At 42.7% G+C, this 144,179-nt stretch overlaps 1 protein-coding gene, 1 non-coding gene and 2 pseudogenes across 2 annotated transcripts; 1 reads left to right on the top strand and 3 right to left on the bottom strand.

The window, feature by feature from the left end:
- Nucleotides 1-9,296: 9,296 nt before the first annotated feature.
- LOC104656652 lies at nt 9,297-18,471 on the bottom strand (annotated as a pseudogene).
- Nucleotides 18,472-38,364: 19,893 nt separating this feature from the next.
- On the bottom strand, nt 38,365-99,091 carry BASP1 (brain abundant membrane attached signal protein 1). The gene is made up of 2 exons (XM_010356337.2): nt 98,847-99,091; nt 38,365-39,981 (listed from the first exon to the last, which is right to left on the bottom strand). The coding sequence occupies exon 2, from the start codon at nt 39,970-39,972 to the stop codon at nt 39,289-39,291; it is 684 nt and encodes a 227-aa protein (XP_010354639.2). The 5' UTR covers nt 39,973-39,981; nt 98,847-99,091; the 3' UTR covers nt 38,365-39,288.
- LOC115896646 lies at nt 75,403-75,507 on the bottom strand. The gene has a single exon (XR_004056558.1). It is a non-coding gene; the product is annotated as a U6 spliceosomal RNA (small nuclear RNA).
- A 554-nt stretch (nt 99,092-99,645) lies between the features above and the next one.
- Nucleotides 99,646-107,086, top strand: LOC104656650 (annotated as a pseudogene).
- Nucleotides 107,087-144,179: the final 37,093 nt, after the last annotated feature.

Raw genomic sequence — 144,179 nt, forward strand, 5'->3', positions numbered from 1 at the left:
AATTGTGTCATTCTCAGACACTCACATAATTAAATTAATGTGAAATTAAAATCAAAATGAAATATTCCTCTTCATGTTAAAAGTAGTTCACTTAAGTAGTCCATGTACAATTGGCTGCTCCTGCAGCCCATTATTAAGTGATTTAAAAGATTAATTTTAACACAGATCACAGTTTCCGTGGTTATTATGCTAGCATTAAGCAAATAAGCATACTGTCCCAGAAAGAAGCTGATGGTTGCAGGGCAGAAGCATCTTGTCTTGCCACAGGCAGTACAATTGCGTTCATACTTCTTGCTTCAGTTTGCAGTGTGCCTATGAGCCTTTAATTCAGGAAACATTAGGAGAGGATCTTTTTCAGGAAGTGAGAACCCAAAGTTGACAGACACATAACCTCATCTAGAATGACAACTAACGAGTTCCTAAACCACAAATATTCATTTCAACAATTTGCAACAATCTACCATGTGCATGCCAAAGCATTCTAGACAGAACAAACAGTGGCAGGCCGATCTTTGCCCCACAGCACGTTCCTCTAAAAACAGATCCATAATCAAATGCTAATAAAATATATGTCCTAAACCCTGAAACAAAAAAATGTGAATGCAAACTACACAGGGTAATGTTCCCTCTGGACAGACACCAGTAAATCCAGTTTGCATATGAAAATCAAGGCTGCTTTGCTTCCCTGCACATGATGCTAAAGTGAAGGTCAGCAATCTCTTTGACCCTGAGTTCCAAGAAGATAGGAGACTATCAGTGACAATGAATGACACAGACTGAGTCCTGGCCTCAGATGGGAATGGGTGTGGGGAGTGGTGGGCGTGGAGATAGAGGAGGAGGACGAAGGAACAAAGGATTTTGAGCTGGGTCAGCAAACTCTTTCTGTAAAGGGGCAGATAATAAGCACTTTAGGCCTTTGGGCCATATGGTATCTGTTGCAACAACCCCATTTTGCTGTTGTAGTGCAAAGCTATAAAAGAATGGGTGTAATCATGTTCCAATGAAACGGTATTGATGGACAAACACTAAAACATAAATTTTATATAATTTTCATATGTCATGAAATACTAGTCCCCTTTTTCTAACGTTTAAAAATATAAAAATAATTTCTTGCTCACCAACTGTACCGTATCAGTCAAGAAGCTGATTTGGCCCATAGCCATAGTTTGCAGACCCCTGATTTAGAGCATCAATTCTCAGACTTGAGCATGCATCAGTCATGGACAGGATGAGAGCAAACACAAATCCTTGGACCCCACCCCAGAGTTCCTGATCCCACAGGTCTGGGATGAGCCTATCCATATGTATTTCTTACAAGTTCCCAGGTGATACTCATGCTACGAAGAACACAAATGGAGAACTATGGTTTAGAGACAAAGCAACAAGATGGAGAAGGGAGGAAAGAAGTGCCCACGGCTGGGTGTGGTGACTCACGCCTGGAATTTCAGCACTTTGGGAGGCCGAGGTGGGCGGATCGCTTGAGGCCAGGAGTTTGAGACAAGCCTGGCCAACATGGTGAAATGCCGGCTCTACTGAAAATACAAAAATTAGTCGGGTATGGTGGTGCATGCCTGTAGTCCAGCTACTCAGGAGGCTGAGGCAGCAGAATCACTTAAACTCAGGAGGTGGAGGTTGCAGGGAGCCAAGATTGTGCCATTGCACTGCAACCCAGACCACAGAGGAAAAAAAAAAAAAAAAGAAGGGCCCACACTGGCCAGGACAAGTCAGCAATAATCACGTGTTTGGGCCACGTACAGCTGTTTCATGATCCCCAAGAGAGATTTCATTAAAAACAGCTTGCCTTGTATAAACATAAATAAATAGCTCTTCCTTCATAGTTGATTCTCTTTGGCACAGAAACATGAAAAACCCTATTTATAGTGCCTTTTGCACAGACACACATGAGCATTTAGCCAACTGCATCTTCAGATGGGGCACCCATCATCAATGGCAGAGTAGTAAAATTCTAGGTGAAGTAAATTAATTTTTCCTCCATCTGGGTAAGACTTCTTTAGGTAAATAATGAGTAAAATTCTTTAGTCGAAGACACTTCATCTACTAGAAGAGCTGGCGCTGGTAGGTATAGACTACTTAAGTCACCAGGTTTTCCACATAAACAGATTTAAAGTTCTCCTGGGAATTGGTGTTACTCAGCGGTAATCTGACACCCTTCCTAAGGAAACACCCTAATTCTGGCTGTTTTACCCCTATCTGTGTATTGCTCTCACATGGCAATTGAGTGTTGCTTGTCACCACTTAGCTCCTCAATTCAACCACAACAGCTGTTTAGTAGGAAGTCTCCTGTCTTTTCATTTACAAGCTTCTCAAGTGAGCATGATGAGAACAAACATGACCTCAGTTAAGGATGTCATGTGTGGGAGTTTTTGTTTCGGGTTTTTTTTTTCTTCCAGTTTCTTATATTCTAAGTGGTCTTGATTTGTGTTTGGTGTCATCCAGGTGACACTCTCTACTATTCTAGGATCTTTCAATGTGTTTGCGACAGTTCCATTTCAGAAGTCACATCGATGATAAAATACAGAATACTAATCCTGTCCTTACAAGTGTAATTGATCTCCAGTTCAATCACTAGTAGCAGGCATCCTCTCTGACAATCTCCCAATAGATGTGCCAGAGTCTTCTGGATTCATCCAATTCATCAGTTGATTTGTAGGGAATGTTCAGCCTGGCAGGCAGGCATCCTTAATGCCTTATTACTTGATAAGATATAAAAATACTTCCCAGTTAAATATTTTATCTTACGCTATCTCAGACTTATTATTAATTCAAGATCCCTTTTACAATTTAGCAGTTATATATATATATATATTTTTTTTTTTGAGGCAGGATATCTGTATTAGTCCCTTTTCACACTGCTGATAAAGACATACCTGAGAGTCAGGCGTGGTGGTGGCTCATGCCTGTAATCCCAACACTTTGGGAGGCCAAGGCAGGCAGATCACAAGGTCAAGAGATCGAGACCATCCTGGCCAACGTGATGAAACCCCCTTTCTACTAAAAATACAAAAAATTAGCTGGGTGTGGTGGGCACCTGTAGTCTCAGCTACTTGGGAGGCTGAGGCAGGAGAATCACTTGAACCTGGGAGGTGGAAGTTGCAGTGAGCCAAGATCGCACCACTGCACTCCAGCCTGGTGACAGAGTCAGACTCTGTCTCAAAAAAAAAAAAAAAAAAAAAAAGATATAATCAAGACTGGGCAATTTACAAAAGAAGGAGGTCTGTTGTTTTGTTTTCTGTTTTTGAGACGAAGTTTTGCTCTTTTTGCCCAAGTTGGAGTGCAATAGCGTGATCTCGGCTCACTGCAACCACCTCCCAGGTTCAAGCAATTCTCCTGTCTCAGCCTCCCAAGTAACTGGGATTACAGGTGTGTGCCACCACGCCCGGCTACTTTTTTGTATTTTTAGTAGAAACAGGGTTTCACCATGTTAGAGGCTGGTCTCAAACTCCTGACCTCAGGTAATCCACCTGCCTCGGCCTCCCAAAGTGCTGGGATTACAGGCATGAGCCACTGCGACTGGCTGAAACTCTGATTTTTAAAACCATCAGATCTCATGAGACCCATTGACTATCACAAGAACAGCATGGGAAAGACTGGCCCCCATGATTCAATCGTCTCCCACTGGGTCCCTCCCACAACATAGGGGAGCTACAAGATGAGATTTGGGTGGGGACACAGAGCCAAACCCTATCAGTCTCTGTTGCTCTGTTGCCCAGGCGATCTCAGCTCACTGCAACCTCCTCCTCCTGGGTTCAAGTGATTCTTGCGCCTCAGCCTCCCAAGTAGCGGGAATATAGGCACATGCCACCACTCCCAGCTAATTTTGGTATTTTTAGTAGAGACCAGGTTTTGTCATGTTGACCAGGCTTGTCAAATTCCTGACCTCAGGTGATCTGCCCACCTCGGCCTTCCAGAGTGCTGGGATTACAGGCGCAAACCCAGCCTCAGCAGCTATATCTTGCATGTCCACCCAGCAACTGAATAAACATTCCATATATGCTAATATAGGGCCCGCTTAATAGACTGCCACCACTCAGCCATCTGTGTCATATGCCATCATTCTTCCTGACATCTGAATTACAAACTCAACCAAGGATTCCAGTAATGAATCTAGAAGGTTACCTTTTCACATTTTACGCCCTGTATATTCTACAGAAAAAAAAAATGAGGCCTAGAGAATTTAATTTGCACAACAGAACAACAGTTGCAAAGATTATAACACAGTTCTCACTCTCATTCTGCTTATTTGATCCAAGTGAAGAACACTATCCAATATTCACCCACAGTTCCTCTAGGTTGGGGTGGGAGGAAGTAGGAAGTAAATATTAGTACCAAGGAGAGAGGAAAAGAATAATACAGAGATATATATAATTGTAAATCGTATTTTTATATATAAAGAATATACATAATTTTTAATATTATTAAACAACACAAGAAAAAGTAAGTATGGAGAAAAATAATCGTGTGCATTTCAAAAGAATACAGGAAGTGGAGGGAAAATTACATTCTCTATGAGAATAAGGCAGAAATATTCCCCAAAAGGAGAAAAAACTAAGAGGGAGAAATTACTCATATATTGGTCACATTTATACAGTAACTTTTACACTTTTTTAAAAAGCCAACCCCATTTTTGTTTTCACTGAAAAATAGTATGTGTCCTGCAGTATACACTCAATAAATGTTTGTTGAATTGAATTTAAATTATTTTACTCTGGCAAGATTATTTCTTTTTCATAGCGCTCAGAGGGAAAATCATTAAATAGATTTTTATTCTGCCTTTCATAAGTTCTTCACAGTGCTGCCCCAGTTGATTTTTCTCTTTGCAAGATTATTATGTTTTGCTTTTCTCTATTATAGCTCCCTTTTCAGCTCCTACACTAACACTGCAAACAAACAGACCTGCTAAATCCTACCATCACATTCCAAAGACTTCAGCAAACATGTCAAGTGTCTTGAATTCCACTAGCTTCTCTAAGAAGCCAGCTGAACCTTGATCTTTGTTAGTATGATGTTGCTGTTGTTTCATTTCAAATACCCCAGGCAAAGAGGAGCGGAGTTCTTGCTTAGACTTCAATTCTGTGTTTGTGTTTATGTGGAGTTTGCAAATGCCTTACTCACCTTTAGAAGCAAATCATTCTTTAGAACTCCAATTGGAGAAATCATTGCAATTAGACCTTTCATTGATGTGTAGGCTTAACAATGCACTTACGATCCTATTCGCCTTTAGAATTTTTTTAAAATACAGTATTAAGTTTCTTCAAAAGTTTACATCAGCCTGGGCGCAGTGGCTCATGCCTATAATCCCAGAACTATGGAAGGCCGAGATGTGCGGATAATTTGAGGTCAGGAGTTCGAGACCAGCCTGGCCAACATGGTGAAATCTTGTCTATACTAAAAATACAAAACTTAGCTGGGTGCGGTAGCATATGCCTATAATCCCAGCTATTTGGGAGGCTAAGGCAGGAGAGCCACTTGAACCCAGGAGACGGAGGTTGCAGTGAGCCAAGATCATGCCACTGCACTCCAACCTGGGTGACAGAGTGAGACTCTGTCTCAAAAAAAAAAAAAAGTTTACAACAATAAGTCAAATTTCACGTACTCACCACTTTCCTAAATAAGAATTGTTTTCTCAAAAACCTTGGGATATATCTTAGGATTCACTCTCGTCCACATTTCACAAAATTATACTAAGCAACAGAATTTCACGCTTAGAAGAGATTTTCTCAGCTTTCTTCTTCTTTTGACCTGTCACATGATCAGGGTGGAGGAAGAGTTAACTAACGCGACCTAGGAGGATTTTCTATTTATTTAAATGCATAGAGTTCTTGCCCTTTGCCAAACAAATGTGCATAATAAGTAAAGTTTAGAATGGGTCAGAGAAACCATCTGGTCTCACCTTCTAAATTTACCAATGAGAAAATTGAGGCCCACAGAGATGGAAATCCTCTCCTGAGTAAAACAGGATCAGAAAGGAAATCTAATGATTCCCAGATGGTTTTTTTCTTGCACTATAACATTATATTATTCTCCTGCACTCTCATCTTTTTGTTTACCTGTCTCATCTCGCCAACCAGATTGTCTTTAGTTTCCTTCCAAAACTATCTAAACGGCATCATCCATTTCCAGTTGGCAGTAAAAGATTAAAAAGTACCTCCTGGCTGGGCACAGTGGCTCACACCTGTAATCCCAACACTTTGGGAGGCTGAGGTGGGTGGATCACCTGAGGTCAGGAATTCGAGACCAGGCTGGCCAACCTGGTGAAACCCCGTCTCTACTAAAAATACAAAAATTAGCTGGGTGTGGTGGCGGGTGCCTGTAATCCCAGCTACTCGGGAAGCTTAGGCTTGAACCCAGGAGGTGGAGGGGTGCAGTGAGCCGAGATCATGCCATTGCACTCCAGCTTGGGCAACAAAGCGAGACTCCATTGGAAAAAAAAAAAAAAAAAAAAAAAACTCCTTTTCTTTAGAAAATTCTATGCCTTTATGGTATCTGTGATGGTTAATTTTATGAGTCAATTTGATTTGGCCATGGGATGCCCAGATAGCTGACTGAATATTATTTCTGGCGCATCTGTGAGGATGTTTCCTGAAGAGATTACCATTTAAATTGGTCGGCTGAGTAAAGCAGATAATCCTCCCCAATGTGGTGGGCCTCATCCAGTCCACTAATGACCTGAACAGAATCAAAGGGTAGAGGAAGATTGGACTCCCTCTCTTCCTTCCTGATTGAGCTGGGACACTGATCTGCTTGCAGTGCTTCTGGTCCTCAGGCCTTTGAACTGCACCTCTGGCTTTCCTGGGCCTCCAGCTTGCAGACAGCAGACCTTAGGTCTTCTCAGCCCCCATAGTCACATGAGCCTTATAACAAATCTCTTTATATTTATATGTTCTGTTTCCCTGGAGAACCCTGGCTAATACAGTACCCATGATGCCTGATGTTGAAAAAAAACTAAGACTCAGTACTGATGTTCATCCATACATTGATTCACCAAATATGCACTACACCCTTGCCCTGTGTAGGGCATTGTTTGAGGCACAGCAGTTAATAAAAATAATAAAATTTCTGGGTTAGATGCAGTGGCTCATGTCTGTAATCCCAGCAGTTTTGGAAGCCAAAGTGGGAGCTTCACTTGAGCCCAGGAGTTTCAGACCAGCCTAGGCAACATGGCAAAACCCTGTCTCTACAAAACAAATAACCAAAAATTAGCCTGTAGTAGCCAGCTACTAGAGAGGCTGTCGTGGGAGGATCACTTGCGCCCAGAAGGCTGAGGCTACAGTGAGCCCAGATTGCACCACTACACTCTAGCCTGGAGGACAGAGTGAGACCCTGTCAAGAAAAGAAAGAAAGAGAGAAAGAGAGACAGAGAGAGAAAGAGAGAGAGACTTTTATTCTAGGTTTATTCTTTCTTTTTGTTTTGTTTTTTGTTTGTTTGTTTGTTTGTTTCAGATGGAGTCTCACTCTGTCATCCGGGCTGGAGTGCAGTGGCACCATCTCGGCTCACTGCAACCTCCGCCTCCTGGATTCAAGCGATTCTCCTGCCTCAGCCTTTCAAGTAGCTGGGATTACAGGTGCCGACCACTATGCCCAGCTAATTTTTTGTGTTTTTAGGAGACTAAAAGTTTCACCATGTTGGCCAGGCTGGTCTCTAACTCCTGACCTCATGACTCACCCGCCTTGGCCTCCTAAAGTGCTGGGATTACAGGCATAAGCCACCACGCCCGGCCTGTTACTATTATTTAGGTAAAATTCATATAACATACAATTAGTTTTAAAGTGTGCAATTCAGTGGCATTTGGTAAATTCACAATGTCGTTCAACTACCCCCCCCCCCAGTTCTAAAATATTTTCACTGCCCCAAAAGAAAACCAAGTACCCACTGGCAATAAAGAAAAGCATGCAATATGAGACCTTTTGTGTTGCATTTTTTTCACTCACAATGATGTTTTCCAAGTTCACCCATGTTGTAGCATGTATCAGTACTTCTTTTATTTACTACTAAATAATATTCAGTTGCACAGATATACCAAAGTTTGCTTATCAGTTCATCCACTGATGAACATTAGACTGTTTTCACGTTTTGGCTATTGTGAATAATGCTCCTGTGAAAAGTCATGTACAGGTATTTATCTGAGTACCTGTTTTCAATGCTCCTATGAAAAGTCATGTACAGCTATTTATCTGAGTACTGTTTTCAAGTTTATTCTTTTTGCTCCCCCTCCTTAATCCATTTCTGGATCTCTTTATAAGTCATATTTGAAATTTTAAAAGATGTTTTAGAAGACCCCACAGTGGTGAAGAATCAAATATATTTAAGCCCCTAAATGAGTGCCTGGTACATAAGCAGTATGGCGATTCCTCAAAGAGTCAAAAGCAGAACTGTCATTCGACCCAGGAATCCCATTACTGGGTACATATCCAGAGGAATATAAATCACTCTACTATAAAGACACATGCATGCGAATGTTCATTGCAGGACTATTCACAATAGCAAAGACATGGAATCAACCTAAATGTCCATCAATGATAGACTGGATAAAGAAAATGTGGTACATATACACCATGGAATACTATGCAGCCATTAAAAAAAATGAGATCATGTCTTTTGTGGAAACATGGATGGAGCTGGAGGCCATTATCCTTAGCAAACTAATGCAGCAACAGAAAACCAAATACCGCATGTTCTCACTTATAAGTGGGAGCTAAATGATAAGAGCTTATGAACACAAAGAAGGAAACGACAGACACTGGGGTCTGCTTGAGTGTGAAGGGTGGGAGGAGCAAGAGCAGCAGAAAAGATAACTACTGGGTACTGGGCTTAATACCTGGGTGATGAAATAATCTGTACAACAAACCCTGTGACACCTGTTTACCTATGGAATGTCACTTGTACCCCCAAACCTAAAATAAAAGTTAAAAAAAAAAGAGCTCCTCAATAGACGATAGTTGTTATTACCAACAATAACAGTTAACACAGCGCTAAATAGCATACATGTGAATGCACACTTCATAGAGAATTGTTGCAATCTGGAGGCAGGTGTCAGTGGGGACTGGTCCCTTGAATGAAGATTCGCCCTACAACCAACTGTAGCCTTCGCCCTACAACCAACTGTTCACCTCACACACTTCCTGGTGGTTGACGAAATAGGCTGGAAGTTTTTCTCAGCGTTTGTCTCTCTCTCTCTTTTTTTTTTTTTTTTTTTTTTTAACAGCTGAGTCCTCTGACCACTTTTTACCATGGATCACCTGCCAGCAGCAATGGGGCAGGAAGGGAGGCACCAGACTCACCTGCCCCTCAGGTAGATCTTGGGGGTCTGCCAGCCTCCAGGGGTTTCCTTCAGCCCTGCCTTCTCGCAGATGCGCCTCGCGTCTCTCTTGAGCTTGATCGGCTTCCGTTTCAGGGGTCCTTCCCGGACCTTCCGCCGCAGGAACAGGGGCCTCCCCGCTTCCGGTGCTTGTGGTGGTTCATCTTCCGCTGGCGGGTTTTCAACACGTTTTTGTGCTGCATCTGAGGTGTGTCCCAGGCCTTCTCATCCGCCTGCTTGGCCCCTTCCCCCATCTGGCTAGGGAGACACTCATAGAATTGGGCTGGAGCCGCAGTCCCTGGGGTCCGGGCATCCAGTCTGGGCAGGAGGCAGCGGGCTGTAAGCCAGCTCTCCCGGAGACTGATGGACATCTTCCTGGGGACCAGCATCTCCTCGAGCTCCAGCTGGGTTCCCTTGCCAGGGAGTGAGGCAGCCCTACTTGGGCCAGTTGGCTGTGTGCTTTCATGGGGCCTGCAGGCGAGACTGCCCGGCACTCCAGAGACAGGCCAGGGCCGACTGCAGCCTGCCCAGGAAACAGCCCTGAACAGCTGAGAAGTCAGGCGCACTAGGAGTGTGGTCTGTGGGTGGCGGCCCTGGTCTCAGGGTAGCATTCCACTGCCAGGCTCAGGGACTTACGGTAGATGGTAGGTCGGAGCATTTGTCTCATTTATCTGCCATGTTAGAAAATAATCACTAGTCCCCGCTCCCCAGGTTTGCCAGTGGACTTGCTCTGGGTTTTGCCCTGAAGTTACACAAACGTTGTAAAAAGCAAATGGAAGGAGATTGTTGTCTTTCTGATTGCATAACTTGGCATTAAAGGAATCTCTAATTTATTTGTTTAACATGCAACTGCTGACATCATTGCCTGAAGCACTATCAAGCTGGTCTGATCCCAGCTTGTTCGCCACCCAAAGTCAACACCGTTTAAATGAATTGTGACAATAAAAATTCCATTTCTATCTAGAGCCAAATAGCTGCTCAAATCATACGAAGTATGTGGATGTGGGGGATGCACTGAGCTGGAGTTTAGGAGATCTTGAGATATTCCTAATCTTGCTGTGACTTCTTTTGTGACTTCCAAGAGCACAAACCCCAGGCTTCATTCTACTTCCTCATTACATGAGGTTATTTTTTCTGATACTATGTACCTCAACAAAGGTTGCAAAATGTAGCCTGTATTTATTTATGTTATTATTGTCAATTGAGTCAAAATGGTTATGAGTTGTATAAGTCACTATTTAGTCACAACTAAGGTTGATGTTGATGTTAGGTTTCTAACGTTAACCATACCTTTTTAAAAAATTCTACGAAGGGGTCTTTCATTTATTACAATATTAATTATATTGGTGAGAGAGAATTGTGACAAATGAATTAACTCTGCTACTTCTTGTTCCTACCAAATGCCAATCTAATACTCTCGCTGAAGTGGCAGTTTTAAGAAAGACATGTTGTCTTCCTTAAACAAACAAAACATTCCTCTTTATAATAAACAAGATCCTTATTCATGTATGTATAATTAGGGCTCCTCCACTTGTCAAAAACTAATTCAAGCTCTGTTTTTACTCACTGTATAGCTCTACCTTCTCAATGTATCATTTTCCAGACAGATGAAACCTTTTAGAAAATTTTCCTGAATGGTAAAAGATAAACACAGCAACAAGAGATCTTTGTTATCTCAAAGCTGAGTGACCCAACTGAGTTATCGTCACAGCTTAGGTCAAACTTTAAACAAAACAAATACCATTATAAGCAACATTTCTTTACAAGAAAATATTTCCTAACCTTGCAGCCTTGTTGAACTTGACACAGGACACTGTATCATACAGACAAGCATGCAGTCTTTCACACGAGTCTGTGATGCTACAATTTCCACCTTGCCATTAGAAGGTGTTTAAGGGCAAGGATTTGTATCTCTGGTGCCTAGTAATTCATAGTCTGATGCTGAATGAATATGGAAATGATTAGTTGCATGATTCATGTTAGCTGCTAAGTAACGAGGTTTGATATATTCCCCTTTCTGGAACTTGAAAACTCTAGGAACAAGTAGTTACCAGTATTGCCCAGACGACCAGAAGTATTTTAATGCTTTATTGTGAGTATTGAGTGGATTTGTTCTGGGAAAAAAACAACAAATTGTCTGTCTGTCTGTCTTCTCCACTGAACAACAAGTTGTTTCCAGGAAGAAACTACGGTAGTAACCCCTTATCCATATTTTTACTTTCTGCTACTTGTTACTCACAGTCAACAACAATCCAAAAATATTACGTGGAAAATTCCAGACATAAATAATAATTCCACTGAGAATGTTGTGTGTGAAACAAACTTCCACGCAGTGGAACAAAATTACACTCAGAATGATATGCGTGAAAATTCCAGTTATGTTTCTATCTTTATGCTGGAATTTTCACACACACCGTTCTGAGTAATGTAAAATCTCACGCCATTCCACTCTGTCCCAACAGGGACATGACTCATCCCTTTGTCCTATGTTTTCAAGCTGTCTCTGCTACCCACTGGTTCCTCACTTAGCCAGCTCAGTTATCAGATTGAAGAAACATAGTATACATAGGGTTTGGTACTATCCGTGGTTTCAGGCACCCACTGGGGTCTTGGAATATATCCCCTGTTAAGGGGAACTACTGGCCGGGCGCGGTGGCTCAAGCCTGTAATTCCAGCACTTTGGGAGGCCGAGACGGGCGGATCACGAGGTCAGGAGATCGAGACCATCCTGGCTAATATGGTGAAACCCCGTCTCTACTAAAAAATACAAAAAGCTAGCCGGGCGAGGTGGCTGGCGCCTGTAGTCCCAGCTGCTTGGGAGGCTGAGGCAGGAGAATGGCGTAAACTCGGGAGGCGGAGCTTGCAGTGAGCTGAGATCCGGCCACTGCACTCCAGCCTGGGCGACAGAGCGAGACTCCGTCTCAAAAAATAAAAAAAGGGAGGGGGGGAACTACTGTACATCTTATCCATTTATATAACTGTACTGGCTAGTAAAGTACCTAGTTCCATAATAATTTATAAAACTGTTCTGTCATTGTTAAGTCAAATCTTTAAGGAGTTAATCATGAAATAAATAAAGTGGGATGAGGGCTCTACTATGAAAGGTAATTACCAGGCCGGGTGTCGTGGCTCATGCCTGTAATCCCAGCACTTTGGGAGGCCAACGGAGGCAGATCACTTGAGGTCAGGAGTTTGAAACCAGCCTGGCCAACATGGTAAAACCCCGTCTCTACTAAAAATATAAAAATTAGCCAGGTGTGGTAGTGCACACATGTAGTCCCAGCTACTCTGGTGGCTTAGGCAGGAGAATTGCTTGAACCTGGGAGGCGAAGGTTGCAGTGAGCCAAGATTGCACCACCACTCCAGCCTGGGTGACTGAGCAAGATTCCATCTCAAAAAAGGAAAAAAGACACGTAATGACCTCCCGACTGACAGTTTTGCACAAAGGAGGCTTCATTCCTTTCGAATCCTTAGTTGAAGTCACTCTTTCCCACCCAGTGTAAGGGAAATGGAGAGGACCAGGGAGATTTGGGCCACCCCAATTTAGAAATAGTGAAAGTCTTTCCCGAGTCCTGTCCCCATGACATGCAAACTCAGAGTCATTATGTCCTATATTAGTTTTTCAATGGTATGAAAGTTCCTCATTGGAATTCCAACAATTGCCTTTGAAATAATCACATTTCTTTCAAGTGCGAGAGGAGCTGCTAGAATTTCTGGAGCAAAGAATGCTGCCTGCTGGAATGTTTTCAGACACCAACTCACCCCTTCAGCCATTCTCAGGTGAGCATATTAGACCCGTCTCAAGGCAGTCTAGTCCCTCTGGGCCTACTGAAAATGGATAAGAGCTACAGAGACAGCACATGGGCCCATCCCGCACCAGAGACCCCAGAAAGGGAGCAGAGCTCCTTTGGGGTATGCTACTGAGTAGTTTCTGGGAGATAAAAAATTAAATTTTCCTAAAGTTGTGGAATAGTAGAAAGAACACTGGGTGAGAAAGAAAGGAGGGAGGAAGGAAGCGAAAGAGGAGAGGAGGGAGCAAGGGAGGGGTATTTGGAGATCTCATGGTGATAAAACCCTCGTAAGTAAAGCAAAGCAAGAGATTTGATTTCCATTTTACTTATGAGGAAATTGAGCTTCAGACAAGTTGTTTTGTCCAAATCTCACCAATCAGTAGAGCTGAGACTTGAACCCAGGTCTTCTGATTCCTGGTCCCATGGCCTTTCTGCTACGAATACTACAGCATCTTTCTTTCTTCATTTTACTTAATTGTGTCAATTGAAAGTTTCTGAGAAAGATTTATTGGCACACGGGTGAAATAGCCTGTGTGCAGGGACATTTGATGTAGCAGTGTCTGTGATCAAAAGTTTGAACATTTCTCAATAAGGAAATGGCTAAATAAATTATAATACGTAGTCTCTAAAAATATGAGACAGTTTGACATGCCCTCATATGGCACGATCTCCAAGATACACTGTTAAGTGTAAAATAAGCATGATGCGTAACAGCCTGCACAGTAGTCACCCAAAGTTCCCAGGGGAGAACAGGAGGATTGCCTCCCGTAAGCTGAACTAGAATCGGCAGCAGCTCCTCTGCTCCACCCTCCCACCCAGCCAAGCTACAAGGCTGTGAAAGTCACTCAGTATTGCTTTTGGAGCAGCTCTCTGCAAGTCTGGACTCTGTCTCCCGAATGAGAGGCCTTCCACATAGAACTTCTACATGGAGTAATTTACTCCAGGTAGGTGCCATAGGATAATGATAAGAAAAGAGGACTTCTCAGCCCCACTACAGACAAACAATTCAGGATTTTGAGATGCAGCAGAGAAGAGCAAGTGCACACAAGTCTACACAGAAACCGTGGGGCCAGAGCAGAAGTGTGGATCTCCGTTTTTAAGTGGCAGCACCAATGGTGCCCTCAAGCTTGTGGCTCAAGCTGACAACTGGCTGCTCCACTAAGAGCATGGCAAATTTGCCTCAGGCCTGTGGTGAATCATTTGGAATACCCAGAGTTGCAAGGCTGGTGAAGAAGTGATGACCCAAAGCTGAGAGGGATCCAAGGACAAGTCAAGAGAGTGTGACAGCAGTGAGCAAGGGCCTCCTGGGAGGGCACACCCAGATGCCACGCAGTGACTCAAGGTGGGGACAGTCATCAGGGTAGCCTGGGGTTGACATCTAGGAATAAGGTATTTTGAGTTACTCCACCCTCCTCCAGTCTGTACGGTTAGACTAGATGGGCACAAAGCTCATGCCGCAATGCCCACTCAAAGCTATTAAAGGATCCCAAAACAATCTCAACCTGAGAATTTGAGGCTACCCAAGGGTAAATTTGGTATACATCAAAGGGAACAAAAGGAAGTTATTAGTAGCCAGGATGACTGTGGGACTCTTCCAGGGTTTTTTGGAGCCAGGAACTTCACAAAGGACTTCCTGTGAGACTCATACATTCATTTCTACCAATAGAAACTGTTGACATATTAAATCATGTTGTACATCATAAACAATTTTTAAAAATAAATAAATAACTCTTTGAAAAAAATTTGATAGACCAAACAAAATTGCCTATAAAATATTTCTCATGATTAATACAATCCTTACAATTAATAGAATCCGTTCTGACTTTCCTATTTCCATGGTTTGATTAAAATGCACGTTTGTTGTGCACATGATAGTAGTTATATTTTACTTGATCAGAATTCTCTTTCTTCCATCCTAAATGTGCTCCCAGCTACATCTGAACAGTTTAAAGAGATTTCCAACCCCTGAAGAATACTAACTAGAGCTTTATTTTGTTCATTATGAATTCAACTTTTTAAAAATAAATTATGTATAAACTTTCTTTCCCCTAGTATGTCATTTATAACTAAAGACTATATAATCCTTTTGAGAAATACATTGCTAGCCGGGCACGGTGGCTCACGCCTGTAATCCCAGCACTTTGGGAGGCCGAGACGGGCGGATCACGAGGTCAGGAGATCGAGACCATCCTGGCTAACCCGGTGAAACCCCGTCTCTACTAAAAAATACAAAAAACTAGCCGGGCAAGGTGGCGGGCACCTGTAGTCCCAGCTACTCGGGAGGCTGAGGCAGGAGAATGGTGTGAACCCGAGAGACCGAGGTTGCAGTGAGCCGAGATTGTGCCACTGCACTCCAGCCTGGGCGACAGAGCGAGACTCCGTCTCAAAAAAAAAAAAAAAAAAAAAAAAAAAGAGAAATACATTGCTGTCCAGGGTTCTATTATTATGGTATATTATCACATAGATTATATTACTATTCTATTATATATGATATGTGATTATATAATATTATTGTAATTGAGCTTGAAGTTATGTCTTAATACACGTCTTTGTCCTTAATACATACTTGATTGGACACAGTTCAGGGATGGGAGAGACTCAGAGATGGGATGAATTTTAAAGATAGATAAGGCTGATATGGCAGACTCAAACCTATGGGCTACATTGGTCCTACAGAGTGTCACATTTGACCCACATATTTTTAAGTATTACATTAACATACATATAAAAATTTATAAGTTTCAGGCCTGGGGCGGTGGCTCATGCCTGTAATCCCACCACTTTGGAAGGTAGAGCCAGGTAGATCCCTTGAGGTCAGGAGTTTGAGACCATCCTGGCCAAGATGGTGAAACTCCCTCTCTACTAAAAATCCAAAAACTCAGCCAGGCATGGTGGCGGGTGCCTGTTATTCCAGCTACTCAGGAGCCTGAGACAGGAGAATTGCTTGAACCGGGGAGGCGGAGGTTGCAGTGAACCGAGATCGTATCATCGCACTCTAGCCTGGGCAATGTCTCAAAATAAAAAAAAAATTAGAAATTTCACATAAAAATTCAAATTGGGGACTTCTTTTAGGTAAAAGGTCTGGAGACTACAGTCCTGCATTCACTTACAACAGGCAGAATGGGAAGTGAGCCGCAGCTGGCCCAAACCCACTTTGCCCCAGTCCCCACACAGCCCTACCTGGCTCCGGCAGGCACCTGAAATCTCCACACCCCACCCCTAGTCAGGGAGTGTGAGGGCGAATCAGAGCTAGCTAGCGATGGAGGCGATCTGGGGATGAAGGCAGAGTCACGGCTGAGAGTTCTGTGCATGTATACACTGTGCATAGCACCGTGATGTTACCATTTGATGCAGCACCAGAAGGTTCTGCTTAATGTCAAAGACTGCTCGGGGCTTTGCCCTGGTATCTGGGAACTCAAGGATGATCAAAGGAAGAGGAAGAAGGCACTCATAGCAGCATGACCAGGGAGAACAATGAGTGTCTGGTGGGTGCAATGAAAAGACATTGACCTGTGAATGACCTTGAGCATAATTTAAGCTTCTCTTTGTGATTTGGTCATTTTTATGCATGTCAGATATTTTACTGTGCACCTCCGTGCAAGGATGTTTTCAAGAGTTCCTGAGACCTGTGGCACCTCTCGCCTGTGCTTGATGGACTCAGACTCCGTCCGGTCTCCTCTCTCCATGACAACCTACCGTGCGATAAGCTTGCTGTCTTTCTCAACCACTCCCTTACTTACAGGCATTTGTCTAAGGAGGGTCTGGGAACTCCTGGAGAGCAGCACCTAGGCTCCGTGGCAGGGATTTTCTTTGCTTGTTGCATCTTGTTTTCTTTGACTTGTTCCTGGATTCACATCTCATGAGTTTCCATCAACCTAGTCTCCATGCCCAACCTCCATTGCCAGATAAGAAGGAAACTACGTGGTACCCAGTGTATCCATGAAGGGTGCTCTTTGGTCTTCAAAAACCATACTTACCCTATAGCACTGGTCATAAAAAAATATTTTTTTTTTGTATTTTTGAAAACAAAAAGCAATTTTTTTTTTGTTTGTTTTGTTTTGTTTTGTTTGAGACGGAGTTTCGCTCTTGTCACCCAGGCTATGATCTCAGCTCACTGCAGCCTCCACCTCCCAGGCTCTAGCAATTCTCCTGCCTCAGCCTCCCAAGTAGCTGGGACTACTGCCATGTGCCACCACGCCCAGCTAATTTTCGTATTTTTGGTAAAGATTGGGTTTCACCATGTTGGCCAGGCTAGTCTCAAACTCCTGATCTCAAGTGATTGACCAGCCTTGGCCTCCCAGAGTGCTAGGATTACAGGCATGAGCTACCACGCCCGGCCTAAAAAGCAAATTTTTACTGTTGGAAACGTGCATGGCTATGGTTACCAAAATGCTCCAGTTCATAAGTGTTTACAATTTGAACTCCAAATATCTACTTATGAAAGATGCTTCCCCAATTTATGAATAATTCAAGATAACAAATACATTTTATTTGAGGGCTAGGCGAATTTGTAATAAAAACAACTTGGAAGATTCAATCCTATTTCCATTCTTTCTTCTACTCTTTTTTTTATGAAAAAAAATTTAAACTGGTTCTTGTCCAAACTCCCCTTAGCATGGCAATACTTCTTAGACCGCCAGCTCAGAAAGGGAGGGAAGAGAGTGACAGCAGCTGCGAATGTCTTCCTGCCCTGCGCTATCAGTTCTTTGATAGGATTGCTGCCGTCTCGTGTTGATTGTCTACATCTCCAGTATGTTCATTTGCTTTCTACCTATTAATACTTACATGCACATCCATGCACATGCAAATGTACATATGCTTTCCACTCATTGTCATTTGTTTGTCCTCATATAAACTTAATCTAAAGTGTGTGTGTCTGAATCAGCAATGTCTCCAACCAATTTCTCTTTCCACTTTCTATCTCTCATAAATGTGGATGTATCAGCCATGCCCTTATCTGAACCCGTTATCTACCAATAATAGCCCCTCCCAAACCATATTAGTGCTTCCCTAGGAATGTTACGCTCTCAGAGGTCTGATTAACTAGACAAACAAGGCATGGAACTCCAGCCCATATTTCCAACACAAACAGTAGCCGTTTTTTCTGAATTATGACTTTTGCCTTTGAGAATAGCGAATGTAATGTATGAAGACCAAAAGCATTCCTCAAGACAGTGATTTGGTAGCATCTTTTTCTGGAAGCATAAGCCATCTTGAACACAGATATGAATGCAGAAGTGAGTTAGGCATTAGTATGGAAACATCCAAAGGATTATTAAGTCAGAAGGCATACCTGCCATCACACTCACTGTTCTCAGCTGCTTGCTGAGTGCATACTGGGCACATTTATGCCCAGAACTCATGGCTTTCCCCCCTTGAAGTAAATCAGGGAAGAGAAAAATTACTTTTCAATAAAATGGCTACCCAGTCAAGAACAAGAAAGGGTTTTTTTTTCTTTTATTTTTGGTGTTTTGTTTGTTTTGTTTGTTTATTTTTTGAGACGGAGTTTTCTCTTGTCGCCCACACTGGCATGCAATGGCGCAATCTCAGCTCACTGCAACCTCCACCTCCCAGTTCAAGCAATTCCCCTGCCGCAGCCTCCTGCATAGCTGGGATTACAGGCACCTGCCACTATGCCCAGCTAATTTTTGTATTTTTAGTAGAGACGGGGTTTCGCCATGTTGGCCAGGCTAGCCTCGAACTCCTGACCTCAGGTGATCCACTGGCCTCGGCCTCCCTAAGTGCTGGAATTACAGGCATGAGCCACCACGCCCAGCCTAAGAAATGTTTTAAGTCAGATTTAAACTGAGACATGTTTATGTACAGCCATAAATCCATAGAAAGGACATTAGAAAACAGCAGCATAGGCCAGGCGCAGTGGCTCATGCCTGCAATCACAGCACTTTGGGAGGCCGAGGCGGAGGATAACTTCAGGTCAGGAGTTCAAGACCAGCCTGACCAACATGGCAAAACCCCATCTCTACTAAAACTACAAAAATTACCTGAGTGTGGTGGCCTCCAAGGTTCAAGAGATTATCCTGCCTCAGCCCCCTGAGTAACTGGTACTACAGGCATACACAACCATGCCCAGTGTATTTTTTAGTAGAGATGGGGTTTTGCCATGTTGGCCAGGCCGGTCTCAAACTTTGAGCTCAAGCAAACTGCCCACCTCGATCTCCCAAAGTGCTGGGATTACAGGCGTGAGCCACCGTACCCAGCCCACTATGCCATTATTAACTTCAATGTTGAGCTAGGGCTTCCTAGGTCCTCAAACTCTCTGAGATCAAGAATGGTCCTCTATCCTGGGGGCAAAGATGAATCTTTATGTGAGAACAAAGTGTTCCCAGAGGCAGATAGAGCAGGATTCACAGGATGAGAACTGGGCAGGGGCTGTCTATGCAATGGACAGTGACAGTGCCATCTTCCCATTCTGACATGGAGCCATATCCTTGTAAGGTCCAGTGATCCAACGTTCTATACGTAAATCAGTGGGTTCTGCTCTGAATCTGTGTTATTCTTCAAGGGCAGGGATTACATTAGAATTTCTTCTCTTTGAAAAGATAACTCTTTTCAAAGTGATGAAGATTCGCACATACCCCAGCATTCTGTAAGTTCTTCTTTATGAGCAAATCAAAGTTGTGCAGCCTTAATTTAAGCCTATTTCTATTTCAGTCCTATGTGAATAGAGGGAGACAGAGGGAATTATCAACAATTCTTTGGGAAAAAGGAAACAACTCTAAAAGCACCTAAAGATACAAAAGCTGTCATTTAGCTTTATTTTTGGAGGCCAAGTAATAGCCATTCAACATTTCACCACTTAAGCCTAGCATTATTCAAATATACACAGCAAAGTATAAAGGCTAGAAATATATGTGTGTGTGTGTATATATATGTATATATATATATATATATATTTTTTTTTTTTTTTTTTTTGAGACAGGATCTCACTCTGTCGCCCAGGCTGGAGTGCAGTGGCATGATCTTGGCTCACTGCAACCTCCAGCTCCCAGGTTCAAGCGATTCTCCTGCCTCAGCCTCCTGACTAGCTGGAGCTACAGGCGTGCATCACCACGCCCAGCTTACTTTTGTATTTTTTGGTAGAAACTATGTTTCACTGTGTTGGCCAGGCTGGTCTTGAACTCCTGGCTCTAGTGATCCACCTGCCTTGGCCTCTCAAAGTGCTGGGATTACAAGCGTGAGCCACCACCCCCAGCCCTAGAAATAATTTTTAATTACCAGGCTGGAAGAAATTAGATACATATCTATGACATATATTTTAAGAAGCAAATAACTTCCTATTACATAGAATAATAATAATAATTTGAAGTCCCCTAAAACCTTGCTACTCAATGTGTGGATTAAGGACCAGCAGCATGAATGTCCCTTGGGAGCTTTTTTAGAAGCAAAGCTTAATCCAAACCTACAAAAGCTGCAAGCTCAGAAAGGGAGGGAAGAGAGTGATAGCAGCTGCGAATGTCTTCCTGTCCTGCGCTATCAGTTCTTTGATAGGATTGCTGCCGTCTCATGTTAATTGTCTACATCTCCAGTATGTTCATTTGCTTTCTACCTATTAATACTTATATGCACATCCATGCACATGCAAACGTACATATGCATATGCTCTTTAACAAGAGCTGCAGGTGATTTGTATACATATTAAGTAAATACTCTAAGCTATACACTAGTCCATTTGCCTCTTCAGTGTAGTCAGTAATGATGAAGAACTTTTGAAAATTACATTTATTTCTATTGCAGAAAACTCTCCATCATAGTTCTCATTAGTTCCCTTTAAATATAGTTATTAAATGAAGGTAAGTATACTAAGCCACTAATCCCTATCTCTACCCTCCAGCAGCCCTCTCATCTCAAAAAGATGAAAAAAAAAATTTTTTTTTTTTTTGAAACAGAGTCTCTTGCCCTGTTGCCCAGGCTGGAGTGCAGTGGTGCAATCTCGCCTCACTACAACCTCCGCCTCCTGGGTTCAAGCAATTCTCCTGCCTCAGCCTCCTGAGTAGCTGGGATTACAGGTGCGTGCCACCACAAACAGCTAATTTTGTATTTTTAATAGAGACAGGATTTCGCCTTGTTGACCAGGCTGGTCTCGAACTCCTGATGTCAGGTGATCCGTCCATCTCAGCCTCCCAAAGAACTGGGATTACAGGCGTGAGCCACGTGCCCAGCCAAAAATTATTTTATTTTATTTTATTTTTATTTATTTATTTTTTTTGAGACGGAGTCTCGATCTGTCGCCCAGGCTGGAGTGCAGTGGCCGAATCTTGGCTCACTGCAAGCTCCGTCTCCCGGGTTAACGCCATTCTCCTGCCTCAGCCTCCCCAGTAGCTGGGACTACAGGCGCCCGCCACCTCGCCCGGCTAGTTTTTTTGTATTTTTTAGTAGAGACGGGGTTTCACCGGGTTAGCCAGGATGGTCTCGATCTCCTGACCTCGTGATCCGCCCGTCTCGGCCTCCCAAAGTGCTGGGATTACAGGCTTGAGCCACCGCGCCCGGCCCAAAAATTATTTTATACTTGGCAAACCTATTATGACAAACACAGCTGGAATGAGGAATGGTGCAGGCAGCAATGGGCAGCCCACATGTTCAAGAGAAGCCCTGGAGGACTGGAGAGAAGCCTGAAGGCAGCGCTACACTGGGAAAAAGTTGAATGTACTGAGTATTGACATCACATGCACATGTAGTTGGCTGTTCTGCCTCACAAATCATAAAGATCTCTGATTTCTGACCTTGCCTGTTGACGGGGTGCTCACATGGGTTACCAGTTTCTGCGTTTGAGTTGCTGGTTCCCTGGGGGTATGCTCCTTTCTGGGCCCTGCTGGTTTTCAGGCATGTATCCTGTCAAGAAACTATTGCCCCAGGACCCTGATCTTCCTGAGTCCTCAAAGACCACACAAGACTCTCTTTTAACTCTTCCCATAAACCCAAAACCATCTCAAGGAACAACATGGAGTCATTATCTAAGACAAAAAAGGAGGTCAGGTGCGGTGGCTCACACCTGTAATCCCAGCACTTTGGGAGGCCGGTGCAAGTGGATCACCTGAGGTCAGGAGTTCGAGACCAGCCTGACCAACTGGTAAAATCCTGTCTCCACTAAAATACAAAAATTAGCCAGGCGTGGTGCCACGTGCCTGTAGTCCCAGCTACTCAGGAAGCCGAGACAGGAGAATCGCTTAAACCCGGCAAGTGGAGGCTGCAGTGAGCCGAGATTGCACTACTGCCTTCCAGCCTGGGCAACAGAAGGAAGTTCTGTCTCAAAAAAAAAAAAAAAAAAAAAAAAAAAGCAAAATTCAAGTTAAAAGTGTCTTTAGGCTCAACACAACAAAGCTGTGTCTGATTCAACAGCAATACTTTGTGGCCTCCTCTTGCATTTGAGAGAGGCTTATAGGTGGTGTGAAATCTCTCCTGGTCGGGCGCGGTGGCTCAAGCCTGTAATCCCAGCACTGTGGGAGGCCGAGACGGGCGGATCACGAGGTCAGGAGATCGAGACCATCCTGGCTAACACAGTGAAACCCCGTCTCTACTAAAAAAATACAAAAAACTAGCTGGCGTAGTGGCGGGCGCCTGTAGTCCCAGCTACTCGGGAGGCTGAGGCAGGAGAATGGCGTAAACCCGGGAGGCGGAGCTTGCAGTGAGCTGAGATCTGGCCACTGCACTCCAGCCTGGGCGACAGATCGAGACTCCGTCTCAAAAAAAAAAAAAAAAAAAAAAAAAAAAGAAATCTCTCCTAAGTATGAATTTGTGCCTGCTTTAGAGAATCAGATGATGGGGAAAATCTACAGAAAGAATTGTGGTTCTAATGTCAGAAGGACTTTGAGTGAGTGAACCTGAACTCGCTGGTTGGGCAGTGAGATGGCTGGGCAGGTATAAATAACCAACCAACAAAATGGTGGCCTCAAAAAAATCAACCAAGACCAAATCTAGCCCACTGAGAATTACAGACCCCTGCCAGATGCAAATGTTTCCTGGAAGACCAAGTTTATAAGAAAGTACAAATCAAGCTAGGTAGATAGCACAACTGCCCAGAATGTCTCCCTAAAATCAAACTCCCAGTTTAAATGAAGCCACTTCCAATGGAAATGTCTTTTAAAAAGTACAACGTTCTTGTAGCATCTTTTTGTATGTGTTGTGTAAATGAAGAGTAACAATTTTTAATTACTAAAAAGAAAGAATCCCATTATTTTACATAAGCATGCTCAATAGTACAATTTATAATACAAAGAAAATAATCTGCATAAGTTTATAAAATATAAAATTGTTTTATTTTTAAAACATATTCACACAAAATAACAAATTGTGTTGCTACCAAATACAGAATTGGCCTTATTAAGAGAGGGAGTCAGAGTGTTCATAAGTAATAATGCGATTACAGTGATTCTAGGGTGACCCCACCAATATAACTCTCCCTTCTCAGCAAATCACCCTATTCTTCCCCAGATAAATACTTTCTCCTCTGCCCAACTGTTGCCTGAAATTGGACAATTGAGTGTCTTTTCTTTTTCCGAGACAAGGTCTTACACTGTCGCCAAGGCTGAAGTACAATGGCACGATCACGACTCACTGCAGCCTTGACCTCCTAAGCTCAATTGATTCTCCTGCCTCAGCCTCCTGAGGAGCTGGGACTACAGGTATGTGACACTAAGCCTAGCTAATTTTTTAAGTTTTTGAGGAGATGGGGATCTCACCCAGGCTGATCTCAAATTTCCTGAACTCAAGCAATCCTCCTGCCTCAGTCTCCCAAAGTGCTGGGATTACAAGCATGAGCCACCTAGCCTGGCCAAAAGTCATTTTTACTTAAAAGTTTTTGTCTCCTTGTAAAAGACAAATAGATCTGAAGAGAAAAGACAGTCCTGTTACTTAAGTATTTACATCTCAACAGATATTTTGAAACTCTGAGCATGAGGCAATGTTCAAGGTACTGGAGATAAGAGAATGAGGAGGGTCCCTGCCCACAGATCAGGCACAGCCTAGTGAGGAGACCCTGGTACTCATGAGTCGATGTTGGTAAGTTGATGGTTGCTAGGAAGGAACTGGAGTGAGCGACAGAGGAGCACCGGAGTAGTTACGTGTCAGCACTCCCGAGTCAGGAATGGGTAGAGTGAGTAGAAACTTACAGACACACAGTGAGCTGTAGTGAAGTAGAGAAGGCAGAGGAGACTCATGGAGGAAAGGAATTCCAGGCATGTTCAAAAGCATAGCAGGGAGAATTGGACGATGGGCTGGAAAGTGCCTGGTACGGTTGGAGTCAAGGGAACAAACCAGGAAGTGAGAAGAGATGGGGCCGCACTTTTTCTTTGATCTCTTACTAGGTTTTAGATACTGTGCTTTAGACCAATGATGTCATTTGATCCTGGTGACAATGCTGTGAGTCGAGCCAGATTATTACTCCCAGTTTACAGATAAGGAAGATAAAGCACAAAGAGATTATGTAACTTGCCCCAGAGTCTCAGGGCCAGGCTTCAAGCCAGGGGTCTGCTAGCATCTTCTAGTCATGAGAGAGGGAGGGTCAAGAAGCATAAAGCCACGGAAGTCTTCAAAGAGATTTGAGGTGACAAAACAGTGCGTGCCAACCCGAGTGTAAAGTACACCTGCCCACTCGTGCTTGGTTTGAGGGCAGCCTACTAGGTGGATTGACACAAAGCAGAGGACAACTTAGAGAAAATTTAGGGCTTCCTCCTTTGCACTCATGAAGATAGCATCAACCTCCGAGAAGTTATGACCCAGAGCTATGCAGGGGATCATACCCAGAAGCTTAGAAGGACCTCTCCCCAGGTCTTGTGATTCGAAACCTTTAGCCATTAGGCCAAGGGCTCACCATCCCCCAAGGGACTGCAGAAATCGAATCTCTGTGTCCCTTATCTCCCATCACCAAACATCCGGAGTAAACTGCCATGAACAAATATTTCATGCTGCAATACCAGCAAATCCATAAGGTATCATATGGTTCCTTGCGCCAGATTCAGCCGAGTTCTCTGCTTACCTCCTGAGTGCTGCCACGTTGCCCTCTAAAACCACTGCCTCATCACGTACAAACTCCTTTTTACCTTCAACCTTGTTTTTGGAGGATCCTTCCCACCTCCTTGCCTTAACTGAAGCCCCTGAGGACATCACTTTGCAACAGGCTTTTCTCTCTCTCTCTTTTTTTTTTTTTTTTTGAGACGGAGTCTTGCTCTGTCACCCAGGCTGGAGTGCAATGGCACATTCTCGGCTCACTGCAACCTCCACCTCCCAGGTTCAAGCAATTCTGCTGCCTCAGCCCCCCAGATAGCTGGGATTACAGGCATGCGTCACCATGCCCAGCTAATTTTTGTATTTTTAGTAGAGTCGGGGTTTTGCCATGTTGGCCAGACTGGTCTCAAACTTCTGACCTCAGGTGATCCACCCGCCTCAGCCTCCCAAAGTGCTGGGATTACAGGAATGAGCCAATTCTGTGTTTTTTGCCACCTAAATAAAAGCTTCAACAGCCTGGTTTTCTCTATCTTTTCTGCCCCCTCTGCCATCCAAGCAACTGTCACCCAGCAGTCTGCAAATAACTTTCTCTCCAGTCTCCCTGAGGCCACCCCCATCTGTTCTCTACACTGAACCTAGAATTTTCTTTTCTCTTATATGCCCTTTCTGTCTGCAGCCCTCCTGTCACTTCTAATCATCCCAAGGATGAAGGGCGGCGTCCTCAGCATGGCTTGCAAGGGTCTGCTGGCTCAAACCTCAGCCAGGTGCCCACACTCATCTTTTCCAACTTTGCTTTTTCTCTGTGCATTCCTGCTACTGTGGCCTGTCTCAGTTCATCAAGTGTTCCTTGTTTCCTCAGCACACAGGCCCTTTGTCCAGCTGTTGCCTCTGCCTGGACACCTTTCCCCCTCCCCAGGTGGCTCCTGGTTGGGGTTGTGTCTTTTGTGGAACTAGGTTACTGATATGGTTTGGCTGTGTTCCCACCCAAATCTCATCTTGAATTGTAACACCCACAATTCCCATATGTCATGGGAGGAACCTGGTGGGAGGTAATTGAATCATGAGGGCAGGTCTTTCCCATGATTTGGTTCTCGTGATAGTGAATACGTTTCATGAGATCTGATGGTTTTAAAAACAGCAGTTTCCCACACGAGCTCTCTTTTTACTTGCTGCCATCCATGTAAGATGTGACTTGCTCCTTGCCTTCTGCCATGATTGTGAGACCTCCCCAGGCATGTGGAACCGTAAGTCCATTAGACCATTTTCCTGTTTAAATTACCCAGACTTGGGTATATCTTTATTAGCAGCATGGAAACAGACTAATACAGTTACCTTCCTTCTAAGTACATAATTCTGGTTTAATTGTGTATTGTTGGATGATTGTCTAATTGTTACATCCTCTGCTACTGACCTACTCATCTCTTCAAATAAGATGTATTGACAATCTACTCCATCCTAGGCGCTGGAAGTAACATTGAATGAAAAAGACAAAAATCACTGTCCTCTGGAGTTTATCGTCTATGGAAGGAGACAGAATAACTAATTATTTAAGAAAAAGGTCTCATATCTCGATGACTAGCACTATAAAGGAAATAATTAGGGAATGGGGAGGAGAGCAAGCTGTGTATGTGAGAAGGGGTGTGCAGTGGGTTGCAATTTAAAATAGGATGATTGGATGGCCTTGTGAGAATGTGACATTGGAATAAAGTCATGAGAGGAGGGAGGGAATTTGGAAAAGCTCCAGGCAGAGGGACTAGCAAGCACAAAGGCCTGAAGGTGGCAAGGTGCCTGATTTCCTCTTGGAGGACCAGTCTGCTGGCCGGCCTGGTTAAGCAGAAAGAAAGGAAGAAGATGGAGTCAGAGACAGCAGAGGGAGGTATGGGAAGGAGACCCCCTGGAGATCTTGCAGGGAGGACCAGCTTCATGGGCGTGTCACCTGGACAGTCACAATGGACCCCACACTCAGAGTCCTGTGTTGGATCTAATGCTCTGCTCTCTTGAAATTCTTTTTTTTTTTTTTTTTTTTTTGAGACGGAATCTGGCTCTGTCTCCCAGGCTGGAGTGCAGTGGCCGGATCTCACGGATCTCAGCTCACCGCCTCCCGGGTTTAGGCCATTCTCCTGCCTCAGCCTCCGGAGTATCTGGGACTACAGGCACCCGCCACCTTGCCCGGCTAGTTTTTTGTATTTTTAGTAGAGATGGGGTTTCACCGGGTTAGCCAGGATGGTCTCAATCTCCTGACCTCGTGATCCGCCCGTCTCGGCCTCCCAAAGTGCTGGGATTACAGGCTTGAGCCACCAGCGCCCGGTGAAATTCTTAAGAGTTTAAGCAAGGCCCAGCACATTTTGCAGTCAGTCCTGCCTGTAGGAGCTAGTGAGTCACTGTTCCTTCTGCCAGGTCTAATCTAGTGGAGACCTTGGCTCTCCCTCTAAGCAAGACAGAGAGCCCATTTAAGGTTTTGAGCTGAGGAGTGGCATGATCCCACTTACACCTTAGCAAAGTCCTTCTGGCTGTTCTAATGAGAAGAGTTGAGTTTTAGTAGCAACGGTAGAAGCAGAGAAGTTGGTGAGAAAACTCTTGCAAATAATCGGAATAAGAGATTCCAGTGGCTCACATCTCTAATCCCAGCAATTTAGGAGGCCGAGGAGAGTGGATCACCTGAGGTCAGGAGTTCAAGACCAGCCTGGCCAACATGGTGAAACCCTATCTCTATTAAAAATAAAACAAGACCTGGCGCGGTGGCTCATGCCTATAATCCTAGCACTTTGGGAGGCCGAGGTGGGCAGAACACAAGATCAGGAGTTAGAGACCAGCCTGGCCAATAGGGTGAAACCTCGTCTCTACTAAAAAGACAAAAATTAGCCGGGCATGGTGACGCTCTTGTAATCTCAGCTACTCGGGAGGCTGAGACAGGAGAATCGCTTGAACCTGGGAGGTGGAGGTTGCAGTGATCCAAGATTGCACCACTGCACTCCAGCCCAGGCAACAGAGCGAGATTCCATCTTAAAAAAAAAAAAAGTTAGCTGGGCGTGGTGGCACACACCTGTAATTCCAACTACTCAAGAGGCTGAGGCAGGAGAATTGCTTGAACCTAGGAGACAGAGGTTGCAGTTAGCCAAGATGGCGCCACTGCACTGCAGCCTGGGCGACAGAGTGAGATTCTTCCTCAGAAAAATAAAGAATAAGAGGTTCGTTTGGCCTGGGCCAGGGTGGCAAGACTGCTTGTATCCTGGTTATTGGGGACATGTAGGGTGAACAATATTTCCTGACATGTGGACTATCAAGTATAAGAAAAGATGAGTCGAGGGTGGAGTTGATGACTTGGGGTGAGTATCTGGAGGATGAATTTACCCTCAGATGAACCCTGAAAGGGTGAAGGAGCAAGGTCTGGGGAAAATCAGAAGTTCATGTCAGGATATATTACCTCTGAGATGCCTGTGGGTCATCCAAGGGCATCGGCCAAGAGGCAAGTAATGTTTTGGAGTCCAGAGTTGAAGTGAGAGCTGTGGGCTCTGGGGTCTTTTAACAGACGAATTATAGTTGTACATATTTACTGAGTATAAAACAATGTTATGATTTTTGAATATAATATGAAATTATTAATGAGTGACTTAACTTATCCATCACTTTCAGTATTTGACTTTTTTTCTGTGATGAGAGCATTTGAGATTTACTGTTTTAACGGATGGAAATGTGCAGTACTCGGTTATTAGGGATAGTCACCACACTATGCAATAGATCTAAAAAAAAAATCAAACTTATTCCTTCTGCCTAAGTGACGCTTTGTATCCATTGATTATCATCTCCCTGTTCCCCCAACCTGCTAGTCTCGGATCACCATTGTTCTGCTCTCTGCTTCTGAGAACAGTTGTTTTAGTTTTCACATATAAGTGAGAGCACGTGGTGTTTGTCTTTCTGTGTTTTGCTTATTCCACTTAGCATAATGTTCTCCAGTTCCATCCATATCATCACAAATGACAGAACTTCTTCCTTTTATAAGGCTGACTAGAGTTCCATCATATATATGCCATATTTTCTTTTTCTTTCCTTTTTTTTTGAGATAGGGTCTCACTTTTTTTTTTCCACTGCAATGGCACCATCTCAATTCACTGCAACCTCCACCTCCTGGGCTCAAGTCATCCTCCCACCTCAGCTCCCCAAGTAGCTAGGACCACAGGCATGCACCACCACATGGAGCTAAGTTTTTTGCATTTTTTGTAGAGACGGGGTTTTGCCATGTTGCCCAGGCTGGTCTCAAACTCCTGAGCTCAAGCGATCCGCCCACCTTGGCCGCCAAAAGTGCTAGGATTATAGGCTTGAGCCACCACACCTGGCCTGCCACATTTTCTTTATCCATTCGTTTATCCACTGATGGACCCTTAGGCTAATTCCATATCTTGGCTATTGTGACTAGTGGTGCAATGAACATGGGCACACAGACTTCTCTTCAACATGCTGATTTCAAATTTTGTGGGTAACCCAGAAGTGGGATTGCTGGATTATATGATAATTTTATTTTTAGTTTTTTGAGAAACCTCCATGCAATTTTCCATAATGGCTGTATTAATTTACACTCACACAAGCAGTGTACAAGGGTTCCCTTCCTCCACATTCTCACTAATACTTGTTATCTTTTGTCTCTCTACTAATAGCCGTGCTGACAGGTGTGAGGTGATAGCTCATTGTGGTTTTAATTTGCATCTCCCTCATGAGCTCTGTTTCTGCTTTTTGTTTTTTAAATAGAGATGGGGTCTCACTGTGTTGCCTCACCTAGTCTTGAACTTCTGGATTTAAGGGCTCTTCCTACTTTAGCCTCCCAAAATGCTGGGATTACAGGCATGAGCCCCTGAGCCCGGCCGGCTCTGTTTTTATGCTCAACATATTCCTACCTTTTGTGGGAATATAGTGCCTGGAAGATAGCAGATGCTTAATAAATATTTGGTAAATGAATGAATGAAGCAATGTAGAACACACTAGGAGAGTTGACATATGGGAAAGTGTTATATAGTACAGAATGAATAAAAACCAAACCACAGTTAATCCGTAACATCAGAATTTTCCTTTAAGAGAAATTGCTCATAAGAATTGGTGAGGGAAAAGATGAGATTGCCTCACTCGTGACTACTCTCTTGTTTCAGAAGGAAATGAACATCTCGGTCTTGCATCCATTTAATGAGTGCTTGTGTACTAGGCTGTGTGCTAAACACAGCCTTCTGTCCTCTCCACAGCCCCTGAGGCATATATATTCTCCAGTTTTTTTGTTTGCTTGTTTGTTTGTTTTTTGATACGAAATTTCGCTCTTGTCACCCAGGCTGGAGTGCAATGGCATGATCTCGGCTCACTACAACCTCCGCCTCCCGGGTTCAAGCGATTCTCCTGCCTCAGCCTCCCGAATAGCTGGGATTACAGGCGCATGCCACTGGGTCCGGCTAATTTTTGTATTTTTAGTAGAGTCAGGCTTCCACCATGTTGGCCAGGCTGGTCTCAAACTCCTGACCTCAAGTGATCCGCCCGCCTCAGCCACTCAAAGTGCTGGGATTACAGGCATGAGCCACTGAGCCTGGGCTCTCCAGTTCTTGAGTAAACACACCAAGGCTCTGAGAAGAAATCTGTCCCCAGGTTATAGAGGTAACTAAGATATGAAGGTGGGGTTCCAACTACTTCACCTCCCATACATAAAGGCAATTTGTTCTTTTTCTTTGGTTCACATCTTGTTATCTCCATAATCTAATCTGAATATTCTCAGGAAAACCATCTTGGATTTTGACTCCCCTCTCCCCCTAAAAAGATTGCCATACATTTGTGTTTTCTTTTTCTCCTACAAAGAGGGGTTGTTCTCTGTAGGAAAATTTGGATCTCAATTCTGTGGTCCTTGTGACTCTATTTCCAAGGAAACGTTAAGAAATTCCTTCGCAATTGAAGTAGACAGACAGGCCAGAGCTTATGACCCCAGCTTTTTTTTTTGTTTGTTTAGAACTGAAACCTCCATAGGAATAGCTGCAGTTCACGGAGTGTGTATCACAAGCAATTACTTCCAGGTCTTATTGAAAATCCTCACAGCAACTCTGTTGTTATTATTACCTTTTTTTTTTTTTTTTTTCTAATGAGGTAAACTTAAAATCAAAGTATGATCCACCAAACCCTGATTCTAGTCCAAGCTTTTTTGTTCAGATCTTGTGAGTCACACTATCCCAGTAGATTCTCAAAGAGGAGCTTCATGAAACTCTTGCCCTGTCCCTCTACCTTCCTTAAGAACTACTGAATCAGGCCAGATGCAGTGACTCATGCCTCTGACAGCACTTTGAGAGGACGAGGCAGGTGGATCACTTGAGGCCAGGAGTTCGAGACCAGCCTGGCCAACATGGTGAAACCTTGTCTCCACTAAAAAATACAAAAATTAGCCAGGTGTGGTGGCGCATGCCTGTAGTCCCAGCTACTTGGGAGGCTGAGCAGAGAATTGCTTGAACCCAGGAGGCGGAGGTTGTAGTGAGCCAAGATTGTACCACTGCACTCCAGCCTGGGCAACAAAGCAAGACTCCCCGTCTCAAAAAACAACAACAACAAAAAAAAAAAACTACTGAATCAGGATCACAGCTTAGGGGCTGGGATCTCTTTGTTTAGACATCCAAGAAAATTCTTATGTAGTCAATTTGTATGACATTTAGGAGCTGATGCCTTGTTTTGTCAGAGTTTCTACTGGTAGAATCTTCAAGATTCTTTTTTAATAAGCACTGTACATCAAGGACTATTTCAAATTACCTTGGATCCTGAATATGGTCTCTCTTAATCTTTATTATTCTTATAGATAAATGAGGGGCGGGGGGAAGTGGAGGAGGAAGATTAGTAAAGTTCCAAGTAAATTATATTTGTTCTTCCCAAACAAACGAAGAATGAGGGTTATGCAGTCAGAAAAACCAGCAGGCTTAAAAATGTAAGAACTATACATTTAATGTGTATAGTTCTGGCCCAATTTAAGTATTTGCCTCAGTGTGCCGTCAGTGGAAGGAAGGAAGGAAAGAAGGAAGGAAGGAAAGAAGGAAGGGAGGAAGGGAGGAAGGAAGGAAGGAAGGTAGGAAGGGAGGGAGGGAGGGAGGGAGGGAAAGAGTGACACTATCACAATAGAAATTATGTACTTGAACAACAACAAAAAAAGAGGAAGTAAGGAACTTGATGGGAAAGACAAAATGTAGAGGAAAGAGAATAAGGAAGGGAGGCAATAAACAAAAGACGATAAAGTTATTAGGAAGTTCCAATTAGCATCCCAAATGTAAGCAACTCTTTCTCATTCACTCTGATTAGGATTGTCTTCTATTTAATTGATTTTGATTTTGTCATTTCTATATATACTATAGCGTGTGTGTGTGTGTGTGTGTGTGTGTGTTTTATTTTGTAAAGGTAGATTTTGCTCTGAATGTCAAGGCAATTTCAGCTCCTGAAAGAAAAGGTAACTGAATAGATAGCAAGGAAAATACAGTTTCTATTATTCTCAGCTCTTAAAATTGAAGAAAAAAAAAAAAGAAACAGAAAGAAAAGAAAAACTCCACCCTCTGGGGAATTTGCATACTAGGCAGACTTGGGTGCACAGCAGTGGGTGGTTCCGGCTGAGAGCTTGTCTATTCTTAGACGTCTGTGCTGAGGCAGAGTGGGATGGAGATTGTTCACTGCTGCTGTAGGACCTTAGAGTCATTTTTTTTAATGGGGTTCAACTGTCAAATCAAATCTCCCAATCTGTGTAAAAGGCTCTTGTAATTACACGTGTCATCTCTTTTCACGACAAAACTCAAAACTGGTTTGTTTCTGAGGTACTGAAATGCAATCTTCTGCATTAAGAGGATTACTTTCTTTTTAGAGGGAGAGCTGGGGGAATTTTTTTCCCCCACTTTTTTTGTTAACAAAAGCATGTGACAAGTCAACCGATCTTCCTCAAGGTAAAACAGGGGCCTGTTTTTCTTTGAGTAATTATATGATGTGCCTGACTTTCAGGTGTGTGACTTTTAAATACAACAAATCAACATTAAAGATTAATTCACTGTGTTACAAGGCAAGAATATTTGTTGCCTATTCAAACGTATTTTCTACTTGAGTAAATTCATAGCGTAAAAAGCCAAAAGATAGTGAGATCACCAATAATGAGCCTCTAGTGTTTGGAACTCAGTCTGTAAGATCATTTTTTAAAAATTTATCAAAATATATATGTAAGTTTTACAAGCCACACACACATATATATATAAAGTGCTCTCTAAAAGATTCATATATGTGTGTGTGTGTTTGTATGCATGTGTGTGTATATTTTTTTTTATTTTTTATTTTTCATTTTTAGACCGTCTCATCCTGTTGCCCAGGATGGAGTGCAGTGGCACGATCTCAGCTCACTGCAGCCTCCTCCCCAAGAACCTCAAGCGATTCTCCTGCCTCAGCCTCCACAGTAGCTGGAATCACATGTGTGCATCACCATGGCCAGCTAATTTTTGTATTTTTAGTAGAGACAGGGTTTCACCATATTCGCCAGGCTGGTCTCGAACTCATGGCCTCAAGTGATCCGCCCACCTCGGCCTCCCAAAATCCTGGGATTACAGTCATGAGCCACCACGCCTGGGCCAAAATATATTTGTTTTTAAGCTTTGGTATAAGTTTCTATACCCAGATACTCGGGGAAGCCTGTAGACTACCAATGTTTTGTTTTTATTATCTGAAAGTCTGATTCGGAATTCATGAAATATATGTAAAAATTATATTTAAGATAAGAATTCCTAAGACAACATTTTTATTGAGACCGTTTTAGTCTCTTAAATCCTGGACTATATAAGCAATAAAAACAAAAACAAAACAAAACAAAGCAAGTACATGTATTCTATAAATGATTCTAAATAAGTGCTTGTTAACCCATCATTTTTTCATTTAACATTTTAACACATTGACCTCAAGGAGTTGCAATAAAAGGAATGGGTACATTATACAAAGCCATTAAATTATAAATGAATGATATTAATGACAAATTTTTCTGGACCTAGAGGGAAACTCAGGGAAAATATAAAATTACCTTCAAAGACAACAAAATGAAAAATAAATGTGACATATGGACCTTAAGAAAAAATGAAAACCAAGTTCACATGAGATAAAGAGATAGGGCCGGGTGTGGTGACTCATCCCTGTAATCCCAACACTTTGGGAGGCCAAGGTGGACAGAGCACCTGAGCTTAGAAGTTTGAGATCAGCCTGAGCAACACGGCAAAAACCTGTCTCTACCAAAAATATTATACACAAAATTAGACAGGAGTCTTGGCGTGCACCTGTAGTCCCAGTTACTCTGGAGGCTGAGTAACTGGAGGATCACTAGAGCCTGGGAGGAGGTTGCAATGTGCCAAGATTTTGCCACTGCTCTCCAACCTCGGTGAAAGAGTGAGACTCCATCTTAAATACATAAATAAAAATTTAAAAAATAATAAAAAGAGATAAGGAGATAGACTTGAGATTTTTGCTTGGTTTATTTATTTCAGTGTGTACAGTTGCACTGAGTATTTTTTTTTTTTAATGATCGTAGTTCTTTTTCAAAGTTATTTCCCTCAGGAATTTCCTTAAATAGGTATGTGAATGGAAGCATACAGCTTCAAAATGAATAATGCTTTTAATAAAATGAAGACTGAGCAAAACTTGGAGAAATGTACCAAATCAGTGATTCCCTGGACTTTGAGATTTTATACACTACTACTAAATTTTGTCCTTAAAAAGGTTGAGGCTGGGCATAGTGGCTCAGGCCTGTAATTACAACACTTTGGGAAGGATCACTTGAGCCCAGGAGTTGGAGACCAGCCTGGACAACATAGCAAGACCCCAGTTTCTTAAAAAAAAAAAAAATTAGCTGGGCCTGTTGGTACTTGCTTGCAATCCTAGCTACTCAGAAGGCTAAGGCAAGAGGATCGCTTGAGTCCAGGAGTTTGAGGCTGCAGTGAACTACGACTGCACCACTTCACTCTAGCCTGAGTGACAGAGTGAGACTCTCAAAAAAATTTAAAAAACAAACAAACAAAAAACAGTAGAAAGCATATAGGATCATGGTAAGAGATAGCATTTATAAAAAAATCAAAGAAATAAAACTTCATGAAAAACTCCCTACCTTGCCCTTTTAATTTTTCTGTGAGGAGATAGCATTGAGAAAATACATGACACTCTGGCCAAATAGCACTCTCTGAGCTAAATATTTAAAATATTAACTACTTAGTAAACCAAATCAGTGTCAGTTACAAATCAAGCAAATTGTGCCTCTTTTTATGAGGATAAATGTAAACGCTCACCTGATTAGTCTCACAACTACTAGCGGTACTGCTATTTGGTACATTTTTAAGATTACCTCCTGAGCATCCAGTTTTCATTACTATGCAAATTAGCTAAGACAAAGCTCAAAATAACTCCAGTTACTTTCCCAAATAGCAGAATAGAAATCAAAAGGATGGAGATTAATCCCATCAATCTTGAGACAAGAAACTGGAAAACACCAAAATAGGAAATTTCATAAATAAGTTTTTTTCATAGATGAAACCTGACTAAAATTTGTTGGATGTGTATATGCCTTCTATCTATGAAAGAATCACTTAAGATCGGTGTCCTACAGTTAGCTCTGATCATGGACACTAACTGGTATGTGTGTGTTTCAATGAAGATACTGTGTTTCATCATACCATGATGGTATACCATTCATTCAAGGAAAATTAAAGTCCCAGGATGCTTTATGAAAACAAACTTCCTGTTAGCAATTCAGTAAGTACCCTTAGCTATGCTGGTACCTAATAATTTACCCAACTTAGGTAAAGAAGTTACCCAGCTAAAGTATGTCTAGGTCTTGTCAGCACAAGTAGTTGACAACCAAGTCCTTACTGTCCACTAGACCTACATCTTGATTCCAGAAGGGAGATTCTCCAAGAATGGGGAATGACGCTCCTGGAGTGCCGGTGTCGCCTCTGCCTCCATATGGCCAGGAACAGGCTGAAGACGGCCTTCTCTCAGGGTTGAGGCCAGGAAGAGCCACCCTGGGATGCATGGCACATGCCAGCTCTTGGGGACCAGAGTCCATTCCCATCATGCAGAGGCCGCATCAGCTACCGAAAAGGATCTTCAAAGTGGGGGGACAAACCAGGCATCCCTGTACAAGTTCCTGTGGATTCCTCATAGTTTCCTCCTTGCAGTGTGCACAAAGGCACCCATAAATGAACGTTAGACTCTGGAACCCTTCATTCTTCATAGAGGAGAGGGACATCCCTGAGTTAGTGAAGCAAATATGTGGTAATTTCCCCGATGGTTCTGACTTGCCTGTTCAGCACAGCCTGTGCGGTCCCTTCTCTTAAATCATTCATGAGGCGAGAACAATCTAGGTTAATCCAAATTCACATGGTGCCCGACATTGTTCCCTTCCTGGCTGAGCCAATTACTCCCACACGTACTACATTTTCTGCTGCATATATAACTTCAAACTACAGCTCAAGTTTTTTTCTTCAGTATGGTAAAATTCAGTGTCATGAACCATGGCCGGGTTAAAATTCTGATTTAAACATTTTGGTGATTACATTTCTGACACTTTTTAATTGCTTCAACACCTAATAGAGTTAGAAAAAAGAAAAATAAATATATAGAGCTCAGACTTTAATTCTCCTACTCTGCAACTCCAAACAAATTCAGAAAAAATGTCTGTTTCATTTATTCAAAAAATAGCAATTTATAGTAATAAATGCTAAACTGGGAGGCTGATTTGATTGTTCTAATCACCAAAAAGCTTAGCTTTTTTTTTTTTTTTAGAAGGGGAAGTGGGAAAGACAGTGAATATATAAAATATTACTTCCACTGAGCACATCTTTCTGCAACAAATGCATGGCATTTAATCAGTAACTATATAAATGTCCCCCATGGTTCACTGAATCTTTTACCACTCCATCACCATCATCCGGCCCCCCAAGCTATTTTGTATATGCAAGGACACACGGGTAATACCCTGGACATTCACCTTCTTTTTTCTTATGTAAAACAGTTGCCTGGTGGTTACTGTTCTTACAGATTTCTTGTATGCTGTGCTTTCAAGCATTAAGAATTCAAATTTGTCTCACTACAGAAACAAGAACCCAAAGTGCCAAAAAGTGATCATAAATACCAATTGAACCCAACGGGTATAATATTTACATAATACTCACTTTCGCCACTTTTTCTTTCCCAGTGAGGTAAGAGCCAGACTATAGGTTACTCCCAAAATACTCAAAGATTTTTTTTTCCTTTTTTATTTAACCATGTGTAATGTAACCCGTAAGAAGAGAACCAGGTTTGTCTGAATCCATTGTGCCATTAATGTCCCTTTGAGAATCAATTCCATTGCACTGGCCTTCACACATTCCACAGGACATTTCCTATATCGAGGCTTTCTAAACTATGAAATTGTTATTCATTACTCTGTGAGCTTTGGAGAATCAAGACATGGAAGAGACATCCTATGATGCATCATGGCATCATGACATTAAATTGTCACCGGGTGTGTACCCAAACCATTAAATGGGACCATGAGATCATAAAAGCCACACTCTTTTGTAGGTAACACAAGGAGGGTCTGGGAAGGTTGGAAGTGACTTAAAAGCCAAACAAGTCACCAGTGGCAAAATCAGGACCGAAATTCGGTCACCATAAAGGCCAGTTCCATGCTTGCTTCCACATTACTGCTATCTCATGGCACAATCCTCAGGTCGCCTTTCCTGGGTCTACCATGAATATAAAAATAAAAGTAGGAGATGGGATAGAACAGAATAACCATTAGTGGTGCCACAATTTACAAACAGGTTTCTATAAGAACCTGTCATTCATTTTTTCCTAGCCTTCAAGATCAAATCTATTGTCTTTTAATGTATGTTATTCAAAATCTTTCTTCTTCTTAAGTAGAATAATTAGTCACATTTTTAGAGGGTGCATATGCAGACACAGTAAGTTTTCAGTTTAACTTCTTCTGAGATAGTTTAGTGACATTGCCCTAGCTACTTTTTTCAACAAATAATGTTCACTTTTTTTTTTTTTTTTAATAGAGGTGGGGTCTCACTATCGTACTCAGGCTGGTCCTCAACTCTTGGGCTCAAGCCATCCACCCGCCTCAGCCTCCCAAAAGTGCTGGGATTACAGGTGTGATCCACCGTGACTGGTCTGTTTTTTACTTCTATCCAAATATATTCAGAAAAATGGCCAATACAGTGCTCTGTTCTCTGATAAAGCAGGTATTGAGAGGGACTAGAGAAGTAAAACAAACAAACAAAACACCCAATAGTCTTTATTACTTCTTTTTAATTGTTTAACTTTATTACTGTTGCACCATTTATACAATTACATATAATTTCAATGCATCCATTGTACATTTTTTTGTTTTTTTATTTGTTTTTTTTTTTTTTCCATTTTCCAATGAGTGGTGTGTTGGTGTCTGTGACACAGAATGGAAGAGAAACTGGAACTGCAATGAACGCAGACTTTTTTTTTTTTTTTTTCATTTCCACTGACCAATAAACAGAACTACAGGTGCACCCAACCACGGACATGCATTAACTCGTCATGAGAAATCTAGGTAGGCTAAGTAGGATGAGAGAATGTTTGTCACTCCCAAAAATATCTGGAGAGGAAGAATGGAGGATTGGCATTGAGATCCATGTGGACAAGCTAAGTGGGCTCTGTCTGAAAGCTGGCATTCATCCACAACATTAAAAAAATATCAAAATAAGAAAGGCTGTAAATTAAAAAGAAAACACAGAAAATACTGCTCTCATAAAGATCTGATTGCCTTGGCACAGGCCCAGTGGGCAGAATCAAACGCATCACTCCCAACTCCCATTGCAGAAGAAAAGCTATTCAACTCTCAGCGGTGGAGGAGTGCATGTGGCGGCAGTTTCAGGTACAAATGATGTACTGCACTTTCAGACGCGATCTTGGAAATCCAGGACTTCTTGGTAAAGTTGACTGAAGGTATATTAGATATTTCCCCACAAAAATACTATTTGGATTCTCCCACCCCCTCCCTCCCTTGATGGGACAACATCCTTTTTTTCCTTGGGCAATACATATCATTACTTCCCATTTGAAACAAGTTAGTATAGGAGAGAGAGAGAGAGGAGAGAGAGGAGAGGAGAGAGAGAGAGGAGATAGAGAGAGATAGTGAGAGAGAGAGAGGAGATTGTTTTAAGTGGTATTATTTTTCCTATAGGCTGTCCTTGTCACTCTTTCACGGCTACGGTTTGATCGGAATTAGCTGCCGGGGCCTCCACCGGCTTGGGCTCTTCTGCGGAGGCTGCGGGGGCCTGGGCCTTGGGTGTGGAACTAGGCGCTTCCGTGGCTGCGGGGGTCTCCTTGGAAGAGGGGGCAGCCTCCGAGCTGCCGGGTTTTGAGTCTGAAGCGGGGGCCCCGTCACTTTTGGTCTCCTGGGCGGCAGGAGCTGCGGGCGCCTCAGTCTTTTTGGGTTCCCCTTCCTCCTTGCTGGGCTCCTCCCCGGCAGCAGGGGCCGCGCTCTCGGCCGGGGCCGCGGCGGCCTCGGCAGCTTTGGGGGCCTCGCCGCCCGCAGCGGGGCCGGGGGCCGCCTGCTCCTGCTCGGGCGCCTTCGGGGGCTCAGCCTTGGCCTCCGCCGCGCCCTCCGTCTTCTCGGGCTCCGCCTTCGGGGCCTCCTCCTTGGCGGCCGCCACGTCCTTCTCGCCCTCCTTCTCCTCGGCCTTGCCCTCGGCGTCCTGGTCGGGCTTCTCCTTGCCCTCCTTGGCCTCGGCGGGCTCCGCGGCCGCTTGGGGCTCGCTCTCCTTCAGGGTCCCCTCCTCTTCCGTCGCCGCGCCCTCAGCCTTCTTGTCTTTGTCCTTGGCTTTCTCGTCGTTCACATTGTAGCCCTTCTTCTTCTTGCTGAGCTTGCCTCCCATCTTGGAGTTCTGGAAGCAAACACAAAAGAAAACAAAATGGGGGTTACGACACAAGTGTGGGGACCACAAAAAGCTGCATTTTGCAAAGCAAGGGGTTCTGGGCCCAAAGGGATGGCATGGTAAACTGTAGTTACGCACAGTTAAGTTCAATTTATTCATGTATTTACTTTTGAGACAGGGTCTCGCTGTGTTACCCAGGCTGGAGTGCCATGGTGAGATCTCGTCTCACTGCAGCCTCCACCTCCTGGGCTCAGGGGATCCTCCCGCCTCAGCCTCCCGCACAGCTGGGCCCACAGGTACACCCACCATGCCCGGGTAATCAGTTAAATTATTATATTACACTGTTATTACACAATTGAAAGTAAAAAAAATTAAAAATCCAAAACATTAAGGAGCTCAGTTAAGTGGGTTCTGCCATAATTTTAAATGAGTTTTTAAAACAACGAGTCAAGAATATTAAGGAGCTCAGTTGTGGAGCTTCTAATCATAGTCAGTTGAGGGAATAAGCTGAGATCAAAGAATCCGTGATTAGAGGCAAAGCTTGTCAACCCTTGAGAGGAGGAGCACTATCTGTTTCTCATCTGCCATCCCATGTCTGATGCAAACACCAAGCGTGGAACAGGCGTGTGCAGCATGGCAGGGGCAGCCATCTTAGACCCAGGCTAGAGCTACAGAAAGGCGACGCAATTTTAAAATGCTTGCTGGAGAAACTGCATAGCTGTAATAAAGCACAAATCACAGATTTCTAGAAAATAATCTCAAACTGCAAACTCTCTCTGCTACATATGTGTGTGTTTTGTATCAGCAAACACATCTTCAAACCGTAAGGTAGACAGGATTCAGTCTTATCTTCTTACCAAGCAGGGGCAGTTATGAAAACGCCAGTGTCTCCTGCTGGCTGTGTCTGACATAAATTCATTTCAAGGTATTTTCAGCTTAAAAAAAAAATAGTTCCGTAGGAACATAAAATTGTTCTTCATTATCAATTTCCTGGTTACAATTCAAACTATAAATGCGCGTTCAATGGTCATTAACAACCGTCTTGGGGCTGCTGCTTTCATTCTGGCACAAGAAACCCTATTTGTATTTGAATCTTGAATTTCTCTCCACTGAAAACCAAGCATTAAACCAGATAAATAATAAATTATAAATTTATAAATAATAAATTTCTTCCAGAACCATGGCCATAGCTAAACAGGCTCTTGGTGTCTTTTTTTTTTTTCCTTCAAGTCCATTTTTCTGTCACCACACATCAGTGAAAACCCGCTGAAATGTTGCTTTTGCAAAGAAAATTGGTTGCTTTTCCTGGATGAAGCATGGCAGAAATCACATTATACTATCCTCCTTAGTCCCACAAATGAGAAAAGCCCAGGAGAAGGCGTCAGCCTCGCACTAGACCCCAAGGGAGGTTAGAAAGAGCAGGGGGGACCACCTGGTTTTGCCCAGGTCAGGTCCACTGGCAGAACTGTACACACTCCTTTGCCAGCTTTGCAAATATACACATCCCTCATTTAGAAGAGAAAGATTTGCTGTTTATTTATGACCTCCTTGGAATCAAGATTCGTGACAGTAAAAAGTCGAGTTTCGGCTGGAAGAAAATGATTCTTCAGTCAAAATTTTTCTCACCGCTCTATATGCTAATTTATCTGGAATGACTTCAGTAGATGGGGAAAGAGAAAAGCAATAAACTGAAATTTGACTAAAATACTATTTATATTCTCAAGAAAGGTCTTTATGATGTTACCTAAGATTCTTACATGTCCTTCTTTTTAGAAAAGGGAGGGGCAATGAGTCATAACCTGCTTCAGACAGGCTCTACTGGATTTAACTTTTGATTATTTCTCCCTCAAAAGGAGAAACACACATATGTGGCGAAAAATACAATTAAATATACTTTCATCCTATAAGCAATCACACAGCAGTACATGAAAATATAAAGAAATAAACTGGATCATATTTTAAATTGTAGTTTATAACTCTTCCATAGAATTCTTGTCAGTATGCACAAATGGCCTATACCAAATATAATTTCAGCTCCAATATTTCAAGATACATTTGGGTCCCTTAGGTTGAGCTAAATAAGAAACAGGAAACCTAACAGGTCTGCCTTTAGGATCTTCTCTCAATCCAGTAATAGAAACCCATACACCAACTTAGAAATTACAGACGCTAAGATAAAGTGCAAACATAGGGGGTACTGTCAGCATAACATGGGTGCTGCTTTCCGACACCAACAGCATGAAATTCTATACAGCAATCCCCAGAGGTTTACAGTCATGTTGGGTTACAAACCTAAAATCTGAGTTACTAAAATTGGCTTCTCTGACACACAGTTAAGGCCACATTCGAGTCTTTGTTTTATGCCCAGCTGCGATTTGTTTCTGGGTCAAAAATGAACACACATAATCAAGTTATAAGTAAGAAAGTATGTCTCAATCCAGTTTGTTTTTCAAATAAAGGTAACAAACGCCCCTGGCGTTTTGCTAATTTACCTCTACTGGTTATATTGAGGTATCAGAGGGAGGCTCATAGGACCCACCTGAACTCTGAAAAGGCAGGATTGTCTCATTATTTCCCAAGACCATATGGGTGAAGACCTTGCTTACAACATCTATTAACTGTTTCCTAGGTATCAAGCACAATCCTACTCACAAATATATTACATACAATATGTAATCTCAACAGCACCATGGGGTAGTATGCTATTCATTCACCTTCTTCTTTTACCCATAAGGAAATCCTACTAGCTGAGTTCGTGGAGCTGTACTGCAAGCGAAGGCCAAGTCCAACAAAATTCTGTAAGGCAGGAAGGCACCAGAGAGGGGGTAGAAGGAACTCCGCTGAGAAGCCGGCAACGGGGCAAAGCTATCAGCCCAGTAATGTTACACACCTGGGTTACAAGGATGGTGCCACCTGGGGTAGCTCAGAAGTTGAGGGAATAAGGAAGAAATTCAGTATTTCGAGTATCCTCTGCCTCTCAACATTTCATCTTCCTATTTGCCAGAGGAGCTTTTTACCAAGAGAAAGCAATGAGCACACAGTTTAATGATTTCATTCCTTTCTTTCTTTTCTCTTTTTTTTCTTTTAGACAGAGTCTCAGTCTGTCACCTAGGCCGGAGTGCAGCAGCAGCACGATCTGGGCTCACTGCCACCTCCGCCTCCCAGGGTCAAGCAATTCTCCTGCCTCAGCTTCCCAAGTAGCTGAGATTACAGGAGTCTGCCACCACGCCCAGCTAATTTTTGTATCTTTAGCATAGATGAGGTTTCACCATGTTGGCCAGGCTGGTCTTGAACTCCTGACCTCAGATGATCCGCCTACCTCGCCCTCCCGAAGTGCTGGGATTACAGGTGTGAGCCACCATGCCCAGGCGATTTCACTCATTTCTGTTACTTCTAATTTTGAAAGAAATCATTTGGTACAGAAAGTTAGATATTGGAACTTCTAAGATTAAAATAAAGCAGTTAAAAAAAAATACAGCAACAGGTAATCCATGCTGAAAGTCACTAAACCAAAGCTCTACTGAAAGGGCCGAGACTGACTTTGCATTTCTCCACAATTAGGAAATTCACTAGAAACTGAGCAGCACAGCAACAAAATTCAGACCAATGCTGAATGCACTGACCTCAGCTCTATGTGTTTATGTATTAACCAAACACTAAAACTGACCTCTGTTATGACATCTCAGAAAAAAGCAAATTCTGAAGCTGTCCTTTAAAGACTGGGTGTGGTGGCTCACACCTGTAATCCCAGCACTTTAGGAGGCCGAGGTGGGTGGACCACTTGAGGTCAGGAGTTCAAGACCAACCTGGCCAACATGGCAAAACCCAGTCTCTACAAAAATTACAAACATTAGCCAGGCGTGGTGGTGCGCACCTATCATCCCAGCTACTCAGGAGGCTTGAACCCGGGAGGCGGAGGTTGCAGTGAGCCGAGATCAGCCACTGCACTCTGGCCTGAGCAGCAGAGCAAGACTCTGTCTCAAAAAAAAAGCAAACAAAAAAGCTGTCCTTTAAAGAAAACTCGATGCCACAAGGGCCAAAATGACAGGCTTACCGATTAATATTGGCATAGAAAATAACCATAAACAGTAGGAGAGAGAGGAATTTCACTGAGTTTAATCTGGTAAATATTGGACAAGAACTGAATTTCAAGGAGACTTTGGACATTGGGTCATGGCAGGGTATAAAAATCCCACCTCCACAGCACATCCACCCAGAATCCTTGGGCAAGTTATTTAATCTCACTGTTCTTTCGTTTCCTTTAAAATAATTTTTTTTATGTCAATTTCATGGGAATTTAATGTGAGGCCATGTGAGTACAACATTTTACATTTCCAGGGCCTGCAAAAATGTTAGTTCCTTGCCCCATCATTTAATTTGAAAATTCTTAGATAATTCTTTGCTTGTAAACTCCAACAGAATAGTTAGAACACAGGTTCCACACACCAAGTTCTAGAATCAGGAATCTGAAGCACCACAATGAAAAGAACATTTAACATCTTTTTAAAATGTTTAATGTTATCAGAAAGATGTTTGGTATATGTGTTCCATGCATGCCCCTGCTGGTTCTAGTTGCAAAAGAAGTTTTTACAGTTATCTGTTGTCACCATACTGTAAAAGTAAAATCTCTACTTCTTAGATCTGAATATTCTACCTACTTAAGATTAATATTTTACCTGTTAAATATGTTAACAGTCCATTCTACCAAGAAATCAGTTTCTACACAGAGATTAAAAACCAGATTCGTTATTTCCACTCCTCCCAGTTAGAACGAGTATTGGAGTGATCAGAGAAACAGAAGAGGGGGCTGTTGCGGTTGCTCATGCCTGTAATTCCAGCTCTTTGGGAGGCCGAGGTGGGCGGATCACCTAAGGTCGGGAGTTCTAGACCAGCCTGACCAACATGGAGAAACCCCGTCTCTACTAAAAATACAAAATTACCCAGGTGTGGTGGTGGTGCATGCCTATAACCCCAGCTACTTGGGAGGCTGAGGCAGGAGAATCGCTTGAACCTGGGAAGTGGAGGTGGCGGTGACCCCAGATTGCCCCATTGCACTCCAGCCTGGGCAACAAGAGCAAAACTCTTGTCTCAAAAAACAAAAATAAAGAAACAGAAGAAATGTAATTCCATTTTTTGCTGTCCCCTCACCACCTCTTCATCACTTGGTCCAAGGAAACAAGAGAAAAGTGTTTTGATCACCAAGATGGAAAAGGAATCCCAATTCTTTTACTCATTTAATGCCTCAAATTTCATATGTAAAGGGCAAAAACCTGGTCTGCACCTTATCTTGGCTAATAAGCTAAACACACTATGTTTATGAGAGAAGCTAACACTGTCAAATATCATTTTGTTTTGCCACTTCCAACAGAAGAATATTGTTCTTTTATCATATGTCAAATAGCTTAATAAAGATACTAACTTACATCTTTAAAATCCCCCACAACTATCTTGTGACTAGTTTTATTCCCTTCCACCTTATAAAACCAAGCCTCCATGTAATTAATCTCATCTGGCTAGAAACAGATATTCTGGAAGAAATGTGCTAAAGTTCTGCTTTTTGGTGAAGACAGAAGAGAATGTGCTATTTGAGTACCATGAGTTGATCAGAGCAACCTGGGCTGGAAAGCAGGAAAATCAGAGGGAGGCCTGGAAAGGTCAGAGGGAGGGTTGGAGGTGATTAGTCATCACATCAGCCTGGTCCTTTTTTGCCTTCACCTGCCAGGAAACTCAAAAAGCATTTGCATCTGTGGAATACATACCTATCACCTTCTGAGTCTCACTTCCTATAACTGATGTTAGCTTAGACTACACACTCAGTCCTGACACAAATCTTTCTTTTCTTATTGGCAGCAAATCCTGTTCCCTAATAAATGAAAGCATACATTTAAGAACGTTCGTGAAACTTCTAAAGACGAGTTTCTCTAACTTCTTTATGCCTAGGAAGGCACATAAAAGAGCAACTTCATCGCTAGGTGGTCAAGGTAAGGCGAAGCTTTTTTGTTTGCTTTTGTCCTCAGAGACAACTACACTTTAGTTTCTTCAGAGGACCTGGTTAAAAAATAAATAAAGAAAAATAAAGAACGAACATATGGCCTAAAAAATAGGTTTTAATTCTTCCTCCAAAGCAAATTAAAACAAGTCTATTGAGTCTTAGAGCTAACAAGTATTTCTTATTTTACAGAAGAAAATCCTATTTATAAGATTAACATTCAACTTTATAGAAGGAAAAAAATGTGGTCCTATGCATTGCTATAATAGGAAACCAAAAAAACAAAAACAAACAAAAAAACCCAGTAAATTGGTTCTTACTATTGAAAGCTTAAATTTAATATGAAAATTTCTTTGGGAGAGTAAAGGTAAGAAATAATTTGAAATCTGATGTTATAATGAAGACACTCTGTAATAAAGACAATCTCCTCTAGCAAGTTTTCCAATTGCTTGTTCCTTTTTCTCCAGGAAGCCTGTCAGGGAACACAGAAGATACTCCTTATCCATTCAAATCTTCTGCTGTGTTTATTTTGTACACAGAATTCACAGGATGCACTGGGTCCAAATCCCTTCTGTACACGCTTCATAGCTAAGAATTTCACTAAACCACCACAGTTCTTACAAACTGTAATAGGATCCCCTCTGTACACACTTAATAGTAAATAATTTCACTAAACAACCATGATTTGGCTGCTGACATGACCAGCTCATCCAGAACTTTCCTAATACATACTTACATTTTTTCTTACCTTAAACCATTCCAATAGCACAGCCTACTGTATTAAAATTCAGTCTTTCAGTTTGAGAAAATAAAGGTGGAAGAGTAGATAGCAAAATGCCATATAAGAAAAAAATAAATTATGAAATATTTTATTTGTTTGACTTGTGTCAAAAACAAGCCACCTAGCACTCAGTATGAAGTGTGCTAAAAATGGTAGGTGTGCTGGGGGTTGGTCTCCACTGTCAACAAACTGCTATGAGACTCAGTGATTACCCTCTGGATCTCAAATTTCCTAATCAGTAAAACAAAGATACTTAAAGAGCATTCTCTTTCTAGGGGGGAAAATAATTTTATGAATGCTTCTGGCCCTAAATAAAATGCAATGCAAGATTTTTAAAAAAGTGGTATTATCAATAGAGTTCAATATATCTGCTAATCACTATCATAAAAACATATCATCTTATACCCTAAAGATTAAATTGACAACCAGCTGCTATTACTATGATTGGATGTCTTCATACATCATTTCAATATGTGAAGTTTGCTGAAAATTAGAAATAAAAAAATGATTTTAAAAAGCAAAAAAACAAAAAGGGGGGGGGGCGCTGGGAGCAGTGGCTCATGCCTGTAATCCCAGCACTTTGGGAGGCCAAGGCGGGAGGATCACAAGGTCAAGAGTTCAAGAGAAGCCTGGCCAACATGGCAAAACCTTGTCTCTACTAAAAATACAAAAATTAGCCAGGAGCAGAGTGGCATGTGCTTATAATCCCAGCTATTTGGGAGGCTGAGGCAGGAGAATCGCTTGGACCCGGGAGGTAGAGATTGCAGTGGGCTGAGATGGTGCCACTGCACTCCAGCCTGGGGCCTGGCAACAGAGCAAGACTTCATCTCCAAAAAAAAAAAAAAAAAAGGCAAAAAATTACAAATAAAAATGGTAACATGACATCCAAATATTTATTAAAGCATAGAATGTTTTTTAATGTTTTCAACTATATTTAGAAAATATTTTCAGAATCATGTGTCAACTCTGTAAGGAATGAGTCAGGATGGAATGGCTCACTGAAGACATCTCAGATAGAGTCATAACTGTCAGAAAAGCCAGATTTCATCAGCTTCGCTCACGCAGAACTAGTTCACAGTGCCCTGGTTGTGGAAGACACTTGATTGTTTCCCCTTTACCTACTTTGATGGGTCATCTGCCAACCAATGGTGGTCCTGCTTTGCAAGACCTGCCCTGTGCCCAAGCTATTTGAGCAAGCATGCTTCCTGAAAATAACCAAACTGTCTTTTCCTTTTATGCGATGCTAAGTAATATCAGCCTACAGATACTTTAAATTATCCTTTCAAATACAGTTTAAATCGGTCTCACAAGGGCTAATCACAATTCTCGAAAACTAATGTGATATTCCGTTTAGTGTCAAGTAGAAATGTTGAGAAAAACAAAGTGTGAAAAGTTCTCAGGCCCAAATTTCTAGCACAATACAACCACTTACAAAACCAGGGTATATCACCATTTTTACAGAGCTATCCACAGGCAACAGTTTGAAAGATTATGTTTGGAGTTCCTGCATTGGGAACGAGTTCCAGGTCAGATACAGCTTTTTTTTTTTTTTTTAAAGACAGAATCTCGCTGCTGTCACCCAGGCTGGAGTGCAGTGGCGCGATCTCGGCTCACTGCAACTTGCACCTCTCGGTTCAAGTGATTCTCGTGCCTCAGCTTCCTGAGTAGCTGGGATTACCTGTGCACCACCACACCTGGCTAATTTTTGTATTTTTAGTATTTTAGTAGAGATGGGGTTTCACCATGTTGGCCAAGCTGGTCTCAAACTCCTGACCTCAGGTGATTCGCTTGCCTCAGACACCCAAAGTGCTGGGATTACAAGCATGAGCCACCATGACCCGCCCCAGATATAGCTTTTAATGCCAACTTTAGGAATATCAACAAGGAAGTCATGGTGAATTCAAACACAATAAGCCGAAGATTCATTACTCTTATATGAACAAGAGCAAGAGTGAGAATGAGCTAAGGAGGGAGGGAGACAAAACAGAGCAAGCAAGAGAGGGACAGGTGGGGAAGGAACAGAGATAACGCCTCTCATTTTGAATAAATTCTCTTTTCATCCTCCTTAAAACTGTTTTTTCTGAAAATCTACTCCCCCACCAGACATAATCTTTTTCTGCATTTTTAGCTTATGGAAATTGAAGCCACATATACTGTTTCTTAAACTTCTCTTCTAGCAGGACACTGTCAGAGGCACACCAGAGTGAAAATTTCCCACACTGTAGGATTTAAATCGTATCTCCATTCTGCCCTAAAGTGACAGCAACGGTGTATGAACTGGGAATCCCAAGTGGGTGGTGTCCCTTGCTCTCTGATGCTGCCAGAGGAACCCAATTTGACCAACAACTGCTGTGGCAAGTGGGGTCACTGAGCTGACCTGGTCTTCAGCAGGACTTATTATGTCCTTAATAGAAGACACTTCTACCCCTTGCAGTGACTAAGGGTTCTCAAATCCCTTTGCTGGTATCAAGTGAAAACGCATGCGTCAGTCCTGCTGCCTATGCATTCTTTGGGTTTGGGTCAAGACACCTGCAGTATTTAAAGACACATAAAGGCACAACCCTATATATCAGAATGGTATCTAATTCACATTTGAGCTGAAAGTTGTTCTAACAGCTTTCCAATGAAATGTGAGCTTTCGGAGAGCTATCATTTATTACTTCCTTTCTTTAGTCTTTTAAATAGAACACTGATTAAATAGGTTGTTTGGACATAGGAGAGCAAGAAAGGGAGACATGTTGGCTCAAAAGGACTATCAAGTAGGAAAAACAATAGTGTTACCATTACCACCTTTAAGAGGATTTCAGTGCTTTGTGGCACGTCTAAGTGATGACATGGCATCAGGCTTCCAAAAGATGCCCTCTAGAGACCAGGGTCATCCAAAGAGCTCTCAAGAGCCCTTCTGCATTTTGATGGCAAGCAAAATCATTGGTAATTAAATGCTAATGCTTATCTCAGCCTACATACTTAATTTTAGAAGGTTTGATATTCAGACGCTCACCATTTGTGGACTGCTGAAACTTCATTTCAGTAGCACTTTGTTGGTTATATCCATTACTTAATATGTTATCCAAGACTTTGCATTAAATGGGTTTTTGGATGAAAAATTTAAGTCCCCAATATACCATTGCCCTTCTTCAGAAAATGCAACCTTGCACAATGACACAATTTCCAGGAGTTATCCACCCCCAGGCCAAGGGGGTTACATGCACTGTGTCCTTCCCATAATTACCACATACTCCACGACATCTCCAATTTGATTTTTCATTAACACGATTTTACATTTACGTTGCTCTGTCAATGGACAACAACATGGTTCTGTAATGTAATAAGAATCATTAGCATGCATTAACTGCTAGATAAAATAAGAAAATGATATCAAATTTCTCCACATGATCTGAAAGTTACTATGTTCACTACTTTACATGCCATTCCTATTTATATCTTCTTTCCCTGGATTATGATAATATCTAAGCACTTCCTATATAGGGCAGTTTGAATCATACAAAGGTCCTATCCACTACAAAGTTTTCTACTTTGAAAATGCAAATTTGGGCCGGGCGCGGTGGCTCAAGCCTGTAATCCCAGCACTTTGGGAGGCCGAGACGGGCGGATCACGAGGTCAGGAGATCGAGACCATCCTGGCTAACACGGTGAAACCCCGTCTCTACTAAAAAAATACAAAAAACTAGCCGGGCGCGGTGGCGGGCGCCTGTAGTCCCAGCTACTCCGGAGGCTGAGGTAGGAGAATGGCGGGAACCCGGGAGGCGGAGCTTGCAGTGAGCTGAGATCTGGCCACTGCACTCCAGCCTGGGCGACAAAGCAAGACTCCGTCTCAAAAAAAAAAAGAAAATGCAAATTTGGATTTATTACCATTTCATCTAGAACCAGAGGAATAAAGTTATTAAGGATGAGATCAGACAGATGATAATGGAGAAGATGGCTCCAAGTCTATAGCAAAACCCAACATAAATATGCAACAATATGTGTCAGAGACTGGAGTGTTATTTCTGGTTTGATTGCAGCTTCATCATGCAATCAAGACAAGAAGTCATCTCCTTTTCATTCTGTTTCCATCTTATAACCAGAAAAAAATACATCTGCTTACAAAGATGCAGAGAACGAATCAAAGTTTCATGACAAAGTTCAGTACGTGGCTGCAGCATATTAACTGTGTACCCTTGAACAAGCAACTATCATCTACTAATTCAGAGCTGCAAATGTTAACAAGGATTATATACCAGCCAATTCACTAACAATTTTTTTTTAGGTAACACATAAACTTACAACTGAGTTGCATCTACATGCAAATCCATCACCAACAAGTTGGGTTTATAATTATGCAAGTGAAAAGAATGCAAGTTATTGGTCAAATCTACCTGAAGCAAATGTTGGAATAAGAGGGAAAAAATTCTTTTTTATATAAAGAAAAGATTTTTTTTTTTTTTTTTTGAGACGGAGTCTTGCTCTGTCGCCCAGGCTGGAGTGCAGTGGCCAGATCTCAGCTCACTGCAAGCTCCCCCTCCCGGGTTTACGCCATTCTCCTGCCTCAGCCTCCGGGTAGCTGGAACTACAGGCGCCTGCCACTGCACCCCGCTAGTTTTTTGTATTTTTTTAGTAGAGACGGGGTTTCACCATGTTAGCCAGGATGGTTTCGATCTCCTGACCTCGTGATCCGCCCGTCTCGGCCTCCCAAAGTGCTGGGATTACAGGCTTGAGCCACCACGCCCGGCCTATATAAAGAAAAGAATTTACAAAGAATAAAAAAGCACAACACATACAAAATATTTTCAATACTATCAGAAGAAAGAAATCTAAAATATTTATGTCCAGCAATTTCTATTTCCAACAAATGACTGGCACTTTTCTTTTAAAAGGTTGAAATTTTTATTCTAAAAGAGGAAAGTGAAATAAAAGTAATGTAGCCCATGTGTATTTTTAGTATTCCAACCAGTATGTGCTCTGTCGCAGTGACTTGTCAAGTCTTCAGTGCCTGGTGGCAATTTCCATTGTTGAAATTATTGTTGTCAGTGTCCGATTCAGCCAAGGCTCATACTTAGCAATTCTAATAACATCCCCATCATTTAGAGGATGCAGATGTCCTCTAGGGAGAGGACACTATCTTAAGAGCTGCCAACCCATGTCTAAGTTTCTAGGTAAACCTTTGAAATATCATAAGTAAAAATTTAGAGAAAACATTCAAGACAATTTATTACCTTGTCACAATAAAAATGTTCATCAGTGTAAAAAAGTATGATAAAGAAATGCAACAAACTTGAGGAAACAAAGTACACATACGCAGAGAAGCACACACTCACGCTCCTACAACCAAATTTTCCCAAAGAGGTGATTCAGATGAGTTCGATCTACAAAATCAGAAAGTCCCTAATACAAAAGAAGCTGAATCACAAGAAACCCCTCCATTATTCTTCATGAAGCCCAGTCTAGCCCTACACACACACCGGCACAGCGTCTTTGGGGATCTTTCGTGAAAAATCCAAAATGCATAAACATCTGAGGTGAGAGATGTTCATTACTTTAATTTTATCTTTCCACATTTTATTCAAAAATTGTAATACCAGGTGGGGTGCAGTGGCTCATGCCTGTAATCCCAGGACTTTGGGAGGCCGAGGCAAGAGGATCACTTGAGCCCAGGAGCTTGAGACCAGCCTGGGCAAAACAGTGAGACCTTGTCTCTTTTAAAAAAGGAAAGAAAAGAAATGTTAAAAAATATATATATATAATACTACTTTGTACCCCATAAAGATACACAATGAGACTCTGTCACAATATAATTTGTAGAAGTCAACATCCAGAGTGATCTCAATGAGTCTAGAAAAATAGACTTGATCGGGGCGGGGCGCAGGGACTCACGTCTGTAATCCCAGCACTTGGGGAGGCGGAGGTGGGCGGGTCACGAGGTCAGGAGATCGAGACCATCCTGGCTAACATGGTGAAACCCCGTTTCTACTAAAAATACAAAAAATTAGCCAGGCACGGTGGCGGACTCCTGTAGTCCCAGCTACTCGGGAGGCTGAGGCAGGAGAATGGCGTGAACCCGGGAGGCGGAGCTTGCGGTGAGCCGAGATGGCGCCACTGCACTCCGGCCTGGGCGATAGAGCGAGACTCCGTCTCAAAAAAAAAAAATAGGTTTGATCTTAGTGAGAAAATATCTTTTTGAACTGTGCGCTAGGTGTAAGACGTGACAGGGAACATGAGTGAGTGAAGAGCCTACTCTAGCAAGAGGGAGAAGACATATGAAGACAATTAAAATATAAATGAGAGTAAGTCAGGCGCTATCAGGAGAAGGAAAAGCAACGATTTCACCGGAAGAGATGACGATTAGTTGAGATCAGGATCAGAAAGGTTCATAGAGAAGGTAGAATCTGAGACAGTAGAAATATAAAAAATACTTATTCATATACACTCAGCATAAGACTGTTTTGATACTTATCTTTACACATATCGACTCATTAGCTATCTCATCAGTTTTACAAGGGAGAAATTATTACTATCCCCACTTTAGCATGAGGAAACTAAGACACATAGCAGGTACATAACTTACCCAGGATCAACCAACCAGTTATCTGTGGAGGTGTGAGGTGAATACAGGCACTCTGGCTCACTCACCCAGGTTAACCTTAAGGTCTCTTAGCCATCATGATAAGTTGCCCTGAAGAACAAATAAGCTTTCTGCAGACGAGGATGCGGAAATGCGAAGTGTTTATGTCAAAGGGAACAAAGAGGAAATGTCCAATTGAGATTATCAGAAAACCCTATTGATATTTAAGAGGAAGGAGAGGACTCTCATATACTAGGAGTAAGAAAAGATAGACTCTAAATCTATAAAGGTTGCCTCACAGGGAAAATATCTCTACTTAGACGACAGAAAGCAGAGAAACAGCTCTTGTAGGAGTCAGAAAGGAAAAGATTATGTCTCAAAAATCAAAAGAGAAAATTTTACAAAGCAGCTTGGAGGAGGCACATGCTGCTACAAAAAGGTTATGAAAGATGAGAACAGAGATGGCACAAATTGATCCAGTGATGGGCTGTCAACAACGGACCTCAGAATCACTTCGATAAAGGAGTGAAGAAGACACCTGCCTCTTTGAAAGGGCTCACAGAGCACAGAAGGTGCCAGAAGAGAAAGCCACAATGGTCAATACCAAAGAGTGTGGTTAATGGCAGAAATGTGCCATTTTGGCAAGACTTTTATTTGTTTACAAGGATTTGCAAGAACTGAAAATATCTATGGGAAGATGGGATAAGACAAAGGATAAAAATCAAAACTAAAGTGGAAAGTTGAGGGAGGAATCTTGACAGGGCAAAGTTCTGGGAGACTCAGAAAGGCAAGTCTGGATGGTTGTTGAAGCGGAACACTTTGTTATGCAGATGGGGGAGGAGAGAAGCCAATGAGATAAATTCTAAATCTGATGGTTATTCCAACTCAACATGCTCTCTTTTACATGAATATGGTTAAATCTGAATTATTCCAGAGTAATGGCTCCACACGATCTCCACATAGTAAACGTTAGATCATGTGTCTTTGAAATAGTCCTTTACCTTACAAGTGTTTCATTGTGCAGTCACTTACCTTCTTAGTACTCTCTATTACAACACTTAGGATTTCTTAAGTACTGGGAAAAGGGGAGACATTTCAACAACTAAAATGCTGAAGAACTGCCACAGTGACCACTAAACCTGGAGAGGTCTTATTGTGAAACAACGGGTATGCAAAAGTAAAGGCAACAGGCTTGCTGCATTATAAATGGTTTTAGGAGCTTCTGAGATAAGGAAATGCACAGTCAGCATCCACATACGTATTCACTACATAAATGTAAAAAAACAAACCTTAATTATTGAGAACTTCTTATTCTGTCCTTACTATGCAATCTGGTCTTGGTCTTTAGATAAACCATCCATCTTTGGTCATTTATCTAAATAATCATTGCCTAAGCCTTTTAAATTTTATTTATAAAATAGATTTTTAAAAAATTTTTAGAGATGGGGGTCTCACTATATTTCCCAGGCTGGTCTCAAACTCCTGAGCTCAAGCAATCCTCCCACCCTGGTCTCCCAAAGTGCTGGGATTACAGGGGTGAACCACCTGACTAGCCAGGCCTGCTTAACCCTTTTATATTGTTGTATTGTGTTCGAAGTTCTAGCAGTAAAATAGGCTTGCCTGACTTCACTTGAATCTTGACCTAGGGCGTTTCTTCAGTATTTATTCAACAAAAATCTGAGGCTTCAGAACAAGGATTTTGCTTCATGGGTGTTAATGCAAAATGGGTACTTGATAAATATCACAGACTCACTACAGACTGAAACATCTAATTTTCAAATTATAAACTTGTAAGATGAAAGAGTCCATGCTGTAAGTTGGGTTATGTAACTTACCTTTCACTAGCAGTAGAAAAAAATAAATAAGCTAAATTATAATGGAAATTTCCATTGCATTAAATGAGACGTGGTCAAGTTCCAGGCACCATCCATGACCACAAACTCTCTGCCACTGGGACTCATCACATAATTAAAGACCAGAATGCAGAAATCACTGCAATGATATTGTCAAGATTTTTTTTCTTTTGTTACTATGTGCATATTGTAGAGACCAATTTTTAAAGGTGAATCTCCTAATTGATTCTACAAGATTTAACCATAAAACCCTGACTTGATAATGCTAATATAGAGGTGGCAGATAATAGTTAAGCTTCTCCTTGAATGGGAAGGTTGACTGCATAGACACAAATGCAGAGGGTTTTTCCTTCTTTTTTAATACATCCTGCCACATGTAGCAAACACTATCACAAAACATGCATTATTCATTCTCATCAATAGTCTAATATGCTTTTTAGAGTCTGCTGTGTGTTCGCATTGTTATTTATTTGCACTTAAAGGGTGGTCCTTTCAAAAGCCCCAGTTACTGCCGCCTAAAATATGATTTTACATGAATCACCTGCTCTTTTGGTCAATAAAGAGAGTAAGTGAACCACAACCTTCTCAGGAAATGCAAACTGCAGAGATCATTTCTGTTCCATTTCTCTCTTTAATAGACCAGGAAACCAATATATCATATCACCACAACTAACTTAGAATTCTCCAAACAGAACTCAAAATAAGGCACAAGGAAAACATTTAGAGCAGTTGAGATAGTTCTGCTGCTTGTTAATGGACTAGACAGACCATGATGGGCTTGCAGCCATGACAGGCTCGATCAATGTGGCCACCTGACAAAGACAGACTGGTGATTAGGGAGAAGAGGGGAGGCCTGCCTACTCCAGAAATAACTGCAATTTATTTCCTGTAATTCCTGTCTCCAAAAACAAAGGGCTGCTTCACACTTTTTATGACCACCTAAAATTCTTACATATTGACATTTTAATGTACCAATTTTTTTTGGCACCAACAGCAAATGTAGTATTTTTAGTCCTAAAGCTATTTCATATTTTAATGATTTTCAGTGAAAACCATCCTAAAATCCTTTATGTATGTCCTTGACACACCAAACAAAGAATTTGCTTTTTCCTTTGTCATGTTCCGTACTAACAGGGGTTTGGTAAATGTTTGCTAAATTAATAAAAGAATGTATTCAATCCAAAGATGAATAGTATGCTGATATGGTTTGGCTGTGTCCCCACCCAAATCTCATCTTGAACTGGAACTCCCACAATTCCCATGTGTACTGGAGGAACCAGGTGGGACGTGATTAAATTATGGGGGCACGTATTTCCTGCACTGTTCTTGTGATGGTGAATGAGTCTCACGAGATTTGATAGTTTTAAAAACGGGAGTTCCCCTGCACAAGTTCTCTTTCTGCCTGCTGCCATCCATGTAAGACATGACTTGCTCCTCCTTGCCTTTCACCTTCCCCCATGATTGTGAGGCCTCCCTAGCCATGTGGAACTATAAGTCCAATAAACCTCTTTGTTTTGTAAATTGCCCAGTCTTGGGTATATCTTTATCAGCAGCATGAAAATGGACTACTACATATGCACTGTGCCATTTCCAGATTCTACTGCCGTGTTGAGTTCAAACAGCAGGGTGTGACTTTCAATGACATCTGTCAGCTGGCCCCTCCTTAAAAATTCAAATGTATCTCCCCAGATTTCTCAAGCAAATGCTTCACCCCAAATTGTCCATGCTCATTTTCTGCTCCACACTTTTGCCTTCTTCAAATTCAAGCCTTTTAGCTACCCAAGAAAACAGGCACTGAGCCACAAGACAACACCCAAGGTGTGAATCCCAGAGGGCTGTGACATTTAAAAACATAACGGAGGGTATTTGTTCCCACCCGTGGAATTCCAGAGATGATGCATTTCATCCCCAGACTCAAGGATGAAACACAAACTAGAATTCAATACCAACTGCCCCTTACTCATGATGTGACTCAAAACAAAGTCACTTCAACCTCTTATTTGCCAGTATTTCTGTATAATGTGTCTAATAGTAGGAGTGAAATTTATGTATATAGGAATCATCTGAGAAGCTTGTTAAAAATACAGATGGGGGGAGTGTTATCTCTTTCCAGAGAGATTAATTAGTGGGCTCAGAATGAGTCCTAAGAATCTATTTTCTACCAAGTTGACCAGGTAACACCGAAACAAGTAGTGCAGGGGCCGCATGTTGAGAAATACATATACATAGCATTTGTAGTGACTTTGAATCAACGAATGCTTTTGCATCATCTGTAAAATCTGAAACATGAAAATCCCAAAGACCAGTGTGATTACTGCTGGTTACAAAGCTAAAAACAAGCACGGCAGAAAACCTCGCCAGGTCTAACTGAGAAGTGAGCGTGCACAAAACAGGTGGTATTGACCCCAGTGAAATCTCATCAGCTATAGAGATGTACTGCCTTTGAGTTATCTTTGCTACCAGAGCCATAAATAAATTAGAATGACCCAGGCTTACTCTCCCTATCAGAATTTCCCCAGCAGCCAACTGCCATCTTGTTAGTACCATAGTTTAGCCAGAGGAGGCAAGATATAAGCAGCCTGTATGGAAAAGCAAGAGCAGTGTGAGTGATTTCAAGAACCCTGCGATGCCAACACCAGGCCCTGGGCAGTCCCCTTGCTACCCCAGACGCTCCTGTCACTGGCGGGGGAAACACAGGAACAGTGCTGTTTGGCTCTGTAAGCTTCTTTCTTACACAACAAGAGGCTTCCATTGTTTCAAGGTTTACAGCCTGCCCTGTGAGACAATACTGTTTTCAGAAGCCTCCATTTTAAGTAATTAAAGTTCACATTTCAGAAAACAGGTTTTCCTCTTTTAGTTCAAGCAGAACTTTGATTGCTTGCCAATAAGTTTTGGATCTTGATCCAATATATTCTGTGGAAAAAAAGCACATAGGCAAGGGGGTGAGAGACCACGTTCAGCTATGTGACCTGGGGCAGGGAGTCAGCCTCAGTGAACACAACTTTGCCTACAGAAGAAAACAGAAGGGGAGGAGGTTGTTAGCATTAAATGAAATATTTGCAGTAAAGGATACAGTTCAGCTCGCCACACACAGTAGGTATTCAGCACATTTTACCTTCCTTTACCTAAAACCATTTCCCAGCTCCATTCATGTAGAATAGAGAGTAACTCTGAATTTCAAGATTAAGTAAAAGATCGGTGGAACCAATTACTATATTCAAAACAAGTAAACAATAGGAATTGATTCAATTACAACAAAAACAATCACTCTTCTTTTTGCTTTGTTTTTTAATCACTCTTTTTAATATTTAAATTCTAGGTTACAGCCTGCAATATCCATTATATAATCTGTAGGTTCTAAGAACAAGTAGATGTTACTAAATCTCACAATGATAAAAACAGCCTCCTCACACTGGTAAAAGATGAATGCCAACCAGGAATACAAGTGCCTGCGTCCACTACAGAAAAATGTCTCCAAGAAACCATCAAAAGGGAGAATGAGCCTTAAAATGTGTTCTAAGTCCCAGAAGAGACTCTGTTTAAAGCAACCTCAGCAGACAGTGTCTGTTCCAAACTATTTCCATCTTACTAGCTTTAGGTTAGGTAGAAAAGTTGTGATAAAGGACCATGTGCCGTATTCTGTTTCACCCAGTTCACCTGTTTGGGGTTCGGTCAAATTATCAGTAAACCTTTTCCCTAGAAATATTTTTTTTCTCCACCCACAGCCATAAAATCCTATATTCAAACACAAAGTAAATAATTACTGGAGATCCGTCCTCAACCTTAGCATGCAATTCAGGCCACAAGTCAGCCACCACTATTTTTTTTCCTATAGGCTTAGAGAATCACTCTCCTTAGAAAAGGAGCCAACATCATTCATCGTACATGATTTTTAAAACTTGAATTTTTAAACAATTTCTGTTCAACTTGGGATTGAGTCTCATTACAGCCACTAAACTAGCTGCTGACATTAAACAAGCCACCGTTCACTTTCCGGGGTTGTTTACTTCATTTGTAATACAGACGACTAGAATCGTATCCTTTATGTCTATAATTTTTAGTTTTTGTATAAACGTGCAGTAATAATGTATACACACGACTAGATTCTATTGAGCACTCAAATTCACTTATTTATTTGAGAAATGACACGAACATCCAGGCACTGCGCTAGAAGCAGGGCACACAAAGGTCGACCCTGACTGCCCATAGATCTTTCCATTCTACATCAGAGAAAAACTATGACTCTTAAAAGGGTCAAAGGTAGCAGAGCCAATGCTAGCCTGTGGGCTAAATTCTGACAGTGTGGCTTAAACAATTTTAACAAGTAAACTACAACAGAAAAATCAATCTATTCTGCAAGAGTTAGAGTAGAAAAGAACTAGGCAGGCTCCTAAATCTTTCCTAATGAAGTTTTCTGGACTCTCCTTGGAATGTCCTTCAAATTGCTTGTGCTCTAAGATATGGGCCAAGGTGGAAGCTGCAAAAAAGTGGGGTGCAGGCAAGTCATGTAGATATCAGACAAATGAGGAGCATGTGAAACCTCAGATGTCAACAGGAGGACACCTCAAGATTCCCTCAGCTGGGTGCAAATTCCTTCTGATTCAAAGGCCAAGTTTCTACCCTACACACTCAGCCCATGGCTCCTTCATGTGGGCATCTGGAGTTCCCTGTCTAGAAGCCTACTCTGGTGTGTAGGACGTTGCTAAATGAAATATACTGGTGACAGCATTAGTCTTAAGCAATCATGAAATTGCAACAGATATGTTTGAGGAAAGGCACAGTATCTCAATAAGAGTCAAATGCAAACATATTGTCTACTTGAAACAGAAGGTGGAAGTGAAAGAGATGTATTTAACATGAGCAAATTTACCTGATTTATACAAGCTGGTGAAATCAGCCTCAGTGAGGATTCTGAATGTTCTATTACTTACGTCCACAGCCAGCCTTGCACCCCCACAACCTCCTACCCTGTAACACCGTCAAGAGGGGTAAGTGATGTGTTACATGTTACAACACTTCCTGATCGACACCAGGCATCCAACATGGGGCAAGAGGTTTCAAAATACACAGTGGCTTCAGATTAGCACAGGTACCACAGATTCCATATGATTCTAACATGTTAAGGAAAATACAGAATAAAAGCTTGGAAAGTAATAGTAAACTATGACTCATGAGTCTGCTTTAATGGGAAAAAAAAACCTAGTGAACTTATTATAGTATTAAGTGGGTAGATTACTATGTCATTAACATGAGATGGAAGGACCTAAAATAGATTAAAAATTGAACCAAAGGGAAGGAGGATTTTTGTTAGAACAGCATGTCCTAGCTCTTGTGAACCTACACCTGTCCCTCACATCTCTAAGATTTCTTCTAAAAAATAAATGGATTGAGCCACTTCATCTCTAAAATTCCACGTATCTCAAACACTAATACAATAAACACCAATATAGAAAGATTTGCAGTCCAAGACAGTTTACATGTTTGGAACAATGGGTCCAAATAAGCAAATAAATAAAATGTTGCCAGTTAGAATAAATGATCATGTAACATGAGGAGGGGAAAATATCAAAGCTACACCTTCCTCAGTTAGAAGAAAGCAGAGGAAGCAGAGGGTGAATTGAAATTATCTACGACCACATGCAAAGAGGGAACATTTACCAAGATACCCGTCAGTCTCAGAAAATTCTTACTTCCTTTGGTGTCAACTGAAATCGTCTGTCCAATGTGGGATCTGTCGCAATAAGGATATCCAACATAGATGGTGCTTTAAGATTTATTCTCGGCCGGGCACGGTGGCTCAAGCCTGTAATCCCAGCACTTTGGGAGGCCGAGACGGGCGGATCACGAAGTCAGGAGATCGAGACTATCCTGGCTAACACAGTGAAACCCCATCTCTACTAAAAAATACAAAAAACTAGCTGGGTGAGGTGGCGGGCACCTGTAGTCCCAGCACTTTGGGAGGCCGAGACCGGCGGATCACGAGGTCAGGAGTTCGAGACCATCCTGGTGAACACGGTGAAACCCCGTCTCTACTAAAAAATACAAAAACTAGCCAGGCGAGGTGGCAGCGCCTGTAGTCCCAGCTACTCGGGAGGCTGAGGCAGGAGAATGGCGTAAACCCGGGAGGCGGAGCTTGCAGTGAGCTGAGATCCGGCCACTGCACTCCAGCCCGGGCAACAGAGCGAGACTCCGTCTCAAAAAGTAAATAAATAAATAAATAAATAAATAAATAAAGATTTATTCTCTCTGTTTTTATATTGGGCCTCTTTTTCTTATTCAAACCTAAAATGTCTTCAGATCAGTCCATACTAAATTTAAGTATTCTAGATGACAGGATTCATACTTTGTAGTGATTCAAAGCTGGGTTCTGCAAATCTTCTCCAATTAAAATCTGATAAATAAATGTGATTATTCAAAAATTGTATTGAGTACCATGATACACTGAAGATCCGTTACAAACTGAATGCTTTTATCAACTTACCTGCCTTTACTCATTCACACAGACTTATTCCGTTTGTAACATAGCTTTGAAAGTGACAGAACTGCATTTCCAAAGAAACTACGCTAAAATCCGGACCATCGTCTAAGTCAGGCAAAAGTGTCTCCCTTTACTTGGAATTACTAATCTTGACTGTGATAAGTCATCCTAATAGATTCATAGCACTCCCCAAACTCAGTCCACAAGCCCCACCTTGTAACACTGCCATGCATGAGTGCAGCTTGCCTGGAAAGGAAAAGGCACTTTAAAAATGAACACAAAAGATTAATTACAATTATGTTAGCAGATATTTGTTTTGTCAATTACAAATAAATGAGAACTAAGGGCTAAAAAGAAGAGAATCTGCTTATGACTATTTGCAATTTAATTATTCTCATTTGTCATAATCAACACTAATTTACCTTCAAGATGCTAAAGTTTTCCTGGTTTGTTCTCTGAGAAAAGAAAAATATTTTCCCTTAAAGATCTAGTCTGGTTCAAATTACCAAAAACTCTCAAGTATAGTACAAATGGAGATTTGTAATCCAAACACATCCTAAATCTATCAACATGCAAGTTCTACTTATAATGCTCTTCCAAAATAGCTATGTACATCTTCTGCATAACACAAATAAAAACACTAGATATAGTAACTAATGTTGAAGGATTTCTCTGTTCCATAAAGCCTCCCAAATGTGTCGGTGGTCTTCTCATCATTGGTGAGTAAAACACATGTAAATTAGTTAGGCTGGGCGTGATGGCTCACGCCTGTAATCCCAGCACTTTGGGAGGCCGAGGCAGGTGGATCACGAGGTCAGGAGATCGAGACCATCCTGGCTAACACGATGAAACCCCATTTCTACTAAAAATACAAAAAGTTAGCCTGGCGTGGTGGCAGGCACCTGTGGTCCCAGCTACTCAGGAGGCTGAGGCAGGAGAACGGTGTGAACCTGGGAGGCGGAGTTTGCAGTGACCCAAGATGGCACCACTGCTCTCCAGTCTGGGAGACAGAGTGAGACTCCGTCTCAAAAACAAGCAAACAAATAAAAAAACAAAAAACAAAACCACGTAATTTGTCAATAAAGCGAGTATCCAAGCTCTCCCTTGATCACAGATTCTAGTCTGTAACCGCAGGTATTGGGATGCACACAGGTGGTGGTGTGTGCAACACAAACTTCTCAATTTGGTAACTGAGGGTCTTCATGATGAAGACGATAGTTTTGAAAGATATGGGTCATTCTGAGAGACTGGGAAGGACCATGATTAATCAGAATTCCAAAAAGACTACACAGAAAAAAACAAAATAGAGAAGAAAGTGGGGAATCTAATGTCATAGTTTGCATCTGTTCTCCTGAAACCATCATTACACTTGTAAAAGATAATTATAAGCCAGACAAGGTAGCGCATGCCTGTAATCCCAGCACTTTGGGAGGCCAAGGTATGAGGATGACTTCAGTCCAGGAGTTCCAGACCAGCCTGGGAAACATAGTGAGATCCCCATCTCTACAGAAAACACAAAAATTAGCTGGGCAGAGTGGTGTACACCTGTACTCTCAGCTACTGGGAGGGCTAAGGTGGGAGAATTGCTTGAGCCCAGGAGGGTGAGTCTGCAGTGGGCCATTATCATGCCACTGCACTGCCTGAGTGACAGAGAGAGATCCTGTCTTAAATAATAAATAAATAAATAAATAAATAAATAAATAAATAATCACTATAGAAATAAGTCCTTTTTAAAGTAACTAAATATTTTGAACTTTGAAAATAACGAAAAATAATTGATTATTTTACGATTTTGTCAGATTACTTTACTTGCCAGATTATGAGCTAGACATTCTAGAATTAGTCTTCTCTTCTAGAGCAGAGGTCAGTACACTGGGCTGCCTGATTGTTTTTGAAAATAAAGTTTTATTGAAACACAGCCATGGCCATTCATTGACCTATTATCAGTAAGTGCTTTCACACTGCAAGAACAGAGTTGAGGAGCTGCAACAGAAACTGCATGGCTGGGGAAGTCTACGGTACTTATTATCTAGCCCTTTAAGAAAAACTTGACTGACCCCTGTCCAGAGTCTTAGACGAACGTACTTCACTAGTGACTCAGTTCCTATCATCAGATGAGAGTGTGATTCAGGTCTAAAGGATGCTGCAAAGATTAATCGGGCACTTTTTGGTTTGCAACAATATTATCAGTGAAAAACAATGTCACATGGGAACTTTTTAAGATGGGGAAACAAGATAGTCTTTTTGTTTCTTAACTCTAGTTCCTTCTTCTATGTATTCTGCCTGAGAGCAAAGAGACAGGTTGCTACACAGCATGTACCAGGTCAAAAACTCTGGATGGTCAGGTTAAACTCCCCAGGAGGTATGGTGCCAAGGCACAAAATCCACAGAGAACAGCTCCAAAAAACATGCTTGGGTGTCAAGCAAGAGTTCCATCCCTTTCTGCTGCACGGCACAGAGCAAGTCACCTACCCTCTGAGCCTGTTTATTCACAATTATGAAATAGGGATAATAATACCTTTACATGAGAGGGGATTTACAAAAATTAAATAAGACAATAAAGACTTAAATGCTCCCTCTTGAGCAGATGACATGGTCTTGTGGCGCCCTTCTGATTATATCATGCCTGCCCATCTCTAAAGTTAAAATGTTTGTCTTTGCGACGTTTCCATAATACCAAACAATAGCTCCATGGCAAAAACGAAGCTAAAGAAAACACAGCTGTTTCTTATCGTGAGCTTACACCCCAGTCAGAGCCTCCATTTAATTCTCCCCAGACCTAGCTTTCTCATCTCCAAGTCCCAGTCTAAGCTCCTCTCCTCGGCCCTCTGTCCATGACTTCCTCCAAAGGTTCAAGGAGCTGTCACCCTTGGCGCTCATCAATTCTGTCTTGGTGCACTTCCTGGGAGACCCATCCAGTTGAAGGGTTTTGAAAGCCCTCTGGGATGCTGAGGATTCTTTGTCTACACTCTACAGCCCACTGGATTATTTCTTGAGCTTCAGACTCATGCACACAGTGGTCTACGATTGATCCAACAGGATATCCTTCAAACTCAACATGAGAAAGTGAGCTCATCACTACCTTTCTCACCTACCCGAACCTTCTCCTTCTCCTGTGCTTCCTCCCAAGAGACTAGAACCACATCCACCCCATTGCCCGGCCAGAAATGTAGGGGTCTTTCTGAACCAACTTTCACCACTACCACCACCACCACCCTCACATCCAATGCTTATGTTCTTCCTCCACTAAAGTATGTTCAGAACTCCACTGCTAGGTCCTAGAAAACAAAATATGAGCTGAAATACTGCACAGCCTTCTGAGAAAGCTTTCGTTCTTCCCTATCTCCTCCTGCTGCTGGACAAAGACAGTTGGAGTTCCAACCACTGTTTTGGACCCTAAAGACAGAAACCAACACTGTGGAAGGAAGAGCTGAGAGATGAGTCTGAAACGTTTTTCACATATATTTAATGTTTTTGTATTGACGTATAATCATTTTATATATTTTGGGGGTACATGTGATATTTTGATACTTGTCTACAATGTGTAATGATAAAATCAGGGTATTTGGGAAATCCGAAATCTGGAAACTTGATCACACCCCTCAACTGCCAGATTCACCCTAGAACCCATTTCTGGAATTTAATATAAGAAGAGTTAACCTTTTCTCTCACGTAAGCCATTATAGTTTTAGGTTTTCTGTTCTATGCAGCAAAATATAAATCTAACAGAGTGTAGATGTCTCAAAACCACTCTTCAAACACCAAAAACTTCAGGTTAAAATATTTCAGTACATCTGACAATACAATATTCATGCGACCCCTTCCCCTATGATCATCTCTCAAACAAACTTTTCTTTCTCAGTGACCAGTATTCGGAGCATTGGATCACTTAAAAATGCCAAGTCTGCTCACTGACTTCTCCACATAAATTATATACTCATGCTGTAAAAAATAAATAGTAACAAAAAATTAAGCTGATTGTTAAAGTTACCATAAAGTCAATGCAGAACATTTCAGAAAAGAATAGATAAGTTCATCAAAGAACACACTTCTTATGAAGTGCAATGTTTTTATAAAGAACAAAGTGACCTTTTAAAGTCAAGTGGAATATGCCTCAAATTAAAATCAGGGCCTGGCGCGGTGGCTCACACCTATCACCCCAGCACTTTGGGAGGCCGAGGCAAGCAGATCACTTGAGGTCAGGTTGAGAGCAGCCTGGCCAACATGGTGAAACCCCATCTCTACTTAAAAAAACATACAAAAATGAGCTGGATGTGGTGGTGCAGGACTGTAACCCCAGCTACTCGAGAGGCTGAGGCATGAGAATTGCTTGAACCCAAGAGGCGGAGGTTACAGTGAGCTGAGATCACACTACTGCACTCCAGTCTGGAAGACAGACTACGACTCCAGTCTTAAAAACAAAAAGAAGAAAAAAAAATAAAATCAATGGTGTACCTCAGTATACGCGGACAAAATAGCACTAGCAAGAAGGGTGTCAGCAATAGGTAAAAATAAAAGGAAATCCTTAAAACACATCAGAATGAGAAGCCTTACAAATGGTCAAGAAAAAGACTTAGGTCAAGTTGTGGGTTGAAGAAAAATTAATAAAGTTGGAAGACAGAAAGATAGAGAAATGTTACTACAGACAAAAGAATCATTTATAGGAAAAAAGAGAGTCTAAATTGAAGTTTAAAAAAAGGTAAAAAGGTTGTGATCACTTATTAAAATCTAGAGGTCTTCTTTTTTTTTGTATTTTGGTGGCACTATTTTATTTTCTGAGCTCTCAAAACTCAAAACGGTTTTAACCCTACCTGAAAAGTGATTTTAGGTAGGGTTAAAAAAAAGTGTATGTCAGGAAAATGACTTAGCATTGACTGAATGTGACTGGAAAAGCCTGATGGTGTGAACAGTAACTGCATCTGGCTTCTGAAATTCCTCACCAGTTAATCATACCCATCTAGACTTTTGCTGGCCCCAAAGCTTAGGCGGGATCTACCACACAGAAGGCCCTGAATGTTGCAATCCACGGAGATAAAAATCCTGACTTGCTGCTACAGGCATCCCCAAGAGAGGAGCAGATGGCTTCTTGTTTTGACCAAATTTGCTTCTGGATGAAAGCAAGAAGGCTGCAGGAAGACTCAACATTTACTGCACCCCACACAGGGCAGGCCCACCATCAATGCAAGGCCAACAGCAGGGATGGTTCCTGCGCTGGGCCCTGCAGGCTCAGGGTAATGGGGTCTGAGCTCACAAGGGCCATGAAAGTGTAAAAGTTTGAGATCTCAGAAAATAAAATAGTGCCACCAAAATACAAAAAAGAAGACCTCTAGATTTTAATAAGTGTTTGCCTACAGTAATACGCCAATTAGTTTCTACAACGCAACACATATATAATTTTGCAAACTACAATTAATTGGGGATGGGAGTGTTTGTCGATGGTTACTATGACATGGAGCAGGGCCTCCATACTTAAGGATGCTACAGCCCGTGGAAGGGTGTTACAAAGAGAAGAAGGAAATCAAGGAGCCTCAGAATAGGCGCACCACATGTAAACATGCTTTTTAAACTATCAACAAGCACAATTGCAGTGTGGTACGTATTTTTTAAGATATTATGGTGTTGACTCATTCTGTGCCATCTTGTAGGCACCCAGAAATATGCATGTTTTAGGACACGGTGTTATAGTACGGGCTGGAAATCATTCACATTCTACAGGGGGCATCATTCAGAGTTTAAAAGAATACTGAAGTGTCTTGAGCCTGGTTTTATTAACCCTCAAATGTATGCAATGAGAATGTCCAATCTTTGGATAAACATTGAACTGTCTAATGTAATGATTATTAAACAACAGCATACCCAAGAGTCATGTCCAACTGGGGCTGAGACAGATATTTTCTGATGGTTCTGCAGCAGTAGCCTCTCTATCTAAAGTAACATGGCATAGTCCACTATAAAATTAATAATGCCATATAAGTACTGACATTCAGGGGAAATTTTTAATTACAAAAGTCTTATCCAGCACATAGCGACAGCACATGCTGAAAAAAATTATTTTATTGTCAACTATGACATAATAGTTTTCACATCAAATGAATACATCCAGCTACTGACAGAGACTACTCCAGATAACGGACATTAGGTATCAACTAGGTCCCTTAATTTCAACAGTTTACAAGCACTGGGCTAAATTTAAGTGTGAACCAAAGGACTGTCACATTTAGAGCTGAAGTAAGAATTCTGACAGTATGACTGACTACAGGTAACCCTTGAAAAGATATTTACTAGAAAACTGAATAACATGAAACCACCTGCCCACTATCCCAGGTCTGAAGTATTCAAGTGTTTCAATGCAAATGATGATAAGCAACTGAGAACAAGACAGAGAGAAGAGGGATGACCCTGGGCTATAGCCAGTCTATGCATAAGACAACTCCATGGTGGCCTGGGATGCAAAGAGAATCACAATTTTTCTGGTCACCAATGTCCTTTTCCGGGAAAGAGGGAGGCACCGCTGAGAGAGATCACAAAAACGCTAAATATTTTCTCATCCTCTGCAGTGCATTTATCCTCTGATTCTCATAACATAAAGTCTACTGATTTTTTAAGTTAAAGATGCAACATAAATGTACATACGAAGTGCCAGCACATGGATATGAACACACTTCATTCCTGCCGCTGTCTCACACTGAAAGAGATGCAATTTCTTAAATCTCGCTGAGGGGTTATGTCCTGAAAGGCAGGCCTAAGGGCTGGCCCGGGAACTTTATAGGCCACATCAAAGTTGATCCCCAACCACTGGCACCTTTTGTAGAAGCAGCATTCGTGGTTAGAGGCACAACTTCAGATTGGTCCCAAAGCCGGAAAATATACAGAAACTACATTCATTGGACAGTCTGGTATTCAACCGATTTCTTTCGTAATTGAATGAAGGCATAATAACACTGATGGTTTCCCATCCTCTAAACCAGATGAAAACACAGTAACATAGTTGTTGACCTGTATGAAGTCAGGATCCACGTCCTTTATAGAACCTACAGGTTATTTTCTCAGCCTCTGAGTACCTGGATAAAAAGCTCTGAGATCCAGTGGCCTATACTTTACATGTTCAGAACTTTAAGAACCCAACAGTCAGAAATCCAGATGACATTTAAAAGATAAACCTTGCTTTCAGAAATCCAAATGGCATTTATCTATTTATTTCTTTATTTAGAAACAGGGTCTGGCTCTGTCGCCCAGGCTGGAGTGCAACAGCACAATCCCGGCTCACTGCAGCCTCTGCCTCCCAGACACAAGCAATCCTCCCACCTCAGCTTTCGGAGTAGCTGGGACTACAGGCGCGCCACCATGCCCAGCTAATTTTTGTATTTTTTGTAGACACAGGATTTCACTACATTACCCAAGCTGGTCTTGAACTCCTGTACTCAGGCAATCCACTGGCCTCAGCCTCACAAAGTGCTGGGATTACAGGTGCGAGCCACTGCAATGGCCAAATGACTTTTATAAGGCGATACAAGCTAACTGATGGAAGGCAGGGTGATCCTCAGTGGTCACGGCCAAAGCGTTCAGAACCCCAGAGGCTAAGAGGGAGCAAGAATGCTCTTTTCAAAAAGACTTTCCACAGAACGATCTGTAAAGCAAACTGGGAAAATGGGCAATTAGAGAATGAGGTCCTTCCAGATTTCTTCAAGTTACAAATATCCCAAGAAGCCTGCATCTAGTCACAGAGATGTGAGTTGACACAAAACACAGCACTATTCATTCCTCTACTCACGAGTTGTATTTAACAAAGTTCAGCCAGTTTTCAGGGCAGCCACATCTCCCGCAGTCTAGAGTCTCCTCCTTTCCAGAGGTCTTTTATTTATTTATTTGTTTGTTTGTTTGTTTATTGAGATGCAGTCTCGCCCTGTCACCCAGGATGGAGTGCAATGGTGCGATCTTGGCTCACTGCAACCTCTGTCTCCCAAGTTCAAGTGATTCTCCTGCCTCAGCGTCCCGAGTAGCTGGGATGACAGGCACGCGCCACTATGCCCAGCTAATTGTTTTTCTTTTTGTATCTTTAGTAAAGACAGGGTTTCACCATGTTGGCCAGGCTGGTCTCGAACTCCTGACCTCATGATCCACCCGCGTGGGCCTCTCAAAGTACTGGGATTACAGGCGTGAGCCACCGCACCCAGCCAGGTCTTTAATTTCACAAGGAGTGTTGGGTTCTTGTCAAGACAGTCTCAACCGTCTTTTAAAGAGGTCAAGCCCACCCCACAGCTGGGACAAGTTGTGGCTATTGTTTCTGGCTGAAAGACTTCCTCCAAATACCCCAGAGAAGCCTTCTCCAATAATTATAGAAGATTCTAGAAAACATCTAACCGTGTTTTTGTTGTTGTTGTTGTTGTTTTTTCCTGGTTCTCTTGATTTTTTTTTCTCTATCCACGCGTTGTTATTATTCGACTTACTAGTAGTAATGCACTACTGTCCCCTAGTTTTACGTTTTGACTCCATGGAAGCCAGCATACAAGCTCAGGCATTATACAGACTTGGTTCTGAATCCTGGGGCTTCTGCTAATCCTTGAGTTATCCTGAGCAATGTATTTATTCACTGTGACCTCAATTTCTTCTTCTATCTTTCTTTTATCCCTTTCTCCATTTTTCCTTTGGCCACTCCAGCAATTTTTCTCTGTATGTTTTTGTTTTTTAAAAAAGTGAGCCAAACAGCAAAAACTGAGATTTTCTGCTTAGAGAAAAAAAAAGGTAACTTTCTACACAGAGCCTACTAAGTTGTAAAGGCCTATAAAATTTACTATCATCAATCTCATATTAAATTGCTGAGGTAAGAGTATTTTTAAAAAGAAATTAACCATGGAAACAAAGTGGTATTGATAGATTTGGTCTCCTGAATACAATTATATCATATATTTGGCATTTAGATTTACCATTTATAAGATGTCTGTTGTAATATCAACAATTATAACATAAAACTCCATCTTCAAACTGGGAGAAAGCAAAAATAATTTTAAATACAAATTACTTGACAGCCACTACAGGGAAAAAAAAGTCCCACTTCAACAGTAAAGTTTAAGTACATTTTTTAAAACTATAATTATAGTATCAGCCGGGCGTGGTGGCTCACGCCTGTAATCCCAGCACTTTGGGAGGCCAAGGTGGGTGGATCCCAAGGTCAAGAGATTGAGACCAGCCTGGCCAAACTGATGAAGCCCCGTCTCTACTACAAATACAAAAATTAGCCGGGCATGGTGGCGCGCGTCGGTAGTCCCAGCTACTCAGGAGGCTGAGGCAGGAGAATCGCTTGAACCCGGGAGGCAGAGGTTGCAGTGAGCCGAGATTGCACCACTGCACTCCAGCCTGGCAACAGAGCGAGACTCCATCTCAAAAAATAAATAAATAAATAAATAAAATAAAATAAAAAAACCTATAATTACAGTATTTTTGATATACATAAACACAAATATATATTCAATGCCTTCCCTATCAAGTCCTATGAAGGCTAAAACAGAACTCTTAAGTCTGACGATGTACACAATGGCAGTGTGCTTGTGGGGCACACTCAGGCTCTCTGTCACGAGCTCCCTCACCCCTAAAATGCAGAGTTGTAAACGATGACTCCCGGGATTCCTCTGGTCGTGCCCAGTGCCAGATCCTCAACTTAGTGGAGTTTACTAACTAGAACCTAGGCCCCTAGACACTCATGCATCAGGGATCCTTAAGGAATCTGTTTTCCTGATACTGGAAAACACTATTATGTTTTATTTATGTTTGAGGTTTGATATCATTGTTACCTATATACACAAAACAAATCAAACAAAAAGTGACACCACAGAGAATCCAGTCGGATGTTAAAGTAGATCACTTATAAGCAGATTCTGTTACACTGGCACGGACTAATTTACTTGTCTGAAAAAGCACACATGGTGTTAAAGCCACCTTTCACTTCATTATTGTGTCCTCCAGATTCCAAGAATGTACAATGCGTATAACCTTATCAAGAAGGTATACAAAGGAAATATTTTCATGTATAGACTCTTACCAAATTAAAAGTTCCCTTCCAATATTTAAGAACCTAAATATCAATTAGAAAACTTCAACCCTATCTGATAGTTTACAATTTAAGTATATATCTGCAAAAAATTATCTTTATCCAGTTTCACATAGTAAACTTATTTTACTTATTACACTTGAAAAGTCACACACGATGAACATTCTAGCAAGAGCTGCGGTGCTTTGCAGGGACACAGCAGTGCTTTGTTTTCTGGGGGCAGTGGACAAGCATTCGGTGAGAACCAAGGTGCAGGGTGTTAAGGAGACAAACAGACACAGAGCCTGCAGGCATAAAGCTTTCATGACAGACTCGGAAAGGAAATGGTTAGAGTCACACATAAATAAGACAAGTTCGGCCGGGCGCAGTGGCTCAAGCCTGTAATCCCAGCACTTTGGGAGGCCGAGACGGGCGGATCACGAGGTCAGGAGATTGAGACCATCCTGGCTAACACGGTGAAACCCTGTCTTTACTTAAAAAAAAAAACAAAAACAAAAAAAACTAGCCGGATGTGGTGGTGGCAGGCAACTGTGGTCCCAGCTACTTGGGAGGCTGAGGCAGGACAATGGCGTAAACCCGGGAGGGGGAGCTTGCAGTGAGCTGAGATCCGGCCACTGCACTCCAGCCTGGGCGACAAGTGAGACTCCGTCTCAAAAAAAAAAAAAAAAAAAAAAAAGACAAATTCACCAACAACGAGATCATATGGTAAGACACCGTCCACAAACAAGTAAAACAAATTCACAAATAAAATAATGACCATGTGTTGTGAATGCTCTAAAGGAAAGGAAACAGAGATCTAGATTAGAACAGGGAGAATGGCAGGAACAGCCAACCCTTATGGGGGCATTACTCTGTGCCCAGCCAGTCCTCACCCTCTGCTAATTCCAAGCGCAAGGCAGACATCAGTAGTGTCAAGTTAGACACAGGAAACGGAAGTTAAGAAGGTTGGAGGGGGCCGGGCGTGGTGGTTCATGACTGTAACCCCAGCACTTTGGGAGGCTGAGGCACGCAAATCACCTGAGGTCAGGACCTCGAAACTAGCCTGACCAACGTGGCAAAACCCTGTCTCTACTAAAAATACAAAAATCAGCTGGGTGTGGTGGTGGTACACACCACGCCTGTAGTCCAAGCTACTCAGGAGGCTGAGGCATGAGAACTGCTTGAACCCAGGAGGTGGAGGTTGCAGTAAGTCCAAGATCGCAGCCCTGCACTCCAACCTGGGAGACAGAATGAGACTCCCGCTCCAAAAAAAAAAAGCAAGAATTTAAGTCTCAGTGGCTTTATCATGATGCCCTTTTGTCACCTACCATGTTAGCATGTCGACTTGCTAGAGGCAACAGACTACAGGTGTTCCAGAATGTTCCCTTTCCCTTTACACACATGATCTGGTGTCATACCCAGATTTTCAGAAAGGCACAGACTTACAGGGATGAGAGTGCTTAAAAAACATTTTACAAGCACATGTTCACTTATTTAAAGACATGTCCTCCCTGCCCCCACACACAAAGAAATCTTTTTAGAAGGAAAAAAAATGCTTACGATTACCTTTTTTTTTTTTTTAAACTGAGTTGACTTTTTTTTCCTAGACTTACTTCAACTCCTCAAGGACATTAGCAAGCAGAGCAAAGATGTACTGTTACAAATAACCTTTTCTGTTGTTTAAAGTTATAACACAAAGCATTACAGATACTTTAAACAGATTATTAATAAGCACAATGACATAACAATTGCACTTATGATCATTTAATCCCCCTTAAATTAAAATAAGAAGCCCTGACTTGAGCATTCATAAAGAGATAAAATTATGCTACTCTAATTGTAGATACGTGTCATCATAAATTTGTCCAAACTCATAGAAGGTACAACACCAAGAGGGAACCCTAATGTAAACAAAGGACTTTGGGTGACAATGATGTGTCAATGCAAGTTTATCAACTGTGACAGATGTACTCTGCTGGGGGATGTTGATAATGAGGGCAACTATGCATGGGTGGGAGCAAGACTTTGTATGGGAAACCTCTGTACCTTCCACTCGATTTTGTGTGAACGGGAAACTGATCTAAAAAAATAAAGTTGAACAAAAAAGAGAAATAAAGCCACAGGACCATTCTCAACCACACTCATCACAGGTATATATATACAAAAACTTCTACTGTTCCTTGCACTTTAATAACAACTGAGTCATTGATCAAATTTAAAAGAAAACAGGAGTTACACATTCACCGTGGTTGAGAGTAATTGCTAAAACTACTAATGGTGCATCAAAGAACTCCTTCCTAGTCGAAGGAGGGGCATGAAAGGAGAGCATGATTTCACTCCTTTCTCAGCCAATCAAGAAAGCATACAGAATAGATGTGAATGAGAGGTGTTTTCTTTTAGAGATATTCATTCACCCTTAAAATGTGGAACACTCGCATTTTGTAGAGACACAGTGCAGTTCAGTATCTCAGTTGAGAGTCCCCTCCCACCCCCATTTAATTAAACGCTGAAGTTTGCGTTTCAGAAAGCCCTGAGTTTGCATGCCAGCTCCATGTACTTGTTTTGCAGCCTTGTTCTTAAATCCTGCAGCTCTTGGTTGGAGCTTCTATTTTGTTCCTGTGAACTGTCCCCATAGGCCTGACTCCCACAGAGCGCAGTTGAAGGGACAAGAGGAGAGGACATCGAGGGACACCCATGGTGGCACACACTGGCTCACTCCAGTTTCTACACAGATATCTACGAAAGCTTCAGGGCCTCGTTCACTCCCAGCAAATGCAGCAAATATACAGCACTTAAAGAAGTCACAGAAACATTACTCAAACTGGAAGCAAAACATTATTTTTTTTTGTTGACTGATATATGCTTCCAGCAAATAAGAGAAATGCAACATGAACTAAGATGTTCTGGGTCACACTGGCTACGTAACCTGTTATTTGTTTCTCTGTGCCACAGTTTCTTCATTTGTACAATGGGATAATAAAAGAATCCACCTCATCTAGCTGCTGTATTTTACAATGTTCATCTTTGGGCCGGGCGCAGTGGTTCACTCCTGTAATCCCAACACTTTGGGAGACTGAGGCGGGCGGATCACTTGAGGCCTGGAGTTCAAGACCACCCTGGCCAACATGGCGAAACCCCATCTCTACTAAAAACACAAAAATTAGCCGGGCCTGGTGGTACATGTCTATAGTCACAGCTACTCAGGAGACTGAGGCACAAGAATCGCTTGAATGTGGGAGGCGGGAGTTGCAGTGAGGTGAGATCACATCACTGCACTCCAGCCTGGGCAACAGAGCAAAACTCTGCCTCAAGAAAAAGAAACAAAGTAAAATGTCAATCTATGTAAAGCTTAGAATGTGGCCTGCCTAGCACGTGGTAAGCACTAGACAAGCCTGTGCTCAACAGACTAAAAGGTGTTATTTTGTAATGTTATAATTAAAAGAGACTATTAAATATTTTTAAATGCCATTGAAAAAATAAATCTTGGCCTAGTTTTGCCTTCTCTGTAACGATGGTTTTATGTTTCCAACTTAAGAACAAAATCACAACAATTTTGTCTTTTTGTTTAGTAGGTGTCTTAGTCCATTACTGCTGCCCTAACAAAATACCTTAGATTGGGTAATTTATGAAGAATCGATACTTATTTCTCATAGTTCTGTAGGTTGGGAAGTCCAAGGTCAAGGACAAAAGGGGACTAGGGCATTCCCTTTCAACCTTTTTTATTTTTTATTTTTTGTTTTTCAAAATATATGGAATGCTTCACAAATTTGCACTGTCATTCTTGCATAGCAGCCATGTTCATCTCTCTATGGTTCCAATTTTAGTATATGTGCTGATGAAGTTAGCACATTATTTCTCTTTTTTTAAAGAGTCAGAGCCTCACTCTGCTTTTTATTTTATTATTTTACTGAGGAGTCTCACTCTGTCACCCAGGCTGGAGTGCAATGGCGCAATCTTGGCTTACTTCAACCTCCACCTCCCAGATTCAAGTGATTCTCCTGCCTCAGCCTCCTGAGGAGCTGCGATCACAGGTGCCCGCCACCACGCCCAGTTATTTTTTGCATTTTTCAGTAGAGACAGGATTTCACCATGTTGGCCAGGCTGGTTTCCAACTTCTGACCTCGGTGATCTGCCTACATTGGCCTCTCAAAGGGCTGGGATTACAGGCGTGAGCTACCACGCCCAGTCAGAGCTTCACTCTGTGACCCAGAATGGAGTGCAGTGGCGTGATCACGGCTCACCCCAGCTTCAAACTCCTGGGCTCCAACCTGTTTCTTTTATATTTTTTTTTTTGTTTTTAATTCTATTTTTTTCCCAACATGTTTTATAAGAGCACTAATCCCATTAGTGAAGGTGGAACAATCATGACCTCAGCGTTTCCCAAAAGGCGTCAGCTGTTACTTAATACTATCACACTGGGCATTAGGTTCCAACACAGGAATTTTGGTGGAACACATATATTCAAACTACAGCACAGGGTCACTTTAAAATTACAATTCTATAAACAGTTCTGACTACAAAACTGGACGAATGAAGAGAAGAAGCAACACCTCCATGCTACCGGGATAACATTTCCAAAGACCTCACTACAACAGTTACCAACAAAGAGGATTTTGAATTAGTACAAATTCACAGATTTTGGGGGTAATCCAGACTAAGAGTTTTACTTCACTCATTTAAGCCTGTGTTTTCAAATGAAGGGCAGTATCACATGCAAATATAACACATATATCCAAATTCCTAACTGGGTCCTAAGTAGGACTGGCTTTACTTTGCAAGGCTCTAGAAGCAAGATAGCCAAAGCTGTCTTACAAGATTGACAGCCTAGGCTATTTAAACACATCCTGACATTGACACCAAGACCCCAGGGTGAGTGTGGGGTCAACAGTTATCACCAAAAATATGGCCTTCTGTTCCATGTACTAACACATTGATCTGTTTTATTTAGATCCTGAGTTTAGTGACCTCAAGAATTATTTACCATAGTGAACAGGGAAAATTTCCATATTTGCCAAGGCTTTCTTTAAGAAAGAGCTGGGCCGGGCACAGTGGTTCACGCCTGTAATCCCAGCACTTTGGGAGGCTGACATGGGAGGATCACAAGGTCATGATATCGAGACCATCCTGGCTAACACGGTGAAACCCCACCTCTACTAAAAATATAAAAAATTAGCCAGGCATGGTGGTGGGCGCCTGTAGTTGCAGCTACTCCGGAGGCTGAGGCAGGAGAATCACTTGAACCTGGGAGGCGGAGCTTGTAGTGAGCTGAGATCCGGCCACTGCACTCCAGCCTGGGCGACAGGGTGAGACTCCGTCTCAAAAAAAAAAAAAAAGAATTTACTGAAAATAACCAAAGTTGAACAGAAAACAGGTGATTAATAACTGACACTCAAAAAGAACATTCCGGCCGGGCGCGGTGGCTCAAGCCTGTAATCCCAGCACTTTGGGAGGCCGAGACGGGCGGATCACGAGGTCTGCAGATCGAGACCATCCTGGCTAACATGGTGAAACCCCGTCTCTACCAAAAAATACAAAAAACTAGCCGGGCGAGGTGGCGGGCGCCTGTAGTCCCAGCTACTCGGGAGGCTGAGGCAGGAGAATGGCGTAAACCCGGGAGGCGGAGCTTGCAGTGAGCTGAGATCCGGCCACTGCACTCCAGCCTGGGCCACAGAGCGAGACTCCGTCTCAAAAAAAAAAAAAAAAAGAACATTCCACATAGTCTCTGAAAACGCATGGAGTCATATCAATATTTAAATACAGTTCACTATGAGTCATGTTTAAATAGTCATATAACTGATGCCATACATCAGATATTTATCAGAAACTATGAACCATTCGTGGTGCTGGAAAATAAGATGACAAACTAGGGAAGAGATGGCAGGAGGTGAGGAGGAAAAGTAGGTCAGGTTCAGATTTGGAACGAATGCGGTAATGCTTCAGTACATTCAGATGAGACTATTTGGAGATCAGACGAGCATTTCTATCCCAGCTCCCGTGGGTTCCGCAGAACACTTGCATCAAATGCTAGACACACAATACTCAAGGTTTCTCCTCACTGTTCTGAAGCTTGACGTTATCTCCCTCAACACTTAACTACAGTTTTCATCAAATAAACATCAAATTATTTCCAAGACAAACATCAGTAGGTGTTAGTTGAAAGGAAGGGGAGGGAGGTTCAGCTTCTTCATTTCTTTGAAGTTTTATTTTGGTTTCAATAAAAAAAACTCAGATGGCCAGCTATGTAGACTGAACAGACTGAACAGTGACCACTTTTCCCGCATAAGACAGCTGAGATAAGGAAGACAACCAAATGAATCTGGAAGATTTCAAAGAAAACGTCCAGTGCTGTACTGAAAAAAAGAGAGCAGTTTAAACAGAAAAAAAATATTAATAGAAAGGCACCTAAACAAGTCACAAACCAAATAAAGTGTCAATAGGAGTGCCAATCAAATTGTATATATCCATCCAAAAGAGAGATGACTGAGAACAAGAATCCCCCAAATAAGCATTTATGTAATTAAAGAGCCTCTTAGCATACGTTGTGTTTCATACATGCTTGGCGAACACTGATAACTACAGGTAATCTTATTTTAGAAAGCAATGTCAGGGGGCCAGACACAGTGCCTCATGCCTGTAATTCCAGCACTTTTGGAGGCCGAGTTGGGTGAATCACCTGAGGTCAGGAATTCAAGATAAGCCTGGCCAACATGGTGAAACTCTTGTCTCTACTAAAAATACAAAAATTAGCCAGGCGTGGTGGTGCACGCCTGTAGTCCCAGCTACTCAGGAGACTGAGGCGGGAGAATCGCTTGAACCCGAGAGGTGGAGGTTGCAGTGAGCCACTGCACTACACAGCCTGGGTGGCAGAGCGAGACTCCATCACAAAAAAAAAAAAAAAAAAAAAAAAAAAAAAAAAAAAGAAAGAAAGCAATGTCAGGTGACACTCACCTAGCAAGAATCAGATTACAGAACCTGTTTAAGCATCTTATTTCCAGAGACCTGTAACGTGTGCAAGCTCAACCATAGATTTAGGCAGTTTTCTTTCTTCAAAATGTGCCATACCCAAGTCACTAATGTTAAGAATGGGTTTTCAGTCCGTGCTTTAATCCAGAAAAGCATTCTGGGTGAGCTCAGTGAGAGTTCTTTGGGTCTTTCATTAGATAGTCTTATCATCTTTCTTTTGTTTTGTTTTGTTTTGAGACAGAGTCTCGCTCTGTCGTTCAGGCTGGAGTGCAGTGGCGCAATCTCCGCTCACTGCAGGCACCCGCCACCAAGCCCGGCTAATTTTTTGTTTTTAGTAGAGATGGGGTTTCACGTGTTAGCCCGGATGGTCTCGATCTCCTGACCTCGTGATTCGCCCGCCTCCGCCTCCCAAAGTGCTGGGATTACAGGCTTGAGCCACCACACCCTGCCCCTTATCACCTTTCTTTACAATACCTCCATCAAGAATTCTTGGTTGTTTACTACCCCGTGGGTTGGTAGATTTCATTAGCTTTCAAAGTATACAGAAAAATTCCAGCTTTTGAAAATTCCAGAGGAATGACACAGTAGCACAAGCAGCTTTTTAAATATACAGAATTGTGATTTATTTACATAAAGACTGCCTATTAAGAATTTTTTTCTGAAGATTAGAGGATACCAAGAAAACTACTAAAAACATTTTTTCCCCTTAAGATATGGGTCTAGTTAAGAGTGCATTGCTCACCGTATTTGAACCACTCAACTTTCAGATATCAGGGTCTTCATATCTTTAATTCCTATTATTAAAATATTTCTGGGGTTTTTTTTTTCCAACAATAACATGAAAAATAAACTCTTAGGACCTGCTATCAGAACATATTCAGTAGCCATCTAACTACATCGGAGAGAATATCAACAAGGAGTGAACATTTTCTCAATCAAGAAACTAGCTGAGCGTGGTGGCTCACGCCTGTTATCCCAGCACTTTGGGAGGCGCAGGCGGGTGGATCACCTAAGGTCAGGAGTTCCAGACCAGTCTGAAAAACATGGTGAAACCTCGTCTCTACTAAAAATACAAAAAATTAGCCGGGTGTGGTGGCAGGCACCTGTAATCCTAGCTACTCCAGAAGCTAAGACGGGAGAATTGCTTGAGCCCGGGAGGCAGAGGCTGCAGTGAGCCAAGATCACACCGTTGCACTCCAGCCTGGGCAACAAGAGTGAAACTCCGTCTCAAAAAAAAAAAAAAAAAAAGAAAAGAAACTCGCTCTCTGGATAACCTGCCCAAGATCCCTACAAATGTAAATACTGGTTTAAATACATGTAATAAAAAATCATGTTTGCTTTTCTTCCCCAAGGTAGTATAGTCTTAAAGACTAAACACAAGGCTGGGGGTGTCCAGTCTTTTGGCTTCGCTGGGCCACATTGGAAAAAGAAGAATTGTCTTGGGCCACAAAATACACTAACAATAGCTAATGAGCTAAAAAGGAAAAAAGAAAAAAAAGTCTCATGTTTCTTAAGAAAGTTTACAAACTGGCGTTGGGCCACATTCAAAGTAGTCCCGGGCAGAGGATTGTACAAGCTTGGACTAAAGCAGTGATTCACAAAGAGCAATTACTCTGGGCCAAGTAGTGTCTGAAGGTCTAGGAAAACAAAAATCAGGGAGGGTTCCTACATCCAAGGAGTTTCCCTATGGGGTCATGAGAAACAATCATCAAGTTCAGATGGTGGGTAGTATAAATCAGGCTGGAGGGGGAAGGCTAGAAGAATGATAAAACACTAGTTACCTGTCCTGCCCTATGTTTGTTGACAGATTTCATTTCAAAAAACATCATGGTCGAGAGTCCAGCTACCTAGGTAGGCTATTTGCAACTCAAGAAAAGGAGCACTTTTGAGCAAAAGTAACATCTACATCTGAATAGGGATGTAAGGAAATGTAATTCCTATGAAAAACATAAATCGCAGGCCAGGCACAGTGGCTCACGCCTGTAATCCTAGCACTTTGGGAGGCCGAGGCGGGCGGATCACGAGGTCAGGAGATCGAGACCATCCTGGCTAACACAGTGAAACCCCATCTCTACTACAAATACAAAATATTAGCCGGGCATGGTGGCGGGCGCCTGTAGTCCCAGCTACTCGGGAGGCTGAGGCGGGAGAATGGCGTGAACCCGGGAGGCGGAGCTTTCAGTGAGCCAAGATCGCGCCACTGCACTCCAGCCTGGGCGACAGAGTGAGACTCACCTCAAAAAAAAAAAAAAAAAAAAAAGAGGCCGGGCGCGGTGGCTCAAGCCTGTAATCCCAGCACTTTGGGAGGCCGAGACGGGCGGATCACGAGGTCAGGAAGTCGAGACCATCCTGGCTAACATGGTGAAACCCCGTCTCTACTAAAAAAAATACAAAAAACTAGCCGGGCGAGGTGGCGGGCGCCTGTAGTCCCAGCTACTCAGGAGGCTGAGGCAGGAGAATGGCGTGAACCCGGGAGGCGGAGCTTGCAGTGAGCTGAGATCCGGCCACTGCACTCCAGCCTGGGCGACAGAGCGAGACTCCGTCTCAAAAAAAAAAAAGAAAGAAAGAAAGAAAGAAAAAGAAAAACATAAATAGCAGATGGGAGCAACAGCAATTCTTCCTGTTTCTCAAGCTGAGTGGCCCATCTTAATGCAGTTAGCCTGCCAGGTGAGAGCTCCAGCAGGAGACACTTCCCCAAGGAATCAGACAGTAACTACAAACACTGTTCAAGAGCTAAAGCATATTCTTACTGTGTTTTAAGAACTAGCTATTCTTGGAAATATTTTCCTTCAGTTTCTAATCTCCAAATACCTTCTTTTCGATGGAAATTTAAGATGTGTAAATCTCTTATCTGTCTAGTGATTAAGACCTTTGAACTAAATGTAATCAATGCCGAATTCTTCCATATTCTCTACACTGATATTTACATACTTTAAATAACAGCCAATTGAACTGGAATATCTCACATGGCTTAGTCAGGCAAAAGAAGTGCGAGTAGTAAACTTAATGACTATCTGCTGTATTTCTACCCCCGTATCTACAGACCAACATTTGCCTCACTGTAATTACTGATTCCTTTGTTTGCTTTCACCCATTGTAGGCTACTTAAAGGAGCTGAGTCTCCCAGCTTCATCAATAAACAAATATTAATTCTGCAATATTTTAATGTGGTTTGTATGCTCCCATGTCGCATTCATAGGGTAGAAAAACCTCATGTCAGCTGTTCATTTGTATACAAAAAAAACAAGTTTTCAACATATTCTTAGCATTTTGAAGCCACTTGAACCACTTTGACAAAGTTTTACCTGAGAAATACATGAACAAATGCCACTGATCTTTCATTTGAAGAACAAATGCATCACAAAAGCAATTATTTGTACCTTTTAACTATATAATTTTTTTTTTTTTTTACTTACGGCTTCAAATGTGTAAGTGTATATCTTGTTCGTCCAATCCAATAACATATTTATAGAGGAGAAATAGAATAACCTTCATACAGTTGAAGTATGATGTGTGCCTGCAGTAGCAGAAGACTGACACCCACACGGAACATTGCCTAAAGTTGAGAAGTGGTAGAATCTAAACATCTACCAAATCACTCCTTGGGCTTGTTTGTATTTTCCAGTTTTGTTTTTTTGTTTGTTTGGTTTTGGTTTTTTGTTTTGAGACTGAGTCTCACTCTGTCGCGCAGGCTGGAGTGCAGTGGCGCAATCTCAGCTCACTACAACCTCCACCTCCTGGGTTGAAGCGATTCTCCTGCCTCAGCCTCCCGAAGAGCTGGGACAACAGGTGTGCGCCACCACGCCCAGCTAATTTTTTTTGTATTTTTAGTAGAGACGGGGTTTCACCATGTTAGCCAGGTTGGTGTCGAACTCCTGAACTCAGGCAATCCGTCTGCCTCAGCCTCCCAAAGTGCTGAGATTACAGGCGTGAGCCACTGTGCCCGGCCTGTATTTTCCAGCTTTAAAACCAAAATGACATCATCACCATCACTAGCAACTCACATCAGAAGGTTAAAAAAAAAAAAGAAAATATCATCTACTTGGAAATACACATCAAAAGGCATATCAGTCACCCAGTTACTCATCTGTGTCATAAATTGCTGTTCAACCATCGATACTGTGTCATTCCAGCTAAGTACACAACCTACAAGATGCGCCAAGGCTTCCAAACAAAACATATGGTGCGGTCTGTGAGAAATCAGGAAGCAGTATGGTGCATTAGGAACATTAAGATAAAAAATGAATTGCAAAGAGCTATCACTGCCCTTCCCATTCTACTACCCGACTTAAATCACACTGACATGGCCCTCTGGACTAGATGACCCACAGCCAGCTCCTTCAGCTCTTACCCAGGGCAGTATCTGCTGTATGTTAGGGGAGGAACACGAAGAAGGGAAAGGAGATAAAGGAGTCTCCGTTGAAGAGGATGCCGTTGGCTAATTCATGAGCTGAATTCATTTAAAATGAGACCATTTTCGGACCAAGTATTGATTTAATAAAGTGCCAAGTGTTTATGGCATAGATTATATCAATGGTATGAGAATGTCTTATACTTCAACCCAGCTCACAGGTATAGACAATAAAGACCCCTACCATCACCTCAACTACAACTACAGTTTTAATATGCAAATCAGAAGCCTATGAAAATGAAAATTTTGCAAATAAAGGATCAACATCCAGAAATGTTTTGGAATGAGTAAACTGTATTGCTAGAACTAGACTTGCTTACGGGAACCCTGCATTATTATTTAACTACAGGTTACTTTAGAAATCAACTTCATACCATTGTGAAAAGTTACAAAATTTTTTTATTTAATAAGAATTCCATCAATAAGAATCAGCTAAAGAAAACTAGACACTGATCTGAGGAGAGATCTCAAGATGGACATAAAAATATTTCTCTCTAATAATCCTAGTTAAAACTAAGGCCGATGGCACTCAGAAATAAGACAGCAGAAGATGAATGTTGACCATCTAAGAGGTATGTGACATGTAAGAGGAGGGGAAATAAATCACAAATGATGTCTTAGTTGTGCCCCTACCTCCTCCTCCAAAAAAAAGAAAAATCCACTGTGGTATTTGCCAAAGGTTCATTACAAGCTGGTTCCCAGATGTGAAAGTAAAGGAAAGGACAGCATTCTGAAATGTGCCTTATTTGCACAGCGTGATGTCACATGGCCGTGAAACATGCCCTTCCATGTATCCAGCCCTTTACTGGACCACAGGTTCAGTTAGGTGCTAGAAAGTGACATCCAAAGATGAACAAAGCAAGGTCCTACCCTCGCAGAACTCACGATGCAGAGTAAGTAGTCACAGCGCAGAATTAGGGCTAAATTCATTTTTACTTCGTTAGGTTTATAATTGACTAATGTGTAAAGATTTCAAGCCACCTGCTTCTCTAGGGGCCTGATATTCGCAACTTCACAAAAGCTGTTACTAAAATGCCCTCAGTTAAGTTGTTCAATAATGATTGATCCAAAGCAGACCAGCAGCATTCAGTAACCTGGAAGGACATCCTCAGCTTTCACTCATCGTGTTGTGTTTCTGAAAAGTTCCCACAATGTAATACTATTTGTCTCCCTCAAATAATATACAGTTTCATTTTTCAGTTCAGACTCTACCTTGGGAGGACGCTCAGATGCATGAGCCATCAGTACTCATTACTTGTAATGTCTCAGGGCTTTAGGACAACTACTACTAAGGTTATTGCCTGGAAAGAGAATAATTACTCTAACTGGAGTTCATCAGCTACTCATCTTCATAGTAAGCACAACTGATGAGTGAAATTTTGGCCCGTTTATGGAAGTCATCTCAGCTGCCAAAGGTGAGTTTCAGAAGACACATGCTCTCCATGAACATAATGTCCTGGTGACAACCTTCAACACTGAACAGACATGGGGTGCTTGGTATGGATCAGAAACTGTTATAGGGGACTGTTATGGGTCCACAAAACAGACACATCCCTGCCTCCTGGAAGTTTTAATCTAGAGGAGCAGAGACGTTACATAATCTCATCAATTCTGGTAAATGCAGGGACAAAAATGCCCAGCGCCAGAAGGTGTGGGAGCATCTTTGCAAGAGTGGCATTTAAGCTGAGACCTGAACTAAGAGTAACTTCAACAGTGGGGAAAAGAATATTCCAGGCAGAAGAAACAGTAGGCATGAGCGTGGAGCCCTGGGAGACTGCTGGCATGGCTGAAGAGGGTGGGTGAGAGAGTGTGTAGGTACGGAGGTAAGAGAGGAAAATAGAACGTGAACACGCTGAGAGTTTGCATTTCATTCCAGGTGTAATGGAGAGTTAGGTCTAAAATCTTATGCAGAGGAATGTCGTGCTTGGATTTAGGAGAGTATTCGGGCAGTGATCCAGGAGAGGATAGAAGCTTCTACTAGATTCAAGGCTTCACGTAGAGGGAAATGGACATATGTGAGTTTCACTACCCAAGAAGGAGGCCATATGGGGAATTCCAGGAGACAAGCCTACTTTTCTGGTATGATTGGAGGAAGGCGCTGTCTACCAGGAAAGTGAGTGCTAAAGGTCCTCCCTGACATTGAGTTGAAAATAGACATTGCATAAATGTTAAGAGTTAAAATGTTTAAATTCTACAATAACTTACATCCTATGTTTTATGTAGAAAACAATTCACCAGTGAAAGTTTTTATAAAAGACATTAAACAGCATCAAGTTGCAATTATTATTATTTTTTTTTTTTAGTAGAGACGGGGTTTCACCGTGTTAGCCAGGATGGTCTCGATCTCTTGACCTCAGTGATCCTCCCGTCTCGGCCTCCCAAAGTGCTGGGATTACAGGCTTGAGCCACCGTGCCCGGCCAAGTTTCAATTATTTTTAAGGCCAGTGGTTTGTTTATCTAGTGCAGTAAAATTAAATTGTTATTCCCAATTTCACTGGGGATTCATGAGGCAATATTTGTATTGCCACAGTTAACATGATGTGACCTTAAATTTGAGCCAGGAAAGCAATCACTGAATTAATTGACAGGGTACACCTAAAAGTCGTCAACTGTTTTAAAAAGACCCTCTCTGGCTGGGTGCAGTGGCCTGTAATCCCAGCACTCAGGGAGGACAAGGCGGGTGGGTCACTTGAGGTCAGGAGTTGGAGACCAGCCTGGCCAACATGATGAAACCCCATCTCCCCTAAAACAAAAGACAAAAATTAGCCGGGCATGGTGGCGCACACCTGTAATCCCAGCTACTCAGGAGGCTGAGGCAGGAGAATCGCTTGAACTCGAGAGGCAGAGGTTGCAGTCAGCTGAGATCACACCACTGCACTGCAGCCTGCGTCACAGAGCAAGCCCATCTCAAATAATAAAATAAAATAAAATAAAAATAAAAAAGACCCTCTCAAAAGGGCTAAGTGTAGACATACCCACATCTACACTTGTTGAGAATGCCCCTCAAAAGAATCCCTGTAAGTATCACTACTTGTTTTATTGCTTGGAAAGGCCCCAAAATTCATTAGCCTTGGTTTCTATAGTCATGGAGGATTTCCATGATTCCTGACACACACTTCCCTTTCCTCAGTGTCCCACTGATTCATAAACTTTCTGTCAAAACCCCCACCACTCTTCCTCTACTTGCTTCTATTCAAGCCTCTGCCTTCTGTCTTCCACCCCAAGTCTCTATCCAGTAAAATCTGTTCCACCGTTAAGAGTCTGTCTGATGAATCCCTAACAGAAAGCACAGATGCTAGAATAGGATTTTCAAGTGGTCTAGGCATCTGGTCAACTCTTCTGTCTAGAACAAAAAGGGTTCTCTACCATTGCCACTATGGGTAGGAGATTTTAAAATAAGCTTCCCCTGGATCATTCCATTCTGATTTAGAAAACTCAAGTCTGGGCCAGGCGCAGTGGCTCACGCCTGTAATCCCAGCACTTTGGGGTTCAAGACCAGCCTGGCCAAGATGGTGAAATCCCATCTCTACTAAAAATACAAAAAAATTAGCTAAACGTGGTGGCACACACCTATAATCCCAGCTACTTGGGAGGTTGAGCAGAGAACTGCTTGAACCCGGGAGGCAGAGGTTGCAGTAAGCCAGGATAGTGCCACTGCAACTCCAGCCTGGGTGACAGAGCAAGAAAAAAAGAAAAAACCAACCCTACCAACATGTTGATCTTGGACTTCCAGCCTCCAGAACTATGAAAAAATATATTTTGGTTAAGTTATCCCATCTGTTACTTTGTTATGGCCACCTGAGTAGAGACAGGAGCAGAGCATTGGTGCCTCCCCAACTTGTGTTAATGCGGGTACATCCTCCCAGCCTCTCCCAGCCTTCCCTTCCTCTTCTCCTGCTCTGTGCTTTCGTCCCCTGAACACACAATGAGGAGGCAACAGAGGGGCTCAGAAACAAGAGGTCACTGACTGCTGACCTAGAACACTGCGGCTTTGCTTCCTGTATTGTACTCACCAAAAATTCTGCCCACATAAGGGGAATCTGAACACTTCTTGGAGCAGAAAGGAAGGGCTTTCTTTCCCCTCCCCTCAGCCAGGAGCAAGGCTGCACAATTATTATGCTCAAACATCCCCAAGTACAGCCATTTCTTCCTTTTCGGAAGGGCTTTCAAACCTTATTTAACAAGACACGCCACTGCTCACAGGTGCCATTTCCTCTCTCAAGCCTGGAACTGTGTAATTAGCTAGCGAGGTAGTTAAATGTGTTATCAGAATCAGATTTAAATGGAAATGTGTCCCCAGCCAATTAAACCTCACGCTAACCACAGTGCATGTTAGCGTCCTCAAACATTTGGTTCTATCTGTTGGATGCTTTCTCTACCTGGTAAACTATGCAAACAACTGCTAACAGGTCAGGTCTTGCTCGTTTGCCACGCTTTGTGATATCCTAAGAGTGTTTTTTTTTTTTTTAAGAGGTATACATCTCTGAATTCTCACCCCCTGCCAACAGGAAGCACACTCAACTCAAAACTGGCTTTGGTTTTCTCCACCCCCTTAGAAACAGCAGTAACATTTTTTGCCGCATTACATCATTCTGGACTTCTTTGCCCTTTTTCGGAGATTCCTGGTTAGCTTACTGAAGAAATGACATAGAATCCCCCTTTAGTCGTATGCTTAGCCAATGGGGATCAATACAGAAACGAGATTCACAGGTAGGAACTACAGGTCTAAAGAAAGCAAGTTAAAGGAATAGCGTGTGTACATGTGTTACAATCTGCCAACTGGTCCCTCTATCCATCACTTCCTTCTCCCCTTAACATGGCAGTTATTTGTTGCTGGAAACAAGGATATGGTCAAAGAATACATTGCTAATCACAGCATTAAAGTACATCAGGATGATTTGATTTAAGCAAGAAGGGCTAATTAACACAGGTTTGGGGTGAGGTGGAGAGATATGAAGCTTGTTGACTTTTAAATTCACTTCTTTGTTAAATTCACTTTTTAGTTAAATTCCCTGCATTTAAGAGTTAGTTAAGTTAAATATAACAACTCAGGAATATTCACAGAAGTCTTTTCCCATTAAGAATTCATTTCATTTAGGCCAGATGCGGTGGCTAACGCCTGTAATCCCAGCACTTTGGGAGGCTGAGACGGGCGGATCATGAGGTCAGGAGATTGAGACCATCCTGGCCAACATGGTGAAACCCCGGCTCTACTACAAATACAAAAAAAATTAGCCGGGCATGGTGGCGGGTGCCTGTAGTCCCAGCTACTCGGGAGGCTGAGGCAGAAAGGCGTGAACCCAGGAGGCGGAGCTTGCAGTGAGCCAAGATTGCACCACTGCACTCCAGCCTGTCTCGAAAAAAAAAAAAAAATTCATTTCATTTAATACTACAGTTCTTACCTTAGTGGAACCATGTTACCATTCCATTGGATAGTTACCTCTCTCTGCATTGTGGTCAGTTGAGTTCTCTTATGATGACCCCCTGTACGTGCCCACCTAGAAAACTTTGGTACAGATGAAATCAAAGCCCAAGTTCTCTGTCCGGATGGCAGAAATAAGTCCAGTTACAATAGAAAAGTCGAGGTGAATGGAATGAGCCACCTATGTTCTGTTTTTGTCTCTTCCACCAATGAAAGGATCATCAAAACTTCAATGAGACTTTCCATCAGTCAATCATCAGGTCAGATGAGGAAAACTAGTACCATGCAGCTGTGACTCAGAAAAAGAAAACACACACCTGGGAAGCATTATCAATCTTGTCTTAACAACCTTCTGGGCAACACTGGTGCAAACACGTGTTACTATTTGTCTGAAAAACCAAACATTTGAAAATTCTGGAACCAAATTTCTAAAGTCCAGTTGGGTGAGCCCTGGGAAATCTGAGCTTGGGTTCTCAACAAGAGATCACCAGGGCTACTGAGGAAAACCCAGTGCCACAATAAACCTCCTGTCATTAGGGTGGCATTCACCCTGTTTACCTGAGGTTGGGTGATTATGAGAAGCCTTGGGTGGCAGTGTCATCACCAGTTGTTAATTGAGATTCTTTCTTCCTTAGAAAAATGAGTTATTGGCCGGGCATGGTGGCTCACGTCTGTAATCCCAGCACTCTGGGAGGCCAAAGCGAGCAGATCACTTGAGGTTAGGAGTTTGTAACCAGCCTGGCCAATACAGTGAAACCCTGTCTCTACTAAAAATACAAAAAAATTAGCCAGGTGTGGTGGCGGCGCATGTAGTCCCAGCTACTTTGGAGGCTGAAGCAAGAGAATTGCTTGAACCCGGGAGGCAGAGGTTGCAGTGAGCCAAGACTGCGCCACTGCACTCCAGCCTAGACGACAGAGCGAGAGGAAAAAAGAGAAAAAAAAGAAAAATGAGGTATTCAGAGAACATTCCAGGACACCTTATCTAATCATAGTAATAATAGTTATAGTAAATACCCAGGTGGTCACCTAACCTCACTCACTTCTGGGTGCATTGCAGAATTAAGGAGTAGGAAGTCACTCCAGAACTCTGTGCCTGTCCATCTGAAGTCAATCTGATTTCTCTACATTTTCCTTTTCTCCAATCATCTTACACCTAAGGCAAATAGAGACACTGTTATCCTCTACTGAAATAGCTGAGAACATTCGCAAGGGTTAAAGACAGCAAATACTCCTACAGCCTCTACAGTTTCCAAGGCAAGCTCAGAGAAGGCCAGGAGAGCACCCTATGAAGACTCAACTCCCAGGAAATCTTTCTTCTCTGTCTCTTTAAGAAACAGCTAGTTCTCTCTGTCAGTGGATACTGTTTTCCCCCATTTGATACACTGTTTCCCCAATTAGGTCTTGTTACCATTTACCTTGGTTATTGTATTAGTCTATGAGGTAATGGTGTTTTGAATAGACTGTCAAAGGAAAAATGAAGTGGGTCTTTTCAAAATCACTTTGCCAAGCAATTCAGGAAACTTGTAATTTAGAAAGCTCAACGAGGAAAAGTTTTCATCTAACATCTATTTCTTCATAAACTTAAAAAAGAAGTGTTTTTCTCTAATAGAACCACAGCTTCTCTTTAAAAAGAATAAGAAGTTTTAATTTGGGTTTATTTTAAGAATATATCCATTTCTGAATCTACATAACTGTAATAATTAAAAGCATTATGAAAACAAAAGTTACCTATTAATTGTGGGTTTCTCTGGAAACTGTAAATTCAAAGCTTCTCTTATTGACCTAAACATATCACTTTAAATGTGAAATTAAAATTATGTCTCATCAAAAACTAAACTTATCACAGATTATCCAAATACAAATGCACACATTTACTAACATCAGTTTCAAACATCCCAATAGTATGCTTTAGAAAGTGTTTTAGCAACTTACGCACTTAAGTTCCATATTTTAAGGACCACTTCAGAATCGAACAGATTTTTTAAATCCTCTAAATCACCCCAAATACTATAAATGGTAATTTTAAATAAAAAAGATTAAACATCCCGTTGGCCGGGCGCGGTGGCTCACGCTTGTAATCCCAGCACTTTGGGAGGCCGAGGCGGGCGGATCACGAGGTCAAGAGATCGAGACCACGGTGAAACCCCGTCTCTACTAAAAATACAAAAAAATTAGCCGGGTGTACTGGCGGGCGCCTGTAGTCCCAGCTACTCGGGAGGCTGAGGCAGGAGAATGGCGTGAACCCGGGAGGCGGAGCTTGCAGTGAGCCGAGATCGCACCACTGCACTCCACCCTGGGTGGGCGACAGAGCGAGACTCCGTCTCAAGAAAAAAAAAAGATTAAACATCCCGTTGTATGCAGCTCTCAAATCAGTAAGCCAGATAACGCTAGAAATCGGCATAAAAGCTCTCCATCCACCACCTGCCATAACGTGCGCACTGGATCTGCCAAGAGCGCCCTGAGCATTTCAGGGGTGGGTGGGATGCCTAACTGCTCCGCTTGCTCTGTAGCCCCCCAACAAGTCTAAAACCAGCTGGTGTTGTTTTCAAACGCATACCCACCATCGCCTGCTCCCCAGCCCCCAACCACTGTGCATTTTGGGAGAAAAACAAGGTTTTAATTTAAATTTTTAGAAAAACTAAAGTTTAGTTTTATGAAGAAAGCTACTTTAGTGCATGCCATATACTTTTTGGCATATAAAGGAAACCACATGCACATAATGGAAGAAGCAGAGAGGGGTAAGTTGAGAGGAAGATGGCCTGTGGATGAAGTGGCAGGAGGTAGTGACTGCAGCGTCCCCCTGAGGCATGTGTGGTGTATTAAAAGGCCGAAGAGGTCTCTTCTGAGGGAGATGGCGAGACGGATATAGGATCCAGACTGGAGATAGATAGATATATATGTGTGTATATATATACACACACACATATATATATTTTTTAGTGGTTCTAGGGTACATAAAAAAATGGTAAAAAAAAAAAGATTTTACGTTGCAGACGGTGAGTAAGAGTGACACAATTAGACATTCTCCACTTCTCTCTCAGAAGACAGGGGCAGCAGGAGTGAGGCTTTATGGGGAAATAACCTGGGTTTCCACGCAGCCCATAAGCAGCTCATGGGACCTCGAGCAACCCACTAACTTCTCTAAGATTCTTTTGAGTTCCAAAATGAGTGTTTAGTCATGAGCTTTTACACCTTCTGCTCTAAGGAAAGTATTTACAAAGGACTGAGGTTTGGATAGTGGTTAAAAGCAGCCACTGGCTTTCTGTAAATGAATCCTGCGTGGACGCAGAACAAAACAGACTGACAAATTTAGGTAGGACTTGGTTTATTTCTAATCAGGCAACATTAACTACACAGTGACAGAGGGTCTACTAGAACCTGGTTCGTATCTCAGAGCAGAATTGCAGATAAGTAAGACATTTGGAGTTATGACTTCCATCTGCAATGGGCAAGGACAAACGTGAAGGTATCGACCAAATCTACATTTACAGTCCTTAGTAAGAACAACCACAATCATCATACTAGAAAGGAATGACTTAAGGTATTAGCCTCCATTCACCATGACAAGAAGCACCTCTAATCTATAAGCAATTTAATGTAATACTGATGAAATATTAAAAGTACACACTGGATCTCTTCCATAATAAGTAATTTTTCATTCAAGAAGTTAGTATCACTCTCTCTACATTAATACTGAAGATGTCAATATGTGAAAAGGTTACCCATTTTATTCAAGAGTCCCCCCCCATTTTTTCCCCCTCAAGAGTCCATATTACCTAAGATAAAATGGCCAAGGCTTAGGAGTAGTACAGTGTAGCTCCTTCAGACAAGGATCGAAATCCTAGGAAACCTTGTAAAAGACATAACCACTGTATCTAAAATCCCCTTCCTTACAGCGAACACCTGACAGACGAAGTAAACTATATGACTTCCCTCCAGAACCCACGATTCAAACACCTGTTTAAAGAAGCTGTTAAACAACAATTTACCCAAAGTAAGAGTGAATTCACCTTTGCTCAACAGCAAAAGTGTCCAGAAGGACAAAAGCAAATCCCTTGGGCATATCCCTGAAGTAAATGTCTGAAATGTTAAGACCAGTTCCAGAATTGATCCACCCCAAATATCTGAAATTCCAGAGAATTTGTTTGTTTTGTTGTTCAGAGTTCCTGATTACTAAGGTCCCCATGGGGATAATTCCTTCCAAAGATTTGTCAGCAGATCACATCTTTACATTCCTACATAATACAACCTTCAGTTTTACTCCAGGTATGGAGGTGGTGGGCATGTGATGCCTATTAGGCAAGGGTGGGGTGAAGGTAGGGGGACTAATATGGAATGTAAAATACCTGAGTTAGCTTATCAACCTTAGTACTAATGACTTAGACTTCTTTCAAATGCTAAAGATACATTGATTCAAGACACAACAAAGCTAAGGATTTTCAGGAATCTAAATGAATTACATCTACACCCAAGGTCATACAACTAATCAGGGTGAGTCCAGGTCTCAACATATCAAAGCAGTAATCCTGTCTCTGAAGTTCCAAAGACTTTCATTTTTTTCTTCCATTAAAAAAAAATACAAATTCAGTATGGAGGCTGGGTTGTATTAACCTACCCACTGCGGACTTTTGAAACTTAGTCCACATGAACTGCTGATGTTATTTAGGGTATTCCTAACCACACCTGGAGGACTTTTCTAAACCAGACTTCTATATTCTACCTACTGAGCAAGGCACCACCATTAGCCTGTCTTGCAATAATGGTCTCTTTGAAACAAACATATGAATAGCTATAGATGGAGGATGCAGTAAAGAAAACTGATATTCTCACTCCTTTATGGTGACTGTGGTTAAAAAGATGCACTGAATATAAGAAAGTATGTCCTAAGTGCATGACAATTTCATTTAATCCTTACAGTAACCATGTATCACAATCCCCAGTTTCTAAATAAAATTGAGGCACAGAGAAGGTAAGAAATTTACCAAAGATCGTAAATGGCTAAAAGAGTCGAACCTGGTGCTGTGGCTCCAAAGTCCATCCCCACCATGCCTAACCCTCCAAATCATGCTTTCTAAATATCATACTCCCTACACAACGTACAAATTGCTGAAATATCTACTTCAAACAGAAGTTCAAAACACAAACCAATGAAGTCCAGTCCTGCCTCCTTCAAAATGAACTAGCAAAAAAAAAAAAAAAAGAAAATAAAAAAAAGAGCGCATAAAATGCTTAAGTGATAAGGGGAAAATATTGTGTAAATGCTTTGCTTTCTCCACTGCACACCATTTTCCTATATTATCCTGAAGTGTTTCCTTATGCCCTGGGCCCCTGTGGTGCTTGCAGATGGTTTCTATTTCTAAATCTCTAAAGCTTTCAGGAATGTATTCCTAGACTTCCAAGCCTGCTCAATCACCACCTCTCAGCACTGATGGCCTTGTTGAGTCAAAAAATCTCAGCTTTCCCTGTTTTTGTTCAAAAATGTACTGAGTGTGGAAAGTCTGTAAAACATTAAGAAATATTTTTTTATGTTATTTAAATCCTTACAGTGCAGAAGAAAAACACACTATTTCATTCTCTCTGCCTCCCATTTCATCCCATTTCTGACTTCTAGAGGGAAAAGAAGAATGCTTTTTTAATCACACTGCTTCCTTCTTAGGCTTGTGGCTCCTCAAAATTACAATTGAACTATATTCTGGTGAGAAATGGACTCTGTATGGTTGGTTTTTATTCTTGAGAACATTTACCAGACATTTGCTCTCATGTGACACTTACCTAGACGTCTGTCTCAAAGGCTGTGGCTGGAAAGGCATTTCACAAAAGCCTTCCTTTGGCGGGCTGGGCACTGCTGTGGTTTCAAGACTACCCTTGTATTTTCTCAAGAGAACTTAAATGCCACCTCTTAAGTTACAAAAGTATAAGCAGACCTGGGGAATTTAAGGAAGGTGGCCATCCTGATATCATGAAATACACTTTCAGGCTAATTCCCATACAATACAGAATTTCAAATATCTACAAACACAAGGACAGAAAATAGGAACCATGATATTTGGTCCTCTTTAGGATTGAGACATCCTACTTCTAACTTAATATTCCTGGGGTCCCCCGGGCTTCATTAATCAAGCTGGAACAAAAATACAGCTGAATATACTGAAATTAGCTAGTGATGTCAATTACACTGAAAGTGTTGATTGACACTTTTCAGTTGTTGAAAACACTTTCAGTGTAATTGATATCACTAACTAATTGAGACTGAGAGGTTGAGGAGCCCTTAAGAGCCAGCCATTCCACACTTAATCATTTTTAGACATCATATGTAGTTCTTATAACCCCAAAATAGGAATTATTAGATTCTTCAAATCCAGTGTCTACACGATTTCCTGAGAAACCACCCCAAAAACATTACCCCAAAACACATAAAGAGTACTTTATCTTTCAGAATATTCTATTTGCAACCTCACAGTTACTTCCTAATATTTGTCCACTATAATTAAGCCAAAGAGAAAAAGCTCGTGTTCACTGGCTTATCTAAAGTCTTAAGAGATACAATAAATCTCAAGGATTAGATATAATTAGAGAAAATTTGATATATAACAATAAAGATTCCATACCCATTCTCAGAGAATATTCAAGTTGTCTATATACCTACTCAGTGTTTTTCCCCAGCAGTTACCTGGTTTCCAGGGTACCAGCTAAGACCATCATTAAGAAGAGAAAGAAGATGTGAAATGAGTAGGTACAAACTACGTTAAGATAAAGGCCTGGATAAATCAAAGCATTTCTTTCAACAGAATCAGATACCAAGGGCAATTGCTTTTGACAAATAATAGTTCACAGGTCTTCTTTGGATATTTTTGAAAAAAACATTTACAAGAGATCACAAAAATAAGACAGAACAATTTTATAAATCTTTTATTTAGTAGGCATTGTTTATTCCAGCTTGTAAAGTTCAGTAGTGCTTAATGTAAGTTTTTATGCCTGTAGATGAACATCTTAGCTTAATGCTTCAGGTACACTGGGATAAATGGGAAGCCAGGTTATTAATAGACTTGCTAGGCTTTCCCTTTCAAACACATTTAGAAAGACAGAAATTGATTATGTTCCAAAGACCAGTATCAAAGCACTATAAAATAATATTCTATACCAACCAGTATGATTTCAAGTTATTCATAAGATTTTACACTGTGTATACACACATATGTATATGTGTGCATGTGTATATACATCACACCTTGTTTTTAAAAATGGGTGTGGATTTTGCAATTTTTGCAAGACTACCGTGAATAACACAGACATCATTTTAGAGTGATCAAATCTCCCCCAAATGAAAGTTTCTCTCTGATGTCATACTCCGCTTATCTTGACCATGGAATGAAAATGGCTTCAAATTGTTCTTAATTGTGAAATTAAAAAATAAAGAGACAGAACACATCGCCTCTTGCACCGTGAGATCCAGGAGGATTATGGATCCTGGTAAAGTCAGGATTATGAAGAGGCCTCCAAGGACAGACAGCCTAACTGCTTAGGGCTCTCCCATTGGACCTTTAAACTAGGGTGATGTGGGGAGATAAGGTTCTCTTCTACACATCACAATGGCAGACTGAGTACCAGTTAAAGAACGGAAATGCCACTGTCATTGTTGGTGCATTTTATCAAAAGGCTCAATATTTCTCTACCTGCTAAAGCTTGGCAAAAAAACTAACTGGCTAAAAGAATAAGCGAACTGATAGAAATTTTTGAATTCGGTAACAATTTTTAAAATTCGATTTAAATATTATCTGACTCAGAAACCTAATATTTACTGAATTCAGGACATGCTGGTATACATTTGCTATTGAATTCGTTCTATATTCCAACATACCCCTCGCCAAAAACACAACCTAAAGGAAAAGAAAAAAGAAAGAAACCTATACACATAGCTCTCTAAATCTTAATAAACTACTAAATACTAAGGAGTACAATCCTTCTATGTACATGCCACATAGAAGACAGCTAGACAGCCACCCTGATAGATTGAATGTGGTCAATATCAAGTTCTCATCAAAAAGGACAAAAGAGATGATTTCCATTGCTCCCACGTGTTATTCCACCAGGATGTACTGACAATACTTAAGCATAAAACCCTGCTAAACATAACCTACCACTGCAAAAAATATCATATTTGGCTCCTATTTGATATACACAATAAGTCCTTTTATGGGTGGTAAAAACAAACTAGCCTGAAAAGAAATCTAAATGGCCGTAACCTGGAAAATAGATCACCTGAAAGAAAATCAGCCATCAAAGGTATATATCATGGCTTCTGTTAGGTAACGGGAAAAACGAATCATTGCGAACCTAACCAACCAGCATCACCCCAACCACTGCCTTCTTTCTCCCCCCACCAGTAGATTTCCATCTGGACGCCATTCGCCTTTTGGAATCCTTAATGAAACAATGAGGTCGGAGTCCAGAGAAAACAGAAAGCGTTAGGATCCTGAGAAGGTAATCATTTTCTTCTCTTCGGTTATTGTAGGCCATCTTGTTCGAATAAACGCCAAGATGTCTTAATTTTCCCCAAGTGGTGCCACTGGAGGCAACGCCCACGGACAGTTTTGAGGCCACCGTCCCTTAATCAAATGACCAAAAAAGATCTGTCAAACGGTTAATTGATGCAAACTAAGAAAGCCGCCCTCACTGCAGTAAGATATGTTACAGGAAAAAGAACAATGAACCGTACTAGCAAGGAAAATAGCAGTGTGCGGGTACAAAATATTTAATCTACAATTTGCCCTCATCATCATCAAGGCAGATCTTAATTTTGGTCAATTGAAATCAGTAAGAAAGCAAAAGATGAGAGACAGCATGGAAAAGAATAAACATACACACAGGCGGGAAAAACTGTCATTGGTGTCCAAGGGTTTCCCGCAACATTTAGGGCAAACGCCTTTGTTCCTCGGCTCGGGAGGGGAGTGGGTGGCTGGATGATGGAGATGGGATGGGGCTGCCGGGCCCTCCACACCCTGCTCTCCGGCGCATGCGCGAGGCCAAGACAAAGGAATAGGTAATTACAGTCCCGATTCATTCATTTTGCCTGCAGTACTGGGGGTCTGTTCACCCGGGCTGTAATCCCGGGAGGTGAGGGGGGGAGTCGGTCCACACCCCTATAGCAGAAGACCATTTCGATGCTAGCGTTGGGTTTTAACCCGCCCCACAGTGCGAGTGGCCGCGGGGGAGACAGAGGTGTGTCAACCCTGTACAAGGTACTAAAAAATGCACCCATGTGCGCTGTTCTAATTTCAGCAGAGAGGGAATTACACGAGCAAGGGCTGTCCACCAAGCTCGTTTTTTCAAGGCGGAAATGTCTCTGGGGAAGCAGATAAGGAGCCTGGCCAAGTGTTCGATGAATATTCATGAAAAGAATGCGGGTTTGCAGCCGCGCATTGTGCGTGCGATCGGATCCAGTATTCCGCAATTTTTATTTTTCTGGAAATGGAGGGGGGACGGGGGCGGGGGAAGCAGGAACCGGGCACCGGGTTTCAGCTTTAGCGCTTTGGGCAAAAGCTGCTCAACCCCAACCCTGAGCTCCCAGCGGGGCAGAGCCCCGTTAGGGCCGCGCGCTGTCAGGTTCAAGCCCACACCCCCCGGGCCGGGGCCCAGGGCGGAGGCGCCCGGCGCATTCTTGGAAACGAAGGCTCGAAAAAACAAACCGCTCCGAGGCAGCCCACAGGTTCGTGGGAAGGCAATTCCGCCACGGACGAGGCTGGAGCTCCGATCTGCTCGGGAGGTGCTTCTGAGTGCACGTCGCCGTGTGAACCTCGTATTCCTTGGCCCCAGAATCAAGATCCAGGAGTCCCACGAGTCGAGAAAACCCGTTTGCCAAAGCAAAAAGCCACCCCCTTCCTTCAGATCGGGCCAGATTCCCGTCTTCTTTCTCCCCGGACTCCCGCCCTACCCCACCCCCACCTTCATCTTTGGCTGCTGCGCCCCTCGCCCCGAGCGCTTTCTCCCAGGCTGGTAAGGGCTCCGATGACGGAAGCGCTCCCTTCAGCCCACAGAACGACCTCCCCAGGACTCAACGCACTTAGGGGGTTTCGCATTTGGCAATTCCTCCCGTCACCCGCAGCTTCTCTCCCCGACAGCCCCCTCCCCACCAGCTCCGGTTACCAGCCTCGCCGCCCCCCTCACCCCTCCACCCTGCGAGCGGCCGAAGCCTCCCACTTCTGGGCCCCCCATCACCCGGGATCCCCAAAGTGCGACGGAGCCCTCATAGAGGGACCCCAAGCCCTTGCCGTCCAATCCGGGACCACATCCCAGCTGCCCGTTGCACTAAGGGAGAGCCTGGGGGCTGCGGGGCGGGGCGCGGCTCGGTGGGGGACAGAGGCCCCTGGGTCCCACCGGGCTCGCCTCCTTACCGGCTCTGGGTGCCTATGCAGCCCCTGGGTGAGCGCGGTGCAGCCGAGAGGCCGGGGTCGCTGGCGTCGTCTGGCTGGTGCCTGGCCGCTGGCGGAGGCTCTCTCCCGGCTCGACGGCAGAGCCCGGAACGAGGAGCCAGTTGGAGCGCTGCCGCCGCCGTCGTCGCCGCTGCCGCTACTGCTGCCGCCGCCGCCGCTGCAGCCTCTGCATTTCTCGCGCTCGCTCCCCCTCCCCTTCCTGCCCAGTGCCCTCCCCCCGCGCGTCCGCCCGCCCAGCCTCCCTCCTCCCGCGCTCCCCGCCCGCCTCTCTCCCCTCCCTCCAGCCCGGCGCCCCGCCCGCCTCCCCTCCACTCCCTCCAGCTCCGTGCTCCCCACCCCCTGCACTCCCTCTCCTCTCCTCCCCTCCCCTCCCCTCCCTCCCGCGCAGACCCTCCCCTCTCCCCTCCAGCCCGGACACGCCCGCCTCCCCTTGACTCCCCCCAGCCCTGGGCCCCCACCTCCCCTCCAGCACAGTCACCCCCATTTCTCTCCTATCCTCCATCCTGGTCCCTCCCTTCCCCCCATCTCCTTTCCCCTCCAACCCTGTGCCCCGCCAACGTTTTCTAACTGCCCTCTATTCAGATCCCCCCTCCGCCTCCCCTCTCCTCCCCTCCATTCCCATGTCCCCCTTCCCCCGCCGCGCCGCCTGGGCTGTCCGTGGGCTTGTCTCTCTCTCTCTCCTCATTTATTTGGAACGGTTGGATAAGAAGTGCTCGGGCTCTCGCTCAGACTGAGGGAGCTGCCTCGAGGTGATATTTGAATGACACCCCCTGGCACCAGCTACCCTTCTCAGACCCCCGTCCAGCCCGCTCCCGACGTCGACTGCGATTCCGCTACCTCGGCGGGCAGCGAGGTTGGGGTGAGCCCCAGCTGCAGGCACGTCTGGGCGGCGCCGCTGCAATTGAGTTGCGCACCTCGGGCGGCTCCGCACCTGCACCCGCACCCGCGGGGCTGAGCCCCGAAGGCTGCAGCTTCGGGGGAAGCGCGGTCGCCGAGGTCCAGCTGGTGGGGCGAGCGACGTCGCCCCTCGGAGGATGCTCTCGGAACTTGGGAGAGGAAAGAGGGAAGAGAAGAGGGGAAGGGGGCCGTCGATGTTTTTGATGTCTGTGCTTTAATGGAGCCCACCAATATTGAGAAGACGGGGTTGGCCGAGGCAGCCGCACGCTGCTGCTCGCTAGCGCTCCAGTCAAAGCTGGGGCCAACCACGGCGTGTCCGGGTGCCCTGCGGGGCGGACACTTGGCTTAGCACCGGGACACAGAGTAGCCACCGGGGTTGGGAGATGCGTTCACTTTGCTTACCTGTTGGCAAGAGGACATACAAAAATAACGTAATGTGACATCGTTGACAACGGTAGCTCTTTGATTAGACAAAAGCCAATTTTACCTTCCCGCAAAAGCCAGTTGACGCCGTTGGAACTTTTATTTGCGGCATTTTGGCGCCCTCTGGCTGTGTTTGGATCGCTTTCATGCTCGCCTTGCGTCCCAGCCAAGAAAAAATCGATTGAGTTGCAGGTTGTCCTTAAGATGGTTCTGCCCTCATGACCTGGGCGCGAATTCAGTGACAGGGTCGCCCTTCAGAACCGGAGTGACAAACTGTAGCCATACTTAGGGAGGCAGACGTCAAAGGCAAGTACATCTGTATTCAGCCGGGGAAAGGTAAGTGCATTTTCACTTCACAGGAAAATTAACTTATCATAACTTTAACTTACATATTTAAATTAAGCAAAGTGACAATGTCTATTCAATCGCACTAGCGATTTTGCAGTGGAAACCCTTGAGGACCCTACTGTACACATTTACAGGTCATAGGAGGCAGCACCAAATTAGATGAATGCATGCCAGCTGGAAATGTTCAAATTTAAACCAAAGGTAAGAAAAAAGCGGGAACTGTTTGTTTTTTTCTTTTTTCTCTTTCTGCCATTTAAAGTGAAATAAAAGTTAGTGTAGTAAAATACCAGGGAAGCAAATTACAAATGAGCTTGCCTCCAAAACATTTCATTCTTTTGAATATTTATTTCTCTCACACCAGTACACCATCTATAAAGGCTAAATGGAGGACGCAGATTTTCCCACCTCCTTTTGGGGACAGATATTTCTTTGTTGTGGGAGGCTGTCCTATGCACTGTAGGATGTTTGGTATTCATTGCTGGCCTCTGCTAGCAGCCAGTACCACCCTCCACACACACCACCAGCACCAGCACCAGCACCAGCTGTGACACCCAAAAATGTCTCCAGATATTGCCAAATGTCTCCTGAGAGGCAAAATCACTCCAGGCTGAAAACCAGTGAGCTACATTTTCTTTCAACCTTTATGAGAAAGTCTCTAGGTTTTTACCCTATCAAATTAGATGAATATTTGCAATGTTATGCTCAAGACATTTCCTGAGTTTGTTAGAAGAGCTGCGTACTTGTTCATTTAGCATTCAGGGTTTTTATCCTTGTGATCTTGCGGGCATGTAAATCATCTTAAAATTAGCAAATAGATTTTCTCATTGTATTTGCAGTATAAGCCTGTGGGTGTTATCTTCCTTCTCTATTCTCTTTTTCTAATTTTTCAAAAAAAAAAAAAAGACACATAAAAATTAATGTTCAGTACCTTCAGCGCTTCCAGCTAAATTTTCATGACGGAGAAAACAAACCTTTCAAAGGTGTGATTGGAATACAGATCACAGGTTACCATAGAAACCAGAGGCAAAAGCTTCCACCAACAAGAACTACAGGTCTCCTTAATTTTGTCTTCTATCAGATTTAGTTGTTCTCTTAAAAGGTTGATTTTTTTAAGGGGGGTAAGAATTCATCTTCAATGAGATAATGATGCAACTGACTGATAGTGCTATTAACCTTTAGAAGCTTTTACAGAATTTGTAGGTTTGCAGCAAATGGTTGCCAAAATATTACCTCTCGATGTAACTACATTGCTGTATAAAATCCAATTTGGTGATGCTTTTAGTCAATTTTAGTTGTTCATCTAACATCGTACATTTTTAATGTGTATGTTCCTTAAAACATTTTTTTAAACACATACTTGGGGAACAAATGAATAAACCTTTAAAGTTCTGAATTTTAGAAAACTGTTTAACTATTGTGAATGTGTCTGTTTAGACTAATGAACTTGGGAACAAATGTTAAGGGTGTAATTTATGGTAAATTTAATTAGCTTTCACCATTACCCTCATGAAAAAAAGACTGCTTTACTCCCCAAATGGAATGAATGCATTTATTTTTGACAAACAAGCTGGATTTCATCGGTTATAAACTGAATTCCATTGTCATTTTTAATTACCTGCGTAACTTGCTCCAGGGAAGCATAACCTGCATTATGAAAATCATTATCCAAAAGATAAATTATTCTGTGATTACTAATTTTTTTCTAAAAGATTTGTCATTGCTTGCAATATAATGCACTCATTTTCACTTAAATCACTAGTCAGTTTACAAAAATTTCCATGTGCGTTCAGCTTTTCAAATGATATCTATTGTGTCAACTAAGACATCTACAATAGATTATTATACAGACCTCACCAAGCCTCAAAACCTCCTATCTTCCCTCTCCCCACCTCCCACATCACCCACCAAGGCCTAGCATCTTTCTCAGTTCCCCATCCTTTCCTCTTAAATAGTAAAAAGAGGATTAAAATCTCAAATAAAAGATGTAGAACAAGAATGAATCAGAAGCATGGTGACAGTGATGTCACCAAGTGTGACTCTAGCCACCTTTGCTTGACATCTTTCTGGATAGTTCCTGTTCAAGGCCACTGCATTAATCCAAACCCTCAGAAACCCATTTAGAGAATTTGAAAGTAAATTCAGCTCTACTGGTAAGTTTTCAGTGGAGGAACAACTTCCTGCAATTTGTTTACAAAATCTTATCTGCAAATTGCAAGCAAAAGGCCAGACAGTACTACAGATGAAAGTGTACAGCTTTTTCCCCCCTTAAATATATTTATAGTTTTTTAACCAAAAGAAAATATTGAAATCTATATATTTGTCGTTCTTCCTTCCTGCCCCCAACCCTGCCCCATTATTACAACCTCACCTTTCACACAGCCAAGTGCAAAGACTTCCTTTGTTTAAATCAGTGGTTCCCAATCAGGGGCTATTTTGCTATCCAGAGGACAACTGGCAATATCTGGAGGTATTTTTGGTTGTCACTATGGTAGGTGAAAGGGTGAGGAGGAAAAAGTGCTACTGGCATCTAGTGGGTAGAAGCCAGGGATGGCTGCTAAACATCCCACAATGAACACAGGACAACCCCATGACAGACATTCTGGGCCAAAATGTCAATAACGGCAAAGTTGAGAAACCCAGTTTTAAATGAGCATAAAGTTGCTACCCAGTTGGAAAATGCCTAATTTTTTTTCCCTAAGAGCGCATGCTGCAGAGGGAAGCTGCCTCTTGCTGTGGTTTAGGGTATCTTCAGCAAGGCAAAAGGCTTGGAGGCACAAAATTTAATGGAGAAATTTTAACAAGGGCCTGCAATGCACAGTACATGCGGAGTCCTTCATTAACCACCATTCTCCACTCTAACACAAATTGAGGCAATAGTTTCAAGAGGAATGTCAAATATTAAAAGTAGGGATTTTGAATTGCATTCCCTGTTACTGCACACTGAGTAATGAAGAAAATGAATTAACCTTGCTTCCCTATTTAATTTCCTCTTCATGTACTGTAAAAGGATAGCTGGGAAACCTGAGCAAACATTTGTTTACTACGAAGCATCGGACTTGAAATGGAAGGGACAGCCTAGCCTTGGTGCTACATTAGGAACATTTGCCCAAGATGAGAGGCAAATAAAAACAATCCTGTCTACCTGAATAGCTCTCATTCCCAATCCCCTTCTCCCTTTCATAGGCTGTAATTCCTCCACTATCCTTTCAGTCCCAAAGTTCACTGGCATTTTCTTTCTTTCTTTCTTTCTTTCTTTCTTTCTTTCTTTCTTTCTTTCTTTCTTTCTTTCTTTCTCTTTCTTTCTTTCCTTTCTTTCTTTCTTTTCTTCCTTCCTTCCTTTCTTCCTTTCTTTCTTTCTTCTTTCTTTCTTTCTTTCTTTTTCTTTCTTTCTTTCTTTCTTTCTTTCTTTCTTTCTTTCTTTCTTTCTTTCTTTCTTTTTCTTTCCTTTCCTTTTCTTTTCTTTTCTTTTCTTTTCTTTTCTTTTCTTTTTTTGATAGAGTCTCACTCTGTCACCCAGGCTGGAGTGCAGTGGTGCAATCTTGGCTCACTGCAAGCTCCACCTCCCGGGTTCAAGCTATTCTCCTGCCTCAGCCTCCCTAGTAGCTGGGACTACAGGCGCCTGCCACCACGCCCAGCTAATTTTTTTTTTTTTTTTTTTTTTTTTTTTTGTATTTTTAGTAGAGACAGGGTTTCACCATGTTAGCAAGGATGGTCTCGATCTCCTGACCTCATGATCCACCCGCCTCGGCCTCCCAAAGTGCTGGGATTACAGGCGTGAGCCACAGCGCCTGGCCCAGCATTTTCTATTAAGAAAATACATAAAATTGTCAGGCATTTAAACCATTACGACTCTATCTTGAATAGGGGCTGGGTAAAGTAAGGCTGAGACCTACTGGGCTGCATTTCGAGGAGTTAAACATTCTAAGTCATTGGATGAGATACAGCAAGGTCTAGGAGACCTCGCTGATAAAACAGGTTGCGGTATAGAAGCTAGCCAAAGCCCACCCAAACCTAGATGACAATGAAAGTGACCTCTGATTGTCCTCATTACTCCCACCAGCACCATGACGGTTTACAAATGCCATGGCAACATCAGGAAGTTACCTTATATGATCAAAAAAGGGGAGAAACCCTCAGTTCTGGGAATTGCCCCCATTTTTCCCAGAACACTCTTGAAAAATCCACCTCTTGTTTAAAATATGATAAAAAAAATAACTGTAAGTACCCTCAGCCAAGCAGCCCATGCCGCTGCTCTGCCTACAGAGTAATCATCTTTATTTCTTTACTTTCTTAATAAACTTGCTTTCAACATACTGTATGGACTCGCCCTGAATTCTTTCTTGCACGAGATCCAAGAACCCTCCCTTGGGGTCTAGATTGGGACCCTTTCCTGTAACAAACCAATTATAAAAAGGTGATAGCCTCCTAAACAGCGAGGGCTTTTTCCATGCAGTGCCTCCCTGTTCCTACAGACATCAGGGAGGGGATTATGGCATAGCAAGCTCAGTCTTGGGAAAACGGTCCTCGATTCCTTGGCTACTCTTCCCCCATAATCACCCATTAAGCCAGTCAGAAAACAAGTTACCTTACAATGGCATAAAGAGTGTTGTAGAACAATTATTCACATGGCTCCACCTTTGAATAATGGAGACTGTAGAGACCCTAGTGTTAAAGAGCGTGTACCGCATCCACTCCTCAGCACCACCTGCTTCTACTCTCGGATCAGCCCTTACCATAATTAGAATATTTTTACTTTAACTTCAATGCAAGGAATGCTGCCCGAAATAAATTGGTAAGTGCAAAAGCAAGTTGATAAACAGAATGCAAAGGATGCACATTTTTACTATAAGTAAATAAATGAAGGGATGCTGCTTTGCCTACTTCTCTAAAGTGCAAGTATGGACCAAATTCCAGTGTCTACCTAACTTTGCTCTTTTGATAAACTCCCTAAGACTCCCAAACAGATAACATAACCCTCTTGCATTTCAAGCCTAGGAATCTCCTACTCAAATAAGTTCAACTCACTATCAGAAAGAATGATTTCTTTCCACAGGAAGAAAGTAAGACGATAAGAAATAAGAGAGCCAGGTTTGAACAAACAAGCAAAACCCAGCTACTGTGTCAGTAGTTTTAAGAGAAACGGAATGGCATGTATGAAAATGTGGTAGATGAACACATGATGTACCAGAGTACTTGATATGACAAGAAAATCATGGTCACCATCTTGAAGCCTCAGTGTTCCTGGAAAAACTTGGACAGAAAAAGAAAAGCAATTTCATGGTAATTAAGATATTAGTTTTATCAAAATCAAACACCAGGGAAGTTGTCAAAAACTTCTTAGATGCCTCTAACAAGTTGCTAAACAGTGTGTAGAGACTGTCCCATTGATGTTATAAACAAAAACATGGGAAAATACCCCAGACTGCTAAGAGTGGATCTCGCTGTGTACTGGTGTCATTTCAGAGGTGGGATAGAGGACAGCTTAGCTTTCATGCCATGTTATTACATTTTATGTTGAACAAATGTTTTTGCAATGACCATTTGTTACTTTGGTAATCAGAATATACAGTTTTAGGAGTTGCTAAGGTTTCCTGTTCAGGGCTAAGAAATCACTGGTTGAAGCCTGCCTTCTTATCAACTTCCCCTGGGCTGTTTTTATGGGGTTTGTGTTTGTTTGTTTGTTTTGTTTTGTTTTGTCATGTTCTGTTTTGAGATGAAGCCTCTCTGTGGAGCTCAGACTGGAGTGCAGTGGCACTATCTTGGCTCACCTCAACCTCTGCCTCCCTGGTTAAATGAATCTCTTGCCTCAGCCTCCCAAGTAGCTGGGATTACAGGCACTCACCACCACACCCAGTTAATTTTTGTGTTTTTAGTAGAGACTGGGTTTCACTATATTGGCCAGGCTGGTCTCGAACTCCTGACCTCAGGTGATCCGCCTGCCTCGGCCTCCCAATGTGCTGGGATTACGGGCATGAGCCACCACGCCCGGCCCCCTTGGACTCTTTTTAACACCATACATCTGCTTCCTGCGTCTTTCTGCTTCTTCATCTTACAATGAGTGACACCGTGTGAGTGAAGAATGGGGCCAAAATCCTGGCACTTCTCCTTTGACTTTGTTGCATTATTTCCACTCATTCTGACCTCAGAGCAAATAGAAAGATATTCCACTCCTGGTGCAGGTCTCCCGTCCACTTCTACTGCAAAGGAAACCCCTGTCTAGCTTTATTCATTTTGAGATCATTGATCAAATGAGTATCGCTTACAGGAAAAGAACGTTTTAGCCTATAGTTAGCCCCTACCTTCTTCCTTCGTATATTAACCTACTTTTTGTATTGACGAGCCCATAACACTAATACAAAGTTCTGTTTTTCATATGACATTGTTTTTTGTGTTTTTCTCAGTATCTCCGAGTGATCTTCTATGACACAGCATTGCTACTGAATCAGGGCTATGCTGATTTTTATGACTTTTGCCCTTCAATAAAATTAAACAAATTCAGTGCAACCAAGAGCTTCAACATCAAGGCACCTTAACTTTTTTTTTTTTTTTTTTTTTTTTTTTTTTTTTTTTTTTGGAGAAACGGAGTCTCACTTTATTGCACAGGATGGTCCCAAACTCCTGGCTTCAAGCAATCCCCCTGCCTCAGCCTCCCAAGGTGCTGAGATTTCAGGCTTGAGCCACCATGCCTGACCATTACAATTTTTTTTTTTTTTTTTTTGAGACGAAGTCTCTCTCTGTTACCAGGCTGGAGTGCAGTGGCGAGATCTCAGCTCACTGCAACCTCCACCTCCTGGGTTCAAGCGATTCTCATGCCTCAGCCTCCCGAGTAGCTGGGATTACAGGTGCCCACCACCACACCCAGCTGATTTTTGTGGTTTTAGCAGAGACGGTGTTTCATCATATTGGCCAGACTGGTCTTGAACTCCTGACATCAGGTGATCCACCCGCCTCAGCCTCCCAAAACGCTGGGATTACAGGCGTGAGCCACTGTCCCGGCCCTATTACAACTTTTTATAGGTACAAAATAGTTTTAAGGTGCATATATTTAATTGCTGCTAAGATTAGACTTTATTTTGCCATTGTTGGTACACTGTTTAGGTTTGGTCTACTGTAACCATCTCAGTCTCCTTTAATATCAGTTCTATGGATGAAAGTCCTCTAGCTGTCCATCTTTTTTTTTTTTTTTTTTGAGACAGAGTCTTGCTCTGTCGCCAGGCTGGAGTACAGAGGCACAATCTTGGCTCACTGCAACCTCCACCTCCCAGGTTCAAGCGATTCTCCTGTCTCAGCCTCCCAAGTAGCTGGGACTACAGGTGTGCACCACCACAGCCAGCTAATTTTTGTATTTTTAGTACATACGGGGTTTCACCATATTGGCCAGAATGGTCTCAATCTCTTGACCTCATGATTCACCCTCCTTGGCCTCCCAAAGTGCTGGGATTACAGGTGTGAGTCACTGCACCTGGCCAAACTGTCCATCTTTTTAACAATCATTTTTTAAATGGGAAAATTGATTTGGTTCTTACAGATCGGTTCTCTTCCACACATGTTGAATTCCACTGGAATATGACTAGTGAGATAATACATCTTAGTGGTTAAGTGGACAAGCTTGAGAAGATACCAATGGGTTAAAATCCTAACATTTTAATGGAAGTTAAAATCCTCCATTTTCTATCTTGGTGAGTTTGAGCAAATTCCTTCATCTCTCTAACCTTAATCTTTTCATCTAGAAATCAAGAATATTACCAGCTTTCTTGGGCTGTTCTAAGGATTATATAAGAAAATGTATGTAAAGCCCTTAGCCAATCCATATAATACACTCAGAAAATGTGCCCTGAAGCTGATTTTATAGCACCACCAATAGGACCATTGAGGGAAGGATAAAACAAGAACTAAGTACTGAATCCGAGGCTGGCACGGTGGCTCACACCTGTAATGCTAGCACTTTGTGGGGCCGAGGCTGGAGGATCACCTGAGGTCAGAAGTTCGAGACCAGCCTGGCCAACATAACAAAACCTCATCTCTACTGAAAATACAGAAATTAGCTGGGCATGGTGGCTGGCACCTGTAGTCCCAGCTACTTGGGAGGCTGAGGCAAGAGAATCACTTGAACCCAGGAGACAGAGGTTGCAGTGAGCGGAGATCACCACTGCAACTCCAGCCTGGAGACAGAATGAGACTCTGCCTCAAAAAAAAAAGAAAAAAAAAAAAAAAAAAAAAAAACGAACTAAGTATTGAATCTGAAAGGATAGAAGGCACAGAGACTTATCGTGGAAAACCTAAAGTATGTTGCTATGTTTGCCAAGGAATTTAGCTCTCAGCTTCCTGGCAGCCAAGAGAAAAAAAAATTAAAATGTGGACTATTTAACTCCTATTATCTAATAAAAGAAAATATTTCCAATGTGTCAGGAAGGGCAAATCTTATCAGTTAACTTTGAGAGGGATGTATTGATGTATCCCTTTTTGTAAGGGATACTGAATTTCTTTTTTTTTTTTTTTTTTTTTTTTTTGAGATGAAATTTCGCTATGTTGCCAGGGCTGGAGTGCAGTGGCGTGATCTCCGCTCACTGCAACCTCCGCCTCCCAGGTTTGAGCGATTCTCCTGCCTTAGCCTCCCGAGTAGCTGGGATTATAGGCGTCCACCACCATGCCCGGCTAATTTTTTGTATTTTTAGTAGAAATAGGGTTTCACCATGTTGGTCAGGCTGGTCTTCAGCTTCTGACCTCAGTTGATCCACCTGCCTCGGCCTCCCAAAGTGCTGGGATTACAGGCGTGAGCCACCGTGCCCGGCCTGAATTTCTTAAAGTCAATTTTTTCGTGAATATTTTTACTAGAGATAAATACATTTTCTTGTCAGGCCATATATTGATGTGATTTGGCTTTGTGTCCCCATCCAAATGTCATCTCGAATTGTAATCCCCAGGTGTGGAGGGAGGGACCTGTGGGGAGGTGACTAAATCACGGAGTGGTTTTCCCCATGCTATTCTTGTGATAGCGAGTGACTTCTCATGAGATCTGACAGTTTTCTAAGTGTTTGGTAGTTCCTCTCTTGCTCTCTCTCTCTCGACTGCTGCCGTGGAAGATGTGCCTGGTTCCCCTTCCATCAGGACGATACGTTTCCTGAGGCCTCTCCAGCCATACAGTGCCGTGAGTCAATTAAACCTCTTTTTATAAATTACGCTGTCTCAGGGAAGTTCTTTATAGCAGTGTGAAAATGAACGAATACATATATCAACCTCCAAAGGGCAGAGACCATCATATAATTCTTCTAAAGCATTTTTCTGAGAAGGTAAAAATAATGTTGTCCAGATAGGCAACTTTGTGCTGGAGTTGACAGCGAGATTCTCCCTCCATGGGGTGGAGAGTGGAGGGGAGGAGCTGGAAGCTTGTCCTTGGTCAGTGTCAGCATTTCCACTGGGGAAGGAAGGTGTCTTCAAAACATACACATCTCAGCTTCTGATTCTGCCTCCCTTCCTGCATCTCAAGCAAAACTTTTCAACCTGGGGACCCCAGTCTCCTGGGGGATTTTGGTTGGATATTAGGGAGTTCTTGCTCCCCTCCACCCAGATTCCTTTGACTAAATGCCAGACATTTTGGGCTGAACTTTAAACAAACACTTCAGAACAAAAATTGACTTTTCAAGTATTGTGTTGGCAGAAAAACAATAAGAAATATTTGTATTTTAAGGGCTCCTCCTCTTCCTCCTTCTGCTTCTGAGTTTAAGACCCTGGTTTATATTTGACCACCAATTCTTTCCTTTTTTTTTTTTTTTTTTTTTTTTTTGAGACAGAGTGTCTCTCTCTCTCTCTCTCTCTCTGTCACCCAGGCTGGAGTGCAGTGGTGTGATCTTGGCTCACTGCAACCTCCACCTCCTGCGTTCAAACAATTCTTCTGCCTCAGCCTCCCAAGTAGTTGGCATCACCATGCCTGGCTAATTTTTGTATTTTTAGTAGAGACAGGGTTTCAACATGTTGGCCAGACTGGTCACAAACTCCTGACCTCAGGTGATCCAACCGCCTCAGCCTCCCAAAGTGCTGGAATTACAGATGTGAACCACAGCATTATGGCCACCATTTCTGCCTGGAAGGGCACTGTGGCACTCTAACAATGGATACCCCATGTCTTGTTAGTAGCTGTTTCGAATCTGTTGAAGAATGAGACGACTTAAAATCTATTCTCTTAGCAATTTTCAAGTATGCAATATATTGTTACTAACTGTAGTCACTATGTGAGGCCATGCCTATGTTAAACAGTTTGATGTAGCCATTTCACATTTTCTGTATACATCTATCAAAACATCATGTTGTATACATCATAAGTATATATAATTTTACTTGTCAATTTAAAAAATTGATTAATAATACATTGAAAATCCTATTTTAAGAAACCTGTGCAAGGTTTCTTCCCCCCTGCAAATTGCTGGGGGGAAGCGCCAGAGGCAGGAAGCACAGAGAAAGGAAGAGGCAACCTGGGCCAGGAGGATTTTTGAGGGCAATTGTTCCCCAGCAACCCCCTGAGCCCACCCAGAAGCACCCTAAGTGGCTTCTGGGGAATACTGGGAGGAGATCCGAACTGGAAGATCAGGCACCTGACATCTGCACCTGACCTCAGGTGATCCACCCACCTTGGCCTCCCAAAGTGCTGGGATTACAGGTATGAGCCACCACGCCAGGTTCTGACATTTTTTTTTTTTTTTTTTTTTTTTTTTTTTTGAGACGGAGTCTCACTCTGTAGCCCAGGCTGGAGTGCAGTGGTGCGATCTTGGCTCACTGCAACCTCCACCACCTGGTTCTAGCAATTCTCCTGCCTCAGCCTCCCGAGTAGCTGGGATTACAGGCATCTGCCACCACACCCAGCTAATTTTTTGTATTTTAGTAGAGACGGGGTTTCACTGTGTTTCCCAGGCTGGTCTCAAACTCCTCAGGTGATCCTCCCACCTCGACCTCCCAAAGTGCTGGGATTACAGGCATGAGCCACGGCACCCGGCTGACATATCTTTTTAAAAGCAGTGGAAAACTAAGTTTAGGCACAGAGTCCATGCCTTCAAAAATTCAGAGTCTATAGAGATGCCGATAATCTAGAGCAGAAGTCAGTAAAATTTTTCGTAAAGGGTCAAATATTTGGCTTTGAAAGCCATGGAATTTCTGTTGACACTACCCACCACTGCCACTGTACTAGGATGCAGCCACAGACAATGTGTTAACAAATGGACATGGCTATGTTCCAATAAAACTTTATTTACATAACACATAGCCAGTTACTCTTGACATAAGGGAAGCAGTTTGGCCATTCCTGATCTGTATCATTAATAATTTGCTCCTACTAAAATCACTCCTAAACTATAATAATGTGAGTTTGAAGGTTCCTTTCAAATAACTCAAATTGCTTTAATATGTGTTATCTTGTCTACCTTAGGAAATTATCTAGGAGCAACAAATAAATGGAGAAAAAAAGAGTTCTCTAATTTTTTAACATGTCATGTACAGAATTTCATGTGAATATTTCCACATTCTCAAATCATTATTTTTTCTTTTCACTAAGGTTAACTCTGTACATTCTTTCATTTATTTAAATACATTTCATTGTTTTTTACATCCACTCAAAACATTTATGACATAAGGTGATGACAATTTGAATTTACTCCCGATTTCCATTAGGAGAGGCTTATACTCCCTTCTGAGGTTTATTTTATTTTAATCTCATGAATTTCACAATATCCTAGTAATTGAAATATAGCTTGAAATATCTGCCAATGTGGTCTGGAATTATCTCCTTGTAGAGAAGCAAAATGGGGGAAAGAAAGCAAGTAATGTCAGCCAACGAAAAGGCACAGAGATAAAAGGAAATGAAATAGCAAGCAGCATAAATGCCAGGTTTAGTGCAGGACATTTTTCTGAATACGACATTTTTTAATATTCTACAATATAATACTTTTGCCTCATGATATAGGATAGCAGATGAATCCTGGTTAAATGAATAGATGCAGATCTATTTTCAGTTATCTTAGATTAATTCCTGAAGACTGCAGTTTAATAATTTTGAGTCTGGATTTCATTTTTATTATATCACTACATGTTGAGAACCCTTCAAAAGTTTGTCTAATTCAAATCTAAAATTCAACTGAGGCTGGGCGCAGTGGCTCATGCCTGCAATCTCGACACTTTGGGAGACCGAGATGGGTGGATCACCTGAGGTCAGGAGTTCGCGACCAGCCTGGCCAACATGGTGAAACCCTGTCTGTACTAAAAATGCAAAAATTAGCCAGGCATGGTAGCACATGCCTGTAGTCCCAGCTACTTGGGAGGCTGAGGCAGGAGAATCGCTGGAACCCAGGGGCAGAAGTTGCAGTGAGCCGAGATCGCACCACTGCACTCAAGCCTGGGTGACAGAGCGAGATTCCGTCTCAAAAAAATAAAATAAAATAAAATAATTCAGTTGAAACAACAAAGTTTTGAAAAGTTTTTTAAAACACTCTTTAAAATTTAGAACTGAAAGAAACCATGTTCAAAAACACACAGCCAAGTCCCCGCCCACATTGGGGTAGATATTGATAACCAATCAATATCAATCAATCAAAGCATTCTTTCTGGGGCTAAAAAGTTTTTCGTAATACTATGCCCCAGATTCTACTGTCAATTAATCTGATCTCACCCCAAAGCTGATATGTCATTGTCACCTCCACTGTAGTCCAATTTCCTCATATTATGAATTGGAAATCTAGGACACATTGACGTTAAAGGATCTTCTCGGTGCCAAACATGCTGCTCCTGTCAGTTCAACGCCTTTCTGCCTCTGTTTTTGAAATGCCAGATTACCCCTACACCAGGATAGGATGGGGTGGCCACTATTGCAACATGAATTTTAAACATATGCGAACTAAACATAATTTGGGTCACCTACTAAACGCTGGAAGCTATTCCTGAGTGCTGCGAATTCAGCAATAAACAGGGCAGATGCAGGGCTTGCCGGCATAAGGGGTAAAAAGAATAAGCTCACTCCAGACAGCGCTTCCTCTCAGAAGGGGCCGCCTTTCTAATGAACGCTCGCAGAAGGTGTGTAGGAGGAGGAGAGCTGAACCGTGAGAGCCAGCCCTGATATCATGAGGAGAGGATGGTAGTAGGTACAGGGCGCCGCTAGTTGAGAGCCACAAAGGCTTGCTGGAAGGAGGCAAGGGCAGCAGTCTGCTGTGTTCAGTGCTGAGGGACAGAGTGGGGTGAGGACCGAGGGGCGCTTTGGGATGGGGGTGGTGTGTGGCGCCGGCTGTCCAGGTTGCAGGGGAGTGGTGACAACAGATGCCCTGGGCTAAGGCGAGAGGAGGGGAATGGAGGCAGTGAACACAGACGAAACTTTCCAGAAGTTTTATTGGTTGTGACAGGAAGCAGAGAAATGCAGCATTAGCTAGAGAGAATTTTGGATTACGGAAAAGGTTTTGTAATGAAGGCTTTGAGAGCGTGTGTATATGCTGACGGGTATGCAAGGGCCAGGGAGCTGAATGTTGGAGGAAGAGGGGCCAGATACAGATGTGAAGTCCTTGAAAAGACAAGATGTGTTTGGGTCCAGGGAATAGAAACAGGGAAGGGATGGGCTTCATAGGAACAGGGGCATTTTGCCCACCTACAGGACGGAGAATGATAGGGAAGAGGGGCTCGCAGGTAGGTAGGCTATTAGGTTAAGAGGTTGATGAAGGTGGGATACGTTTCCAAATACTAACTTAGATACACGTGTTCTTATGCTATGAGACACAAACTCCAGAACACTGTGGCTCCTTGTCCATTTCATTCACTGTTGTAAGCTCAGAGCCTAGAGCAGGGCTTGGTGACTGTGACATTAGGACACTCAATAAGTGTGTGGGGAAGCAAAGGCACTGCAGAGCCCTGATTTTGCCAGTCTGGTTTTCCAAATAACCACAAGGTGGCAGGCTTGTTCAAAAAACCACAGTGTCGTCTGCTTGGCTAATTCACTGTGCAATAAGTAATAAGCCCAGGATGACTTTTAAGCGAACTTTTTTTTTTTTTTTTTTTCCGGAGTCTCGCTCTGTCACCAGGCTGGAGTGCAGTGGCGCAATCTCGGCTCACTGCAACCTCTGCCTCCTGAGTTCAAGCGATTCTCCTGCCTCAGCCTCTCGAGTAACTGGGACTACAAGCATGTGCCACGACGCCTGGCTAACTTTTGTAATTTTTGGTAGAGACAGGGTTTCACCATGTTGTCCAGGTGGATCTCCTGACCTCAACTGATCTGCCCGCCTCGGCCTCTCAAAGTGCTGGGATTACAGGCGTGAGCCACCGCGCCCGGCCTGAGATTGGCACTTTTGAAAAAGAAAACTCTTGGTGTTTTTCCTTATAGAGAATTTAACATTTGATTTCTTTTTTCCCCTAACTACATCCTGGGATATTGAAAATTCAGGTGAAAATTAATTTTTGTTCTTTTTTTAAAATTGGCATATAGGCCGGGGGTGGTGGCCTATGCCTGTAATCCCAGCACTTTGGGAGGCTGAGGCAGGTGGATCCCTTGAGGTCAGGAGTTCAAGACCGGCCTGGCCAATATGGTGAAACCCCATCTCTACTAAAAATACAAAAATCAACTGGGTGTGGTGGCGGGCGCCTATAATCCCAGCTACTCGGAGGGCTGAGGCATGAGAATTGCTTGAACCTGGGAGGCGGAGGTTGCAGTAAGCCAAAATCATGCCACTGCACTCCAGCCTGGGAGACAGAGTGAGACTCTGACTCAAAAAAAAAAAGACATATAGGGTTTGATTCTGATGCTTCTGTGTGATTATGTCACTGACTGTGTTTTTGTTCTGTTTTGCTTTGCTTGCATTTGAAGTAGATCAAATCTATACAGTCTTTTAGGTGTTCAGATCAATTGCTTCGTTTATAGAGTTGGAGCATTGGACGCCATCCTTACCCTGCTTCATTTTCCTCACCAGTAAAGTGGGAGAATAACAGTATCTATCTGTGGGGGTTTGTATTACCCAACACATTTGTTGCCCCTCCCTGGTAGAGGATTGTGCTTTCCGCACCCACTGATACCACCCGTGGCCATGGGATTTGAGATGCCCTTCCATGTAGTAGGATAAAACCTCCCTGGCCCATTGAGGTCAGAAGGGACCATGTGACTTGCTTTGGCCATTGTATTGAGGGGAGATGTGATGTGTTTCACATCTGAACAGAAGTTCAAGAGCTAGCTCCTGGCTTGCCATCGCTCCTTTCTTTTCACCTCCAGACTACCAATCTCCACCCACATGCAGCCCTTTCTTCCGTGACACAGCCCCATGACGGACGCGGCATGTGGGCGAGAAGTAAACATGAATGGCTGTGAGCCTCTGAGAGCTGGGGACTATTTTTCAACTGAGGTATTACTTAGTCCAGGTTAACTGACACAATATATAGTGGCTGTGAGAATAAGTGAGCTCATATCTGTAAAACCCTTAGCCCAAGCTATGAATATATATTCAGTTATTAATATCCTTGATCACCATTCATTCAATTTATCTGCCATATTGAGGATAAAAGCCCATGTAGGACTTTTACACTTTTACAAGGTGTTGGCAAAATTCAGAGGTCTAAAATGAGATTCAGGGGCCGGGCGCCGTGGCTCAAGCCTGTAATCCCAGCACTTTGGGAGGCCGAGACAGGGTGGATTACGAGGTCAGGAGATTGAGACCATCCTGGCTAACACGGTGAAACCCCGTCTCTGCTAAAAAATACAAAAAAACTAGCCGGGCGAGGTGGCGGCGCCTGTAGTCCCAGCTACTCGGGAGGCTGAGGCAGGAGAATGGCGTAAACCCGGGAGGCGGGGCTTGCAGTGAGCTGAGATCCCGCCACTGCACTCCAGCCTGGGCGACAGAGTGAGATTCCGTCTCAAAAAAATTTTTTAAAACTAAAATAAAATGAGATTTAGAGTCCAATAAAGAGACTACGATATCTTCTCCATGGAAAGCAGTGAGAAGTGCAGAGGATGAAGTGCCAATTCGTGGGACGCATGTGCTCCCGAATATTTCTCGGGCCACTAGCACTAATTTCCCTGGCACTGCAACTCTGCCTTTGTGGCCTCTTGTAGATAAGAAGGTACACATTTCTTTGCTCATTACAACCAATAATAAGGAACTACTCAACCTAAGATACTCTTAATTTTTTTGATTCAATTCTATTGAATGATTGTCTTCTTCTACTTATGATAGTGAGCTCTTGGCACCTAGGAAAGGAAAATGCACTGTCCCCTATCTGTGCCAGGGAAGGGTAACAGAGCCAGGCCTATTTCGTGCCAAATTAGAATTATGTTGAAATCCCCTTGACATGGCTGAATGTCAAGAATGCAGATGCATTCTAAGGTCCCAAAGAATGCAAATGTACTTTCAAACTGATGTCAACTTAGTGCTCTTCATACAGTTTTGAATGTTTGCATGTTAACAAAAACGTCTTGAGTGATATCGATTCTGAGCCACAGTTCCCACAGATTCTTTCCACCCAGATCAAGCACCGCAGACTCCACCCATTCAGGTGATTCACAGCAATATTCCTTTACTGGGGCCCTTGAGTGAAGAAGAAAACAGTTTACACTGTAATTCTTTCACTGGAGGGTCTGAAAGCCTGTCACCTCAGAAGCCCTCCAAGGTCCAGGACTTGGAGGCAGGGAATATCAAAAAGTTGAAGGGGTTCCCTCCAAATCGTTGAAGAGGCAAGCACCTCCAAGCTCCCTGACTCCCACCCTTGTCTGCAAACATGTCTGGAGAAACTGATTCCAAGATGCGCCAGTCCAATTGTTTGTTATTGATAAGCACAGAGGAGGGAGGTTGAGGCACAGACCTGGAAATGGGGAAATTAACCTTAGTATATTGATGCAAGAGTGCCCATTCCATTTCCCACAATCTGATCCCAGAAGTCTGTAAGCAGGAAAATGCCCACCAATAGGAGACTGGAGGCTTCTCTGGAGACCAGGTTCCCTAATGAAGAGACCAGCTGGCTGTCTAGCCAAAATGTGTTTGGCACCTACTGGGAAACCCACTTTTTCACAAGCTCTGCCCAAACTTGCAAATTGCTTTTACGTATTTTAGTCTTAATTATAAAAGGACAGCCAATGATTACCAGGCATTTAAGAAAACCTATGGCTGGATGTAGCGGCTCACGCCTGTAATCCTAGCACTTTGTGAGGCCAAGGCAGGTGAACCACCTGAGTTCAGGAGTTCAAAACCAGCCTGACCAACATGGCAAAACCCCAGTCTCTACTAAAAATACAAATAATAATAATAATTAGCCAGGCATGGTGGCAGGTGCCTGTAATTCCAGCTACTCAGCAGGCTGAGGCAGGAGAATCGCTTGAACCCAAGAGGTCGAGGTTGCAGTGAGCCAAGATCACACCATTGCACTCCAGCCTAGGCAACAAGATTGAAACTCTGTCTCAAAAAAAAAAAAAAAGAAAGAAAGAAAGAAAGAAATGAAAAGAAAGAAAGAAAAGAAAAGAAAACTTGCAACCTGAACTAGAGAAGTCTGCTGGGAAGGACTCCAAAGGAAATAGATGATGCAGGAATTGGAGACATATACATAATATCAATACCCTCAGAGCTATTAAAGAAGAAAGTATTCATAAAATAAGAACAGGAAGACATGAAACAAGTTCAGAGAGCAAAAGAAATTCCTTGTAAATTAACAATGTGATAACCGAGATACACATTTCAGTAGAGGATTAGAATATAATATGGAAGAAATGCTAGAAAGGAAAATGGAAATATCAAGGAATAGAAAACAGAAGTGAAAAGAAGAGGCAGAGATTCAAAACAAGAGGTCCAACATTTCTGAAATTCCAAAAAAAGAACAGAAGAAATTATCAAAGAGATTGTAGCAAACTTTTCCCAGAACCGAGGATCACAAGTCTCCAAATTAAAAAGGCAAACTCTGTGCCAAGCCCAATGAGTGAATAAAAAGATCATAAGAAAGCACACCATCTTGAAATCTCAGGACTGTAGAGATAAAGAAAAGATGCAGAAGACTTCCAAAGAGGAAACAAACAAATGGAATCAGGAATCAGAACGGCCATAGTAGATGTAAAAAGATAAAGACTTGGAAAATTCTAAAGGAAAATTGCTTTCAATCTAGAAGGTTTTTTTGTTTTGTTTTGTTTTTTTGTTTTGTTTTGTTTTTTGTTTGTTTTTTGATACAGGGTCTTGCTCTGCCCCACCCTGCAGTGCAGTGGCATGATCATGGCTCACTGCAGCCTCGACTCCAAGGCTCAGGTGATCCTTCCCCCTCAGCCTCCTGAGTAGCTGGGACCATAGCATACCACCATGCCTGGATAATATTTTTTACTTTTTGTAGAGATGGGGTTTTGCTATGTTGCCCATGCTGGTCTCAAACTCCTGTGCTCAAACGATCTGCCCACCTCAGTGTCCCAAAGCACTAGGATTACAGGGATGAGCCATCACACCTGGCCAGTTTGGTATTTTATACCCAACCAATCTATCCATCCAAAGAAAGGATAGAATAGACATATTCAGACTTTTAAAGACTGTCAGAATGAGGGTCAAAGCCAAGGAGAAAAGAGACATAGAATCCAACACAAGGGAGCATCAGAGAGAAGTCCCAGCATAACAACAGCACAGTCAATCCAGACAAGGGCTGGTCTGGGTCAGATCAATTAGACCAAAAGATTATGATGCATTTGAGAATTTGGAAACTAATACTGATAGACACTTGGAAATCAGAAGTAATTACACTTTCAGAGACAACAAAACACATGAGAAAAGGTGGCAACTTCAGGAACAACAAAAGTTTGTAAAAAGGAATCAGCTTATATACCCTAGTTGGCTCAGTGGTAAACCGTATTTATATGGTCACAACAGTGTAAATCCTGACTAGTAATTTAACAACAAATTACAACATATTAGGAAAATGCAAGGCTGAAAAGCCGGGAAGGGGAGATGAGAGGGAGAGCTATCAGAACACCCTATGCTTATATTGTATAACAGAAATTCAGTCAACAATGTCTACAAGTGACAAATCAAAACTTAGAAACTAATTTTTAGAAACTAAGAGCAGTAAAATATAGAGGAACTTGCCAGGAAAACCAACTAAGTATTGCAAGGCCATATCCCTAAGGAAAGCAAAAAGAAAGATGGGAAGGAATGAGCAGGGGAGCGGTGTTTTCCATGATAAGCTCTTTTGTACTGATAACATTTTAAATTACATATACATATTACCTTGTTTTTTTTTAGCTAATTTTTTTAAAAAAAGAACGAGAAAACATAGGTTCATCATCAAGAAATTACCAGTCCAGCCGGGGAGATAAGACACCAGCATGTAAAAAGAGAATAAGAATAATAAAAGTTTAACTTTTAAGGACAAAAATAGAACACAATTCACCAGGCAGTTTGACTAATTGCCAAAAAAAATAATTCCAGAGTCAGAGAGAGAAGAGCTCGTTGCCGCCTTGAGGTTACAAGGGAAGACTTCGTGGAGCGGGAAGATTTGCCCTGGGTTTCCTTGGGAAGGCGGAACTTTCTACTTACACACGGCAAGGTCGGGTCAGAGAATTCTTAGAGGCAAAAACAAGACGTGCTGACAGAGAGGACAGGGAGCAATCCCTTTGGACTGAATCGCTAATTGCTTTTGTCCAATTTGGGTCCAACAGGGGCTGTTCAACCATCCAACTAGGAAGTGTCGATGGAGTCCAGTCTCCAAAAGGTCTTAGAAGTCAGGTTACAAAGTTTTTGAGTGTTCCCCAAAGAAATGCAGGTCCACGCTGAAGGTGCACAAAATGACAGACAGCAAGAACACGTTGGGCCTTCTGTTTTGTCAACATTCATTGTAGCAATTGACATTCTATCTTCGCTCAGTCTGTATGTAAGATGGCAGTGAGTGTATGAATCTATCCCAAGGTGGTGTGGGTGACGGGAGTGGAGATAAGTTTATACGCTCACTGACCATCTCACATACAGGCTTTCCCACCCCTTACTTCCCTTGTATGGTCCTGTTTTGCAGTACACGTGGCTCGTATGTTAGCTTAATTCATCCTCAAAAAATAGACAAGTGGCTTAAAAAGATTCCTGGAAAGAAATTACAGATTGAACTTAATACTAGTACTAATAGAGCAAGAACAGACAAGCAACAGGAAAATTGCAGAGCTGACTCACTACGTCTCAGCCTGAGCTAAAAGCAACATGGGCTGGGTGCAGTGGTTCACACCCGAAATCCCAACACTTTGGGAGGCCAAAGTGGGTGAATCACCTGAGGTCAGGAGTTCAAGACCAACCTGGCCAACACATTGAAACCCTGTCTCTACTAAAAGTACAAAAATTAGCTGGGCCTGGTGGCCAACACCTGTAGTCCCAGCTACTCGGGAGGCTGAGGCAGGAGAATCGCTTGAACCTGGGAGGCAGAGGTTGCAGTGAGCCGAGATCACGCCGCTGCACTCCAGCCTAGATGACAGAACAAGACTCTGTCTCAAAAAAAAGCAACAGTGATCACCTCACCTCTAACAATATGCCGGGGGAAAAATTAAATTACCAGGAAGATGCATTGTAATGAGATTTGTATCCACTGTTAATTAAAGAGAAAACCCGCCCTAAGTGTAGAATGTGCCTTGAAAGGGTGGCTGATGGTTAGTCTTGGCACCATGACTAGAGACATTTGGAAATACTTCCCATTTCAGCTTAAACTCATTTCCCCAAACTTTCTACCGTGATGTGCTTTATCAAGTACATATGATTAGTATAATAGCATTTGTGTATTATTTATATGGCATGTCACTTTTTTCCCCACTGACTGTATGCAGAATCAAAAGAGCTTTGAGGCCATTGCTGTAGACTTGGGGAATTTCACAAAGTTTGGGGACTACAGATGCTGTGCTCAAAATTCTGCTGAAGGGAAAATAGTTACATGGGGATGGGTTCCATGAAGATTTACAGTAGTGCTACAATGAAGTAATAATGGGCTAAATGAGATGAGTCCATTCACCTTTGAATTGAAATGATGGAATAGATTTGAGAAATACTGCAAAGGATTAAGGAATGAGACAGGGTAGCTGATTTAATAAGGGAGGGCATTTGTCATACTGCCTGCTAACTATAACCATCAATAACATAAAGCATAATTAATACTGGCCTTATGAGCATGTCATTTCTTACTCATCCAAGTATATATAATTCTACTTAAAACCCTATTTTCAGAGTTACCAAGGATTATGTACCTAGGAGCACTTTCTTGATTCTTTTTGCCTAAGGAAATAATTTAAAGTTTTAAGAGTTCAGACCCTCCCATTTTTAAGGAGCTTTTACACTAATTAGATGTTTAAGCATAAACACATGAAAACTAGTTAACACCTCTGTGGTGTTCACTATGCCCTAGGTATTGTTCTAAAAACTTTACATATATCACTTCTCTTAATCCTCACCAAATAACCCTGCAATTTGGTACAATTATATTGTACCCATTTCACAGATGTGGAAATCAAGGCAGAGAAAATAAATAACTTGCTCACAGCCAATTGATAAGGCTGAATTCCCACCCAACAAGCCCAGCTCCCAACCACACACTAACTGTGACAACAGTACAATGAGTATGAATGCTCAAAAACACCCTCGCATGACTCATATTTCCTTCTAAGATGTCAAACTCTTCAATTCTATAAGTTTTCTAGGGTTTTGCTTCAAAATGTGTGAATTAGAAATAAACCTTTCTTTAGACCGGGCACGGTGGCTTACGCCTGTAATCCCAGCACTTTGGGAGGCCAAGGCGGGTGGATCACGACGTCAGGAGCTCAAGACCAGCCTAGCCAACGTGGCAAAACCCCATCTCTACTAAAAATACAAAAATTAGCCGGGCATGGTGGTGGGCGCCTGTAATCCCAGCTACTTGGGAGGCTGAGGCAGAGAATTGCTTGAACCTGGGAGAAGGAGGTTGCAGTGAGCTGAGATCACGCCACTGCACTCCAGCCTGCGTGACACAGCAAGACTCCGTCTCAAAAAAAAAAAGAAGAAACCAATTTTTTTGTTGTTGATTAGTAAAGAGACAGAAGTCTCCAATTCTAGACGTAGCCCATAAACTGGCCAATAAAATGTAATGAATAGAATATTCAAAATGACCAAGATCTGTTACCCCAAAGGCAGAGTAAGAAGTTATTAAATAAGGGAATAATGACTGACTAGCACCTTATAGGAAATGTGTTGAACACAGCCTTGGCATGTTGGAGACTTAGCATACTAGTTTTCTGTGGCTCCCATAACCGAGTAATACAAACTTGATGGCTTAAAATAACAGAAATGTACTCTTCTGATGTCCAAAATCAACGTGTTGGCAGGCTACACTGCCTCTAGACGTTCTAGGGGAGGATCCATCTCTTGCCTCTTCTAGCTTCTGGTAGCTGCCAGCATTTCCAGCAGTTGTCAGCATTCCTCGGCTTGTGGCCACATTGCTCCAATCTCTGCCTCGTCTTCACATCACCTTCTCCTTGGCTTGTCTCTCCTATGTGTGTCTCCCATAATGACACTTGTCATTGGATTTAGGGCTTGCCAGGATAAGGCATGGTGATTTCCTTATCTCAAGATCCTTAATTATATCTGCAAAGAGCCTTCTTTCAAATAAGGTACCATCCATATGTTCCAGGGATTAGGATCTGGACATATCTTTTGAGAGGGTGTCACTCAACCCACTATAAAGACATTATCCAAAACCAACAAACTAAGTTAAATATCCCAGATATATAACAATTCAAAGGTTAGGAAGACAAAACAAAGCAAATTGAAAGGCATACAGCAAATATATACAAGTAAGACGATGCGACGTGTAGACTTTTAACATGCAGAGTAGGATAATGCATGCATTGTGTAAATGCTCAGTATCAACTGGGCATTAGAATATTGTGCATATGTGAAATGACACATGAAAATGGAATTAAACTTGAAAAAATCAAACAATTAAATATTAAGATAAGGCCTTAGGCCGGGCATAGTAGCTCACGCATGTAATCCCAGCACTTTGCGAGGCTGAGGTGGGCAGATCACCTGAGGTCAGGAGTTCGAGACCAGCCTGGTCAACATGGTGAAACACCATTTCTACTATATATACAAAAATTAACTGGTTGTGGTGGTGCACGCCTGTAATCCCAGCTACTAGGGAGGCTGAGGCAGGAGAATTTCTTAAACCAAGGAGGCGGAGGCTGCAGTGAGCTGAGATCATGCCACTGCACTCCAGCCTGGCCGAGACAGAGAGATTCCATCTCAAAAAAAACAAGATAAGGCCTTTAAATAAAGGATTAAAAGTTCAAGCATGATTAAAAGAAAGCTTGGAAAATAAAATAGTGGGTCCAAGCCCATCAGGTGAAGGCACTCACAAAAGGAAATGTTGACTTTTCTTCAGCTCAAATGTGGGGCAGGGGGGATATTCACCGGTTAGAGCTGCATCTCAGGGGGTGGGGTTAGGTGTGAAACTATGCATCACTGTATTTCAAGGGAGCGGGGTTAGGTGCGAGATGAATCACTGTATCATCTCAGGGAGTGGGTTAAGTGTGATTTTACATCAGGAGGCCCGAACCTAGCCCGCCCATCATCTGAAATGTGTGTTCCTGTTCAAGGCTGCAGTGTTAGGCTGCATGGGTCATACAGAGTAGTGTTGGTCTCTCCAGAAACAACTTGAGTGAACCCTTGCATGTCCTTTGTGTCATCAAGGCTGATTATCAACTTTGTAATACAAGGAAATTCAAACCAAGTGATGTTAAGTCCGTTCTGGCTCTAAATGGCTGTCTAAGGGTCTATAATTAATTTTCTCTGTGAGAGCCAGCATTCCTGAGCATTAGAATGCAATGTCTAGGGAGGCTTTGGAATCCTTCCTCTGAGGTTCTGAACATACGGGCACATTCCCATCTGTCTGGAATGATCATGTACAGTTCTGCACAAAATTAGGAGGATTAACCAGCAGACCCCTTAGGTCCTGTGGTTCCCAAGAGCCCCTCAGCTCTGACCTTCTTACATGTTCTCCACCACAAGCCGAGGCCAGCAGGGAACGAGTTCTGTAACTCAAGAGCGCAAAAGCTCTCCTAAAGCAACAACGTAGTCCTGAGTCCTGATTTCAAAGAAGTAACTTAGTGGAGGCACTCTCCGAGTCACACCAGAGAATGTCAGAGATTCAGGGACAAAGTTCTCATATCAGTCCCCAAATGCCAGTCCACAGACAACTGCCAGTTCACAAGAAACTATTCTTTGCTTCGTGGTGAAATGAAAGAAAAGACAAATGTGTGCATGTACGTGTATATACACGTATATTCATATATATTACACATGCATATATACCTTATACATAAAACATATTCTCCTGGGAAGAAAGGTCCTTGCTTTTAAAATCAGGCCTTGTCTTTTGTGTTAAAGTGTTCTTTCTTTTATGAACCAATGATAGTAGGTGATGGTAGTTGTTTCATTATTCTATTTTCTTTTTTTTTTTTGAGATGGAGTCTTGCTCTGCCGCCCAGGCTGGAGTGCAGTGGCGCAATCCTGGCTCACTGCAACCTCTGCCTCCTGGGTTCAGGTGATTCTCCTGCCTCAGCCTCCCGAGTATCTGGAATTACAGGTGTGAGCCACCACATCCAGCTAATTGTTGTATTTTTAGTAGAGGCGGGACTTCAGCATGTTGGCCAGGCTGATCTTCAACTCCAGACCTCAGGTAATCCACCCGCCTTGGCCTCCCAAAGTGCTAGGATTACAGGTGTGAGCCACTGCACCCAGCCCATTATTAGTTTATTTTTAATGCTATTACAGGGGGGAAAAAAGTTTTTGTTTTTTTTTTCTTTAATTGGGCAGCTTTTAAAAATCCCCCATTAAAAGCTTTCTTTATTTCTTGGAGCGTTTGTAAAATCTCAAAGTCTGGGAATCTCTGCTATAGTTTTACAGTCACTTCCAAGGAGCCTTCAGAACCCTCCAAAGCTGTGCCCCGCACAAGACAATCCTTGATCGAATCACTTGACTTTGCCACCCTGCAGATTCCTGGAGCTACAGTGCCAGTAAGTGAGGTGAGGACTTTCACCTGAACCCTAATTACATCCACACTGAGAGGGGACATGCGGGCGACTGGAGAGCCTGAATCATCTGGGGATAAAGTCGCAGGCAGGACATCTCTGTGCAAAGCAACAAGAAGGTGGTCTTTATCTGGGAACTGGCCCTTCCTCCCCACATGCTTGCCACAAGCCCACTAGAATGGAATAGACGTCAAACTCTTGCTGAATGAGTTCATATTCCTACCCTGCTTTTAAATGTTTAAGTCATAATCATCTCAGTTTTAAAGCCTCATTATCGCGGTATTTTTAGCATTCTAGTTTTCCAGATACATATAGCATGTTACCAACCGCAGTTCAAAAGCTCTTATGGCAACTTCCTCATGCATGCATTTTATTCTATCTTCATTCTCTCCTAAAATGAGGAAGAGGGGGGTGTAGAAAATTTCCTGTGAACAATCAGAAGATTGTACATAGACACAATTTGGTCATGTACTGAAGTGAACCTTAGCTGGGGAAAAATTAAAACCTAACAAGAAACAAAACAAGAACCCACTGCAGAAAACAATGAGTTTGTTCAAATGCATTCTTAACATTTCTGTGAAAATTGATCAACCATGAGAAACTTGTATAGCATAAAAGTGTCCACTAGGAGGCACTGTAGTCAAAGCACACAGAAATAGACGCAAAACCCTTAAATTATGTAAATTCACGTGTTTCTATTAATATTGTCAATAGTGAACTGTTTTTGCAAAATAAGAGGTCACTAGTTTTCAGACCTGATTAGGCAAAAATTGCACAAGGCACTTTTTGCTTAAGAAAAAAAAAAAATCCATTTTCTGGCAGCAGAAGTTAGCTGACTCGTGGCAATCCAGAGTTGGCCTCTTACGAAGGTCAATATGCTTGTGCTCAGGAAACTTGAACCCACACAAGAATGTGAACCAAGACGGTCAGGCCAGAGATAACATGCGGGTCTTGTAAGTGTCAAACTTTGCTTCCTCTGCTCAGCTGAAAACATCCTCTTCTCTTTCCCTTATCCTCCTCCCACCCTACCACTCCTGATGATATCCATAAACAAAATATTTTAATGATTCGTAGAAGCTTTAAAATAAGATTTAAAAGTGGAGGACATTTAATTTCATAAAACATCTGCGGTCACCAGCTGACTGCAGCTGAGTGAAGACATAACCGTTAGCAGTGCTCCCTGACTACAGGTCAAGCGGATGCTCTCCTTGTGACTGTAGCAGATGGAGGAGGAAAGATAAAGGTGAATGCAAGAGGCTAGAAACATACATTGTGACCCCTTTTTTAAAGTCTTTGATTTTTTAAGATGAAACTAACTCATTTTTTAAAGTATTTGATTTATTCGTTAAACTACAAATGCATTTCTTGGATTGCGAGCTGAAGAACAACTGAGAGCTAGAAGGGGTGATGAGACCCAGGAAAGAAACTACAGCAAGGTACCCTCATGTCGCTTACAACACAACGCAGGTCCCTGTAGCTCCTGCTCCCTGAGCCTCCAGGCACACCTGTTAAAACAACCACTCGGTTGGGAGCCCGAAGCGGGCGGATCAAGAGGTCAGGAGATCGAGACCATCCTGACTAATACGGTGAAACCCCGTCTCTACTAAAAATACAAAAAAAAAAAAAAAAAAATTAGCCAGGGTGTGGTGGCGGGCGCCTGTAGTCCCAGCTTCTCGGGAGGCTGAGGCAGGAGAATAGCGTGAACCCGTGAGGCGGAGCTTGCAGTCAGCTGAGATCGTGCCACTGCACTCCAGCCTGAGCGACAGAGCGAGACTCCGTCTCAAAAAAAAAAGCCACCACTCGGAAGCCTTATCCATGCAGTCTTGCCATGCCAGGGTTGCCCAGGGAAAGTGAAGTTTTGGTCAGTGTTTTGGGTTGAATTGTATGTCTTCTCCCAAAAAAATATGTTGAAGTCCTAACCCCTCTTTACATGCGAAAGTGACATTATTGGAAGGAGGGTCTTTGCAATTGTCCTCAAGTTAAACTGAGGTCACTAGGTGGCGCTAATCCAATATGACTGCTGTCTTTGTAAGGAGAGGAGATTTGAACACCGAGATGCAGAGAGAGAGAACTCCGTGGGACGACAGAGGCAGAGATGCGGGTGATGCGTCTACAAGCCAAGGAAGACCAAGGACTGTCAGCAGCCCCTAGAGATGGAAGGAGCTCCGGAAGGAACCAGGCCTGCCCACACCTTGATTTCAGACTCCTGTTCTCCAGAATTGGAGAAAAGAGATCTCTGTTGTTTTAGGCCACCCAGTTTGTAGTCCTTCATTATGGCACCCCTAGGAAACTCATGACCAAATTTGGAAAAAGTAGGCCGGGCACAGTGGCTCACGCCTGTAATCCCAGCACTTTGGGAGGCCAAGGTGGGTGGATCACCTGAGCTCAGGAGTTCAAGACCAGCCTGGGCAACATAGCAAAACCCTTTATTTTAGCAGAGGCTAAAAATAAAAAATTAGCCGGGCATGGTGGCAGGTGCCTGTAATCCCAGCTACTCAGAGCCTGAGACAGGAGAATCGCTTGAACCTGGGAGACGGAGGTGGCAGTAAGCCAAGATCATGCCACTGCACTCCAACCTGTGCAACAGAGCAACATTCCATCTCAAAAAAAAAAAAAAAAAAAAAATGGAAAAAGTAGAATGGAATTCTGGGAATGACAATGAAAAGAAGTTGAACTGATGAAGTACAAAGTTCTAAGGCTTCTTTTTCGGTGTCGTCTCCTTTTCTTCCCTATTTTCCTGTCTACTCAACCCCAATATTCTAATTTCTCAATACGAAATATTATTTTTATTTCTCTTTAAACGCACAGCTGTTGGTGATTTCTGGAGACATGCCCATTATTTTCTCCAGTCCATTTCGTGGGTCTCCTCAAATACCTAAAAACTTCACAGTCTGGTTGGCATTTTTAAAGCACGTTGCTCCCTTGAGTTGCTCAAATTATTTGACATAAATGTTCCCTTATTAATCATGTCAGTTTAAAGGAAAAGATCAGTACAAATCTTATTTTAAACCTCAGGAAATATAGAGCAAAGTTAAGCATCTTATAGTAAAATCATGTTGCCTTTCAGCGAGTGAGCAGAACCTGGTGGACAGATCTCCCAACTCCTTGTATAGTCTTTTAAAAGTATTATACAATTATATTTTGTTCTTTGTTATCCACCTATAAGACAAGAATGAATAAATCCTCCAAAATGGAGTCAATCAAGAGTTGCCTTTTTAGGACCTTTCCTTTTTTTTTTTTTTTTTAGTAAAAATGCCTCTGATGTTTTGAGAATTCATAAAACCTCAAACAAAACGGAGTGAGTCCCTTGTCATGTTCTAATTCTCCAATAACCACCAGAATCTTCCTTCTTCTCCATTCCATTCTGAGAAACAGCCACTTCACCTCTCAGAATGATGGGAAAAATAAGGCACATACCAAGCTAAATCTTCTCCCCAGATTCCCTGGCTCTACACGTCCCTGGGACAGGAAGGTCTCAGCTGGTTCACTTGGGCATCCTCTGTGTGCCACAGGTGGGGGATCACCATAGAGAGCCCTCCGTCAGACTCCCTCTGCCCCTGGCATTCTGCATCCCAAAGGTAACTGTCATCTTGAAGACGGAGCCACACCAGGGCAAAATCCCTTATCCTTGCTGTGTTTCAGCAGAAGTGAAACAGACTGGCATTTTCAAAGGTACTAAAGAAAGGAGAAAGGGAAATCAAAGAAAATCAAGAAAATTTAACAAGCCTAAAACTCGGAGGCACAGAAACACGGCTGAGCATGTCCACCACTCATAGGCCCTGTTCCACCCCTCATCCAAGATCACAGGCTTGATTCACAGGATCAAGACCACCTTGTGGCCTCCTTGCTTCCCAGCCCTCGAGTCATGGCCACTGAAAAGTACCACCTCACCTCCCTGCCAAGTCTGTGTCCTAGACCACTAACTCCCTGGATCAGGGGCATTGCTGAACTAAGACCAAATCTCCAGATAAGAGGGAGATTATCAGATTCTTCGCATGCGATCCGGCTTATGGGAATGCGGGTGGGGTATAGGAAGTGGTTCAGCCCCATATGGATCCTTATAATGGATGAATTATGAAAAATATAACCACAGAATAAACATGCCATCCACACAAGATGAATCAGGTACACACCACAAACTGTGTAGGTCTCAGTGAAATAGACTATCTGGCTGAGGTGGGAGGGTCCTAGGCTAGTGCTACGGGAAGACAAGGTCATGGTGGACAGGAAGGAGGTGACTGAGGCAGGGAGAAGGAGGTTGTTGCCAGAAAATGGGGCAGGCCTGCGGTAGAAACACATGCCCCAGAGTTAAGGAAGCTGTGAACTGTAAGGAGCAGGCTGTGTAGTGCCAAAGAACATTGACATTTTTCAAGATGGTGGGGGGATTTGAAAAGGAAAGTGAGCAGCCCAAATGTGATCACAGTTAACATCAACTGAGTTATGCCAGAAATGCGCTAGACACTATATGGCTCTTCTCATGTAATCCTCACAACAACCCAATGCTGTACAAGTACTGGTGTCCACATTTTATAGAAAAGTTAACAAGCCTTGAAAAAAGTAACTTGACCAAAGTCACACAGACTAGTGAGTACAAAACCAAAATTGGAACCCACATCATTGGATATTGAAGTTGGAGCACTTAACACTATGTATGTACACACACACAAGCACCCGTGCGCACACACACACACACACACACATCTTAAGTATCAAGGACTCAACAGAGCAGGGATATTTTCCAAAAGGAGGAAGAGTCATAAATTGCAAGTGATCATGGAGTATTGGTGTAAATGAGTCCCCAGCCCAGCAGATGAAATGTGAAAAGGGGGAAGCCGGGATACTCTGGAGGGAGTGGGACCTCAGCTAGGGTGCGCATTCTTTGAAGACAGAGGACACAGAAGGAAGTATCCACTGAAGAACAGGAATCCCAGACAGCCGGATGGAAAGGGTTGCCATGGGAGTAAAAGAGGAGTCAGGAGTCCGTGGGAAAGCCCCACAGAGCAGCAGGGGGCAAGGGCGTGTGAAGGAGACACATTACCGGCCTGGCCAGACCTTGAGTGATCCTTGGAGATGACAGGATGGTAGGCCAGATGGGATAGACTCCAGGGGGCCGCAAGTGTGCTGCTGTTTCCGTGTCCTCTGAGCTGCTAGGGCCTGGAGCACTCAGCCTGTGGTCAGTGGGTCGCTGGCCCCGGTGGAAGGGGAATCTCTGGGGCCACAGATGGTGGAGGAGGAAGGAGCTCTGCCTGGCCCGCTGGCAGCTGGGAGCTGGGAGCTGCCAGACCTCGAAGGAGAATTAGTTGGTCTAGGAAGCTTACCCTGGCATGACTAGGGAGGTAAAATAATCTGCCTAATGTACATTCCTCTTTTCCCCTGGAAAATCTGAAATAGACAGCAGTCTGCTCTAAGCATGGTGGTACATTCTGTTTATTTGGAAGAAGCCGGGCAAGTAGTTCCCCCACACCCCGCCCCCCAAGCAAAAAGACATGTAGGAACTATAATGTGGAAGAATCTAAAACTATATTTTTGGTTCTCAGGCAAAGTCGGTCATGTATGGCAGTCATGTGACTAATGTCAGAATCACTGCTTTCTGTCTATTTTTCTAGTCCTCCAACCATTTACATTTGGAAACTATCTCAACCAGCCACTAACTGTATGTCATGGACTTTCTCAACTGTCTTGTACGCCAGCCATCTCTGACTCCTGCCAGGAGGCATCATGTTGAAACCGTTTGGGAGTGTGGTTTTTAGGTTCCAGCAAAATACTTCTTAAAAAAAAAAAAAAAAAAAAAAAAAAAAACCTCTTAGGAAAATGAGTTTGAACTGTATGTAATTTCTGCTTCTGTTGAGTTTTCTGCAATGGTTCTTTCAAGCTAAGAACAGCCCAATTCTCAAGCCAGGATCATTTCTCTTAGCCACTGTTTCATTTTTCCTTTTTTATTATGGAAAGTTTCAAACGTGCAAAAATATAGAGAAAAGAACAATGATGCCCTGTATACCCCTCACCTGGCCTCAATATTCGACAATTGTCAATTCATTTTGGCCACTATATTCAGTGGATGATGAAGGAAGGAAGGAAAGGAAGAAAGGAGAGAGGGAGGAAAAGAGGGGAAAGAAAGGAAGGGAAGAGAAAAATAAAAGAAGAAAAGAGAAAAGAAATGAAAGGGCTAGGCCTGGTGGCTCCTATCTGTAATCCCGGAGTTTTGGGAGGCCAAGGCTGCAGGATTACTTAAGACCAGGAGTTTGAGACCCACCTGGGCAATGTAGTGAGATCCTGTCTTTATAAATTTTTTTTACATTAGTCAGGCTTGCTGGAAGGTGTCTGCATTCCCAGGAAGCTGAGGCAGAAGGATCACTTGAGCCCAGGAGTTCGAGGCTACGGCGAGCCATGATTGTGCCACTGCAGTCCAGCCTGTACAACAGAGCAAGACCTCATCTTTAAAAAAAAAATAGAAGAAAGAAAAGAAGAATATGTTAAAATGTGTGGCACAAAATTTGGAGCATGTTCCTCCATATTTCCTCTTACTTTGGAACTCAAATTGAAAAATGTTTTTAAATTTCTCAGTACAAATTACATACAATTGGTTTTATGAAATTCTTCCTAGATTCAAAATTTCAATTAGATTTCAGGGAAATCACTAGAAGCCTAGTTAAAAAGGAATCTGTCTCATTGCAACTTACTATTATGAATGTGACTCTAAAACAAAACTGATTATTGATGCCAAGCTCACATTTTACTTGTTGGGGATTTTAACCACATGGCAGCAACTTCCAGTAAGAAGCTTAAAAATTTCCCAGCTAAAGAAATGCTGGTGGTGGTGGGAGTGGTGGGAGACGGGGGAGGGGTGGTAAAAATAACATTTGATTTCTGAAAACTCCAGAGAAGCCATGGAAGTTTACATTTCAGATTGTTTAAAGAAAAGCGCATCATGGGAGATCATCTTAAGGTGAATCAATGGAGATAATTCTAGAGGAAGTCAGAACTGGCTACTGTTGTTGAGGTGGGAGGAGACGTTGGTTTATCTGTTGAGAGTTTCTCAAGCATAGCGTGACTTTCTTCCTCCCTTCCTTTCTTTTCTTTCTTTCTTTCTTTTTCTTTCCTTTTATTATTTCTTTTTTTGAGACAGGGTCTTGCTCTGTCGCCCAAGCTGGAGTGCAGTGGTGCAATCACAGCTCACTTTAACCTCAAACTCCTGGATTCAAGCAATCCTCCCACCTCAGCCTCCCAAAGTATTGCGATTAAAGGTATGAGCCACTGTGCCTGGCCTTTCTTTCTTTTTTGAAGCACAAGGCCTGGTGGAGAAAAAGTGAATTTATATAATCAACACTAACAATCATACAGTCACTTGCCAGGGTCTTCCGTTTTCTGTTAGCAGGTGAAAAGTGAAAGGAGAAAATACAGGCAGTGGCAGCCAATTTTAGCTTGCCATCTAGCCATGTCATTTATAACCAGAGTCATTTGAAACCTCCCATTGTGGGATTCGATGAACTCAAATGACTGCCCCAAAATACTGACCACGTCTACATAACAGCAAACATAGGTTTGGCATGACATTGATCAGGGCCTGAAATCTTGGCCAGCGGCTTCCCGACTTCCACGTGGAATCCTCCCTAGAACAAATGCTTAGGGCAGATGTTTGTCTGAAACGAATGCAGAAACACAGAGGTGGATGCACAACTTTCTCTCTCTCTCATACACACACACACAAACACACCCATATTGGTAATTACATAAGGTAATTACTTTGCACCAACCTAACATGAGGTTTTTCAAGGACCCTGGAAGTAGCCTGCACCCACCTGGGACAGTCCTTCTCTTTCTTGACCATCCACAAAAGTGCAAGGAAAAAGACCACCGTCTGAAGAGTGAGTGGCCTGAGTTTTTTCTCTGTTCCATCCGGAATGGACAGGTACTTTAAGTTCTGGGGCCTCATTTACTTCTGCTCTGACATAAGGGAAAGAAGTAGACCAGATGATTTTTGAAGTTCTAAAGGCAGCTCCAGCCAGGTACAGTGGCACTCACCTGTAGTCTCAGCTACTCAGGAAGTTGAGATGGGAGGATGGCTTCAGCCAAGAAGTTCAAAACCAGCCTGGGCAACATAGCAAGACCCCATCTTAAAAAATAATAATAATAAATAAAAGCAGCTGTACAAGCACAGTGAACTATTAGCACAGAGTAGTGCTTGGTGTCTGCCAGTGTGGATTGAAATCTTTGCTCCATGCTTCTAAACAGAGCAACACTGAAACTGTTGCTTGCTTTCTTTTGAAAACTAAAGACAATACCTATGTCACAGATTCCTGTAAGAATTGAATTCTTTAAACATATATAAAGCACCTGACTTAAGGAATATGTCATAATGCTAGCACCCTCCTTAAAATACTATGATTCAAACATCAAGGAATCTGGAAAGTTTGCCTTTTTAGAGCACAACTAGATAATTCTGTCCAAAATATTTCCCACTATAACTTATTACTCATTGGAGGATAAGTATAAACATTTAGGTCAATACCATGGAAAAATACTCATGAGACAGAAGTATTGCATAGTCCATGTCTTATGTGAGATATTTTAGGTACTTTCTTATTTGTTTCTTTCTTATTTGTTTCTTCCTTATTTCTTCCTTATTCACTTCCAAATGAAAGAAAGGTATAAGTTGAACCAAGTTGAGAAAGTGAAGTCTTTACAAAGTTTATATTGCTAATTAAAGTTTTTAGCAGATCAAGGACAAATAGCTGAGTTCAACAAAATATTTCCTTTGATCTCAAGGCTTTTTACTTCAAAGACTAACCAGCGGGATCATGCAGGGGGCTGCCAGTGAACCCCTCCTCTCCCCACAATGAGTGGGCTCGGGTGAATAGAACTTTGGAGAATCCACTTCAGAGCAGTGTGAACGCCTGCAGTGGTTGGTCCTGCCCAGGCCAGCCTCTGGGGTGAGACGTGTCAGTGGAAAATAAATGAGTCAGAAGACATGAGTTTCAGCTTGAGTCTACCCGTTACTCACATCCCACGAAAACGTTGCTTGACATCAGTCTTCATGTTCTCCCATGAAAAATGGGACAATGATGCCTAACTTATTTGTCTCATAGCTTTGATCTAAAGATAATGCCAAGTCTTTGGATACACCAAATTCTGAAATAAGATTAAGAAACAAAACCCCAGGCCAGGCACAGTGGCTCAAGCCTGTAATCCCAGCACCTTGGGAAGCCGAGGCGAGCAGATCACGAGGTCAGGAGATCGAGACCATCCTGGCTAACACAGTGAAACCTCGTCTCTACTAAAAAATTCAAAAAAATTAGCCAGGTGTGGTTGCCTGTAGTTCCAGCTACTCGGGAGGCTGAGGCAGGAGAATGGTGTGAACCTGGGAGGTGGAGCTTGCAGTGAGCCGAGATCGCACCACTGCACTCCAACCTAGGCAACAGAGCAAGACTCTGTCTCAAAAAAAAAAAAAAAAAAGAGGAAAACAACAAATAATACCCCAGAGGGATACTCAAACAGTTTGCATTTTCTTCCAGGAAGTTTTTTAGCCTGGCGTGGTGGCTCACACCTGTAATCCCAGCACTTTGGAAGGCTGAGGTAAGTGAATCTCCTGAGCTCAGGAGTTCAAGAGCAGCCTAGGCAACATGGTGAAACTTTTTCTACCTGAAATACAAAAAATTAGCCCAGCATGGTGGTGTGTGCCTGTGGTCCCAGTTACGCAGGAAGCTGAAGTGGGAGGATTGCTGGAGCCTGGGAGGCAGAGGTTGCAGTGAGTCGACATTGCGCCACTGTACTCCAACCTGAGTGACAGAGTGAGACTCCATCTAAAAAAAAAAAAAATAGTTTTTTTACTTGTCTCTCCAGTGCTTAGTACACAGTAGGTGCTCAATATTTCTTTTTTGAGTGATTGAAGGGGTAAATGAAGACTGTGGCGAGAGGTGGGTCCTGGGACCCTCTGCCACTTAGATTTGCTCTTCCTTCCTCTTAGATGACCCCATTCATCATGCCATTGCAGCCTAGGCCCTACTTAACCCTGGAATGTGGTAAGAAGGGTCGCGGAGGGAGAAGGGCTGTGGGAAGCTGGGAGAGAGAAAGGGCCACCCTGGCACAAGGAAGGCAGAAGGATGGTTATGGGCGATTCCTGCAACTGCCCTCTAATGGGAGTCGGCTGTGTCCCCAATATAAAGTGTGTCACACTACCTTGGACAGTTGGTCCTCAGCGTTATTCCATTGAGTCCATGTTTGCCTCTGATCGAAAGGATTAAGCATTTATATATTTCCAAATTTTCATAAGCCTGGAAAGATGAACACCCTAGTTGGTGAAATCCAATGGCAAGTCATCAAGTCATCCTAAATTCTTAGTCACCAAAGAGAGAATTCGGGGCACTGGGGAAACCCAGATGCTGACTACACGATGAGAACATAATGAATAATGAGGGCTGAAACATTACAGGTATGGGCCACAGGCTTCTAGAGATGGCTGTCAAGCTTCCCTGTGCCTTTGAACTTCTCATTCCCACAATGCCTTTGGACAGACTTTATTTTTCAGAATCAGAGGTAACGGGCAGATGCCAACAAGCTGAGCTTTGCTGTGAGCTCTGGGATGGGGCCCAGATGGAATCCTCCTGTGGGTGTCAGCACTGGGTGTTGCCATATCAGCGTTCCCCTGCCTTAGATGGATTGTTTCTCTTTGACGTTGGGATGGTTTCCTAACCCACGTCTGCAGTGAATCAGCCCCTGATAGAGGAATGACTCAGTGGACTCCTGTAGTCGGGTACCCAGATTGAAGGAGACACATTCAAAGACACTGGTATCACTCAGGATGTCTGAGGCTGCACCTCACAGGAGATCCAACTGATAGTGACTTCAAACATAACCATGTGTGTTTATCTCACGCAACAAGAAGTCTGGGGATTCATGGCTCTGGGGTTATGCAGCTTCTCTGCAATTCCTCTGGTTCTAGAAAGGCAGGATGTCATGACAGTGAGAAGTACAGCCTCTGCCATGGGTCTCCCTGAGTTCAAATCCCAGCTTTGGTGCTTCTTGTCTGTGAAACTTCCCACAAGTTACTGAACTTTGCTGAGCCTCGATTCCCTCCTCTGTCAATTGGAGAGAACAGTAGTTCTCCTTCCAGAGTTGCTGTTAGAATTAAATTAGTTAATACCTATAAACTGCTTAAGGAGAGGCTGGCATATAATAAGCACTATGAATGTTAGTTCTTGTCATCTTTATTTACTTTGATCATCCCCTCATTGTCACAAGATCATTCTCAAAACAGCAGGCTTTCACACCGCACATAACAGTGTGCAGGACAGGAAGGAAAGTGCTGGAGGGGACAAGGCAAGGGATAAGAATGACATGGGCCTCTCCTGGGCATCTCTCTCCTTTAGCAGGGAGAAAACTCTTTCCCAGACCTCATGCCTTTGTCAGAGCCTCTAGGTCAAGACTGAGCCACACAGCGATGTCTGAGCCAATACCTGGCAAAGGAGAGTGAAATTATCATGGTTTAGAGCCTCTGTGCTATCTCCCGTGGTAGCTCTTAACCACAAAAAGCAATTTAGATTTAAATTAAAATTAAATAAAATTTAAAATTTAGGCTGGGCGTGGTGGCTCACACCTGTAATCCCAGCACTTTGGGAGGCTGAGGCAGGTGGATCACCTGAGGTCAGAAGTTTGAGACCAGTCTAGTCAACTTGGTGAAACTCCGGCTCTACTAAAAATACAAAAATCTGCCCGGTGTGGTGGTGCATGCCGGTAATTCCAGCTACTCAGGAGGCTGAGGCAGGAGAATCACTTGAACCCAGAAAACAGAGGTTGCAGTGAGCCGAGATAGCCCCACTGCACTCCAGCCTGGGTGACAGAGTGAGGCTCCATCTCAAAACACAATAAAAATTAAATTAAATTGAATTCAGTTGCCCGGTCGCTGGAGCCACATTTCAGGTACTCAGTAGCCACGTGGGGCCAGTGGTCTCCATAATGGGCAGTGCAGCTCTAGACTGTTTCCATCATCCAGGAAGGTCTGTCAAACAGTGCTGGAATCAGAGCCCACTCCCACAGGTGGATGAGGGTAAACCTTCCCCAGCACATTTTCTCATGGTGTCTGAAAAAAATCAGGGCTGTCTTCACAAAGAAGAAGGAGAGGTGGCTGCTGGGTTGGTAATCAACAATGGAGGAGACACAGGAGGGAAGACCAGCATAGACGCTGGTGAGATCAGAGCTGTGGGTATGAGTGTGGCTACTGGGTAAGAAGCTTAGCAGGGTTTAAGAAGCCTCGTTAGATTTCACATTGACCATCCTGGCCTCTCTGCCTGCAAGGCACCCTGACACACACAGTCTATTTTACTGTGGTGGAAATTGGAATTATAAGAATTGGTTGGCTTGGCGCGGTGGCTCACACCTGTCATCCCAGCACTTTGGGAAGCCAAAGAAGGCAGATCATGAGGTCAGGAGATCAAGACCATCCTGGCTAACACGGTGAAACCCCATCTCTACTAAAAATTCAAAAAATTAGCTGGTCATGTTGGTGAGCACCTGTAGTCCCAGCTACTTGGAAGGCAGAGGCAGGAGAATCACTTGAACCCAGGAGGCAGAGGTTGCAGTGAGTCGAGATTGTGCCACTGCACTGCAGACTGGCAACAGAGTGAGACTCCATCTCAGAAAAATAATAATAATAATTTGTTAGACGCCCTTTCCCCTCTCAAACAAAGTAGTTAAGTAGTTTCTGTTACTAAAGTGCAAAAATGAGCCTCCACCCTGCCTACATCCTGGACCCCAACCCAACCTGAGAAAAAGACTCTGTAAGTCCCCCAGTTGATGTTGCCTTTTTTTACTATTGACACATAAAATGAGAGAATAAAAACTATTTCCACTATACATACTCACCGTGAAGCACAATGTACAACACACCAAAGTCCTTGGGGTAGTACTACAGATATGACTGCAAAATGCAGCCTCATGTGCTTCCCTACGGGCTCTGGGGAGCAGTAAAGGTTTCAGAGCTCCTCCTAGTATTTGAGAAGGTGTTGGTTGGCATGGCAAACATGCATTTGGAGCAATAATAATAACAACCAATGTGCAGTTACGCTTAACTATATGTCGGGCATTTGCTCAAGGTCAAGAAGTGGTGGAGTTGAATTTGCACCCAGAAATTCTAGTGCCAAAGTCCAGGTTCTGCTGGGCTCTCTTCTCAGGACTCGGGGTGAGCATGCTCTTTGGGGATCCGCAGGCTCAATGCCTCTCCAATGTGAGCGTGCATCAGAATCATCTGAAAAGCTTACTGAAGCACAGATGGCTGGGCCAGCAGTGTGCTGGAGCCGGCTCCTCCTCTCAGCTCAGGAGAGCTTCTTGTGCACACCTCTTCCCAACTCCACAGTCAATAACAGCAGGTTGATGGCTTACAATCAGTCATAGTGTGAGAATTCAAACCACTGGAATCAGCAACTTAATGGTATGTGCTTTCTGGAGAGCTGGTTGTTAAATCTTTACCAGCACACCACCTGTGAGTTCCCATCCCTAGAGTCCCTGATTCAGTAACTCTTGGATGGGGCCTGATGATTTACGTTTCTAACAAGTTCCCAGGGAATGCTGATTCTGCTAGTCCAGAGAGGACACTCTGAGAAACACTTGGAAGACGTGAAGCCTGTTGTCTGATTTCAGGGATCTCTGATTTCAGACAACACACAACAGATTCTTCCCTCCTGCCTAAATCATAAGTCATCATTGACAAGAGGAATGCTAGAACTTTCATCTAAGAATGTTGGCTGTAGACGACCCTGTATCAAATCAATACTAATAAGAGTTAATGTTTATAGAATATTGACTGTATGCCAGCTACTTACTGTCCTGCTTATTTCATGCATTAACTCATTTAATCCTCCCAAGAACCGTAGACAGCAGGTTCTACTAGTATAGTTGGCGCTGAAGCACAGAGCAGTCAAATCGCTTGCTCAAGATTATACAGGGAGTAAGCGGAGTTGTGAAGATGTGAATATGAGCAATCTGGCTCCAGAGCCCATGGATTTAACGGCTGCAGCACAAATCACAGATGAGACCTGACTGTAGTTCTGCCAAATATAAAAATCTAGTCACAGTTCCCTTAAAAGAAGAATAAGAACTTCAAAGAAAACACACAAAAAGGAGAATTGAAATTGCCAAGTCTCTCCCAACTGGACTTTCAAGACGTAAAAGAAGATGGATAAAGAAGTTTTCAATCCCCTCATTGTCCTTCAGCATCATCAACGTGCAGAAGATCACACCATCAGTTGATGAGAAAGCCAGTCTCCTGGATCAGGGGTCAGCAAATGTTTTCCATAAAGGACAAGATAGTAAACATTTCTGGCTTTGCAGGCTGTACAGCCTTCATTGCAATGACTCCACTCTGCCTTTGTAGTTTGAAAGCAGCCATAGACCATACATGAGAACGAGAATGAGCACAGCTATATCCAGTAAAGCTTTTTTTTACAAAAGCAGGCATTGGCCTTATTTGGCTGTGGGCTGTAATTTGATGACCTGTCCTGGATTCATCTAGAAGTTACTCTTTATTTCTAAATAACTAGCAGAAACTATGTCTCCATTAAATGTAGGTAGAACTTTACAATAAATAAATACCCAGCCGGGAGTGGTGGCTCATGCTTGTAATCCCAGCACTTTGGGAGGCCGAGGTGGGTGGATCACCTGAGGTCAGGAGTTTGAGACCAGCCTGGCCAACATGGTGAAATCCATCTCTACTAAAAATACAAATAGCTGTAATCCCAGCTACTTGGGAGGCTGAGGCAGGAGAATCACTGGAACCCAGGAGGCAGAGGCTGCAGTGAGCTGAGATCGCGCCGCTGCACTCCAGTCTGGGCAACAGAGTGAGACTTCATCTCAAAAAAAAAAAAAAAATACACAAAACCACACGCATATATCTAGGTAATCGCTTAACAGATACCAGTGGGAACCTCCCCAGAAGACAGTCCATCTCTCTGGTTCTAATCTGGGGACAGAAGGTCTTTCTTGGCTTTAGGTTATGATAGGAGGCTCAGTTGGCTGGAGAATCACACTACTGAGGAAAATGTCCACAGATCCAAAGCTTAGCTCAGCTTGAGTCCTGTTGGTCAAAAAGAAAACAATGCAAGCAGAAGAGTCTCATCTCATTTGATCACCTCAAATACAGATCGACAAACCCAGAACCCAGTCAGAGTGGAGCTTAGAAATCAGCAGTGTCATCTTTCTCCTTAAAATATTGATTCATTTTATTTTATAAACCAACGTGAGGCCAAGGAATGTGACGATGGTCTGTAAAGGATGTTTAAACAGCATGTCCCAGATCCATCTTCTCTTTCATATTGAGATAGGCGCCATCTTGGTAAATGCTCCATAACTTTTCTCCTAGGCCCTAGTCTGTTCTCCCTGCCTCTAGATTTTCACTGCTCCTGATTACCTTCCTGAATGTACATCCCTGATCCTTTTGAATTCATGTTCAATCCTCTCTGGATTATCACTGCATATTGACTTAAGGTCAAACTCCCCAGCCTGGCATTCAACAATTGATATGACCTAGCTTCTTTTTCTCTCTCCTATTTTACCTCAAAACTATCTAATTTCTATACCTAGAAAATCATGTCTTGGCCAAGCGCAGTGGTTCATGCCTGTAATCCCAGCACTTTGGGAAACTGAGACAGGCAGATCACCTGAGGTCAGGAGTTCAAGACCAGCCTGGCCAACATGGTGAAACCCTATCTCTACTAAAAATACAAAAATTAGCCAGGCATGGTGGCAAGAACCTGTAATCCCAGCTACTTGGTAGGCTGAGGCAGGAGAATCACTTGAACCTGGGAGGCGGAGGTTGCACTGAGTGGAGATTGTACCACTGTATTCCAGCCTGGGCAACAAGGTGAGTCTCCATCTCAAAAAAAAAAAAAAAAAAAAAAGGAAAAAGAAAAAATAATATCTTGCCTAAGGAATTTCCAAAGGCATAGTCAAGTGAGACAAGTGTTTTAACTAGAGCAGCAAGACCCATGTATATAACCTTAGGTGAATCATATTCATAGAAAAGGAAAAGACAAAGTTGTAGGCAGCAAGACAAACTAGAAACCAAAGGAATAGTCCGAGACAAAGTTTCAGAAATAGAACAGCATTATGTGACATTTCCCATTTTCTGTGGTACTTGGTACATGATGTCTGGACAGATCTGGAACCTTGGAAGAACTGCCGGGCTGATGCCCTAGGTCAATGCTTTACAAACTTCCCTTTCTCTTAGAAACACTTTGGTGAGTTTTAACTTTAGTAGGCCTCACCCCAGACCCAGAGAAGACGTCAGGAAAGCTGATGTTTTTTTGTTTTGTTTTGTTTTGTTTTTGAGATACAGTCTCACTCTATCACCCAGGCTGGAGTACAATGGCGCAATCTCAGTTCACTGCAACCTCCACCTCCAGGGTTCAAGCGATTCTCCTGCCTCAGCCTCCCAAGTACCTGGGACTACAGGCGCCCACCACCATGCCTGGTTAATTTTTATATATTTAGTAGAGTCGGGGTTTCACCATGTTGGCCAGGCTGGTCTTGAACCCCTGACCTCAGGTGATCCACCCCCCTCGGCCTCCCAAAGTGCTGGCATTACAGGCATAAAGCCATGACGCCTGGCCAGAAAATCTGAATTTTAATAAATGCTTCAGGTAATTCTAATGATTGTTCAAGTTCGAGAAAATTCTGACTTCACATTAAAATCACCAGGAGACTCTGCAGGGAGACCTCATGCAGAGGCCACAGGGAGGTGTTCTGGCCGATAGCCCAGCTAAGGTTCCAGCCAGCAGCCAGGCTCAACTGCCAGACATGTGTGTGAAGATACATCCAAGATGATCCCAGACCCCAGGCACCACTACACCCCAACTGAGGCCCCAGACATCATAGAACAAAGACAAATCATCACCTATTCGCCCTGTCTCAATTCCCAACCGACAGAATCCAGGAGCCAAATAAAATGGTCATTTTATGTTTTGGGGTTTTTTTTTTTTTTTTTTTTTTAAGCGTCTGGAGATCTTTTTAAAAGTGCTGAAGCTTAGGTCCTGTCCCCAGTACATCCTGATTTATTTAGTCTGGAGTGGGATCTGGTATTAACTTTTTTCCCCTAGTTTTTGTCATAAAAAATTTTAGTATCAAAATTGGACAGATAATACATGCAAATCTGTCGATCCATTATAGTTGTGAATATTTTGCAATACACTAGATGGGTAGATAGATAGATAGATAGATAGATAGAAGACAGATAGATACTACTGAACTATTTGAAAATAATTTGCAGACTTGACGTTTGACCCCTAAGTTTAAGCATGGAACTATCTAACAATAAGAGAAGAGATTACAGGCGTGCACCACCACACTGGACTACTTTTTGTATTTTTAGTAGAGATGGGGTTTCACCACATTGACCAGGCTGGTCTCAAACTCCTGACCTCAGGTGATCCACCTGCCACAGCTTCCCAAAGTGCTGGGATAACAGGCATGAGCCACCACACCCGACCTTCTTATTTACTTCTTATTTTGACTTTTTAAGCAGGCCAGCTCTTTTTTTTTCTTTAACAGAGTCTTGCTCTGTCACCAGGCTGGAGTGCAGTGGTGAGATCTCGGCTCACTGCAACCTCTGCCTCTCAGGTTCAAGTGGTTCTCCTGCCTCAGCCTCCCAAGTAGCTGGGACTACAGGCACCCGCCTCCACGCCCAGCTAATTTCTGTATTTTTAGTAGAGACAGGGTTTTACCATGTTGGCCAGGATGGTCTTGATCTCCTGACCCTGTGATCCACCCACCTCGGTCTCCCAAAGTGCTAGCATTACAGGTGTGAGCCACCGTGCCCAGGCTGACAACTTTCTTATAGAAGAGTCGACAATCTGTCTTGGTCTGACTGTCTCTTCATGGTGGCATTTAACTTGTGTGTGTTTTCCCACTTGGTCCTGTAAACTGAAGTTTAAGTCTAGCGAATTTATATTCAGAATAAGCATTTGAGGCAAGTACAATTCATAGGAGATGGGTACTTCCCATCACACCAGGTAGTACATATTGTCTGTTTGTCATACTATTAGTGATGCTGAACTTAATCCCTTAATGAAAGGAATGGTCATCATATCTTTCCATGACAATGTGTTTTTTTATTTGCAATTAGGCAGGAACCTGTCATAATCTGGCACATGAATATACTGTTTCCCCAACGAAATTTTGCCCAGTAGCTTTGCCACCCATTGATGACTCTGTCTGAAATAATTATTTGGTTGGAAATGGGAAAAAAAGGGTCATATTTTTACTTTTTTATTAAGTAATAACTTATATGGCAGTAAAAATTCACCCTCTGTTCTGTAGTTTTTCAGGTCTTGACAAATGTATACATTCATGTAACCACCACAACTATTAAGATATAGAGCAGGTGGCTCACACCTGTAATCCCAGCACTTTGGGAGGCCAAGGTGGGCAGATCACGAGGTCAGGAGATGGAGGGCATCCTGGCCAACATGGTGAAACCGCATCTCTACTAAAATACAAAAAATTATCTGGGAGTGGTGGCGCGCACCTGCAGCCTCAGCTACTTGGGAGGCTGAGGCAGGAGAATCACTTGAACCTGGGAGGCAGAGGTTGCAGTGAGCCAAGATCACGTCACTACACTCCAGCCTGGCAACAGAGCAAGACTC

This window comes from Rhinopithecus roxellana, chromosome 3 (assembly GCF_007565055.1).
Source record: "Rhinopithecus roxellana isolate Shanxi Qingling chromosome 3, ASM756505v1, whole genome shotgun sequence".
Classification (NCBI taxonomy): domain Eukaryota; kingdom Metazoa; phylum Chordata; class Mammalia; order Primates; family Cercopithecidae; genus Rhinopithecus; species Rhinopithecus roxellana.

Excerpts from the sequence above, each read along its gene's own strand:
- BASP1 (XM_010356337.2), bottom strand. The coding sequence starts at position 39,972 with ATGGGAGGCAAGCTCAGCAAGAAGAAGAAGGGCTACAATGTGAACGAC.